This window comes from Conger conger, chromosome 17 (assembly GCF_963514075.1).
Source record: "Conger conger chromosome 17, fConCon1.1, whole genome shotgun sequence".
In the NCBI taxonomy this organism is placed as follows: Eukaryota; Metazoa; Chordata; class Actinopteri; order Anguilliformes; family Congridae; genus Conger; species Conger conger.
Window position 1 is genome coordinate 22187643 of NC_083776.1, and position 138222 is coordinate 22325864.

The following is a 138222-nucleotide window of genomic DNA, read 5'->3' on the forward strand; positions in this document are numbered from 1 at the left end:
GAGACAGAGAGAGAGGGAGAGAGAGAGAGACAGACAGAGAGAGAAGGAGAGAGAGAGACAGACAGAGAGAGAGGGCGAGAAAGAGTGACAGAGAGAGAGAGAGTCTCTGCAGTCTGCCGTCAGACAGGGCTGGCTGCAGGAAGGCCACTCACAGACACAGCCCTCTCACAGTAAACCCTCACAGACCCACACTGCTGCATGTATATGTATATGTATATGTATATGTATATGTAATAAACTGTCCATAGTCGCTGTATACTAATGACATGGGTGGCATTACAATACATGAGCTAATTGTTTTAAATATATGCACTATATTAATGTATACTATTGAAACTATTCAATAAATAAACAATGCTATCAATTAAAATAAGAATGAAATTAACTCTGCTTAAACTAGTTTGATTATAAATTAATTTGTATTTGTAAAATTGTATAATAGAATATCTTAGACAAATAATAATAATAATAATAATAAGAAGAAGAAGAAGAAGAAGAAGAAGAATTATCATCATCATCATCATCATGACAATACCCTACCATCTGGTGAACCAATTTCTATTTAAATAATCAAATATTATTTTACATACTTTCAAGGCAATGTATTTTTACATGTAAATATAAATCTGAATATTCAGGAATATATACCGTATTTATTTTATTAATTTATTATTTCCAAGGCCGGCCAAAGAATTCTAATCCATATTTAAAAGATTCTGAGCATGACCTTGCCAATATGAAATTAGTTTAGTGGGAACCTTCTCGTTGACACTTTCACATACATGCCATCATGAGGCCAAAGAACAGCCTGAGTAAGTATCCCTTTAAGGTCAATGAACTGTGTTTCCATACCTGAAGTGACCATACTTGCTGTGTGTTTGGAGCCTCCGGATGTTTACCCTTTTATTTTCTTCTTCAAGACAGACGAGACACCCGCAGCCACTTCAAACACAGTTGGGTTTTATGGTTTATACACTGTAAACAGGTATCGGTGAGAACACGGTTCATATTCACACAGTGCGTGTAAATGTCACGGTATCAGCGTCCTCTCCCGCCTCACCTCCAGCTCTTTCCCAAGGACTCTTTGATTACCAGTGAGGGGCAGAGAAGAGAGGGAGGCCCGCTGTCGGCCTGGCGCTACCGATGTGGCTGGGTAATTAATCGCCAGTCGCGGTGGGGGGGTGGGGGGTGGGGGGTAGGTTGGTTTTTTCACAGGTCTGCAGTACAGAGCTCTTCCCACATGGCTGAACCTCGTGGTCTGGAGATGGTTAGGCAACATTAGCCGCCTGTGCCTTTCCTGGGCGGGGCGGGGGGGGGGTTGCGGGCCCTGGGGACGGAGGATTGGCACGGGGGGCGGATGGCTCACGGTGGCGTGGGACAGGAGACGTCTCGGCGTACCTTTCATCTTAGCCCAGATTTGGAGAGGGTTCGGAACACAGAGGTGCCTTAATTCTCACTAATTCGTTTGCGTTGGGGTTTTTCGCCCGGCTCAGGATAACCTGAGAATGATAATGAACTGGCGAGAGGAACGCGTAGTCCCTACCCTTTGAATGTGCTCAGCATGGATTGAAGGCTTTACGGCAAATCTTTCAAGAGGAGACGTATCTTATTAGCCCTGATTGCCAGTCACGAGGTGTCCTCCACCCAGAGTTCACACAGTTTAACTCTCCAGTGTACACCAAGAGACTCCAGCTCCGATATAGCAGTGCAAACATACATGAGCACTCTTATACACATTTCAATTATTTTCAGCAGAAGAGGATCGTCCACAATATTATCCTACATTTAAAAAAAAAAAAATCAGTTCAGGATGGGCTTCCTGGATCAATATATTCTCCCCCCTAGCTGAACAAGTAGGATGTCATCCTCGGTTTCATTTTCAAACCGACTCGCATCAAAACAATGCGCTATCATCATGGGACAAACAGCATTTACATTTATGGATCGAAAAGTCCCAGAATTTTGCCTTTCCGGGCACAGGAAATTCATGCACAACATCCTCCCCCTCACCTCCAGTGCGAACAGAGTAACAGAGTGCACATTTCATGTCAACATTCCTCCAAAATAGAAGCCTTCAGACTGTCATGGTGCTACCTACCTTGCCAAATGAAGTGTATGTACCGTACAGTGCTGTGAAAAAGTGTTTGCCCCCTTGCTGATTTCCTCTATTATTTCATATTTTTCACAGTGAATGGACTGAATTTAGATAAAATGTAATATTAGACAAAGGAAGCCTAATGTAAAAAATAATCAAACACAAAATTACCCCTGTCAAAAAGTAAAAAGCAATTACCCCCTTAAAATGAATAAATGGTTGTACCACCATTTGCCACATTAATTGCAACCAAACTCTTTTTAGCCCACTCTCCTTTGAAGAATGATTTTCATTCAGACAAATTGAACTGCTCATTTCAGGTTCTGCCACAGCATCTCTGTTGGGTTCAAGCAAAGACTTTGACTCCAGCTCTCAAAAGCCATTTATAAGGCTCTGGGACTCCACGAAACCACAGTGAGCCAAATGGTGAACACTTTGACCAGTGGATGACACAAGTCCCATTATGTCTGGCATGAAGAAAATAAAGCATTTTACAGGAAGAACATAATAACAACACTCAGACATTGTGGTGGTAGTGTGATGGTCAACTTGCTATTATTGAAGCAACTGTGAATTCTGCTCTGTACCATACAAATCTTGAGGAGCAGTCTGCAAGCTGATGCTGAGGTATAATTAGAATATGCAGCAAGACAATGACCCAGAACACAAAGGCAAGTCCTTTCTGAATGGCTGAAAAGAAACCAAATTAAGGGTTTGGAGTGACCAAGTCAAAGTCCTTACTTGAACCCAGTAGAAATGTTGTGGCAGGACCTGAACCACGCAGTTAATGCTAAAAACCCTACTAATTTGTCTGAATGAAATTCCTACAAAGCAATGTAAAAGACTGATACCTATAGGAAGTGTTTGGGATTTGGGATTGTTGCTGAAGATTATGAAGTTATGTGCAGCCAGTTATGAAGTTTAACAGGCGTGATTCACAGGGGTGATGTTGGTGCTTGAAAAAATTTTTCATTCAATAAATGGAAAATGGGAATTAAATAAATGTGCTTGGTGCTTACTCGGGTTCCCATTGTTTACATTTCGTCACAAAATCTGAAACCATTCAGAGTTACAAATATGCAATAACAGAGGAAATCAGGACTGCAAGGCACTGTAATTATTTTTTTGCCATTCAGTGCTTCTAGGTCTGTTTCTCATCTCTCAAAAATGATGTCTCATATCGAGTTTCACATGTAGTGAGCATGATACATTCTCTTTAATAAAAACATGGCCTTAGTCATGAAAATAGCAATGCCGTTTGACAATGTTCAATCCGAACAAAGAGCTTTGTGAGCATTGACATCCATTTCATATATGTACCATGTCTTCACCTTCAGTAATGTTCCGTTTGAGGATCTTCTCTTTCAAACACATTTTCTCTTTTGAAAGCTGAGAGATTTAATAGATTCAATGGGATGGCCTTCTCAAAAGCCTGCGGTCTATACAATCCCTCTTCATTAGAGGTTATTTTCATTAGTTATTTCATTAGTTTTATTGTATTTAGTTTGACAGCCAAAGCAACTGTTCCATTTGTTCTAGATAAAGTGCAGTCAGTCATAAAATACTTATTATTGAGTATAAATAAAATCATATCTAATATAATTAAGTCCAGATAATCTCCTCTGAAGACCTTCCATTGTATTTGTGTGTGTGTTTGAGAGAGAAAGAGAGCGAAAGAGAGAGGGGGGGAGAGACAGACAGACAGACAGAGTGAGAGAGATAGAGAGAGAGAGAGGCAGAGAGAGAGAGGTAGAGATATAGATATAGATATAAATATAAAAAAAGGCAGTGTCCTAGCAGCAACTACTTTTAACACCTAAAATGAGTTGGAATAACTAACTGTTTACAGATTACTTATGTCATCACATTTCGGCAAACCCAATATCAACAGGTGCACCTTTCCGTTCTTTCATTTTAGATCCGTTTCTTCCCCTGAGCCTCACAGGCACACTGGAGATGAGGCGGAATACACTCAAGGAGCACTTCTTCACACCGAATACAAGAAATCACTCTGTTAAACCGTCAGTCTGCTTTAATGAAACTACACATCTCCAATTATTTCATTTACTCACATTGAGACAAAATACATTTTAAGTGTTATTTGATGGGCGAAGACATTTGTGTACATAAATCCAAGTAACGGATACATGCTTTATGATAGTCCGCAGTTGAAGTGTTTAATTATTGATTGAATGTGAATTCATTCAGATGGTTCTTGATGATGTCATTTATCCCAATGGTGGTAAATGCCTCAACTTGACAGGTAAAGTACCTCATAAAGCATTGCCCTTACAGACCACTCTAATATAAAATCAGACAGCTTAAGAAGCAAAGACTTAAAAAAATACAACCTCTTTCATTTCCATGATTTAATTCTCTTCTTGCTTTAAATGTTGATCTCTGCACGACCTATACACTTTTAAAATGTCCGTAAGACGAATAACCAACGATGGACCTCCTACCATGAGGATATGTGATCCTAAGCAAGACACTCATACCAATATGATTTACAGGGAAGAGGGACTCCTGACACTTAACATGAAATTATACAATTAATACCTAGTTCTGCTCTGAGAACGAAAAGAGAAAAGATTCAATAACATCAGTAGGTCAGCTACTCAAAGCTACAGAGCGCTGACATCAATGTTCGTGTCGAGTTTTAAAACAAATTGCCAGCAGAGAGTGGCAGAAGGAGGGGACATGTCCAAGGCTATTTTTCAAAAACGGTTCCCTGCATGAAGCAGTCGAGCAGCTCTGCGACACCAAGGTTATCTTTTTCAGTACCGTCCATACAGGGAATTACAATTCACAAAAGAAATGAATAAGCCTGAACAAGTCATTTTAATATTTCTCTAACTAAAGGGTGCTTTAGGAGCATTATAAGGTGTATTCTGTATGTTCTTTTCACATATCCTGTTTACATGTTTTTTAATACTTTTATTAATAAACAGCTATTGTGTTGAAATGTTAGAATACTTGGATATGTTAAAAATTGTGTTGACAATCAGCCTGAATGACTATCTACTTCTGATGGAAGTGTGTTTCAGAACAGTGTCTGTGTCCCTGCTAATCTCACCACCAGTCGCAAATGCATGCGTGAAATCTATTAAGAGAGCTCTACTTAAGGATGAAAGGAATGTGGGAGGACCTGTGATACATAGTTTAACCTGATCTGTCACAAACCAGTTAGCATTGCCTGCTTATCGCCACAATAAACACAAAATGGCTGGAAACTGAGATGGCATGCAGTCTGACATTTACTGGTGATTTTCATCTGGGGCTGAAACAACAGAGAATGTGTCATGTAGTGCCTTTAAAAATGTCACTTCAGATACAAAATCAATTTGCATTTTCTTTGTGCCTGGATAGCAGTCTGTAGTCAAAAAGGGTTACTGTAAACAGCTTGTGTAGATAGCAATGTGTGAAAGCTTGCTGTAAATAAAACTACGAGTGCAGGAACAATGCTTCAGGTTTTAAATGAGGCATTTATAGCGCTGGTTATTGGACCTGCGTTTCTGTGTCTGCCTTTTTTCTCTCCTTGTTTTCAGTTACTGGTTCAGATAAAAGGGAATCCCAAGGTTGAAGAATTATGCATATATCAACAACAACATTTCAGATAAAAATAAACATACAAAAATGTGACTGTCATCCAGAAGGATCTGCATTAATAACAAAAAATTCTGTTTTAAGGGAAATGTTTGCATTTGCCAAAATATTCTTAATTGAATGTCATTCTTTTTTAAAATAAAATTTAATTTAATTTAGATTTCATAATTTTATACGAGGAAAGGAATGAGATCATCCTATCGCTATCATGACACACATAATGGCAATGCTAGCCTATAATCCTCTGTGATTCTTGTCATAATGTGTTAGAGAAATGGCATTTTCTGACTGATTCTGTATCAATTCAGTGTAAGGAGCGGCATCATTCATTTTGGTGACAGTTTGTGAGGACAGGGACTGAGTAGCTAACATCACAGTTCAAGTTAGACAGGGAAACAAAAAAGTAACCCAGCAAGCTATGTTTAATAGGTTCCAGCAACAGCAAGACACACAATCACTGCAATGTACATATCTATTAATTCATCTAAAGACAAATAACGTTATTACCTACTGTCGACTAACTAGCAAATGTTACATTATTATCTCACTAGCCACTCAGCTGGCTAGTAAAATGACTGGGTTGTTTTCCTGCAGTACAGAATGGGAAAACTGAGCTAAGCTAATGGAAGCTAGCCACATTAGCTAAAGTACAATGGAGTACAGCTTAGAATATGCCATCACAGACTGCTGTAAGTTTTCTGTTAAGTACACTGACAAATTGAACGCTTTGATCAGAGTCTGTGTGACTGGCTAGTGCTACTGTTGGTGTGCATAGATCTGCTGCCTGCCTGTGACACTATTGCTGGACGTTATGGTCTCTTGTTGTTCTCATGTTTGTTTAGAATTCAGAATATATTAAACTTGGAAAAGCTAGCAGGATTTATAAGTTAGCTTTGTGCCACTCCATGTAAAGTCCATGGACAATTAATCATCAAAATGTAGAATCAATAATAATTCAAATTTAAGAAAGTGTACAACCAGTATAAAAAAAGCATGTATGTCTCAAAAGGATCATTTTTAAGGGGTATCCACAACATAGTATTGGCACAATTTAACTATTTGGCGAGCCTGTGGCAATTGTAGTTCAAAACTGAGGTTAAAAAACATGGGAGAGCTGACCGATGTAAACATACACTGAGCATGGTAGTGTTTGTTATGATATTAGATATGTGTTATGATAACAACAAATAAAGTAGCTGCAATCCAGTGTTATAATGAACAGTAATGAAGTCACTGATGAGAAATTAAAGTAGCAGCAAACTAGCATGTTGTTGTATTTTTCAGCGTAGTGTTCAATATTTTAGTTGTAAAACACTTAAGAGCCTGGAATAAGTACCACATAATAAGAACATGAGTGCAGTGTAATTCCTATTATTCAGCAAAAATAGGCTGCAACATGCCTTTCAAGTCATTTCAGCCTTTCATTTCCTTCTGCTAATGAGAATATTTACTGTGCCAGAGCAGCAGTGTGTCTGTTCTGATCACCGCCACATCATTAAATCTCCCCTTACTCAGAATGTCACCTCAGGAAAGGGCGATGTGGTGACACCACGGTACCGGGTGGAAGTGGTCCCGGTGAGTGATGATCATCTGGACACTCCGTCACCTTGGGGATGGTGGAACGGGGGATAGAGTGGTTGGGGTAAATTTAGAGGGGAAAAACACTCTCCTAGATTCAATCAGAAACACTTAGCTAGTTTAAGGGCATATTTAAGAATAAGAATAAGAAAAAAAAACGGACTTAAGTTGTTTGAGATTCAGTCAAACAATCATTGACTGAAAAATTTTATTCCCCAATGTGCGGCCTCAAAATTGTGGTGCCAGGGCTATCAGAGATAAAAAAAACTAAAAAAATAAATGGTAAATTCACTTGCACTTTTTAAAATCTCTCACTTATAGTTTTTAACAAGTTTCTAACTTCACAATCCTCATCATTCAATATAATTGATATAATATAACAATACAATATTCTGTAACCAACATTTAAATAATTTAGTGAATAGAAAAATGTTCATTTAGGAAGAATGGTCTTAAAAATTGTATATTTTATAGTTAGACATAATAGACACAATGGTATATAAAATAAACATTGATAAGTCAGAATGGTAAAATTTACAGTATTTTCACTGCTAATGGTAGAATTAACCTTTCATATGTTATTGGGTTACAGTATTTAATACAATAAATCAACTCGGCAGGTATTTGGTGGCATTCTGTGCCATGCGCTGAATGATAATTAAGGTATTAAACGTTTTGGTACATATCATAGATGAAGTGTTTTAAAGAAGGGTCTGACCATCATAACCAGAAGTGTCAATCACTTCATGAAAACTCATTTTAATTGGTAGAGCCTCTTAATTCCAATCATTGTATTCAGATTTTTTTTTTCTGAGATAAGGCAGCAGCTTAATCCGGAGAGTTTGATTTAATTGTATATATTCTGAAAAGTTAAAAAGAGGTAAAGTGCATTTGACCGAATCTGGCCCATTATTGTAACCAGAATTAAAAAAGCACATTTGGAAACAGTCTGTTCAGTTCTCTGGTAATAGGAGCTGACCTTGGGGTATCCAGGGATGCAGACTTCTGTTTGCCTGTTCCCAGTGAGGTAGAGAAACTAAAAATACATCCGTCCTTACCAACACAACCAAAAGCAAATACGTAAATAATCATATTTAAATAGCCAACGTTTTGCCCCATCTGACACATTAATGCGTATCCCGGGTAATAAACCGGAATTCTCTTCCTGTTTCGCCATTCCGGGTTCCCGTTCCTGGTGTTCCTGTGCAGCAGACCTTCACAGAGCAGATCTCGCTCTGCCTGACGGACAGATGGGGGAGAGGAAATGCGAGATGTTGTCGATGCTGTCCGCGGCACAGCTGGCTGCTAATTGGGACTGGGCATTGGCAGGCACAGCGCAGCCCGGAGATGCAGCCCAAACCTCCTCTCTCCTTTTTCTACCCCGCAGTCAAAACGCAGCACCAGGAATTCCTGCATTCAGAGATCACAGAGGACGCTTCAATAGCAGCTGGGCTCTATCGATTATTTTGAGGAACATTTTAAATACACATAAATGTACTCTCACACAGTACTGCTAGCTCGCAGATGTTTACCCTCTGTGTAATATTTCATCTTTTAATACTTTCTACTTCGAGTCACTCATGGACGTCTTGTTGTAAACAATAACAAAAGTGCTTTATTACTAATACATTTGGCAGTATATCTAAAATAATAAACACATTCTATTTATAATGCAAGGCATTATTATAATTATAATGTTTATGATGATGATTATTATTATTATTATTATTATTATTATTATTATTATTATTAGTAGTAGTAGTAGTAGTAGTAGTAGTAGTAGTAGTAGCAGCAGCAGCAGTAGTAGTAGTAGTAGTAGTAGTAGTAGTAGTAGTAGTAGTAGTAGTAACACTTTACAATAAGGTTTTTATGAATTGGCAACTAATGTAGTTGTTAACTACTGAGAATTTAATATGTAGAGCTTTGTTTATGCATTTGTACATGCCAGTTCATATTAGAATTGATAAAACATTGAATGTATTTGTTCATTAGCTAATTATATGGTTTGCTATGTATAACTGTATAAATATTCATGTGACTAACACATTAGTCAGTAGTTAAATACATTATTAATAAATTATACATGACCACTGAAAAGTTAATTTCATGCTTAATTAATGTATCTGTACATCCATTCATGTTAATGACAAAATTATTACTATAATTACTATTATTATTATTATACGACTTAACTACTGGAGAAAAAAAGTGCTTATATTTGAGAAAATAGACCTTTTATAACAGTAAAATATTAGCCCTTTTTCCAGGAGTAAGTCGCATTTTAAGAGCTAAGAGGTTGTGTGAGAGAGTGCTGTAATGCTGAGAGGAGAAACAGGGGCTTTGCACACCCAATTATTCCCCTGTAAGTGGACAAGGAGATGCTGACACCTCCCTGGTGCTCTCACACCTCCTGTTGGAGGGGCTCCAGGTGTGACTGGACGGGGGCCATGGTGTGGAGGAGCACCTGCACTAATTGGCCTGCGCGGCTCCAGGATGGAGACGGAGAGGGGAGGCCACAGCGCCGCGGACCCCAGGACCCAGCTCTGTCCTCGCAGGCTGGATCTGCTCCACACCCGACCGGAGAGAGTCACTGCCTGCAGCAGGCAAAGGGTTAATACCGACATCTTTACCTAAACAAGGCCCTTTTACGCATGAGACATTATTCAGGTGGACAGCAGTAGATAGTCTGATATTTCTAAGCAGGGTTATAATAGGTATTATCATTATTATAGGTATTATTTTCAAGCTTGGTAAATGTATCAGACATGCTGTGTAAACAGTGACTGTTTTGTTTGGTTAAATCTATTGACAACATTCAGGCGGCAGTGTACTTAGCCCTGGTTGCACTTTGTTGTACGTCGCTCTGGATAAGAGCGTCTGCCAAATGCCAATAATGTAATGTAATGTAATGTAAGGTTGAATTACATTTTAGACCAAAACTTTGAATTACTGAGTGCAACAGGTGCCAACAAATATGAGTCCAGTTTTCTTCTGTCACATTCTCTGAAAGCAGATAACATAAAAATGCCACAAATATAACATAGAATGTGTCTGTATTTTCAAACTTTTTTCTTTTCCAAGCAGGAATTGCGGGGCAATGATATGGGTTCTTTATCATGAAGCATTCCACAGAACCATTTCTCAGCAGTTAGCCACCTCCTCAAGTTCACAAAGCATATGCCAGCATTCCTCCTGAAAGACGACACATTCCATCTGAGGAGGAATTACTGCGTCCCTTTCTCTTTGCCCATTCCCAGTTCCTGCAGCTTTCATACCGCAGCAGAACAACACTCATTTTTATATTCACCTCATTCTTTTACCATTCTTTCTCTCTGTCCCGGCTCCTTGTGCAGTGCCAAAAAGACTGCCACGGGACTGTAAGAGAAGTATATGTTCTTAAAATACTGTGTTTATAAAACAACGTAATCTAGTGTGATTGATTGAACAAGACAAAAACATTACATGGAATACCATATTAATATACTTCATTGAACACATACATTGAGCATAGGGCTGACTGAAGTAGGTTAAAAGATGTACAGCACAAATGTTGATTCTACAGCCACAGAACCACCATTTTCAGACTGACTGTTCTTTATCACCTTTTTGCTGATCTGTGATTTAAAAGGAAAATATGTATGAAGACATTTTGAGGAGGGGGGGTGGAATGTTTTAATAGACTATTAATATCAGACTATCATGCATTAAAGATAATGTCCACTTAACATATATTAGCATAATGTTTCTCCCCACTTGATCATTTGCATGGACTGATACATGTCCTAACAAAGCAGAATTGCAACAAAGGCATAACTTTACATAGTGAGGACCTTAATGCCCTGTTTGTTTCACTTCATAATTCAAGAAAATGCACTTACAAGAGCAAGATATTGGAAGAGATCGAAATTATATCTTAAACATGAAAAATGTATCAATTATATGATGGAGAAACAAACATTTCATACTGAAACGATGTCTAAAATTATTAATTTCACTCCAGTTTTGCAAACAGTACAGTTTCAGAATATGTACTAAATTATTGGGTACATACAGAAGGTATGTTTATGTTAATCTTATACCCTGAAACTACTCCTTTGGTTCTACGCATGTGGTGAAAATCCATCAGTTTGCGCACCCAAAATAGTCCTCCCATCTGTTTGAATAATACTGCACATATTATTTTAGCACTCAAATAGAGACAGGTATAATCAAGGGTGTTATGTTAATACATGGTTGGCACTATCTGATAATAGAGCACAGCAGTTATTAGCAACCCCATGCAACTGTAAAGAGGAACACTAATAAATAGGTTTGCTGGACACGCAGCCCCAACCACAAATTTCAATTAATGAAGACAATCCCAGGTCCCAAATAAAGAGAGTATTCTGAGAGGAGGAAATATGCCTAGAGGGATTGATCACTCACAAGCCCACACAAATAGCCATGTGTATCCATGCAAGCTCACACACGCACGTAGCACACACACACTTAAGCACGCACACGCACGCATACACGCAGACAAACAGCCATGCGTACCCAAGCAAGCACACACACACACACACACAGCCAAGATGCGCACAGCACGTATACACACACGCTTGTGCGCACACACACACAAACAGCCATGCGAATCCATGCAAGCTCACACATGCACACAGCACATGCCCAGCAAGGCACGCACACACACACACACAGACACACACACAAAACTGCTTTTCAATTCCAGGCATGTTTTTTTCCCTCCCTGGCTTACCGTGCCATTATTTATGCAGCGGTTTGTCAGCGCTGAACATTATTAGTGCTTGAGAGATAAAACTTTAAGTGTTGCACCCAATTAGCACAACAGTGACCATGTACTGTGTTCTCTGCCTAATGCTTGCTCCTGGAGTGGAGCTAGTTATGGAGGTCTCCAGAAGAGGAGGGGAGACAGGGGGAGAGAGAGAGAGAGCAGGCGAAATGGCTTAAGCATTCATTTTGAGTAGAGAGACAGGTCCTATTAACATTTAACAGCATTTGTGCAACTTGGTGCGGAGGTTATGATGCAAATGAGGAGGAATTAAAAGTGGCCAGGGGTTTGTCATTGATGGATTGCAGTCTGGCAGTGCTCACACTTCCCTGTGTCCATCACAGGCGATTACTGTGTAATTAAACCTTATTTCTGGACTCTCCAGCGGATAATTACTTTGTGAATGTAACCATCATCTAAAAGCTACCAAAATGCTTTAGCATTTAGTCTAGTAGTCATTTCCCAGGCTTTGTGTCAGATATAGCCATCAGCCAGTGCAAAAGAACTGTCACTTTTAATAAGAGGCGAAAAAAAAATTAAATGAAACAGTATGCTTATTACAGAAAAATTAGGCCTTCAAGTGGTAGTCTTTTCTGTTATTTGCATAATTTATTCTTTTTTTCCCCCGCCGCTGCAAGCTTTAGGCAATTTCCCTCGCATTTAAATAGATCGCACATTTAAGGCTACTTAAGGAAAATTATCACTTTGCATATTTTAATTGTTGTGAAGAAAGTGAATTGAGAGAAGGTCCCCGGCTCATCCTCTCGAGCGGCGCGGATGAGGCGGCGTCTGATTCGGCCGCGCGTCTCTGCTCCGTCGCAGATAACCCCCGAGTTCACACACATCCACTCCAATTTCATCAGAATGCAAATGGAGCTCAGAGCACGGGAACAAGTGGATCTTTGATATTTACAAAATAGCCGCTAATGACGTGAATGTAATTTCTTTGACATAACTTTAGTTTCCCTTTTATCTGTGCCGTTTCCCTTTTTTTTTAAACAAAATAAATGATGAGGAAAAAGGAACAAATATAAATTAAGACAAATTCATTTCTTGTGTGAGACAAAGGCATAGAACAATCACATTTCTTGACTTTATGTTGAAAGGAGATTCTGGAAATAAAACAATTGCATGATTACATTTTCTATTTGAGAATTAAGGTAGAATTACTTTTATAAGACAGTACTTTACAGGAAATTCACAGTAAATATTTATAGTTGAATGTAACATTAAGTAACAGAATTATATAAAAGATTATATGCCTATGGCCATCAATATACTGTTAAATTGTGGCCTATCCCTCTCTATCCTTGACACACATCAGAAACTACAGAAGTGTGCTTTTCTTGTGAAATGTGAAAGAATGCTGACTAATAGACACAGGCTCAGATTAGGTTACATGACCTGGGAAAAGGCATTCGAGAGCACATCGCCCACAGGGTAATACTTGACAGCGAAGGTTTGCCATCAAGAGCTGGGTGATTATGCACACTTAAGCCAATGTATACCATTATACATAGAGAATTTAAATGTGTACTCATGCAAAGATCAACATTTGTATTATTCATACACTCATATATACGTACATGTGAATGTTCAAATATGACTTATACATTACCATTATTTCACAGGTCCCATTAAGAGAGTTTTCTTTCTACTATATTTAGTATCTCTTTGCAATAATGATTGACAGAGGTGATAAGCAAAAAGGGAAATAGCTATAACCGGTCTATCCATACTTCTAAGCCATCTTGTTTATGTACATTAAAAAAGCCCTATAAAATTCATATGCATGTTAAATTACTGAAAATACTATATGTTGCTGATATATTACACGGCAATGGCACATTTGGGAATAAATAAACCATAAATGAGATGGAAGTTCAACCAGAAGCTAAGAAAATCGGTGCCGGGGGAGTTGTAAAAATCATCAGCACCACATAGCGTAAAGATGTTTATACTATTCCTTCTTCGGAAAATAATTGGGAACGCGTCCCGGGTTTGGACCCTGACTGTACCGATGCACACAGCGGGGTATGGCGCGGCTCGGGCAGATAATGGGCTCATACGAGCCTCTCCCAGCCACACTTGCGCAGTCAGCATTCACATCTGCATCTCTCCTCGTGGTGTGGAGGCCGGCCGGTCGCTGACTGTAGGCTCGAGGTCTGCATGCGATGGATGCACCAGTTGCTCAGTCCTTTGTTGCGATAACAAACCGGCATAGCTGGCCGACTGCAATGAGGAAGGGATCCCCCACTGGCTGTATGTAGCAGGAGCCCTCCAAATCTCACACAAACACACGGCTGCAGAGGTATGGGAACACGGATATAATTAGGCCGGGGCATGGCTTTGTGTTCAACATCATTGTGGATTTGTTTTGAACCTTCTCACCAATAATGTGGTCATATGTGATTTTTTCAGAACTGCAAAGCAAAAATACCACCCCTCGTGTTCTCAGAAACAAAAACTTCAACGTCGTGAAGAATGTTACTGTAGCTTGTGTGTTAATGAAAGCTATTGAGTAAGAAATACGCGAGCAGCATAGAAAAAAAAAAAGCTAATAGCATAGAACAATAAGCCAGTCCCCACCCCATACCCATCCCAAATTTCAGAAGAAAGGCAGATATGAGATTAAAAAGTCCAAAAGCATTATCACATTATTATATCTATCCAAAAATTATCCATATAGAAGCTTTAATAGAATACAAACTAATGGTATGTGCACAATCCTTGCCCATAGCAATGTTTCCTTGCTTTAACTTATACATCATATACATTTTTGCAAACACTATAGTGGTGCTGGAAATCAATGCCAGCACCGCTTTTGGTGGATGATTTCATTAGCCACCACAGCCACCAGCCTGATACCTTTAAGATTCAAAATGAGTTTGACCCTTTTGTTGGTCAAAAAGCATTTTCCACTCAGAAAAGAACAAACAAAATAGAGTAAAAACAGATTATTTTTGGAACCGACTGTCATTCCTAGAACATGGCCCTTAGCAGCAATTCTCCATGAACTCATATTCTCCCTATTTAGGGTATGCCATTAAGCACTGTATTATCAGAAGCCCTCAAAGCTTCACTAATGCAAAAAAAATAAAAAATAAATAATAATAATAAAAAAACTATTACAATTAGAAAGGGGAAGGTCCTAGCATTAAACCATGGGGAAAGGCAAACATAGTTCCTCCTGAAATGTATGATGCAAAGGCGCTGTGTTGTGATGTTTCGCACAGAGACACACTGAGGTACAGGAGGAAACCATGTGCAGCTTGCGCAGGCCCACCAACAAGCCGCCACGAGTTGGATCAGGTTTCATCTCGTTTTTCACATTTTGAGAGTACACAACACATAGCACAAACACATGGTTAACATTTCACGGATAGAGGCTCAACCTCTTGATATCCTATTCATTTTCCACTTAGGATTTCATGACTTTTATTCATTCTATCCAGACATAATTACATCTTTCAGCATTGCGGAAGTTACACAGTTAGACTTTTTTGAGCAGGAAATTATAAGCATCACTATGCCAATTTGAAACATTGCCAATATCAAACCCGTTGTATACTGCTTAATACAGTAACAATTGTGTCGGGGGGGAGGGGGTAGTTGGGTGCGATTGCAGACCAAGGAAAGCGTTAAACTTCAATTCTGGAGCCCAGGGATGGTTGTGGTCCTAAACCACAGCAGCGTGTAGGTCAGCAGCTGGTTCTGTACACAATATCCAGTTGCTAGGGAGCAGTTGACTTGCTGTAGTCACATTCACAGTTGCTCCTGCAATGTTAAATAAACTTTTTCAGATTCCTTGGTGTAATCCTGTCTCAGCAGGGGACGAACTACAGATGAAAAAATAACCAATAATTTTAATCATTTGTCTAGAATTTATATATTATATACTTACATATTTAAGATAGTATGGTATATATCATATAGTGCAGTGACAAAATTGTTTTTGTATAAATAAAACACACAGAGCAAACATCTTAAACGCAAGTAAAATACACCAGTAAAATATAATGCTTAAAAATCTACATTGCCGATTCAAGTAAGAATGTTTATTTGAGGTATGCTTCTTCTATGGAGTCCACTTTAAATTACTTGACCACGGTTCGTATTTACAGAAGAATACTGCTCATAAAAAATAATTTTTCACAATCTTCTTCAACAGTTACGGATTTTGATAGGTTTTTATTTATTTCACCAAAGCCAGTCCCTTGTGACAAGGTTTCATGGGGGAAAAAAAACTCCCTACAAATACGTACATTTCGACAGGTTCTTTAACATTACAGTGCACACACCCAAGATAAGATGCAACAAATTACAACGGAAATGCCCGTGAGGACAAAATGGACTGAAAACTCTTTTCAGATCTGAAAGTTAATTGTACAGCAGCTTCCTACGCACAGACCATCAACCATATAATGATACCGTCAAAAAGTCCAAAGCAGAAATGTCTAATTTACATTAATAATGCTCACAAATTATGTGAATTCATTATGCCAGTGATGGGTAATTTAAGCTTTCATTACTTGATGCTAGTCATTTTTTTTCAGAGAGAAATGGAGGGTACATTTTAATGAGTGAAATAAGAACACATTTGGTTTCTGCAAAAGCAAAATCATGTTTAACAAAAATGATCTTTTGACTGTAGACACAGCAAGAAAGAAAGGGAACCCTGAAAGTGGGGAAAGCTATAATAAGTATTGTGCACTGTATAGGCCTTTCAGAATAAACTCATCCTTTTCTATAAAGTTTTATATTTTATATAAGAAACTCGTTGAAGCGGACAAATCTTATGCCGTTCTGGGTAAGTTCACACCCTCACCAGAAAGAACACTTGTGGAATTACATGTTACACACATCCTCGACAGAGCACACTGAATAAAACCACAACAGAAACCTAATGAGGTGCGTCCGAAGATACAGAAGCAATGCACAGATTGAGGTTTCCAAGAACAGATCTTTAATAGGTCTTGTTGTACTTGTTCCGCCTCAGATTACATGAAAATACATTAAAATTGACTGTAGGTATGGCAATATATACACACATATAAACATGTATGTGGTGCCCCTTGATACATATACATACAGTACATACATGTATGCATACATATATACACGTCCACACACAATTGTATATGCACACACATACACGTTCACATGTGCACTACTACAATTCACAGAGTAAAAGCAGCTATATATAAATGTAAATATTTATCTGAATTTAATTTGCATTCAGGTGACCGATACAGTCCAGAATTTCAGAAGTTTCGCAATGAGATCTTTCGTCGATATTCAGTAAGTCTGCATCACCTTCACTCGCACGCTCAGTAATGTGTCTCACAAATTCTGCTGTTAATAGCATTCAGTATAGACAGTCTTTCTGCGGTAGACTGCTCGAGTTCAAGGACAATTAATTGTGTTTTATTTATTCAACTTTATTTTTGCCCCTTCCGTCACTTTATTTTTATTTTTTATTTTTTACAAATGCATGACATTCAAGACATAAAATAAATACTACATGTACAATATGTAGCAATGAGGTAGAAATGGTTATAAAGAACAATGCTTGAATATAAAACAATATATAAACATGAAAACAACATCTTTTGTCGTTTTTTTTTTTTATTGTACAAAACCTAGCCAGACAAAAATTTAAAATAAGATTCAAGTGATTTGGTTGTGTCTGCAATATGAATAGGAATGGATGTGCTTTTAACCGTAGTGTACTTCAGAAGGTCATCTTTCCTGTCTCATTTTTACATAAATATTTACCATTGTATAAGCTGCATCTCCCCATGATAAAGCCATGTTGTTGCTGTGCATTCTACATCAAACATATCATCATGGTGCAAACTCTGGGATCAAGCGATTGGTCCAATCTCTTGATCTCCTATAATGATATAGATATGAAGAGGTACACTGCAACGCATACAAACAATGCAAAAAATACAGAACTGCTGAGTGTCGGGTGTACAATCAAAGCATAAATATCATTCAAACAAACATTATGCTTTCTAGAACGATTACTGTCTTAAATTTTCCGTAATCCAAAAGATGTTGCCATCCCATAATCCCAATTCTCAAACACCAGACAATAGAGCTTAATGATGGGAGAAATGTAAATACATTTGCAGTAAACAGCCATCCCACTCCAATGAACACTTCACATTTTGGGTTTCCCTTACCAGTGAACACTATGGAGACAAAACAATACCTATAGCTTTTGGGCTTAAAAAGACTTATTTTCTTTTACATGTATTAAAAGGAAAAAAAACAATTACCATAAGGATTGGCAATCATAAAAAATACTCTTGAATGTGCTATGGATTTGAGGACAAATAAGAACAAATTAATCTCAGAAAACGATTTCAGTGCATTAATTGTTCGCAAACTCAAGATTACAGTACATTAAGCCAGCCAAAATAAAAGACAACCCAGGTAGGCCTGATCAATCTTTTCTTTTAAATAATGATATCTGATAGTTTCTTTGTGCAATACTCATTGGTGTTAGTGTTTTAAAGTTGGGCAAAATGAAATCAATAAAATCTCACTGGCCTTTCATAGCAATTCTGAAATTAATGAAGGTCAATTTATGGGTTAGCACAGGGCAACAGTTTCGATAAGAGAAATATTTAGTTTAGTGAATTTAAAACAGGCCTTCCAAACCATCCAAACTATTCATTTAATGAAATGAAATGAAAATGTAGGATACCTAAAAATTAAAAATAAAAGTCCAATGAGGAATACATCAGATCCAGGCTTGAAATTTTTGGTAGAACAAAATACTGCCCTCAGTATACTGCTCTTGAAACGTCCTGTGGTATTAAGTGGTACTACTAAACCACTCTTAGTGCTTAGCAACAGTTTCCATACTACTTCAAGAAAATAAAAATGAAATACCAAGAAGAAAAAATACATTCAAACACAAGCCTTTCTTTCCTCATGCAGTTAAAGAAAAAGCAGAGTGACTTTACTGGCATCTCCCACTGCTCGCCGGACTGGGCACAATGCCCACAGCTGGTCTGCCACAGTGAGAACAGTTTAAAGTGTAACAACATTAACACAGGAAGGGAATGAGCAACACAAGCCAATGGAAAACACCTCCAGAGCAATGATGTCATTGGTCATGTGATCTTGGCCAGTGTACAGTATTTACAGCATGTGACGGAAGATGACAAGACGGAGGTGCCTTGTGAAAGCAAGCATTTTTGTAATTGTAAACATAAAAACAAATAGACTCTGACATTGTTCTGCTTTCGGAGAGAGAACAGTAGTGAGCTGAGGTAGAACAGAAATCAGGGCGCTCATAATCCGTATGTATCAAACAGAATGGCCAGCAGCACCAGCAGCAGCAGAAATTGGCAGAGAATCTAAGATCTGCCATTTTGGGAGAACACCATAGCCTTTTTTTCTTTTCTTTTTTACCAATATACCAATGTCCTAACTTGGCTCTCTCCTGTCCTACGCTGAGAAAGGGGACATCAGTACGACTGGTACTGATTTGTGTCATTCCTATGTATTGGCCTGGCGGCATTACATCTCAGACTGTGCTTCTCTGTCCAAGCTCGCCTCTCATTCACTTTCCACATAATGTGAATGAAAGCTTTAGTTAAGACTTTGTATTCAGTACTGATAAACAAATCAGAATTCAAGAAAACATTTTGATCTGTGACAAGTCACAAAGTCACAAACCAAATGAAACTAATTCACATGATTCTTCACGTTAACCGTTGGTAGAATAAAATAAAAAAAGTAATTAAATGGTAAAGATAAGTAAAACCTCTTCCTCTCATCTTTCTCCCATCACTCCAGAGTACTTCTGGTACATTCATAGTCATCTCGTCTTTTAGTCAATCTATTGAGGTAAACCTAAACGTTTTACATAATATAAAGTAGATTCCTAGCCTAATACTCTCAGCCGTACATAGTGCTTTTGACACAACCTTTTGAGGTACTGTACAAATCACAATCACTTTCCTGAGTTTTTAGCCAACAAAACATCAAAAGAAAATAAGTACATAAATTTGGGTCCACGTCGCAATTACCCTTCTTGTTTTCTTCTGTTCCCACATGATACTACAGAACAGACACAATGAAAGAATACCGATATTCTTACAATGGCCAACACCAGACTCTCCCAACACAACAGCAAATCCATAACTTTAGTCCCATGTTTGAAGTTAAAGCTCTTTATATTAGCACATGCCACCCATTTAGATTGTGAGGCAAACAAACAAAAAATAAAAAATGATAAAGCACCACTTCAGGCACTTGTTAGCAACTAAACTTAAAGAACAGCAGAATGATATATACACATGCAGAGGGTTTTAATTCTCTTGAAGTCACCTCCACTTGCAGCGCTGCAAGTGGTACTGCCTAACATCAAGCATCAAAATAAGATTGATCCATTTCTCACTTGTAGATTTCTCGGCTCTCCTTTAAAGCCACTTCTTGTGACACTCGACAAGGGCAGCATTGTCAGCTCCTTGTCCCCCTTCCGTCATTCTACACTGCGAGTGAAGAGGGTTCTTTCCTTCATCCTTCTTTAGCAGTACTCATTCTCAGCCCCGTTCTTTCACTGACTGCCACCGTGCATTTTGTTCCATTCAGTGTAAGTGTCAAGCTCTTTCTGTGATATACTGGGCTGAAGTTTACAAAGAATGTTCTCAAAGTCCTGATAAGTGACCGGCCTCAGCTGGCTGGGCAGAAGGGCCGAGAGGTCCGCTCCTGGCAGGGTGTGGAGAGGACCTACCACCGCCTCCTGACACAGGCGCGCAACGTCCAAGCCCGAGAATCCCTCCGTCCTCTGGACGACCAGCCCTACCTCCTTGTCACTGAGGCAGTAGTTGTGCTGCGAGAGGAGCTGGCTGATTATCTGGTGCCTGGCTGTGCTGTCTGGTAAAGGGACGAGGAGCCTCTTGGCAAAGTACCTCCTGAGGGACTCGTCAATCTCCTCGGGCTTACTGGTGGAACAGACCACCAGCACCTGGTCCTCGGCTGAGGTCAAGATGGCGTCCAGCTGTGCCACTATCTCGCCCTTGATCCGGTTCACCGGGCTCTCCTCGGCCAGTTGTGCTGACAGCAGCACGTCCACCTCACTGAAGAAGACCACGGCCGGCTGCCGGCACCGAGCCACCAGGAACGAGGCGCGGATGATCTTCTCCCCGTCTCCGAGCCACTTGGTTGCTAGGGCGGAGCCGCTGATCCGGAGGAACGTGGCACCCAGCTGGCTAGCTAGGCACCGGCCCAGAAGCATCCGGCCCGTTCCCTGAGGTCCGAACAAGAGGACAGTCCGAGGCAACGTGGTGAGCCCGCTAAACATGTCCGGCCTCATCATGGGCCATAGGACCTCCTCCTTCAGTGTAGCTTTGGCCAGCTCCAGACCTGCAATGTCACCCCAGTCCACTGGGTGGCACTGCTGGACGACCTCGGAGGTTACAATATCCAGGAGGTGGGGGTCACTGCTCTTTAACTGTTCTTCTGCAGGGTGGTTGGGTGAGGTAGCCGTGCGGACGGTCGACCCAGGCATGGAGTGCGAGAGGTGCTGCCTGTGTTCGTCGCCGTGCTCGCCCATAGTGGGAGACGAGAACTTCCCAAACGTCTCGCCCGACTTGGAGCCTTTGGCCGAGCTGAAAGACGGCGGGGTGAGTGCCCTGCCTGACTGACTGCTGAATTTTCTCGGCTGATCAGAGGGCAGCAGCTGCTTCGTAGGCTTAAATGCTAAAGATGACGCCTCAGCACTTCTGTCAAATCCATTCCCCCTGCCCGTGTTTGAGATGCTGTTGTCTGCCATTCTGTACATGGGGCTGTGACTCGATTGCTGTTGGCTGTAGTTGAAATTTCCATAACTGGAGTCCATTTCTCCTTGCTCCGTCATGTAGAAAGCTTTTCTCTTCAGCGAGTTGGCTGAACTGCTGTTCAAAGGTGTCGGTGCAATTGGTGCAAGGTTATGGGACTGGTAGGTGTAGCCAGGGAGGCTGGAAGGGGGCAAGGGTGTGGGTGCTGCAATTCCCGAGGGCAAGTAGGCAGAGGAAGGGGTTGCTCCCCCAGGACTATACACAGTGGCAATTGCAGTCTGCGGAGGATACCCCGCCGGGGGGTAATTGTAGCCGGACAGATTCGGAGACCCAGTGTTGTAGCTGGGCACTAGAGTAGGGGGAGGGGGTGGGGGAGGTGGGGGCTGGAGGAGTCCGGCACTGTGCAGCGGGGAGGGGAGGGCAGGAGCAGGCTGGCTGCTGTAGCTCGAGTGCAGGTAGGAGCCGTTGTACCCTGGGCCGTATTCCTGAGACGGGAGGTCGGAGTGGAGACCGGAGGCCGCATGGCTCCTGCAGTTACCGCCGGAGTAGCTGGGCTCTGACAGGCTGGCCGCCACACCCGGGGAGCCACCCATACTCACCGAGACGTCCCCCGGGGGGCCGGGGGGAGCCGCCCCGCTTTTGCTGGCCGAAATGATGTCGGGGACGCAGTTCATGGGATACAAGCTGCCCTCCTGCCAGGTCTCTCCCTCCAACTTCCTCCCGTTTAGGAGGCCCGGGGCGGCATCCACGTAGGTGCTCAGGAGCACCCTTTCGCTAGGGCCCTCTAAAATCCCAGAGTACTTCTCGGCATACTTCTTCAGGAGGTTGGAGGCGGTCAGTGCGGAAATGTCGTCGTTGGCCCAGGCGTACTGGTAGCTGGGCTGTAGGTGGGCCCGGTACGCCTCGGCTTTGTGTGCCGGGGAGCGCGTGGTGGACGAGATGTCGAAGTGCTGCTCGGCCCACTGCGCATGCTCCGGGGTCCACTGCATCTTTACGCCTGAAACACACCCAGAAAAACACTCATTTAACAACACAGCACACACCCAAAAACACACTTATTTAACAATACAGCACACACCCAAAAACACACTACTCCGTCATTAATGATAGAGGACATTTCCAATGAGCTTGAAGGGCTGTAAAATTCTGCCTGTGGAGGCTCTTTGAAATGACAGTAATGACAGAAATCCAAATTTTGGCTTAGCCAAAAGCCTATCCTAAAAATGCATTTCACATACACACCATACTATAACATTAAAAATAAGATGCCTATATATGGCAGAATTTCTCCCCTTGCCTCCTCTGTTGTACATAATACAGGTGAGACTGATGGAGGTATGAGGATCCTCTCTGATTCAGGACCCAACACCTACTTAGCCGGGCATAATGCACCCAGCACAGAACAATATGACACAGACATCGCAGGTCACTCCATAATCCAACTCTCATCTAAAGCGGTCTGAGACAGTTGGGAATCTGCTGCGTGGCGTTCAGCAAGGCAATCTCCCAGGCCGGGCTCGGCTGCCTTCACAAAGCCCAAAGCCAGGCGAGAATTACGCCGGGTTCCACTTTGCCTCCCGCTCGCCAGGCGCTTTAAACGCGTTGTCCGTCCGTCCGTCTGTCCGTCCGTCCGTCCGAGAGCCCTTCGCTTTACTGCAGCGGCGCAGCCGGCTTCGCCCCGTTTGATCCTGAACTCCGTCAGCGAACGCTGCCACTTATGTATGCTGTCATTTCAGTCTCAGCGTGTGGCAGCTGAAGGATACCTCACGCAGTGAAAGAGGTTGGACGGTAATGAGTATCTCGTTTCTGCTGCCGGGTTGTTTCCTTTATCCCACGGGCACATATGAGGGAGCTGAGGAGGCTTTCCTCCCGAACAGTCCCGGGTCAGCAACGGCAGTGCTGTATCAACAGGCAAACCTCTTCTCTGTCACACCGTCAAACATGTAACACTCAGGAGCAGCACATCAGAGGTGCCTAATTTTGTTACTGGTGAGGACCAATCCTGCCCAACCCCATTCCCTGACATACATACGGTTCTGGGGGCTAGACTCCCACCAAAAAAAATCCTATACTATTCTGACTTCTCACATACATTTATATTTTCAGAAAAACCACAGGGCAACCAACAGCCTAGCGACTAGCTGGTGCAAGCCTAAGTATAGCCACAGCTGTTGGGCCCTTGAGCAACTGTTTGAGAGGCGTGCTTACTCTAATCAACTGTAAGTCACTTTGGATAAAAGCATGAGGAAAATAAGCAACACATGCAGGCACACACAGACACACTAAAGCACAGAGACAGAGATGCATAGTAACATGCCCAGGCCTGTATAATCCATCCCTACAGAGGAGGGCCAAGACGCTGTGCCTCGGGTCCCGCAAGGCGCCGTTTGTTTGGTAACAGAGTGGCGTGCAGAATCCCACGGCATGCCTCCAGACGTTTGCTAAGCCCCCATGGCGGACACTTGGAGCTAATTAGCGGGATGATGCTGCACTAATTGCGCTAATTTACAAGGTTTTAGTCAAAGGGAGTCGTGAGGGCTGGCAAGGCTTCCGGGCTTCAAAGCAGTTGATTAAGAAACACAAGACCATTTCACTCCCGTCTTTGAAACCACCCATAAACAATGCATGCAGTGACTCCAGTAGCAGTAGAAAGTAATGCTACTCTGCACACTATCTGGGTGGCACTTTTGTTTCCGTGAATACATCAAAAATATAGGCTACAGTTAAATACAGGCAACATGAGGTAGTTGGGGCCACTAGACCATGTCAAACCCACTTCCAGCTGCCCAAAGGTTTGAAACGTTGCTCAGAAACTGTCAATCTGAGCTCACCGTCTTATATTTTTATTTGCTTTCACATTTTTTCGGTCATTCTTTTGTATGGTGCATTTATGAAACCAGACTAACTTAATAGCTGAGGGTTAGAAAAGCTGTGTATTGAGCAGGACACCTTGTGTGTATGAATCACTTTGAGTGCCCTTGCTTCTGTTCTGCACACTGCAAAACAAGCGTCTTAACATGCGTTTTAATCTTCTAAGGTGACTTGGAATCTTTTTTGTTTCTCTGAAGTATAAAATATTTTTTAGGGTATTCTTTGCTTGACAACTGAAATTTTCTTACCACATTGGCAAGCCAAATTTATTCATTTATTTATTTTAGAATCTGAAGACAGTTTGGCTTTGAATACGTGAATGCTAAAGGCTGAAACCTCAAACACTGGCTCTCGTATCAAGGCCTATGCACTTCATTTAGCCAATGGCTGCCTCTTGATAAGAAATATCCACTTATAAGGGAGTCTCTTACATTGATACATGTGTCCTGCTACTGACCACTGCTTTGAAAACATTCAAACACAAAGACATACAAGATTAAGAGTTATGGGGCTATAAAAGTCGCTCTCCCCAAACAAAAAACAAAAAATTGTGATTTGTGTATTGGATGCAATTTCTAAAGACTTTGGTTTGTGGCCACAGTAAACAGCACAGTGAACTCTATCATCTGCTTAAAATGCTTCCCTGCTTGTGTTTCCACAAACTCCTCATGTTGTGCTAGTCCTGCTCAAGGGAGCAAGGTTCACTTTCAGCAGAAAAAGAAAAATCTCAGACATGTCAGGGAGAGAGAGAGAGAGAGAGAGAGAGAGAGAGAGAGAGAGAGAGAGAGAGAGAGAGAGAGAGAGAGAGAGAGAGAGAGAGAGAGAGAGAGATGGGGGAGGGAGGGGGAGACAAAGGGAGAGAGAGGCGCGAGGACAGGCGTGGGGGTTGGGGAGAGAGAGGGAAAGCCATTCTGAGAAGCAGTCGGTTCCTTATGTGCCGGTCAGGCCTAAGTTAAACACACACATGCACACAAAACCAGACACAATGTCCTAAATCACGCCGCTAAATATCATCGTTTGGAGGGGCTACATAAAACAACTACATTCTCCAAGACATTTGTGTGCACAGAAAAATGTTGTCATTACATTTAAACTCGGGGGAGGCACATCTCTTTAAAACCCTTGCTTGAACTTGCATGCTCTGAACAAATTGAGAAGTCATAATTCAAACAAATTGAGACGAATAAAGAAATCAAACCAAAAATGTTTATACATTAAACATTGAAATGAAAACATTCACACTGCTTTCAGTGTGTTGTGCACTTAATTTCCGTTTGTGCGATCATTACGAAAGGCGCAGGAGGAACAGCAAGTCGACCTCTTCTGGAACTATTCATCTCGGGAGCCTCTGCTGTTTTTAAGCAAACATGACTGAGACTCTGCCCTGTCCAGCCAATCTCCCAGTGCGTAAATTGGTCTGCGCTCGCACAATTCTCCGTTCATTACTGTGCTGCAGGAAGGAGGCAGAGACGAGGTGCTCTCTGTGTGCACCGCCTTCTAACACATAACACAATAAACTACATTTTCTTTCTAAAGATTCTAATTATCTTTACATGTTTACACGTATATAGTATTTAGTAGTATATTGTTTATAGTACTCCACAATTTTACCAAACCATTCACATTTGTAAGCCTATTGTTTGGCCTATGTGTGTTTTTTTCTTATTTCTCCTTGACTTTCATTGGTCCAACTCTGATCCGCATGTTGACGAATAGCAATAACCAACTCCAAAGGCGAGATTAGATTCAGAACGCTCATATACCTGCACTAAAGAAGCGACTGAACGCACTTGACTAATCAGAAACACCTGTGAAGCCATTTGTCCCAAACATTATGGTGCCCTGAAATAAGGATGAAGCCTGGTACGTATAAAAATAAAATAAATAAAAAAAGCTGAAAGGTGTACATGGTGAAACCAAAATGTATGAAAACCGGTTTAAAAAAAAAAAAAGAAAAGAAAAAGAAATCTGCACTTTGTCCCAAGACCTATTTTTAATCACTCATCTATATACTCCTCCTGGGATGGGGGGTCAGCCATCTTTGAAATGGATCCTAATCAGACAGAATACGGTGTTCCGCCATTTACTCCGTCAGAGATGCTTATTAGGCAAGTGTGTATAATAAGGCACTGAAAAAAGCATGAGCACTGAAATCAGTCTTCAGTGTAATTGTGCACCGCTAATGTTTGCTGTGTCGGCACACTATTACACTTAGTAATGACAGTATTTAGCGGCAGCGCAAACTGGGTTTTTCAAACATCACAGACGGAAAGACAGAATGGGACTAAAAACGTTCATAATTACTGGTCATCACAGCATATTTTCAGCAACCACTGAACATTTTGAGAGCGCTGCATTTTGAATTATGCACTGAGCTATCTCTCTATTGAAAGCAGAAGGGCTTCTGATGTAAATGACAAAAATACACAAGCAGACAAACACAAAATAAATAAACACACACTGAAAAAACCCAGACTCATGTGATAATTAACTTGAGAATTTTACTTGAATAATAATTCAATCTGCTGTGGTAATGGTTAAGAAACTGAACCCAATTCATCTTGTATATCAAGTTACAAGCATTTAAACTAATTTTGGCAATCGGTGCTCCAGTCATTCACATTAATCTTTAAGAGCAGGGGCACCATTTAACCCCTAATTTAGTGGACTATGGGACTTAGTGTCACTGTAATTTCCTTGATTCTGCTCTGCCCAGTTGAGAGACCGAACACTGACTGAGATGTGGAAGATTGATGCGACTCTTGTTTATCTATGTCAGGAGTTCAAAAGATGACCCACAAACACAGATGACAAGCCTGTGCCATCACCTTTGCAACAAACCTGACACCGCCACACTGCTTCAGGTAAACATGACGGCACTGTACCTGCTGGCTATGTGAATTTAATGAAGTACTCTAAACAGTAACAATGAACTTCTTAGCCTCAGTGAGTGACAGACAGCAATCTAGATCATTTCAATGTTTTGTGTAATTGACTGAACTTTATAATAACTTCATTTGAAAAAGGGAATAAATAGTTGAGTTAAAACCAGCCAGCAGCCACACATGAATCAAGAAAGAGATGGATCCTTTTGATTGAGTGGCATATAAAAGAAAGCATCTTATTAAACAAGCAAAAATCACAAAGTGCCTGCCAAGATTAATGTTCCACATCACACCTCAATCATTATCGAAGAGATATATCAGTATACTGGCATGTGTAAATTATCAACAATATTTAACAATCCATTTAAGGGGTAACTCTGCTGAGATAAAATATTTTTAATTATGTTTTTATTTTTCACAGTGAATATCTGTAAGTAGTTATTGTTTTTGTTTTTCTAGCCGAAAATGATGCCTGTTCCTTCTGAAACAAAAATAAATACAAATCTGTGATGTGTGCCATCTACAGTAAATCCCTTCACTGTGCACTGGCTTACGACAATTATAAACCAACAAAAAAATAAAGTGCTACATATTTTCACATTTTCAAAATACTAATCACATCAGACACATAAATCATGGTGTAAAACAATGTGAGCACATCAAGTTAAGCACAAAGATATTCAATCCACCTGATACCGAGGCAGACTCCAAAGAAAAACAGCAGGTTGAGCGCGCGGTAATCTTAGGAAGCAATAAACGTGTAACTCAATCATAATGCCTGATGATGACAGCCCTCACAGGAAAACAATTCAGCAGGATAATTGTGTACAGTCGGCTTCTGACACGTGCCCTCAACCCCATTAACACCCAGCCTCCATGCTTTTTCAGTTTGACTGAAACTGCACTTGTGTTCCCACTGAAAAAAATATCATGTCAAACGTCAAAATTCCCGATGTGGAAAGGGCCTCTGTGGAGCTGCATTGAAATATGAATACAGGTAGCCTGCCCTGGGAAATAAATGTGTTGCACTGACCGTCATCTATGATTTTCTTTAAGATTGTGTTAGATGCTGGGAAAATATGCACAATTCATAACTTCTGTTCTACTGCCATGTCAGCGAGCCAGATCTCAGCACCTAGCCTGCAATACGCCAATGGAGGCATGATAGCCATTAGCGAAGACTGCGCCGGTTCCAGATTTAGTGCATTGTAGGTCTATGCTGTTGCCTGTTGGGGCAAAGCACTGCCTGGATGCCTGACAGAGCCCACAGTAATATCTCTGCAGACAGGCTGTCTCTGATTAATATTAAGTAACCCCAGCCAATAAAATCTGCATTGCTCTTTTTTCACCTATGGATTCCTCAACAATATCCTAGGGAAAATATGGTAGACTGGCCAACTCTATTCTAAAGGTATAGAGAAAAGGCATCAGGTTACTGTAACAATGATGAAATCATACCCTTAGAAAAATGATATTTAAGACTTCCTCAGCATACTATATGGTGAATGAGCTCACATCAAGAAATCCACAAGAAGCCACAAAGGACGAAACGGAGAGACGGAGAGATGGAGAGAGGGAGAGAGGGAGAGGGAGAGGGAGAGGGAGAGAGAGAGAGAGAGGGGGGTTTAGGAGCACTGAGCAAGCCACAGGGGTGAGGGCTATAAGCACGTACAGTGCTGCCACCGTCACTGTTAAAGAAGTCAACTTTATCAGTCAGACACTCAATTTCCTGTGACAAGACCCTGCTTTTCTAATCATAGTAATATTCATGATGCTATTCTCAGAGAAAACGCTGCACACACGTCTTCCTGCTGTGACAGAGGGGTGATCATCTCAGTCGAGTAAACAGCCATTACATTCTGAAGCACCTGCAGTCTTCACTGATACAGTGGTCATGTGTCCTCCCCTCCACTCATGATGAGAACTGGAGTAAATGCACAAACAAAACACAGCGTCATATTAGTACAGTGTATGTGAAGCTTACGGACTTACAGACATACAGTACACGAACGATCCTTTTAAAGACACGCCATTTTACAGTAACAAGTGATGGTAAATTCTAGCAGGTCAAAGTAGGCGAAATTCTTTACTTCTGCTCTCCATCAAGTATATACCGAATAAGTGCAGCCAGAGCCAAAAAAGACCTGGGAAAAGATTTTTTTTTTAATAGCATTCCATAAGTTCAGGAAGCGATTATTTTTATAAACAATGAGACACGTGATGAAGATGTCCTCTCTGCTCAATAGCAGGAGGGTCTAGGCACCCTGCAGAAATATGTGTTGATATCAACTTCCTTGCCAGCATGATGAAGCAAGAAACTTTAGACACTCAATAAATGACAGAATGGACAGGGCATTGGATGAGTGTGTACCAATACCCACAAAGATGTATTATCCGTCACTCGTCTCCTTCTCCTAACTGGAGGGGGGGAAGCATTGGGACGCACCCAATATCTTGTGCAGGCTACCGAATCCCTTCTGAATCGGCTCAATAGGAAATAAAACACACAGCCTCGGACATACTGACGTATCTCACTCGCTCAAATCCATAGCGACAGGGCCCGATTGTTTACTTGTTTCTTCTGTAATTAAAATAGATTTCATTGCAGAGGCCCGGTCATTCCAGGAGCACATTAACCCCATTGATTCTCTTATTATTAAAGGTCTGTGCCATTTAACTAATTTTCTTTTTAATTGTTATTGCCATTTAAATCAACAGCCATTTCTTTACCATTCTTAAGTACAATTCATTATATATTTTTTTAAATATACATGCATTTAATTATTCATTTTTACAATGCTCTATCCTTCACCTCAGGAAATGAATTTGAGTAAGCTCCATTTTGCTTTTCAATTTTTATGGAGTATCCCATGTTTGTAATAAGTAAACATTGTAAAAACAAATACTGAATTGTAAGAATTGAAACTCATTGCTGAAAGTCAAGGACAAAAGGACCATAGTAGTTAGATCAAAAGATATGCTAAAAGGGAAGGGTAATTGTTAAAATGCCTATTAAAAGTGCATAAAAGGTCCTCATGAATTAAGTAAATGGCTATCGGTACAATTAATGTGAAACATGCTTTGCATGAACAGTGAAGACATCATCTTTAATGCACATGTTACTCTGGCAATTATAAATCATCATAAACAGTACTTTCTAAAGCACACACTAAATATAGATATAGATGCATCATATTTAAAGTACAGGCAATAAGCCTAAACACGGACAGCTGCATGAGTAATGACTACCAATTATCTTATATTGCCAGCAAAAATCATTTCCAAGTGCCTCATTTCTGAAGTATTGTCAACTGGTTGCTTTCATTCTTTTTCACAACGGGTTGCTTTTACCGTTCACACACAACACAAAATGAACACTCCGGTCATTACATGAGTGGACATGAAGAGATGGCATCTCATTGCAAGTGTCACTTTCAAACTATCCCACCAAGTGGCTGAAAATCATGATATTATACACACTCACTGAGCACTTTATTAGGTATGCATTTTTTATTAATTTCTATTCTAGGTCTTATGCTGTTGTAGCCTATCCACTTAGAGGTTTGACGCGTGTGTGCAGAGATGCTCTTCTGCACACCACTGTTGTAATGTGTGGTTGTTTGTGTGACTGTCCCTTTTCTGTCAGCTTTGACAAGTCTGGCTCTTCTCCTCTGATCTCTCATTAACAATGTGTTTTTGCCCACAGAACTGCTGCTCACTGGACTTTTTTTATTTATTTCACACCATTCTCGCAACCCTGTCTGACATCAACAATCATTCCACAATCAAAGTCACTTAGATCACATTTCTTCCCCATTCTGACATTTGGTCTGAAAAACAACTGAACCTCTTGTTCATGTCTGCATGCTTGTATGCATTTACTGCCACATGATTGGCTGATAAAATATTTGCATTAACGAGCTGATGTGCAGGTCTACCTAATAAAGTGCTCACTGAGTGAACATACATATGAATCGCAGTCCATAGTGAACTAATATACATTATACTCCTCCATCAACATATTATAAACAGGTTGCATGCACCGATTTGTATGTTCATAATGACCTTGATCAATTATGTAAATTACAGGAAAAGGGTTTCTTCCACCTTTTGCTGATGAATGGGGAAAAAAAAAACCCAGGAAACGGGAAACGCTAACAGCCACACTCAGCCAATGACAAGATACTTCATGTTCTCACGGCCAAATACAGATATATGGGTACCTGGATGTCTTATAAGTCAGCAAGGAGGTTTCTTGAGAGAGGTAAGAAGTGTGAAAGATACTTGTAGTCTTTGCTCTTGATATCCAGATGTTTTACTATTTCGGGGGAAATATATTGCATATCACAAAAAGGCATATTCATTCTCTCTTCCTCAGTTAGATCCTGCTACAGGAAGAAACAGTGCTGACATTTACATGGTTAGGCTGAAACAAATAATTTTCTCTGCGGCTTCATGATTTTTAATAAATCCAGGGGAATGTCAGCTCATTTAAAAGACTATATGTCGACTAATTTGAGAGAATATATATATGCAAATCTTGATATAGATTTTAGATATGTTTTTTTCTACTTCAACAACATCAAACCAACAACCCTCACATATTCCAGGGTTGCAGCATGTAGTCACACATAAAATAGCTTTTCATCCCTCTGAAGGCGAGATATGAACTTGCACTGTATCATATTCAACCTAACTTACACAACTTGTAGCTTTAACCGTCTTTATTCTAAAGTTACAGCCTTTCCTCCAGAGGGATCCAGCTCAGTAGAAACGACTGGGCTGTTGAATAGCGATGAGTGTGAGTCGAAGTGAGCGAGTGGTCTCTCTGTCAGCGAGCCTCACTGCTCGTTGCTGACTGTAGAGACTGGCAAATGGAGTAGCAGGCCATAGAGAGTACTGCATTGTGTTTACACCCAGATAATCAGGACAAAACCATCTTTAGGAAACTCAGAAACAGTTCAAATCCTGCCAATGCAGAGAATGGCACTAGGCTACTCATGCAGTGGCTACCAGAATGAGTTAAAGTGTTTGGAGTTATTTTAGTGATAAAGATGTCTCCACATTAATCTGACAATACTGAAAGCTCAGCTGGCATTTCGACGGCCAACGATTTGGGTCAAAAAGGTACCCTCCAAACAGAAGTTGCCAGAGATTCGAAAGCCATTAAAAACCTCCCCTCACAGGTAGAACACACCTAGCCGAACAGGGCCAATTGGAAATACTCCACATAAAAGTATGGTCTTTTATTCTGGTGATGTCAAGTCGCTCATACTCTTGAATTGACATCATGGTGATATGATCTAAAACACGGGGCATTTTATTTATTTTTAGTTTGAGTTCTGATACTGTCAAGGAAACAACTACAAATTATTTCCAGTGTAATGCACAGCTTCTGTTACAGGACACTGTACTTGTGCCAAACAAACAAAATGGTGATGATTATGCAAATAAATTATATATAATGTTAGGCTATATGTGTATGTGTGCACGGTTATGTTTAATCGTTTTTTTTTCCTCCTGATGTACAGTATGCAAAAAAAGGAGAATATATACACATATACTGTTTATTTCGCTTTATTGTATAAATGAGGAGAAAAACAAAAAGATCAACTATTGTAATGTACATGTCATGTCTCTCTACATGTGGACAAATCAAGTTCTGTGACCGCAATTCACTGTAAATTAAAACTATTTATGCAACACTGAATTCTCAAAGAAACACGTCAATATTACCCAGAAATAAAAACACATAATTATATTCATGAGATTTACCAAAATATATGAGCTAACAAAAATGTACGATGAATCTGTGCTTGTCCAAACTATGCACAAGGATCATGAGAACACTTCATCTACTTTCTTTCAGCGCTCGGTGAAATATTGGCACATGCTCACAGTGCAGTCGATTCCGTGATAAATTCATCTGGAGGTGGCATCAGGAGATGGCCATTGTGCCACTCACTGTGAGACAGAATTCAATATTTACTCGGACCTGACACCAGGTGTCACATTTTTACATTAGACTTTCCTTTGTGATCCACCAAAATGTAAGAAGCAGCCTCCAGTTACCAGAATCTTCCTTTAAAAATCCGAGCTAACCCCTTTTCCGGGGGTTGGGGGTTACGCCACAGAGCCCTTGTTGGTTGTTTTCATGAGGGATGAATGACATTCCAAAAAACATTTCAAAAAGAAAGAAACAATTTCACCCCTCGTCATTCTGTGCCTTAATCAAATACCAACTAAAAAACAATCCTACCAAATAGAACTCATTTTCAACAGTCAGCCATTGCTTGCACAGGGCCATTGCTTTTAGAAAAGAACACAGCAGCTTTCAACAGAACTATGCCAAAATCATTCAATTGAAACAAGCCGCTCATCTCCAAGTAACTTTGCTATTACAGAAGTAAGAAAAGAGAATAATATTACATTTATCGGAAAACATTTATGCAGTAAATGTATTAAAGTGTTGGTTAAAAATAAAACATTTTTATTTCACCAAACTCATGTTGTATAGGAACTGATACGGATTAATTGCAATTCATTCACATTTCAACATTCATATTATAATTGATTATATAGTTTTGTTATTGAACATTAACATACAGATGCACCATGCTTGCATTGGACTGAAGCCGGGATGTACAAGAATGACCAAACCATAAGATACAAACACCAGGCTCCAAGACTGACCTTTTCCTTTTGGTGAAAGATAATACTAATAAAAGCAGATGATCAATAACTTAATTCTTTACGATGAAAAAGGTCACAAAGCACTAACAGCTAAAATGACAACACTTTGATTCAGTTCACCACAAACCCTACTGCAGACTCCAGCAGAGAGCCATGAATGATGCAAAATGGCTAAACGTCGCTTTCAGAGAGAAACTGTGTGATGATACATTCATTATTGACTTCCCTGAGTATAGCCGTGGGTTACAGGCCTCAATTCTCACGATACACAGATCTAAAATGTGCGTTAGAAATTTGAAGCTGTTGAACAGCTTGTTGTCTTTTTGTTTTTAATCATAATTATGTTTCACTTTTGTTATGCTGAAACAATTGTCATAATCAGATTTGATTAGTGTTCGACCACAGCTTGAATTGAACACCAGGACACTGTAAATGTCATTATGTAATAGATGAGTTGTGTATCTGAAATAGTTCATTCAAGGCTGTTGGGTATAATGTCAGGTACCTCCACAATGGAAGCCTATATTGTCTTTGCAGTGTATTTTACACATTTTAAGTTAACGCTACAGTACAGTAAAAACATTTACAATGAGAGGCATGCATTAAGCCACGGTGTACATGGGGTACATTTGCAGATATTCCCAGCAGTGCTGAAAGCATTTGTGAGGCATTATTGTCCTGTACAAATTGTTGATCATTAAAGCTGGACTCCAGAGACAGGTAGAAACAAGAGCCAATCTCATTCTTAAGTGTGGTTATACTCTGAGCTGTGGCACCTTTCCAGTTCCCTCCGTCACATGAAACAGTGTCAAACGAGGAAATGCATCTGCCCCTCTCAGCAGCTGAGCTCCCCCGACCACATCGCTCCTGTCCAGAGAACCCTCCTTCTTTAACTTCTTTTTAGCACATAAAAAGCGGTTACGCCGTAACCCCCGCGCTTGGAAGGAAAGGCGATGTGCATTTTTTTTGTTGTTCAGGCACAGCCAATAAGAGGAATGAGAGCCGCTTGCGGTGAACGAGCGCATGTCAGCTCCAGTGTTTTGCGAGCTGTGAAATTCAGGAAAGCGATGGCGGCCATTCGGGCTCCCTTGGGATCAGTTACTCACTCCATGGGAGCAGGGCTGGAGACAGCAACCCCGGCAGACACGGTCTCATTCACCAAAATCTACTCCCTCACAACTGCACAGTGATGTATCCCTACAAGGACATCTCCACCGTGAAGCCCCACTAAACAATGGGGGAGGGGGGGGGGGGGGGGGGGTAGGGGGTGGCTAGCAGGTAATATTTAAAACAGCTGACTAGACCCAGGCAAAGGCTTAACATGTACCACTTATCCAATTCCAATCTGTTCCTCAATGATTTAACAGCATGGACACGCAGGTATTTGATTTGTAAGCCACATGGACTGCCCCTCTGCACATTCCTCGATTACCCTGTTCACTGGCCCAATTCAGAGCTGTGATTAAGGCACACTGGTACCCATTACAGCTTACAGTGTGCGCGGGTGTGTGTGTGTGTGTGTGTGTGTGTGTGCGTGTGTGTGTCAAATTAAAGCGTCAAAAACAGCTGATATTTCAATCTCACAGCCAATGTGATGAAAACAACAACAGCTCATCAGAGACATGCACCACTCTGTGTATGAACCCAACACGGATTGAAGAGGCCACTGCTCCATACAAATGGCCTGAGGCTAACCAACTACATGGAGGAGACGCGCAGAAATGAGATGCATTTCAATACATACGCCTTGTGTGTGTATCCGTTTGGGCATATGTGAACGCATGTTTTTCTAAACGTGTGTAAATTGCATCAGTTAGACCTTCACCGCCTTGTTAAATATGAGATTCTGAGATCAGAACTTCATGCACAGGTTAGGACCCTGGGTCGTCCTCTGTAATGCCTTTGCTTATACTTCTGCTAAACTGTGAAAAGAACAAAGGGTTCGTAAACATATTATAATTGTTTGCTTTGCGTCACCACACCCTGGAGTTTAATTTCATTTGGTGACCCAATTCAATTGTGCCAAAACCATCTTTCTGATAGTGAATTGTTCAAATTCAAACTCAATAAATCTGTTAAGATGTCACAACACCATTTTTAGCCATCCAGACGGGGGGAGGTGGTGGGTATTTGGCATTTTCTGAGCTGCAATGCTTCAAAATACAAAAAACATTGCTGTTCATGTATATTTACCTGCATTTTCTTGACCTAAGAACTGGCTGGCTAAATGCGCTTTGCAATTTACAAGCCACATTGACACATGGGGTGAGAGGCAGTGTGTTAAAATTGTTATGCATGTTACCAGATATTGTTCCCAAATGTCTAGCTAGGATTTAACTGGTCTTAGATGTAATAATGATCAAAAATGGAAGCATGTTGAAACAATAAGAGATTTATCTTCCACTTTTACACAGGGAGCGTCAGTGAACCTAATTAACATGCAACTACACTACGAAATAAAATCAACCAAGAGGAAATATTTTTATAACCAATTAAGCTTGCAATTTCCGTTCTCTCTTAGTTAAATGCATACACACACATGCAAATCATGCTTAAATCCACACAGTAAGTTTTTTAATTGAAAATGGCAAGCTTTAAAGGGAAATAAAGGTGTGCAATTCTAATTCATACAATTAAAGTGCTTTACAATACATTGAATATTTTGAATAAATTTACAGGTAAATTTGTAGACATTAATCTGCTACCCCTGGATCCATGACTGCAGTGAACTTTATACGGTATACTCTATTTATTAAAAACAAGGCTTAAATAACCATGCCCATTGTTTTGATTGCCCTGTATTTAATAGCCATTGAGAGCCTTAAAATGAAAGACTAATTAAAAAGAAGAGGAGTGGAGTGTCGTGAAATAAAGGGAGTTTCTCCACGGCTGCGAATAAGAACCTGAGCATGCAGAACTGCACTATTGACTGCGGTTCAGCATTAGGGTCACCGGCTGGACAATAGTGAATCTGTGCAACTGAGACACTCTGCTGTCAATAAGAAACAGAAATCTCTGAAATGTGCTGAAATAAAGTTACTGGACTGAAGTGGCAGGACTATAAAGGGAACTTAAACAAGGGGAATGTTTACAGAATGAATCTTGAGAAAATTGGTTCACCCACGAAATCACCTCCCACCGTTATGCAGCATTTGGCACAGCAATATAAGGTGCACTGTGTAAGGGATGTCACAGCAATATAAGGTGTACTGTGTAAGGGATGTCACAGCAATATAAGGTGTACTGTGTAAGGGATGTCACAGCAATATAAGGTGTACTGTGTAAGGGATGTCACAGCAATATAAGGTGTACTGTGTAAGGGATGTCACAGCAATATAAGGTGTACTGTGTAAGGGATGTCACAGCAATATAAGGTGTACTGTGTAAGGGATGTCACAGCAATATAAGGTGTACTGTGTAAGGGATGTCACAGCAATATAAGGTGCACTGTGTAAGGGATGTCACAGCAATATAAGGTGTACTGTGTAAGGGATGCCACAGCAAAACCCCCATTTACCTTACCACAGGCCTACAGGTATGCATTACCGCTAAAAAGGACTGACACTCACATTGAAGTGCAAGAGCATAAATGGAAAAATAGGCCGGCAGCAAACACATGAAATTGCATTCATACATATTTGGGAGCAACAACAACAATACAAATAATAATAATAATAATCATGCAAATTAAGTAAAATATGACACCATTATTCAAAAGGCAACAAGACAAAGCAGCTGTCAGGTGAGATGTGTAAATGATCTTTAATGTGTGATAACACAATATGCCCTCCAATAATCCCTCTAGTTCAATATGGGTTTTTCAGAGGTACGGTTCCATGTTAGTGCTCACCAAGACTAACACGGCCCATCAACATTAGTCATTCATGCGCCATTTATGGAATGCTCTTAAACAATCCATCTCAATAAATATCAATAGCTTATAAGCAAACTGCCACATTTACACAATTTCAAGATAAGCAAGGTATCGGTATTATCCTTAAGATCACCGAAACCTAATTACTTAAAATGAATGTAAATAAGTAGATAGGCTGCAAGCACCAGGGTATTTCGAAAGTATACCTCTTTCGTTGGTCTGAAAATTCAAAATCTGCTTTTCAACAGCTCTAAAGCAAGCACTGCAGAGCCATAGTTTGGCAGTTTGCACCCAGCTGCAGGTTCAGCTCTCTCCCATTTCCGCACATCTTGCCTTCCACACATAAGGAAGCACAAACAACCATGACCAACACCGCTTTATAATAGGTCAGGCTGGACCACCGGCCATTGCCTGGACTAATGAGCAGAAATGGAAACTATTTGCAATAAAGTGCTGATTGAGGCAGCGGGCTTGGCGGCTGCGGAGCGGAACCCGGGGAAGAGGAAGCGGGCGTGGGCCGAGCTGACGAGAAGGCCTGCCAAGTGGCCGGCAGAAATGAGACAAGAAGGTCAGGGTTTGAAAGGCTTTCCAGCAGAAGCCTTCACACAGGGGCGAGACGACTGCTGCAGAACCTTTATTCCCAAGCGCGGGTCCTCGCGGCTGCTCCTGGTGGTCCTGAACCGGGGGCCGAGCCTTCGCCAAATGAATCCGAAAAGAGACGCGTGGCTAGAGTCCACGCTGTCCCTCAGCCGGTGCATAACAAGAGCATGGAGAAGCTAAAGGCCAGGTAGATTGATCGGCTGCAGTCAAAATGGAAATAATGGTCCACTCATTTTTTTGATGGTGAAAGAAATGCCCAGGCCTCATTATTCGAGTAAAATAAAAAAAATAAAAAAGTGTCTGCACCCAGCCTCAATGTGTGATACACAGACAAGCAGTGGGAAAAGTACAAACAATCCAGGTTACGATTCCTATGCAAGAGAAAAAAACAAAACCTACCTTCCATTAAGCAGATACGCATTCAAAATCATTTACGCAGTTAAGTAATGATTGCATCGCAATGTGCTGCATTTGCATGTTCTGGGTTTGCCCAATTAAAAGCTAATTAATTAGATACAATTCTATTAAGAAACAAATCCCACTCATCGATGGACATAACCTCAGGTCACCGATTGCTCAAGTGCAAATTGGCTTTAAGAATCACTGCAAGCACAACAATACGACTCTAGATTTAAACATAACACACTCAGTTCTCAGGTGGAGAAACGGATGGACAGAGATCCCATCTGTAAGCAGCCATGAGCATCAGAGATGAGATCTCAAGGCTTCTCCTCTGGGAAAACCCAGAGCAGGATATGAAAAGAATGATTTACTCTAAGATCCTACTCTTCTGATCTTGGCAGCTGGCATCAGTCACATAAAATCACCATTTTAGTTGTTACCTGAAATGGGCCTCTAGTGGTTTGAAATGATCCCTTAAAATAACACCTTATGAAACCTGTGAACTTCGCAACCATGCAGATGAGTGTCACTATAAATCACTCCTTAAAAATAAATAAAGAAATAAAAACGTCAGGAATGGGCAAAAATCTCTTTAGAAACCTGAGCTAGCAACATAACAGCACTAAAATCACTTCTTGTGTGGCAGCAACAGAGCAGCAGCACTAAAACCTCTTCCTGTGAGCTAGCAACAGAGCAGCAAAGCTGTGAAACCTCTTCCTGTGAGCTAGCAACAGAGCAGCAATGCTGTGAAACCTCTTCCTGTGAGCTAGCAACAGGGCAGCAACACTAAAACCTCGTACTGTGAGTTCAAAACAGATCAGCAACGATATGAAACCTCTTCCTCTGACCTAGCAACAGAGCAGCAACACTAACACCTCTGCAGCACTGTAAATTATGTTATAGAGCTCCTGGATGGTGCATCCAGTAGGACAACCCCACTGCCCAGAGCAATATTAGTTCTGCATATCACCCTCAGATTTGACACTTATGGTCAAGGGAATGATCCAGGAAATATATTGTTTTACCCGCTTGCCATTTTCTTTGGATTTCTGTATTTAGCTAAATTACGAAGACAAATGTAAGTTTGTATCCAAGTTAGCATTTTAAATGGTTCAAGTATCTTGTCAAACACCCATGTAACCCATGTGAACCAGTAATCAGCCCCCAGCAATCACAAGAGAAACATCAATGCTAGTGTTGGGACGGTATGAAGATTTGAAGACACGGTATGAACATGCCATGACTATCCTGGCCAAAGTTCTCTCAATTTAGGGTAATCTCAGCAGTTAAAATATGCTGAAGATCTTTAAAAGCACCAAAAAACATACTGCAATCACTTGACCATATATCACCAGTCCCAGCATAACATAACCTAGCAGTCCATTCTGGAACTTCCCATTTCTGAACCAAGCCAACATAGAAAAGACCATAGGAAACATGTTAGTGTACATCCTAGCAACTTAGCAGACGCCAACATTTACTGAATTTTAATGTTAGATAAAGAAAGTATCGTTCAGAGGAAATCAGGGGGCAAATATTTTCACAGCACTGGAAATGCATGAATGGTAATGATCCATAGGAAAGTATCTCAGCCTGGAGTTTGGAGGCAAGGGCTTACTCACATTCACCGCCAGAACCTTACTTGGCTCACTGCATTCAAAATATGAACAAATGAAAGCAAAATATATTGGGATGAAGTGCAAGTAATTTGCCATTACAGTCAATAAATTATACGGAGTTGTGCGGCATTTCATTCAACGGTGAAGGAAACCGCCATGTCAATACCTGCATCTGAACCAGCGTCCCATTTTCCCTCATGCTGAATTTAAAGTCTCTTAAATCCTCTTTTCTCTTACACTCATCAAGTACATTCACATTATCTCCAGCTTGTTGCAACACAGAAGTAAAGATTCCTATCAAGCAGCAGTGGTGGGATTTAATTCACCCACAGTGATTGGCTGCCATGCAAGGCACCAACCAGCTCGTCAGAAACAATTCAGGGTTAGGCGTCAATTGGTCAAGCTTAGGTGCCTTTGCTCAGGGACACTGACACACCCAGGGCGGGATCCAACCAGCAACCTTCTGACTGCCAGACAACTGCTCTTATCTCCTGAGCCGATGTTGCCCCATATAAACTTAAAGGAGATTGAACAACAGGAAGAGCAAGAGGAAGCATCAGATCTCAGAACACGGCTTCAGTAATTATCATATAAAGCACCAGTAACTCCATGACATAAACATGCACATTCCAGGGCCAGTCAGACATGCAAATAAATACAATAAACAAAATACATACAGTATCAGGGAGATCGTGCAGGTGGCGGTATCTAAGAATTAAAATTAAAGTATTGACCTGACACATGAATAACCCATTGAGAGTTCTGTGGTAATACTTCTGTCCAGAATGTTGAATTCCGTTTTCCTGTTCTTGACATCCACCTCTCCGATGACAGATATGAATTACAATGATGAATAGAGGAGGAAAAATCAAGATTCACACAAGTGACATCAATTTAATTCCGGGTGGAGGAAGTCATGTCACGATCAAGATATTTATATAAAGTATTAATAATCGCAAACAGGGTCGCCAAACATCCTGCTGAATACACACGCAAGTTATGATTTAATGGATCACCAATGTATAATAATAACTTTACCTAATAGAATTTGATGATTACCTGCAGCCTTTTATTCTCTATTAAACTAGGAGGGAAGAATAGTCCCTTGAAAAATGTGCTGACATGGATAGCCACACAATTTGCTTGACACAACCTGACATGGAACCAGCCATACAGCACTGAATAATACAAATTTAAATGACTGAATATTTAATTCTATCCAAGCTGGCCCTATCCTCTCTCATAAACTTCCTGAGCTTTGGTCCAAAAGAACCCTAGAGTATACTGCTTCTTGTTTTAAAGGTCCCATATTGTACACCTTTCCAGTGTTTCATTTTAGGTCCTGATATCCATAAGACGTTTGTGTGGTTTTAAGTACCAAAAACAATCTCTCAGTTTTACATGTCCATCCCCCAGCACCTCTCATGAGCTTTACCAAGAACAGGCTGTTTTAGTGATGGTCTTTTAAGGCTCATTGATATCAGTGAACCTCCATCTATGCCCAGTGCTTGGATTTGTTCAGCTAGAAGGTGGACCGTGCTGAAGCAAACGAACATAGATGGCTTGTTTAAATGTGTATTTTCTTCCTACGAACGTTTTTGATACTTTCAACTCCGTTATAATCCACATAGCAAGGGAAATGTAATTTTCCCCAACATGGGACCTTAAAATTGGCAACTAATACAGACCCAAGAAACCAGATCAGATGAGCTGTGCAATCAGCTAATTTTAATTAATCAATTACGCACAGATAAACCAAGGCTAGCACATCCTGCAGCTCACAAAAACCAGGGCCGAGGATCCTGATGCTAAAGCAGGGGTGTCCGATCCGATCCGCAAAGGGGCAGTGTGGACACAGGTTTTGGTATTAGCCCATCACATCAGCAAGATGTGCGATTCAACTTCAAGCTCCTCATTGAATACCATGGTTAGTTCATTAGTTTAATCAGGCATAAAGCAAAAACCTGCACTGACAACTGCCCTCTTCGTATAAGATTGAACACGTGCACCGAAGGAATCGAGCATGACAGTTAAGTCCTTTGTCATTTGCCTTTCCACTTTCTTGGTCAGAGAGTCGGCGAACCTAGGCAAAGCCACCTTACTTATGCAGTCAGAGCCGTGGTCTGCAGGTGTCCAGTCATCTGTCACTGGCTTAAATACAAATGGTGACACTGCTCTTCTCCATGACGACCCACTGTCAGCGGGTTGGCCGGCGACTGAGGTTGCGCGCGCGGCTCCCACAGGTACCCCCTGGAAAGCGCATTAGGACCCTCGGTGACAGACTGACAGCCACACACAGGCGGCTGAAAGCACCAAGCTTCACCTCCCGCCCATCATTCCCAGCCTTCCTGCAGGCAAGCTCCCCCCCCCCCCCCCCCCAAGGCAAGCCAATCCTGTATAAACTACTGACTCAGTCTACATGCAATTCAGATGTCGGATGCAAAATTTATTTTTCCCCTTAAAATCCCTTCTATGCTCACCTCTCAGGGTTGAAACTGGAAGGGATAGGAGGCAAAGCTATACTATTGTACGGATGTAGCTACATCTGGCCTGCTTTTTATAGGCTTGCTTTTATAGGAGAGACAATGGAATGCAATTCAGACATAATTGTCATTATCATTGGGAATTAATGTGGCCGAAAAGCAGATCCTTCAAGGGGAATACTACTGTAGAACAAACATGACTTGTTTCATTATCATATTCACAGGACCACAAATGACATTTAAATGATGGAAACATTCATATTCAGTCTTCAACATCGTTGTGGAGGAAGTTTAGCCTACACTTCTTTGCGTAATTGCTCATTTCAGGTCTTGCCACAGCATCCCTATTCGGTTCAAGTCAGGACATGTCTGAAACCATTCAGTGTGACAAGTATGCAGTAATAGAGGAAATGAGGAAGAGGGAAAATACTTTCATAGCACTGTACATTGACGAATGTGGAAACACACAGCTGGCCAAGAAACAGCTGGAGCAGCTAATTGTCCAATTATTTGGTCTCCTAAAATGGGCAAACTGTGTATAAAAAGCCCTGAAATTTCTATATGGTTCCCCTGATGTGAAGGTAAATACCCCTAAATTAAAGCTGACAGTCTGCACTCTCTCATAAAATTCATCCAATGTGCAGGAGTACAGAGGCAAAACAAGGAAAAGTGTGCCATTGCCCAAATACTTACAGTACTAACTGCACTGTGCGTGTGTGTGTGTGTGTGTGTGTGTGTGTGTGTGTGTGTGTGTGTGTGTGTGTGTGTGCACGCGTGTACATGCGTGCAAGCGTAGGAGTAATAAACACCAGGGTGCAAAAATGTGCATTATTTCCTGTCATCAATCAAACCACCAGAATAGTAACAAACTGTAAAAAGATTCAATTTTATTCATAAATGCATGCCTTTCAAAACAGAATTACCACACAGCAAATATTATGGCAATATAAATGAAACATTCATCAGGAAACACGTTTTAGAGAAGAATTTAAATATAAATATTATATAATCAGTCATAACTAATCCTAATATTACCTCAATCCTGGATTACACAACATGACACAATTCAATCAATGAAGTTGCAATATCACTAAAATAGGACACGTACAACATACTAGTATTTTCATTCTATGAATGACTAACTAAATATGAAACACAGCAAATTATTTATGTATGTGCCACCTATTTAACAGGAAAGGTGGATAAGGCAAAAGCTTTAAAAGATGGTTCTAAAAATGACTAAACTTGTGTTTCTCCCCATCATTAATAACAGGTGATAAGTCAAGGGAACTACAGTGTATGACGAATTTCTTCACAACAGTCATTTTGTGCAATTTATACCATACTTGACGATAATGAATACACAAGAATAGCAAATCCTCATAATTCCATAAAACCTTCAAGATAATGCTGAACTCCATTGAAGAATGTATTTCTCTCTTTGAAATGAATCAAATGTATTTCCCATTCTCAGCAGCACAAACAAGCTGTTTCCAGTGTTAGATCTTAAACACTCAATGCACATGCTTAACACAGCTGCACTGAGTGATAATACTGATGCAATCAAGGCTTCTTTCCAAAGGTTCATGAAGTTCAACTGGCAAAATGTCCAAGATAATTTACCTTACAAAGTCACAAACTACAGTGCACAGAATTTAAATTATTGATATAACTATGGCATGACATACATTCAACTTTCCATTTTATTCGTATAGCGCTTTTCACAGATGACTGTCACAAAGATGCTTTACAGACTAACTGAAGGGAAGATACCAGCCCTGAGCTTCCAGATAGCACGAGGTAAAAAATATATTATTAAGCATGTCCAGTATGCAAAGAAATAAGACTGGTGGTCTGTCATATACAATCAGAATTTTAATGTCCCGAAAAAGGTTTAAAAACAGGTGTGGCCACAGTTATACACAGTTGTATGGATTATATGTAAAGAATGCTGCAGAAATTGCTTGTGTTAGAGTGCTAAATGAACACTAATGTCTAAAATATAACAAATGTTTTAACTGCTTCGTAGAAATCTAATTTAGGATCCCAATATGTACAATGAATTCCTAGCTCTCTAGAACAGGGATGCCCAATGGTATCTGAAAAGGGCCGATCTGGGCGAAAGTTTTTGTTTTAGCCCAGATCTATCATTTACACTGCAAGTCTTGATTGTTACTTTTTTTTATTCATTCCTTTGCCTCTACTGTTTATATGACATGACATGTATGTAGCCTGTGTGTTTACACGTTCAATGGTTGTATGCTGCACATGCAGGTAAGGTTGACATGGCAACATGGAGCCCGGTGAAGTTACGAGTAAGGTGCTTTTGACAAAAGTCCGGGGCTTCAAAGGCAGGGCTTGCATGCGACAGCTACTGACGGTAAGGTGACAGAGAAAGGCTATGACATACCATGCCTTAACATTGGCCACAACAATCCCCGCTACCTCCACAGAGAGAAAGTATGGATGTACAGGAGTGCAGGCACGGTGTTGGGCACTGCTTTGATTACTCCCAGTGGTTGGATGTTTTTATAATGACAAGCAAAACCATCAAATATTAGTGCCATCATCTTTCCCATCAGCTTTCCTGAGAAAGCACTCCTTTTAGCCCATCAGGAAGCCTGGATGAATAGTAGTGTGGCTCAGTACTGGTGCTGGATACCACACCACTGCACCTTTTTGGCATAAGCAGTTAAGCACCTCCTTGTAAAATACATTTTGTAGAGAAGAGAAAACACAGATCAGCCCCTAGGTGATCAACACTCGAGAAAGTGGCAATTTCCTCAGTGTGCGGGAGTGGCTGCCAGATCCCCCCCCAACCCCAAACCTGGCCCAAACAAGCACCAGAGCAAAGGCCGACATTCAGTTCTCTCAGACAGTGATCATACATTCAGATGAGGTCACATACAGTACATAATTTGTGCATTTCTGTTTTGAGACCATAACATTACATTGTTCAATACATGACAGGTTACAGAAGATTTGATTACTATTTGAAAAGAAAAAATAAAGACATGGATAGCAATACTCTAAGAAAGTTTTTAAATATTTGCCAGTCATAATTTAGAGCAGGAAGAGATAAAACAGGCACCAATTCAAATAAAAACAGAAAAAGCTCAAACATGTAAACCCACGACTGTGCCCGGCAAAAACCTGCGCCGAATGTTTACATTTAGGTTGGATTTTGCCGATTGGATATCGGAATACCACATACGAAGGATACCTTGCGTTTCTCTAGCATTTACCTTTGAACAATTATATCCGATTGGTGTGAGAAGTGGAAAAAAATCGGAACCAGGTCACATTAGAGAGGAAGTGTAAATGGATCTCAATAATGTATCCTGATTCTGCTCATCAAGGTCTTGACTGAAGATAATTTGTTAATTTAGTTTAATCAGTCGTCATAGTGCTCCGGCTAAAACAGAAGTCTCCAACCACAGCAGACCTTTTCAGAAAAGAAACCTACCAAATCCAGCGCCGTTGAACTACAAAATACCCTACGATCCAAACCTATAAAACACAAAGCACATTCACAAAGCAGCATACTCATTTAAATGCCTTTTATAAATGACCGCTCATTCCAGTCATTTGCTCATGAATACTGCCCCCAGGACTCCATGGTACCGCACCTTCTTTGAATCCTCAAAAGTTTTATTGAACAGAAATCATCATCTTAACTTCAAGATAGAAGATACTCCTACACACACGTAGAAAAAAACCGAACAAAATAGCAATGTCGCCCCCTTGGTCTGAAGGCATTTGCCATTGTCATAGAAACAGAATTGTCACTCCATTTCTTCTGCAATGCGAACGCTCACTCACAGCCATCTCCACGACTTATTCCGCGCACATTTCTCCACTTATACTGATAACAACGTTCATTACGATGTTTGTGATTATTTACCCCCAAAAAAGATGGAAAGGGCGAAAACCCAGTCATAACAGCTGAATATAACGTCACTGTTATATATCTGTACAGCTGCACTTTCAGGAAAAACTTTTATTTTATCAAGATGGGGTGTTGAAATGACTCGCATAGCAATCAGAGAGACGAGCAGCACTCAAATGGAGCGTCTGATGATACGTACGTATATTGTCACATTTCTGGTAACAAGATTCCCCCAGTGATATAAAAGACAAACAGAGAAAAAATGGAAAATGTAACACACATAGCCTTATCACAGAATGCCAGCTAGAATAGCAGTAGTTGTTTTTGTTCCCAGCCGTTATTCCGACTTTTTTCTAAAGAGCTACGGCGGTTCTCTCCTAAACCAAACTGAAGTTCAAAAAAAATAAAAAAATAATAAAATATGTTTGGGTAAAATTAAATATGGAGTGCAGACAACGGGATGAAATCGTGAAATAAAGCAGCCATCTTTGTGGCCCCCTGACTGCATATAGCAACCTCAATCATTGCAAATATTAACAAATTAGTCTCATATTAAACCTAGATTAGGGCAATTTTTTTTGGCGGCAATTCCAGTGCATAAAAATTAAACGGTGATAATACCACACCAAACACTTCACACACGTCATATTTCCCTTCAGTCCATTCACCAACAGGAAGATGTACAGCGAGTTAATGGTTTAGTAACTGTCCTTCTGTCTTCAGAATGAACTGTACGACTAGAGAATTATTAAAAAGCTGAACTTTGACTCAGGGGACTGTGATGCAAGCTAGAGCGATAGCTAGCTATAGCATATAGTTAAACATAAGATGATCTCATTTCACTAGCTATGCGACTTTAGATTTCTTGCCCCTCACTGTGTAAGGAGAATTAACATTAATGAAACCTGCTAGATGGCAAGCTGAACACTTCTGCCTATTCACTGGAATACTGCATCAGCACCGATACGCAGTTCATTTAACAGCTTGCATGATGCGGAGGTAACATTTGATCACCAAGTTTGATTAAGTTAAACTGTAAAAATAAAAATAAATAGAAACTCAGCTCATACTGTGGCGGTACTGATATTCCAAACTGCAACTGATCAGGAAGGAGCCTGCAAACCATTTCCCACCACACCGAATAAATGAAAGCATGGTGCACTTACTGAAAAGAACAAAGTTTAAATAGGTAATTAACAAATGCCTCTTCAATAAGCAAGGAACCCGAAACATTCGATTTTTCCCGCTGCCTTTGCTTCCCAAAAAAAGGAATGTATAGGGTGATTACATTAAGTCAATAACTTCAATTATATCATTTGGCTAGCCAAACAGTTTCAAAATGAATGGCCTACTAGCCCTGACACAGGCGATCCAACCACTGCATGGTTTCTATATTCCCACTATACTAAGCTACATAACCCCCAAACTATGCCCCAAAGCAGACAAAGACGAAACAAAGAAGCCCCTAAAGCGCTAAATGATACGTTTCTAGCTCAAATGGTTTTCTGCCGTGAGGATTACACTGAAAGAAGGTAGGAACAGGAAATCAACCGGGCGTTGATGTTACTGCCTCTTTTAAGCCCAAAGGGAAGGGTGTTGTCACACTCTTATTGGCTAAGAGGAGAATGCACCAGGCCGCTTTCAATTAACAAACCACACACCCAGAGCCACAGGTGAATCAAATAACTCCCCAATCAACCCAGTGGAAGTTCGATCTCCTGCAAACCAAAAACGAAATTGAGGGGAAAACAAAAATAACTCACTAAAGGGAATGACCACCAGAGAATGGGTTTAGTACAAATTACATCCTATCCAACTGTCTTTGGAGGAAAGAAGCTATTGGTAGAACCGCTGCAATTAACAACAGATGGCAGAAGCTCAAGTTTCTAGCAAACTGTGGCTACTGAGTTTTTCATACTTCTGCTTCACTTTAACAGTGTTGAAACACCTTAAATACTACAAAATCCAACAGTGGGTACACTGCACTAACCCAATGTTTTTTTGGTTTGTTTTTTCTCTCCTGTGATGACCCAACGGTTTCCCTGCGGGTGGGGTTGTTCTTGTTTGCAGGTGCGGCGGTGCTCTACCACTGATTGCAGGATGGCTGACACCTGTCCTGCTACTACAGTAAGTGGCTTCTTCTCTTGATAGAATGAACTGTTTTTGACAAGCCGTTTCTCATTTTGCGCACACAACACCCACCTGCATCCCACACATGGACTACTAACACACACACCTTTTGATTTTTTTTTTTTTTTTGGTAATTTTCTTTAACGCACCCCTGTATCCAGTCCCCCTGCTTCATGTTGAGAATTGAACAAGCATTCTTAACATTCCCAAAAACTCCACAATCTAATTAAATGCAATATAACTTATTTAGCATTGTAAGTTAAATTTAGAATTTAGCATTAGGTGTTAACATCTGTCAGTTTCTCGGGGGTTTTCTTTTTACTGAGACTTGCAATCTTGTATTTCTAACCTACAGGACAGTCAAGTGACTAATCATACAATTGAGTTGCTGAGACGCTTATGATAACAATGAGTTGATCTAATATGTGGAGAGTAAGGGAGGAAAGTGAACATAGATGGAAGTTTAAATGTTGTGAAAAGCTGGTCTTTGAGCCAGTGCCCCTCACCCTTGGTCCTGGGGAGCTGCAGGGCCTGCTGGCTTTCGTTGTTACTCAGCACTTGAGCAGCACAGCGATTGATCAGTTAAAGCAGCTGATTAGACAGTTAATTCAGGTCACCTAGTTTATTGGGTCTGAATCAGTTGCTGAAAGCAGCAGACTGTGGCTCTCCAGGGTGGGGATTGAGCATCAAAGCAGTAAAAAGAAAAATGCAGGTGCATTAAGTAGGTTTTTTTTTTTTAAGCCCAACACTAAGACACCTGGTTCTATTTAAGGTCTTGATTGAAGACCATGATTACTTAGCTGAATCATGTATTTGTTCATTTTTAACGGTGTCCCTTTTAAAAACGACAAACATCAATGTCAATCATCAACTGTGCATAATTATCAACTTAGATTGCTAAGGTGGTGCAAATAGAATAATTGTTTGAGAAGTGGCTTGACAAAGAGGCTACGGAGACGTCTAACATACTGAGGACTCGAGTACCATGCGAGAAAACAAGGAGAAACTGAGGGCTCGAGTTAAGAGTGAAGTCTATTCCTGTGGTATATGTAAGGTAGTACCAGGAACGTGGACTGAAGTAAAAACAGGCTTAACTCACTATCCACTTACATGTTGAGAGGATTTGTCCAGTTTCTTAATATTCTCTCACGTCTGAAATGTACTGCAATCTATAAACGAGATGCCATATTCGGGTTGATGTTTTTCAATTTAGCAAAGGGTGATACCTTGGAGAATAGTCTGAAAGTTTCACTTACGCCTAGCCCATAGAAGGCGTAGAATGACATAGCGCTACACCCAGTTGGTGCAACAGGTGTATTTATTGTCGGACTTTCTGCACATTCTATGTCAGCTGTAACGTTAAGACCAGGTGTACGTCCAGTACGTCCCAAATTTAGAAAAAAACTCCTAGCACCATAGAACATCTTCACAAATCAGACGTTTCTGAAATCACTAAATATCCCAGTTTTTCTCATTTTGTTTTAAATGCTGAAAGCACATGGTGTATAATATATCCTTGTAATTAAAAAGAGCTTTGCATGCAAACTGTTTAATTAAACATCCTTTATTTCACACGTGACAACCCATTTTTTGATAAGTTGCCAAATGCATTCACAAATCTACACCCTTATTATTACTTGCACATAAAAAGATACTTATTGCTACATTCCTCAGGGAAAATCAATAGCACCTTAAAAGCACGTTATTCTGCACAGGAGGCCTTGCAAAATTATTTGGATCCCTTTCAAATATTTAAAAGAAGTGAAATCTTTAATCATTAAAAAGAGCTGCCAGAAAAATAAAGTGCACTTTCTGACTGATATGCCCTAATATATGCATAGCTTGTATCCTTGGTCTCCTTGAACTGAACAGGAAAAATATCATAATAGCCATTATGAATCAAAAGTTTAGAACACCTAATTAAAATGGATACAATGTAATGAAGACATCAGTATTTTTTGCAAATGTCTCTCTACCTGCCACAGGGGGAATGATAATTACTGAAACAAATCCATGAATTCTCATGAATCTTCTACAAGTCCAGATTAAAAGCCTTACTGCAAAACCTAATTTTGTACACTCAGAGATTGTCCTTTCTAACAGATCCCCAATAGGCATCAAGCAGTCTCTTCTCTTCTCTTTCATGGAGAAGACAGCCACAGTGGAGGGGGAGACAGAACAAAACCTACAGTTCATTGATTGAAATTGCATGCAGAAGAGGGAAAGCTAACACAAAGCTATATTCTGTTCAAATCATTCAAATTACTTTTATGACATGCATGACCTGAATTTAATAACCCACTATAATGCATTCAATTCAAAAGCATACCAAGTTAGACCATGATGCTACACGCATGCACACGCAGTCGGAGAGTTCATGTTTACAGAACACATTTGAACAAAACAAACCTTAAAGAGCACTTGGTAATATCAACAGATGGCTGAATGTGTCAATGTTCCAAAGGCAGAGCACCATTCCTACCTTCTCAAAAAAATCTACAAAGAGCAATAAAACCAGTGGCCAGGCAATGACTCAGTGACCATCTAAAATGTACAATTTCTCCTTACCTCAAAGTTCAAAAAACGCACAGAAAAATAAGGGAAAAAATGGACGCATCTATACTTCCATCCTCACTCTCGCTTGCAAGACATCAGCCTCAACACTTCAGAGACCTGATTTCTCAAACAAGACCACTTCTTTCTATTTCCATACAAAACTTGAATAAGCACCGAACAGCTAAAAATATTAACACAGCTTGCTAGCGACTTGTTAACATCAACCAGATGTCAACACCAGGTAGCATGCTACATTTAGCTAGAATATAGCTAAAGGTTTTACCATGATGATATCTTATTCTAAAATTGGCAAAGTAGACATTCGGAATAGGTTTTCTGCTATTGGCCAGCAAGTGAGACAAAATAGTAGCTTAACAAGCCAATTAATTGCAACAGTCACAATTTTGTGCGACTCTACCATTTATTGCCATTTGAACATATTTAACCTCTTCCGACCAAACGCCCCCTACTGGTGACACAGGTGTGAAGTTGTTACATTTCATCAAAGGCTGCCAGTTATCATTCTAAGGCACCGTACTAGAGCGTGGGTAGAGTCCCCTGGTCCGGTATGGACTGCAGACCACACCATGTGCTGACTGGACCTGGAAGCTGCACAGGGAGACACAGCCGACACTAGATCATCCAGGTATGGGTGGCATTCAGCCAGCCAGGATGTTAGCATTCCCCTGCCTACCAGTAACCAATGCTGTTCAATCAGGCACAAGAGCAAGTCCACCTGTTGAGCTGCTCACAGTCCTCTGACTCACACCTGTGAAGTAGGGTGTGACGAGAAGAGGCAGCTGATATCACATGTTTGAGAAATGTGTGCATGCATGTCTGTGCTCTTCTGAAGCGTTAGATCAGGGCTCTCCCCCATTGTAGGAGCATTCTCTCCCAAAAACGAATGTCTGCCAACTTGAAAAACTATTTAGAAGCACCTCTACTGGATTGCTGCATTAGTGTACTCTAACATAGGAGCACATGTGCTCCATAGGATACATGTTATCATGGAGCCCTGAATAATATTGAGGATTCCAGATTGTGGGGAAATCATACATTGTTTTATTTTTATGGGGGGGATTTATAACCCAATAAATGCATGAATTCTCTTTCTTTTTTTTTCAGTATAGAATGATTTAGTCAATTAACAAATTATAAAACCAGCATCATACCACCTACCTGTTGCGATTTAAAATAAATAGTTATATTACATAAAAATTACTCCTTAGCACAGTTATTCCACAAATTGGCTTACTATTTCTCGTAATGAAATCATGCGATTTCATTCTGAATTATGTGGCCTACTGTCTAAAATACTATAATGGCAAACAGTCTGTTAATTTATTTATTTCCATGTAATAAAAGTCTGTTTCCATCAATCTGCACCATGTTATTGAGTGTAATTTCTTCAGACAGAAAATAAAGCTCCAATGTTGTATAGCAGGTGTTGGCAGTAAGAGATTCTGGAGGTTTTCAGGATTTTGGATGAAGTATAGTTGTGCTGCCATGTCATGCCATGTCACTCAAAGATAAAAAAAAATCAAAATCAAAATGCTATTAAAATTGTCTGCCCAAAGCAAGTTTGGTATGGGTTTGGTTTCACATGTTAAATTAATATTAGTGGGTAGCATTTCTTGGTAAATAGGAGACTGTACAAAACCCTGTGAAATCCTGAGCAAGGGCCTTAGAATCCCTTCTTCACTTACAATAATGGGGGATTCAGAAAAATGTCTTCAGTCAAAACTTGAGTCTAGATTTCTCCAAAAACATCTCCAAAAACATCTGTCCAGTATACCATACATAATTTGCTAGGCACAAGGCTGCCTTTTGGATGCGCATGTCATATTCTTTGATCCAGCAACAAAATAAATATCTACACATTAGACATATTCTGTGGTGAAAGCCTATTTTTCATTTTAAATCAAATTTCGTATTTTAGCATTTTAATTGCCAGCTATGTTTTTTAAGCAGCAACCTGATAGCGGGTGTGCATCAGAGATCAGGGCAGTAAGAGAATATACACGGAACCCACACACCAGGCAATCCACACAATGGACATATGTATTTTTAAAAATGTCTATGCCATATGCTGTCAGTCAAAACTGACACAAAAAAATTTTTCTGAGGAGACAGTCGATGCATCTAAATGAGACGGCAGGAAAAGAAACAGAGGGGGGTGATGGTGGGAGGAGAGGGGGGATGTCAAGGATTCACGGTCCTTCATCTTTGCAGTAGAGCAAACACGTCTCTCAGTATAGCAACAGACGGCTGTTTCCACTCTCTAATGCGCTCTAACTTAGATCACTGAAAGAACTGTCAGCACACAGGGAAACACACAAAGATAACACAGCCAGCTGCCACAAGGGAAGACAGACTGAAGAGAGAGAGAGAAAGTGCAATAGAGGTGGAAAAAAACAGCTCTTAGAAGAAACGGGACGGGTTCTATTTGCATGAGTCTACCTCCCTCGGGCCCCCCCCCCCCCCTTTCAAAGGGGAATCACAAAAGCCGACATTTAGCATATTTGTTTAAAAAGACAATCTTTGGTGCGATTTCATTTGATCCCCGCTTCATGGAGACGGGACACGGGAGACCGGATCAGATTCGTAACCGAGAGCGACAGACGTTTCCATGCTTCAACTCTCACTGTGGGTGTTCCCCTGTAGGTAACTCCAGTCAATCGGACAGCTTCTGGAAGAATCTGAATGGAGTCTCCTCACGTCAGTCTGGCATATTTATACACAACACCCGAGGGACTGCTGGGTGTCCCCCACTCACTGAGAAGTCACAGCATAAATACTGCAAACAGAGTTGACGAATTACATGGTTTCAGTCTTGGAAATACGCGCCGTGATCTAAGTCTAACCCTTCCCATTACCCCCTTTATTATCAGGAGCTATAGCATCAAAGTCGGGTTAAGACAAAGTGACACATTACGCACATAATGGATAATGCTGTGTACTCCTGTTCATTAGGCAAATGGCGATTCTCTGAGGGTGAGAATACAGTACAGACAGTAATAAAGTCTTTCAACATGATTATGATTATCAGATCAACATCTGCCAAACCACTTGTTTTTCTTACAATCAGAATTGTGTAAGTCTATGTATAACAAGTGATAAAAGTTACTAACCTGCACAGTAGCCGTCTTATAAATTTTCTGCAATTGATTTACTGGATTGAAGTGGACAATTAAGATGTCATGGTTTTTCTATTTATGGTCCACTCCTGTACTTCACCACAATACAATCGTTTGGATACGCTTGCAGTCTGCAGCTGTAACTGGTGCTGATACAAATTCCAGATCAAGATCAAGTTGTGCACTAAACAGATCGGCCCATGCTGTGCACCCCCAATTTAAAGACAGTTCAGTTTCTAGAGCCATTTTATATTACTTCAGTTTCAGTGTAGGCTTAGATATTTGTACAGTATGTACAATGAAGATTAGTTAGCATACTATACAGACAATATCATCACATAACATGAAGGGCAAATCAAAAACACTAAAATACAAAAAAAAGAAAAGAAAAAAAAAAACCTCCAGAAAGTGAATTTTCGCTTCAATGTATTATTTGTACTACAGTACCAATTGTCAAATACTTTCATTATTTCAACTGTATTCCTTGTACAAAATTACATTATCACACCGACAAAAACAAGGTTCTGGAAACCACAATATAATCCCGGACATTTTAACTGAATATACAAGCCAACTGGTTGGGCCTTTAGAGACTAAAAATGTATGCTCATGCATTTTGTTTTTTAAATAATGCACAAAAGCTGTCAAAGCCATTGAAGTTGAAGCTGTGCCACACATTTCCGGCATTCCAGAACCACAGTGCACGGGTGCCAGGTCTGTGGTGAAAATAACACCAAATGCCATTCAAACCAATTCACACACAGAGTATCAGATGTGCACGAAAAACAAGAAAATACAAATTATAAAGTCCAACAAGAGTACTACAAAATTCCAGTGCTCACTGTTTAACATTTTAAAATAGCCAAAAGCATTATAAAACAAGAGGCATAAACTGACCATTTAGGATATTCATATTGGTTTGATAATTGAACCATGCTTCACGGCACTCGAATTCCATCCAATGTATTATTTATCTGTGTCGGACTTTCTAAACAACTTTCAACTTTCTAAAGAAAGACATTTCAGATTACGCCAAGAAAAAATGAATCGGGCCACTTTCACATAATGTCTATCCTCTCAGTTTATACACTAGTCTCCACTGAAATACAAAGGCCAACACAACATAAGTCCTAAGTTGCATGCTGCACCAAGGACACACAGATACCAGAATAGACAATAATACATAGTTAAATATCATATGTACAGTAGTTTGCCCAGCATATAACATCACTAGTGCTTCTCTGGTAAATAATACAATTGGAGGGTTCCACCCTAAACTGACAGAATTGAAGGATATGACAATGATTTGGGGGGTGGTGTTAAATAATCCCATATATTTTAGTTCCCCATTTTGACCCGAGAGGATATTTGTGCTTGTACTGTAGGTCCTCTGCCTGTTCCAATAAAGCTCTCCACTTGCATGTCAACATGCACAATGTCAAGTAAAGAGGAGGGGGGGGGGGGAGGGGGGGAGGGGGGCAACATCTGGCATGATGCATACCACACTGAAGTGAACTTCAAACCCGTGTTAACTCCTGGCTCAGCCCAGGACTGTGTGCCCCACAATCAGGAACAGAGGTGTCATGTTGTTTAGCATGCATATTGGGAGATATGACTGTAGGTTAAATGCAGACTAACAGCAATTTCACCCCCTGTAGTATGGTCACGTCCACTACAATTTCCACACTCATACGCAAGGTACAGGATGGGTGCATGCACATGAACTCTGTGCTCTTTAAATATATCAACAGATGTACTTAACCCACAACACTGAATATCTAAACAATCGATGTGATCGTCACTGTTCTCATCAACATAATCTAATTCATGGACAAAATGAATGGTGAAAAATTGTGAGGGTTGTCTCTAAAATGAAATCTCTTAAAATTACTATTTTGCATAGGATGCTACACTTATTTATGTGTCCACACTTCAAAGTTTTAAGAAAAATACATGCTGTGTGACAGTTTATTCACAACTGTTGTAGCGATGAACAATCGTTTCAATTAAGAATAGAATCTGTTCATACTGTATTGCTCCAAAATGCAAAGTACTAAAATATTAATCTTGACTACTTACATTCAGCAATGGTACATGATATGTGTTCATGGGACTACATACAGTCATTCAGTTGTAAACCCCTTTCCCACCATACTAAAATAATGATGAAACCTACAATATTATGTATGCGAAGACATATGTATGTAGATATGTAGGAGGTTCAAACATGCAAACTCTTAATATGTTGAGTATGGAAAATAGACAAACAAAAATACAGCATTTTCGACTTGAATATTTCAAAGTAACAGACAAAAGACTGTGAATTACCATAATGCATGCGTTTCTCAAGTTCAGCAGTGTCATATCTGAAGAGGAAAAACACACTTCAACCCATAGTTGCTGAAATGAATTTCCATGTTAAATAACAAGATGCAAATGGAAGCTATATAGAAGTACATTTAGTATAAATCACTATTGTTGTAAAAATAATTTATATTAATAATTATACTCAGGAAATGTGTGTAACGTGCACTGCTTTAAATATAAGCTGTATGAGAAACTCGTGTTGCACAAAGAGGATTGACCTCATCTAATAATATTTCTGTACGGCAGACTACTGAATAGTGCACAAGGCCATAAAAACGTGTTCGCCTTGTAGCAGAATGCTTGGCTTCTGATTATTTCAAGGAAGCTTTTTATAGACACAATCAATACATCACGTGATATAACCTGTTGTGTTGTTAGGCAGTAATCACAACAGTTGTCCATAATTTTAAAATACTGTCTAAAAGTGCAATGCCCAAATCATTCATCTTACATTAATTTATCAAACAAAACAAATATGCATGCCTTGTGTACAAGTGTACTGTATTGTAGTTTGAAGAACTCTTCTACGTGTCATTAACTGAGTTGAGGCATACAGTAGGCTATAACACAATCGCAGTTAGACGATAAACGTCAATCAGTTACAAAATTACAGCATGTACAAGCTATGTGACTGGGCTTTATTACGCACATATAGGAAAACATTTAAATTATCTGCATCAGTCGATAATCAGAATGCCACACTGACACGCACTCGTGAATGATACGTTTCCTATTATCGACGAATGCAGAGGATTGATGCAGATTAATACACACGTAACCTCCACTCGATAGTCATTTAAACTTTTTGTTCTTGTGTCAGTAGTAGCCTAAACATCGTCAGATGCACAGGCACACAAATGATGAAATACATAAATCCACAAAATGTGGGCTTATTAATTGTACGTTAATGTAAATCATACGTAGGCCTAGTGAAAGAAATCAATCGCAAGCAAAACTTGAAACAATCGTATCTCACACGCGCGCGCACACACACACACACACACACACACACACACACGGTCGCTCGCTCGCTCGCTCGCTCATTACGTTAGCCTACTGATCAAGTACTCGACATTCGCCCATCTAATCCGTGATGTTCGTTTTCTAGTCACGGTCAAAATGAAATCAGCAAGAGGAAAACATCTTCTCCTTCTCCAGACAACTCGATCTTAGAACTCCTTTCGCTCTCCGATTTAAAATGGATAAATGCGATATCGTGGTTATCAGAAGCAAGCTGTCCAATCTTCCCAGAAAATATATTACAGCTTTAACACGCAAACGCAAAAAATCTTCCTTGGTAATCACATCTCCGCGAATTGCTAAAGGACTGCGCTCTCAGCCTGATAACATTCCTGCTATCAAATTATGTTCACCTAGAAACACACAAAACAATCAGTGGATTCCGAAAATATTGGAGAATTTTAGTCGGGTTTTTGGGTGCAAAGTTGTTTTTGTTGCAACTCTACAAAACGGGTTAATATCGCATTGACAAAAAATAATAAATAGAATAGCAGATGATTGATATACCAATAACAAAAAATAAATTAAATACTACAAAAGATAATATGTAAGCGGGCACAACAAACGGCTCTATACACTTAAATTATGTGCAATTCAAAACATGATTTGAAGATAGCTAATGGTAGTTAACAATAAAAATGACAAGATCTACCGTTTGTTCTACAATTTAGAACCTCTGCTTAAAATATATTTCACAATTTAGTCAAAGGCACAATTCACAGTGTGCACATATACGAATACTGAATTACATATAGCTGGTGACTTATACATACATTATAATTAATATATAACACTACAGCCGAACAGCAATCAAAGTTTGTTTGTTTATGTTTATGTTTATGTTAATATATATATATATATATATATATATATATATATATATATATATATATATATAGCTGTTAAGTGCAAGGGAAGTAGATAGGAAAATTGACATACCATTAAGAGTCGTGCAACTGATCATTTCTTGCTGCAATATCAGGGGGAAAAAACAGAAAAAGAAAAAAGCTGAATCGGAATTTCACAAGGAGGAATTCCAAAGGTTGCTTTTCATTAGTCATTTTCCGCTGCGTTCTCAGATTTCACTGCCTTGAAACGTGGGCCCTTTTCGTCAGGTACTCATTTAGCCTACATGCATATAATTAAGGGAAAGCTACACCAACAAAAGATCACTTGGATAACAAGTGAAGACAGAGGAAACACTTTTTTTTTAAAGTATGATCATAAAGCAAGTCCACATGAATGTTAATCGCACCCGTTGATAATACCAATGAGGTGGACACGTGAAGATTAGAGGATTTTAGATGGAATTAAAACTTGCATTTGGGAGCTTTCCGAGGAAACGATACACCCACCACGCAGTCCCCCACTACTTTAAAAATAGATGATATGCCTGCAGTTGCCCCCACAACGATACCAATGACACCGTATCCATTTCCCAGCTTTATGTCCATAGTGATCTCCGCAACTTTTTTTTTAAACGATGATATATGCATGAACTTCTCGTCGCTGAAAAGTTACTTTGAAACAATTTAAACCCCACCCCATTCTCGCACGCTCTCATTAAACAACAAACACTGGTATCCTGAAGGAAATACGCGTGGATCATATTCCAACCACATCCGAATCTACATTCTCGCAATTCATCGTAATGTAAAAAAAATACTGTTTACACACAACGAGCAGTGTAGAGATATAGGCTACATGAGGTTTTCCGCTGAATCGCGCATACAAAGGTTCGATGAAGGCATGTTAAATCATAAAGCTGTCGCTCAAACGTGGCACAGCTTCGGTATTTTTTTAATTGTGCAGATCCCTGCTAAGCTAACGTACAGTCTTACCTGTAAGTGTGGCAGCCTTAGAGGTTAGAGTTTCATCGATCCGATGTATGTGCTGATGAATGAGTGTTCGGGTTATGCGAGGATGCTTGCGATTTGAAACCATTCCAAGTTAGTGAAGGGAAGACTGACCACAGCCTCTGCCATGTTGGAATTTCAAACCCAAAACAGCTGCTCTAGAGAAGCCAGCATGCTTCAAATTGCGCATGCGTGGCCACTATGGAGGCAAATTCAAATGTCAAGTTAATAATATTGCATATTGCCGTATGCAATGAGTTTACTCTCACCGCAGTACTTTATATAAAATAATATTAATAATTAACAGTAGTCTTTGTGTTTCGCTAAACGCTACCAGTTGGATTAAGTAGTCTGATTTACGCACGTGTTGGTACAGTAAGGTAAGCGACGTGTTTCTTTTAAATAATTTTCACATGTATATTGTTAACCAAATACGAACATTGGAATAGGACAGCATTTCCAAGGAATTCGGCATCGATGTATAAATGGCTCAGCGAAGTGTAAGGTAAACGTCCGAGGAGGCCTTCTATGTTGCAACATATTTATACAGCAGATGTTAAATTGAATAATATTGTTTAAATACGATTGTTTCTGCTCAGTTTGAGCCGTAAGTGAAATAGCAAGCCAACTTTGGAAACATGACGGGACAAAAAATATGCAGTGCAATATAAACTTGTAACGTGATGGTTGAATCCTGCTTTACAGTCCACGCTAAAACATATAAATCCATAGGATTTTTCAATCAGACACCGGAATAGGCTGTGTAGTAAAGGTGAATACCCTTATTTAGGATGTGTTCTGCTTTCTAGTTCAAGTGAGGGAAAGAACATATGAAACTGGGACTCCCATAATTCTCAGGGTTCCCATGGAAATGACTCGAGACAGGGAAAACCATGGTTATCACACGTGTGTGGTTGCGCATGCATGTGTTCGTATTTCGTGATCATGTTTATATTCCACACAACCGCACATTCTTCTCGATGACAGGGAAGTGTATATTTCAATGATAATTATAGAACAATGAAATATTTGTAATTCCTGTCCTAATTAATGTGGGAACACGTTATTAGAGGACCAGCAGGGAGATACAATTTCTAACAAGACATTAGAGATGATACGGCTGTCAATACATAATATAATATACATATACGCTGAACACCATAATTATGTCATATTGCATACTGAAATAATTTAAATGACAGTTACAAATTGCATTTAGAAAAGCCATATTTAATGTGTTTGTCCATGTCTTCATTTATTTTATTTTATTTTTATTTTCATTTTTTAAACCCATTTATGTGTATAGTTTTTTTTATCCAGTCCTATTTTCCTTTTGTTTGTTTAGAGTCTACTGGGAAGGCAGACTGAACCTCTTTTTGACGTGTGATCTGTAAGTTGCCACCCATGGTCTCAAAATGGCTCCACAAATTCATGAGCAAAGACCTTGGGATGATGCATTGATTTGGCCCAGAGCACTCCCTGCAGACCCAAGCACTGTTTCCTGCTGGCCTGTAGTTCTTTGGAGAATTCCTACCCAAAGACAGACACCTCTCACCAAGCAGCCAATCAGTTGACACATTCCTAAGTATTATTTAGTGGATCGAGCGATCCGCAGTTGATATGAAGGACGCCTGGAGATAAACGTTTAATCTCTTGACTATTTCACTGGTTCTTTGCTTCACCTAAATGAAATAGCAGAGGAAATTAACAATATGCAAAACAGCCAGAGCTCTTAATCTCCCAGTTGTGATGTAGCCAGCCAGTCATCCAGCCAATTAATCAATAAATCAATAAAGGGAGGGTCATCACTGCTGTGGTTGCTCTGCCTGTAAACAGCAGAACAGTGACGCCTTGCAGTATCTTTTCGGTTCATTACCAGATCCTGACAGCCCTTCTGTATTTCATTAAGGAAACCTCCACCCTGGATGTAGTGATAGCCATCTCGGTTGTCTGTAGATGTGGACGTTCTTGTTCTGTGGTTTTGTTTTGTCCTTGTGTCAGCATGCAGGGTGTTCTGGATTATCCTCCCCAGCAGTAGCCTTGCTCTGTGGCTACAGTATGTTTGAGTATTTGCCTTTCTGTCAGCTTGAAGTCTGGCCATTCTCCTCTGACCTCTCTCATTAGCAAGTCATTTTTTGAGCATTGTTTTTGGCTTTTCTCAGTTTCTCATTGTTGTGTGTGAAAATCCCAGGAGATCAGCAGTTTCTGAGATACTCAAACCACCCCATCTCACACCAACAATCACACCACTGTCAAATCACTTAGATCATATTTCATCCCCATTCTGATATTTGGTCTTGCCTATGTCTGCATGCTTTTTTGCATTTTGCATTAACAAGCAGGTGTACAGGTCAATGATAATATTGTTAGTCCTATTTTATTAAACTTTTTTAAATGTCTGCTGCTGCATATACCCAGGAAAACATTTTTGAAAACCCATCTAGTTTATTATTTATAAATCAAGGAAAATCACCCACTATGAACAAATTCATAAAATGCAACAACATGGTAAGAAGCAGATGAAGAGACATGCATTCCATGCAAAATATATTTAAGGCTGAGTATTATTTTATGAAGTGAAAATGAATTAGACATTTTAATAAATACTTTAAGCTAGTCTGATTCTGCTCGTTATACTCATCTTTGATGATTGGTGGGGTCAGAAGCACTGAATTTTTTAGGTATACTGTAGCTTTTCTTGCAGCGAGAACATCATGCTTTTAATGAGATATTAGAAATACTAATACTGTTCATCGCATGGCAGTTGATCATTATAATATTGTTTTTAAATTAACCACAATTTGATTTTAATGCTGTATATGCAAAAAAAAGAAACATAAAATACAATGCACACATGAATACACAGATTAATAGATAGATGACTGCTGTTATTTGAGGGACCTGCCTAGTGGTATTTCAGACAGTGTAGCTTTGATTTAACTGCTACATTAATCTAAATAGATGTGAACTCATTAACCATTTCAGAGGTAATGATCTGGGTCTACATGTAACAAGCTTTATCTCTTAATTGAATAGCAATGTGTTGCTAGGATATGTGCAGCAGACTCTTCCTGGTGGTTAAATTGTTTGTCTCCTCCAGGCTAAGGTTAAAGGTTTCCTGAGTCACGTGGATAGCTGTAGTCTAACCTTCTGCCTGCAGACTCTGATGTCACCTCTGATCACTTACACACTAGGTGAGTGGCTGATTTCATTTTCACTGCAAAAACATGAGCTTTAAATATAGCCACACAATAACAAAAATTCAAATTAATCTGTGAATTAAATGAGTTTTTGAAAGTGTTTTATAAGCAATGTGGTTCTCTTTAATGTCTTAAAATATTTAATATGTATTAATGTAAAATATCTAACAAAAGGCACAGGCATATATTACATTTACTCCCCATTTCTCAATTTCATGAGAGTATTATTATTATTATTATTATTATTATTATTTTATTATTATTTTAATTTTTTTATTTTTTTGTTGTTGTTGTCATTTGTATTATTTCATACTGCTGCCTTCACAATAGAAGGAATCAACCTGCTACATTTTGTGTCAGAAAATGATAAAGAACACTCATATGTCATAGTAAAAGCATCCTCAATATTACCCTGTGTAATTGTGTGTTTAGATTCAATTAGATATGTGGCTAAATATAACATATCACTTTGGAGAAACCAGCCAATATGCCTATACAAGCAATAAATACAAATAAATACAAATAACCAAGGAGCAATTTCATGAATGAAAATAAAAGTCACATTCTATGTGACAAAGTCCACGGGCAGTGGGGGTGGTTTTGTCGTGATGGAGGAGGTGGGGGTAGGTATATGAATGTAGATTACAGCTTCCACAGTGGAGCTCAATACACCAAACAGCGCCGAGCTCTCAGAAAAGAAAGGGAGAAAAATGAAAAATGAAAGGTTTGGGCTTTCTCACATTGTTTGATGATGGGTAGCTGAGTCCCTTTATGGACTGAGGCTAACATCCTAATGGGGACAAGCTTGAAGTGAATGGAGCCCACGGAGGATAAGCTACTAAATCTCGCAATAAAAGCAATGTGATTTACTGTAAATTCCACAGGGCTGACAGTGGCCCAGCTGAGGGCATAAACACTGCTTTCAGCGGCGCTCCCTCACTCAGCCCTAACCGCTGTGAACTACAATCGCGTGCTGAGACGCGCTGCCTACCAACCATGACTTTGATAAATAACCAGGAAGTCCCACTGTTGGCTTAAAACTAGAAGTTATTCAGTTGCAATTCTGCATTTGTCCCACTTTAATGGATCTGGAAGTGGCTTTAGCGGTAATCTGTCAGTGATTGATTAGGCCTCCCCCGCGCGGCTCTCTGCTTCCAGGCTGTGCGCGTGGTCGCAGCTGTGGCTCCGCGGCAGAACGGCTGTATTAGGAGTGCGTGGTGTATTTACCTCAGACATAAACACTCTTATTCCACATGGGCAAATGCGTGCAGGAGTGGCCTCACATACCAAAGCAAGATGTCTGTGTTCAAAACAAGCATGGGAAGAGGAGGCTGGTTTAGACCAGGCCATATTGAGCTTTGTCAATATCGTGAGGTCTACTGACATGTGTCAAACATTTTCATCAATGATTACTAATACACGATTACTACTGTATTATTCATACTCATACAAACGCATTGCTCTGATGGTTAGATGTACAGATTTATATTGTATCACGTATGTACCGTGTGTCTTGCTAGGCCAACCTTTTAGTGTTCAATCTAATACAATTAGTATTTCCCATTTTTAAAGGTAAATAAGAATTCCAATGTCCAACGACATATACAACATATACAGAACACCTTATACATTCCACATTTTTAGTAATTCAGTCCATCTTGAATAGATTGCATGTTTCTAAATATTTTATTCCTGTCAGGATTTGTCCAACAGTGTACTCTTTAAAACTTTAATCAGAAATTCAGACAACCTCTTATACAACCTCTATGGAATCTCTTTTGATATTTAAGTAAAGCATTTAAACATGCAATATGAATTAATAAATAATTAATCAAAGGATCCCATGAATCACTTCCTAAAACTGAATGTTCCACAGGTGGTTGAAAATACAATTTAGGCATGGAATTAAATATTTATATCAGAACCTTTTTTTACCAGATACCTGCACAGAACAAGAATGAGCTAAGTGTTAGCAGTTTTAATCTTTTAAGGTGTGACGGTACAATTTTCACATTGTCTGACCCTCTATTCAAGCGTTGAAAACAAAGCTCAGTAATAATGCAATTTATTTCACATTCAAAGAATATTTGGGATATTTTTAAAAGCAAGAGGACTGTGCATGAATTTTAATGGCGACACTTAAATTGTGATTATTGCGCACTGCTCAAGCACAGGTAAGAAATTGAATCCAATCAGAGATTGTGCATAATGACCATCATTAGTGGGGAAATAATAATGACATCCTATCTGCATTAAGCCTGTGGGCCTATTATTGATCTCCATGGAGATACGCAATTGTCACATTTTCAGTGCTGCATAAGTGTTAAATGCATACTTTTGCGTTTGCTTTTACGGCAAACTGTTTTGGTGAGTGCCAGTATTCATCAGATGAACTATTTTAAGCATGCGTGCTTGTTGTGCGTAATTGAAAACTGGGGACCGGGCGCCGCCGTGTCCACTCCAGTGCTCACTCAGTGGCCTTTCATATTCTGTGCTAATCTATATGAGAGCCGGGTAGCTGGCTATTTTTTCAAATATTTATACACATTTCAATTGATTTCCACACTTGTTATGTTTAAGTGGAAGTATTTTGAGGATTTGAAAGTGGAGGAGGGGTACAGTGTGTACTTCAAATTCAAGTAGGTTCTCTGTGTACTGTCATCAGTCTCCAAACATCCTACCTGTCACCTGCATTATTTAAAAACAAGACAGCAGGCTACTTGCGTGTGGATCACAGCGCAGGAACAGCGAAAGAAAAGTCTCTAAATAAAAAGGTAAAGTCACATTACTGAATGCATGTGTGTCACAAATGTGTGAATGTATGTATTCAGAAATACATATGCATTTGGACAAATCAGTGTACATTCATTTGAATTACAATTTACAAGACACAAGTTGATAGATATTTGTTTGTGGACGTTTGTGATGTGTGTCTTATTTATGGAGTGTGGATACGTATATTTTTCTTCTTTTATTGCATCCTGTGAAAATGCTGTTAAAAGCTCCTATATTTCCATTGTTTGTGCTGATTGTGAACTTTGGAAGACAAGAAGGTTCTTCAAATATGGCAAGAGTGTTACAGGTAATGTCATGATTCTCTCAAGTGACAATAAAATGAGTGCTTTTGTATGATATGTCATGTATGAGGTCAACATAAGTAAGGCTACATGGATATTTTGTACAGGAACAACAAAAAGAAAAATCCCATTCCAGACTTGAAAAGCAACCTGCCACAAGGTTGAAGTGAGCATTACTTGGCTAGACAAAATCCCTGTGGTTTATGTTTTAGATTCAATAGCTTTCAGTTGGATGGACCCAGTCCAATGTATAAACTCAGTCAAGTATGCAGTCCAGCAGGACTCAGAGAATACTGCAGTATAATAAAACATAGTGCTTGGCTTTCAGACAGCATGTGCATTTACAGTTATTCCTCAAGAACCTATTGTCCATGCAAGGACGTCTACAGTGGATAAACATTTTGTGTGAATGTAAATGCGAAAGAAAACAATGCGCCAAATAAGCTTTTACTTCTTTATATCCATTTTCAGTATGGCAGGTGTTGCTAAATCACAATATTAAATTAAGTCAAAGTACTGCCACAAATAGAAGATACACGACAGAAGCTTGTTATTGGTTTTTAATCCTAATCTTTAGGATTAGGATCAGTATTAAATGAATTTACATACACTTTTTCTGAGGGAATGATAACTGGCTATTACAATTTCCAGGTTTTGAAACCCATCTCTGGCTGGCTAAACCAAAAATAGAAGTGTCTTCTTGACTGCACACTGTAAACATACGTATAAACCATGATGTTGTTTATGGTTATGGTGATTTGCAATTGATGAACATACTGTAGCACCTTGCATAAACAAACTAACAAAACAAAACTGCATTACTACAGAAAACAGCTGTCATGGTCTATCTATTTGCTATGGACATGAAAATGGGTATTCATCAACTTAGATGTCAGCATAGTATTCTGTTCACGTGCCAAATGGAGCATAGGACAAAAACTTAACCTGTAATCATCACATTTCAGATAGGTGCTTCCCCTCACTCACCAGTGTATTAGGACGATAACGATTACAGAGAAAACACAGCGCAATCCTTTCTAAGTCAAATTACCGAGTTACAGTTCTCAAACAGTTCTCACTACCTTCTCTTAGTGGGCGATGCCTGCCCCAGGCTTCTCATTCCCATTATAAGCCTTGGGTTTTTGTCTTCAGAATTCAGAATTGACAGAGCTTTAATTGCAACAAAATAGTTTCATCCCTTGATACTTCCCCATCTATCTATCTATCTATCTATCTATCTATCAAGCGTATATTGCATACATTGAAGATGTATTGCATATCAAGTTTATGGAAGGTCCTAATATTTTGGCCAGTGAGATCTATAGTGTATATGATCATGTATGGTCTGTGTCATGTTTGGATTTCACTTTTTTGGTTGAAAAAAATAAACTTCCAGATCTGTCATTTGTTCATTCTAAATTATCTCTGGTATATTCAATGTGTTTTTTTGAGAATAAAAGCTCAACATGACAGTTCCTATTGCCCTATTCTAAGATTATGTAATTCCAATGAATACAAACTGACAACCGATAAATTACATAGGCACTTTAATATCATTTGGCTGTCAGAATTGTTCTTTCATCAGATTTAATCTGATAAAGTATTTCCAGGTGAATGTTATGTTGAAACCTACCGTATGTGCGGTATACTGTATAATCACACTTAAGTGTGCACTGTGACATAACAAGACATACAGCGCAGGGGAAATTCCCAGTTAAATCCCAGTTCAAAGTAATCAGCATACAGTAAATTCACCCTCCTCGCAGGTGATGAGTTTCTGATTGAATGTAAATTCACTGTGCTTTAAGGAGTATTGGAAAACAACAATTATGGAATGACTTAACATTGTTTTATCATGGTTTATCTCACTAAATGACAATTTGTCAAAGCATGCACATCTCAGATAAATTGCAATAAACAGAAAGAAAGATGCAAAATATGAATTGAGTTTTATAGTGTCATTCTTGTTCATTTAAGCAATTTCTCATTGTGGTTTATTTTGACCTGTTATAGATTCTATGTTTGAAATAAAATAGAAAAATAAGAGCAAATCCTGGGCAATGAATTTTTGTCTGTCATTGATAGCATGGACCAGGTTCTATTGTATTTCTACTGTCAAAGCAGAAGAAGACTTCAAAGCACAGAAGTGGACCTTGTGTGTAGGCCCACCCCAATTTATTGGTTTCCATCAATAAATTGACTGCACTTTGTCTGAAAAAATAAAATCCACTCTTTTTGTGAATTTGCAGTTGATTCATCGAGCATTGTTTGACAGATAGCAGTTGTTCAGTTTCCCCCCATATTTATAATTTTCTTTTTCTAAAATGACTAAAGTATTTTATTCTTCTGCCCCCACATGCCCCAGAGCACCGTTTTGAGGGGAAGAAAATAATGGAAACTTCAAAAATAACAAAAACCTCTGTGAAATTGGCATAGTTGCACAAATGAGCAGGAGATGTTAGCTTAAAAGCAATTTCTACATGTATATCTCGGCTGAAGGTAATGGAACAGACCTTGGCAGTCGAGAAATACAGTCCTGAGGAGTGATCATCCATTAAAAATGTCAGTCATGGTTATTCATGGCTGTACCCCATTTACTTAAGAGATTATTATCAGTTTGCACCAATTTATAAATTTTAATCTTATTTTGATATCTGACCATGGGAAACGCCCTCTAACTCATGTCAAGTGCTCTTGGACAAGAGAGCTGCCATTCAATAAGGCATCATCCCATTGACCAAATAAAAGATGCTAATATGTGCTTCTTAATGAAATGCAAGTATAGCAGCTATGGGTATACTACCCTGTGACTGTACACCCTGCAACCTCCTAGTAAGCAGGACTGAACTTGGCTGAGATATTTTGTTAGAAAGTAACTTGTTAGAAAGTAAGACCAATCTGCCAAACACCTGCCAACAGCCAAAGACCAGACATCAATGTGCATTGAGATGATGTGAACAATGTACTGAAGAACAATTATGGCCTCTCTGCTTGTTTAATGTTTTCACTGTTCCAGTCCAAAATGCTTGCTGTACCTCCCCTGTGTTGGTCCTACACATTGATGGTCGATGTGAGCTTCCCTCCTTCAATCTGCAAAATAATTTCAGTCAATTATCGATATATGATTACATTTTATAATGTGCTGCACAGATGAACATCTGTATTAGGCATGGGATCGCTTTCATGACCAACGGGTTTGACTTACATTTTTTTCCCTACTTATTTTGACCTATTAACATCCTTACAACAGAGATATGTCAACAACAGATGTTGCTGTGTTGTCTGCAATTAAAAATGCCTTCATTAAATTAAATATTTGTGCCTTGTAGCAAGTGGCTCAGGACTGATCAACTCCATCATTAACTTACATCAAGCAGCGTTCCATGGAAGGATGATTGGCCATCCAAGAAAGAGAAATACAGGGAGAAAATAAATAAAGACACAGCCTTCATCTCCGGGTTGTCAGATCTCATATCTAAATTAATAGCCAAGAGAGGCTCCTGCTTGGAGAGGTTATTGAACGTGAATCCCAGCTGAATGATCTGTGATTTGCATAACTTCTACACCAGACTAGCTCCATCTGTTAGGGTTACGGAATACTGCCAGAGTCAAAACACTTGTGGATGAAACAATAACAAAGCACTAATGGTCCCTGTACAGTACAGTGTATGATAAACAGCTTCAACACCAACAGCATCATTACATTAAAACAATATGGTCTTTTCTCACAGAAACCAATAATAATAATAATAATAATAATAATAATAACAAACATTGGCTCAGGAGGTATGAGCAGTCGTCTGGCAGTCGGAGGGTTGCCGGTTTGATGCCGCCCTGGGTATGTCGAAGTGTCCCTGATCAAGACACCCAATCCCCAATTGCTCCTGACGAGCTGGCTGGTGCCTTGCTGTTGGTGTGTGAGTGTGTGTGTGAATGGGTCAATGAGAAGCAGCAATTGTACAGCGCTTTGGTTTAAGGCACTAAATAAATGCAGACCATTTATTAATAATAATAATAATAATAATAATAATAATAACATAATATGATATAGTTGTACACATGCTACATTTACAGTAATTATTCAGCCAATAAATGAATGTAAGAATATTAATTCCAAACAAAAGGTCACATTTTCATTCCTGTCACCTGCTTTCTGTGTTTATTTTGTGCCATCCTGTCCACCCGGAGGCATGTACAGCAGCAGACTCCGCACGGGGAGATTAAGACAGCAGAATATTCTAATTGAAAGGCAGAGTGAGGAGGAAGGATGAAGGACAGAAGCAGTCAGGGCACTTTTGGCTGTGTGCCAGCGAGACGTGGGAGCTCAATCTCACCTCTCCGCAGACGGCCATCTCAGAGCTGATCTCAGTACTCAGCGCCTTTCAGGACCCATGCCTGCGTTCACACCAGGTAAGACCAGCCTGCCACTTTGATTGATCTATCATACGAGCCCATGCTTGCTAAAGGGAGGAGTGGACGTGTTCGCACAGTGTTTTTTTGTTGCTATATGTTGTAATACTCTGTTTTGTTGAACTGTTTTCTCCCAGATACAAGAGAGAAAGCAGTTCAACATGTAAAATAGGACCCATTGGAAGGAAAGTGTACTGTACATGTTTTCTGTTGTTACAAAGGTGGAAAGCACCACAGAACAGACTGACTCATGAGTCATGAGCATCACTATGGCTGGCCATTCAGTTCAGTTCTCTCTGGCACTGATACTGATATTTCTTTTCATAGCAGCCTTTCAGATATGATGTACATTTACACTTTACCCACAGAAATATCATTCTCTTTACTCTTTCCCACAAAACTCATATGGTCTACGTTCCATCAAACCCACTTTTGTTAAAGGAAAAAAAAATCCAGACAAAATAAGATCTAATTTGTGGCAGGAACATATTGTACACTTAATATACAGGAGATTGGAGCTTTGATTTCTTTGTTTAAAGAACCAACAGCTCATCAATTTCAGCATTTGATTGTTGCATAACACATAATTAATGCTACTGCAGTGTTCATATCCAGCTGAACTTCTAGTCACAGTGTTATGTTGTTTATCTCTTAAGTCAATATATACTGTATATTTATTCTGTCATTCTTTGTAGTTCTCTACAAGATAAAAAATATACAAATAAAATGTAGTACCACTAATGGCTGAGCAGATGGGTTAAGATCCACATGGGCTATTTATGAATTCATTTATTTCAAACATTTGTGTACAAGGGAGCTGGAAAAAATGGATCTCTCTCTAAAAATGACATATTCAAAAAGAACATATTACTGCAAACCAATGACAATTATTAGCTTAGTTAAATAGTATAATTATTCAACAAATAGGAGACACCAGTGTTGCTTTAAATAACTTTAGCTATGCTATGTCAATATTAAACCTATATTTCCCAGATACTGAGAAAATCTTTTGTTTTTTTCCATTGTTCACTGGAAAAAAATATGTTTTAGTCCTGTAATGAGAATGACATTTTTTTTATTTTTTTTATCTGAAATAGAACATGTTAGCTTGTTTTAAGTTCAAGTGAAATTTTCTGAGATGCTTTGTTATTATTTGGTTTATAGTTGTATCATAGGAACAAAGTGATACATAGTTTTAGTGGATATGAATCGTAAAGATAATGGTCTAGCCAAAAGATAATGATTGTATAGACAAACTAATTGTCTGAATAAATATTTGCAATGGCTGGAGTCTTGTGGTAGAAAAGCACCATTTCATGGCAATTTGGTTTGACAGTCTGAGCTGAAAGAAAAACATGTGTTATATCAAATGCTGTAATATCAAAATTGGAATAATAAAAGCCAAAAAATGATCCAACCTAGCCTGATTTGGATAAATCCCAATGTATTTTTTTGCCAAGTACCATTTGTATGGTAACACTTTGACAGGTGGATTTTGCATGGCTACTCTTGCCAAATATGACAATGCGGAGGGTGTTTTCTGATTTACAAGCATGTACAATGTAATATACAATCACAAGACATTTATCAGCATATAATCAAATGTGCACACAAATGTCATGAATCAGAAATAACCTGGGCATGCAATCATTGTAAACAAACAAATATACAAACAGATTTGATGCTGCTGACGTGAGAGAGAGAGAGAGAGAGAGACAGAGAGAGATAACTGTCTTTTATCTTTTCAGATGCTGACTAACCCTCAGAATGAAGATGAACGTTCAAGATTCATTTTGGAAGTATGTCCTTTACTTAATCTTTGCGTTTTTCACATTCATCAGAACTATAAAACATGTTTTTCTAAAATGGCTGTTACAACAGCTGTTACAAATAATACTGCCTGAAGAAAGGATATTATGGAACATGTATTTCAACCCAGAGGTCAACTACAATCACATTGAAAAATGGTTCACTACAAAATTCTATAATTTCATCTATATTACTTTCAATAACTCTTTAAACTTCCCCTTTCCCTGTGACACACACACACATTGTGTGTAAACAAGCACTTATACGAATGCAATCACACAATTTCATGTGATACAACCAACAAAGTAAATGCAGTTAAATAAAAATCAGGAAAACAGATCCGGCTGTTTGATTACAATAAATGCAGATGTTTGCTTGTCTCAGTCAGAAAGGCATTACGTTTTCTATTTGATTTGCAGTTTTTTTGATATTGAAAACCAAATAATATTTTTGTATTTTTTCTCATTCTCTTAGTAACACTACCACCTACATTAGTGGTTAGAGCAGGGTTGGCCAATCATTACACATTTCTAGAAACATTTCTAACAATAGCCTAATTCTTTTATTCAACATTACATTTCACATTCGAAGGAATAACACACTTCTGCAATTACCACACAACAGAATGAAACAAAAAAAGTGGAAAGGATTTGGAAGCATTCAATTATTTCATAGTTTTCTTTCCTATGAAATGAGTTTAGTCTGTTTTATTCTCAAATGCTAATACTTTTTGCTGGTTGTGACTAGCTCAGAGTGATTCAGGGAAGGTCACCAAAGTTAACCGTGTGATGTCATTCAAACCACTGGTCATTGTTCGATAGTGTACTGAGCTGAAATACCTATATTTTTCCACTGGATCCCATTATATTGAACATTATATTGAAGTGGATGTCATTATTAAAACTAGCCAAAGTCTTTCATGGAATGTTGATACCTCTTGACTACTTTTATTTTGACTTCACTCTTAGCACTGAATTTCTGAAACCCATGAAAGAATCCAAACCTTTTTCTGTTTTCATTTCTATTTCCACTGGCTTTGGCATATCCATAAAATGAAACGTATGTAGAAATTGCCTCTGCAGCTTTGTGTTAGCACTGCCGCTCAGAGGAAAGCACTAATAGAGTGGGAACTAAAACAACAATAGCAGCATCTCAGGGACACATGTGATTCACCTGTGGATTTGTGAAGTATATATAATAATTGCAGACCAGAACCTGTTGAATCTGGACAGTTTATTCTTTGATGGAGCTATCATTATTTCCAGCTCAGTCTCATCTCACTGAGGTATCATGTTGTCCACTGCACCAACAGTCAAGCTGCCTTATCATGAATCTGTATTGATGCATCAGGATACTATCATTAAAAATATAGGCTATATTTTTATTTTCATATTTTCAGCTGCTCTTCCATGTTAAAATAAATCTACAGTGTGGGGAAGCTATACTTTGTTGGCCATGCTGCCATTTGGTTTTGCATTCATAACTATCACAATGATTAGAGTTATGTTTTCCTTCAGAGAGAGATTGCCTAGCCTAAGTATCTCCACTCATGCTGAAATAGCAGAGTGCCCTGTCATTTTGCATCCTCTCTATAAGATAACCATCATCTGGCTCATCAATGTGAGGTTTGTACGAGTGAGGCTGTAATGCCGATTGTATGCCATTTTTAACGGTGGGTAACCTGCTCTAACCTAGTGACTAGGGATTGTTTACATACAGTCGGTGTCTTACGTACATGAATATTAACGAGCACAGGATACACACCACCCTGTCTGCCAAACAGGTCATGCTACTCCAAAATGTAGTGTTATTACAATTTAATGGGTAAAACTGGGATAAAAACTGGAAGAAATATTAAGAAGACAATCAATTTTCACTTCTGGGGAATATAATTAAAATTTGAATCCAGTTTCCCAGATCTTTAAATATGTCACATCAATGGCCTGAAATTGCGTATTCTAATGGCAACCTTTGGTAAATGTTGCAGTAAGACCCAACTAATAGACCAACATTTCACAGAAATGGATTCACCATCGCCATCACAGCATGCACAAAGAAACAAGAGTGCTTTGGAGACTTGTCTCATGCCAAACGAGTTATGTGCGCTCTTGCAGAATAGCTTTTCAAAATGACTTCAGAACTTCTATGAGTGGTAATTCCTGCTTTCATATGTACACACAATGCCAGGACTGAAAGCCTTTATTTGAAAGCAGATTCTTTCACAAGCGGTCTTCAAGACAGGAAAGAGAAATTTACTAGCTGTTCAATTTCACATCTTTTTGTGTGCACTGTATCATCTCCCAATTAGAATTTAATTTATTAAGACTGATTTTGTTGGTGCAAATTGAGCCAGAGCCTTGTTAGTGAAATAACATGAGGGAATGCATTATTAAGCATTAATGTCTGATGCATCATGTCATGTGGTATTTACCACAAGCCAATCACAAAACATCTTTATTTTGCACTGGTATGTCTGCTAGTTTTGGGCGATCAAAATGCTGGAATTTTTGTGACTGTAAATTGTTTGTTTCCAAGAACAGTTCTATGAAGCAGATTATACTACTTATACAATAGAGAAGTAACGGCTACAATGAAGAACAGCACACCAACAGAGGTGCCTGGTTATGTGCAATGGAGGGCCAAGAGTATACAGGTTTTCATTCCAACCAATCACTACACCATTGGAGTTCACCAATTAACACACCTTCAACCAGAGAGAAGGGTACTAATTGGTGAAATCAGCAGGTGTTGTGATTGGTTGTAATGAAAACCTGCATACTCATAGCCCTCTATGGCACAAGATTGGGCACCCCTGCACCCCTATACTATCTAATGCAGTATTTTGTATGAGGCCACATAGAATGTGTGTGCGCGCACGTGTGAAAGTGTGTCCATGTGCGTGTTTTCCTTTGACAGTATTTGTATGCAGTTTTGCAGCGAGGTTACAGGAGATGATCTGGCCTCTGACAGCATGCGTGTGAAAGCAGCCAGCCGTGGGGGGGGGGGGGGGGGTCCTGTAACTATGGAGTGCTGTCAAGGAGATGTCCTGCGTTTAAATTTCACGCGCTGCATTTCCTTGACAGACAGCGCTTCCAAACAACAGCGGAATGTAGCTTGATGCAGACAGAGCAGATATTACCTGAGGGGAGGAATGAATGTTGTATGTGGATGATAATTGAAAAGAACATCATAACAAGATCATCAGTGCTCAGTATGATAACATTGTGCTGAATATCATCAGGTTTGCGATGATGCGTTTAGATAACACTTATCTAATTTGAAATTGTCAATGAAATAAAGTTTAACGTTTCATTTTGTCCCGACTTTATGCCAGTTTAATATTAATTGACGCGATATAGAAATGGCTACAACATGGGGGAAACTCCAGGAGGGATCCGGTCCCTGTCATTGCTTTCATAACCTTTCTGCCAGCATCCTTTGTATATTTTTGGGCTCCAAAAATGCAAAAGTTCATAGAAACTGAGCGTTGGAATCACACTGGCGGGTATGGTGTGCGGCGGCTACGTGAACGCGAGGCGATGCGTCTCTATCTGCGGCTGAAACACGGGGAGCGTGTCGCGGCCGAGCACGCTCGTGTGTGTCTCATTCAATCTCTGCATGAGGCTCTCAGCGAGGGGAAGGTCAGGGCCCGGGCCAGGGCTGATCCCGGAGGGGCGCCCGCTGCGAGGCTAGCCCGACCGCCAAACAATTAAAAAATGTAGCTTTGCCGGGAGAGCGGGCCGAGTCCTGCAGGCTGGGAGAGTCTCGCCTCGGCAGGGTGCTGCTGGTCACTTCAGAACAATAAGCCACCAGGCCCCAGCAATCAATACCTCAGTGACAGCTGCAGTGTGGTGTCCCTGCTATGCCCGTGCATGTGTAAACAGGGCCGTGTGTTTTCCACCGCCCGTTCTGCTACGCTGCGCTGCCGCCTCGCGCCTGCAGGGGTCCCCGTAGGCAGCTCAACTTACTGGACGTAAACAATGTTACAGTTAACCACCTGTTCGATCCCAGTGTACAACAGTACGTTCACTGGTGAATACGATGGCCAATCGTGTGCATCGTTTGCTTGCTTGAGAGGTGTGTGTTCGTACATGCCAAATACACTCACTGAGCAGTTTATTAGGAACACCTTTACACCTACTAATTCATGTGATTATCTAATCAGCCAATCGTGTGGCAGCAGTGCAATGCTGATACAATCATTTAGATACGGGTCGTAAGCTTCAGCTAATGTGCACATCAACCATCAGAATGGGGCAAAATTTTGATCTAAGTGACTTTGAGTGTGGAATGATGGTTGGTGCCAGACAGGGTGGTTTGAGTATCTCAGAAATTGCTGATGTCCTGGGATTTTCACGCACAACAGTTTGCAGAGAATGGTGCGAAAAACCAAAAAAACTGAGCGATGGAGTGAAGTGAAGTGCTCACTGAGTCTATATCTAATAATGTTTCAGTACTATGACTGGACTGACAGACCGTTAAAACTATATTCAGGATAGAGCCTTAAAATGTGTAAATAACCTTAATGTGAAACTAAGATTAGCACAGAGCAGAACACTATGCGTCCAGACTGAGCTTAATCTGTCCACAAAACCAGCTGTCACAATGACAAGCAACAGGTGAAGAAATCCATTTAAGGGAAAATCTAAACTATGTTATACAGAAACAACACTCAATTCTGTTGCAGCATCTGACAAACAGCAACACAGTACGTTCATATTCAATGGTTTTTGCGCACTCTCAGCTACGGAAAATGGACTGCATTTACGTATACAGTGCTTTCATCCAAAGCACTTTAAAATTGATGCCTCTCATTCACCCATTTTCACACACACTGATGGTGACAGGCTGTCATGCAAGGCTCGTCAGGAGCAATTGGGGGTTAGGTGTCTTGCTCAGGGACAATTCGACACACCCAGGACGGGGGATCAAAACGGCAACCTTCCAACTGCCAGACTCTCTCTTACCTCCTGAGCTACTGTTACTTTTCTTTCTCAAATTTGCATTCATTTATTTTCAATCATTTTGTTTTAGGTAGGGATGGCTAGCTGAGAAGTTAAAATGACAACGGAAAAAGTTATATTTCTCATGATGCCAGTGAATGCTAAAGCAGTTTACTTTGTCTCTCTGTGCAGAACACGATGAATTTCCATTAGTGCCCATCGCAATTCACCAGAACAGGCACTGAGGGCAATCTGTGTCTGAACAAATGATGTCAGTTTCCCCACAGCCAGGGATACTTCATAGTGTATGTAATGTCATTTTGCTCATCACTTTCTGTAAGCACCTGTTGTCTTGCAGGTGCCAAAGTGGTATAAACCAAACAAAACAGTTTGAGCAACCATTATTACACACGCAATACATAAAAACAAATGCACACTGCCTGTAGTATATACACTACATTCTGTAAAAAATATCAGGGCACCATAATGTTTGGGATAAATGACTTCCCAGGTGGTTCTGATTTGTCAGGTGTGTTCACTTGCCTCCTTAGTGCATGTATACGAAAGCTTTCAGTATATACAGTAGTCGTGATTCTAGGCTTTGTCTGTTGTTGGTGTACAGTCAATGGGGTGACTGTGTATAAAAATGCTGTAATGTTTACATGTTGAAAACAGAAAAATACCCTTTAATACAAGCTGAGAATCTTCACTTTAACCACATGTGAATTGTTTGATTACTAATCAAAAATTGTGCAGTACAGAGCCAAATCAAGAAAAATACATATTTGCTCCAGAAATGATGGAGCTCACTGTACTGTATCTCGTGCTCCGAAACTGCAACAACAGCAGGTGTTGGGGAACTGCCATCACATCCAGGATTTCCTGCCTATGTGGAACATGGGGGGGGGGGGGGGGGCACACCCATGTGTGAGGCAGTGAGGGAGTGAGCATTCACATAGGGGAGGCGAGGCTAGGGGGCTTCTCAGCTGTCTGACAAAGTAAGGGATTCAGATGAGGACTCAGAAACGCCAATACTGTTCTTCATAGAATTCACAGTGTATGGGGAGAACAGGCACAATTGTAACGCTTCACAATTGTAATAAAGCATTTTCAATGGTCTGCAAATGGTTGGTGGTTCTAATTACATTACGCTGTAACATGTGTTACCATTGTGCATTATGGGCATTTCACCATACGTGATAGCATACGCTAGGCTACTGAAACACATAATAGTTGCTAGCTTGCAGTTTTAAAACAAATGAACAACAATGTATACACAACTCACAACCATGGATTAATATGTAACAGGTGCAATTTTTGTCTCTTGTTCACAGAATTCAGACAAGAGACAAAAACGAGAAACCACAACCCATCCAATCTCGCAAAAATTAACTTAAATAAATGGCGTTCCTAATTGGTGACTGGTTCAAACAGCCATGCATGACAAGATGTGATCCAAGTGTTTTTCCTCCCAAAAAACAATGACAATTTATGCGGTTATTTTCATTTTGTAACATTTTGTAACATTTTCAACAGCTTCAATTGTAACATCAGACAACGTTTACATTGGTTTAAATTGTACATGAATTTGTGATCACCTCAAACCTGACATGTCTTATTCAAGCAGACAAGTGTATTCTTGCAGATAAGTGGTTCAATTTTACTGCTTATGATCACGTTACCTTGGAGTAATTGAGTAAGAAGTGAAACATTTTTTGCTGGTTCTCCCCTACCTTAATAAATGCAGGGAGTAGGTTAACCTATTAAAAAACATACAATGCAGGACATTATATGTAGGTTAACCTGTTAAAAAAACACACAATGAGGAACACGTGTTTCAAGATGGCTCCCTCTTCATTTAACAATGCCCATTGTGAAATGTGTCTGACAGATGCCAGTCTCAATAAATCTCTGTCAATAGATCCGGGTTTCTGGGGCCATATTATGTAGATTATGAATGATTCAAAGTGTGTGTACGTCAGCGGCAGAATCATACAGTAAAAGTAGTAGTCAGGCCCCAGCTGAGTGTATTGGGAGCTCTCACCTGGCTGGAACAAAAACAGCTATGGTATTATATGGCAGGTTTCCTATTTATGGAGTTTTATCAGGTCTATTGTCAGCACATGGATATGGCTGACACACAGCTTAGGAAACATGATTGCAGGCATTCTTCATCCATTTGCACTTCCTGCCCAAGTCCATGATGTTTAGCCTTTTCCTGATCATCTCTTTTTATTCCAATGGAGCCATTCCCAAGAATGTGATTCCAAAACATCCCACAGTCCTTCTGTCTCCTGACCAATAAGTTTGAGTGGCAAGAGTATTTGCACCATTATACTGCAACTGGTCTGCAATGGTTGGTAGTTCTATTTACATTATGTTCAATGAAAACACCCTTGACTAGGTTTCTTTGCTTTGCACCCACAGGAAAATCACTGCTGCACTAGCTCCATAATTAAGTCATTTGAAAACAAAACAAATGCATCACACAAACTCATTTACGGTTGAGGGAACTTTTAAGAACCATCTAAACAAATTGGTTTCCATGTCTATTGTTGTTGTTTTGGCTCTTTATTCCAGTATATTAGATTTGAAATTAAACTATGAATATGAGGTTAACGTGCTGACTGTTAGCTTTACTTTGACAGCATTTACATACATATGGTGAATGGTTGGCATTTATATTGCGCCTTTATCCAAAGCTCTCTACAATTGATGCTTCTCATTTTTTTAATTTTTTTACCATTCACCCATTCATACACACACACCAACAGCAATTGGCTGCCATGCAAGGCACCAACCAGCTCATCAGGAGCATTTAGGGGTTAGGTGTCGTGCTCAGGGACACTTTGACACACCCAGGCGGGAATCAAACTGTCAACCCTCCGATTGCTCATACCACCAATGTTGCCCTGTGTCATAATAGTGATCCATTTATGAACTACAGCAGTTTACACAGGTAATTTTAGGGGGTCAAAAGTAAATTGGGTGGCCTGTAGCGTAGTGGTTAAGGTACATGACTGGGACCCGCAATGTCGTTGGTTCGATTCCTGGTATAGCCACAATAAGATCCACATAGTCGTTGGGCCCTTGAGCAAGGCCCTTAACCCTGCATTGCTCCAGGAGAGGATTGTCTCCTGCTTAGTCTAATCAACTGTACATCGCTCTGGATAAGAGCGTCTGCCAAATGCCATTAATGTAATGCAATGTGAATTGGCAGTTGGCTGCTCAGCTGTTCTTGGCCAGCTTTGTATTACTGCATCATTTGTTAGTGCACAGGAAAGCTAAGCGATGTTCTACAGTTGGTTTTGGGGGAGACATTTTCATTTGGAGTCTGTTACTGCAGCCATGTACAGCTTCTGCTTCTTTTGGGGGCTAGTTGCCTAAAGTTTTCTCTTCAGCATATGAGATACATGTTCAGTTGAATTCAGATTGGGTGAATGACTTGGTCAAGAATTCTTTATTTTTTATTAGGCTTTGGCTAATTCATGTCCTTTTGTATACTTACTGTACAATTGTGGACCTAAGTGGACACACCGACCAGTGTGCAACATATTCGTTGATGTAGAGCTGTGTAGAACAGCCTTTTTATCTGAGCATGGGTCGAGCCATTTGCTGGAGGTGGACTTTACCTTCAGTGAGGAGTGGGGCTTGTTATGAAGGCAGTGATTATGCTCTTCTGTATTTAATCAACAGAGAGTGAAGTTGTGTTCCCTCAGAGTAACTGCTAAGAGTGGAGGAAGGACTACTTGAGACACTTCAGTGTTATATAATCAATTGTTTCAATGGCAGAATTCTTTTTTTCCTTACTCCAGCAACCTCTTACAAAATTGAGATGCTTTATTGAGTGCAAATGGAGGTTGGGAGTACATGGCTCTTGAAAGGTTGTAGTTGATATTGGGATTTCTCATTGAAAGTAATTGAAATTTGGCACTTTAAAGCATTTGGCTGACATTATCCACCTATATAGAGGACACACAATCATGTGCTAGACTTTGTCTAAAGGACAAATTAGAATTGTGAAATATTTAATCAAATGAAAATAATAATATACAGTATAATATGGAATGACACAAGTTACTATTTTAATTTTCTTTTCTTTCAATTGGTCTGTAATGCTGGAAAAAACATGCTTCTTTCAAAAGATCGTCATGTGAATGTAAGTGTGGCCTTGTAAATAGTTTTTCTGTAAAAAGTTCAGTGTGAAAGAAAAGTCAATCTTCCCTGTCTATGCATTCTATCACTGCATTCATAATAGGATAGTGAATACCTTTGTAGCAAGGTGAATGCTGTCCTTAGACATAAGAGGCAAGATGAAATAAAGCGCACAAAATAAAACATGAATATAAACCGGAAATACTTCGCTTCAGCTGTTGTGCTGGAAGGATGTGCTTTTGTTGTCTCTCTTGCATCATTCATGCTCTGTTATCCACGAAAACAAGAACATGCACATTTCCTACCTCCTCAGTGCTAAGGAAAAGAAGCACGCATGAAAGCTGAATCTGATATCAGATATAGCCTTTACCAATTTGTAGCTACTGCTAGTGCTGTATGCTGGCTTGTTCTGGGGTCATACCCTGAATTAGCTTTTGTAACCTACTCCATTAATCTCTATTTTAAATAAAACAGGATTCACAAAATGGGTTCCAGTCATGAGAGGGAGGGTGTATTTACTGTGAGAGGAAGGTTGTATTTACTAAGTAGAGAGGTGCATGGACATGCATGGGCGATCAGGCGTTTTGGCCGAATGAAAGCAAGGCCTGGAATTGACCCTGTGTTGTGGCCCTCCTTACAGGCCTTTTGTTTCTCTTTTAAAGAATAAGTCCTTTGTTTCTCCCACTGAGACGGAGGGAGGATCCTTAAAGGTCCCATATTGTACACGTTTCCGGTGCTTTATGTTAGGTCCTGATATCCATAAGAAGATGTTTGTGTTGTTTTAAGTACCACACAATAGGACCTATGAAACTAGCAGACCAGCTTCCTTGCTACCATGTTTGGTCTTTATTTTACAGTAGAGATTAGGTGTTTCTAATCCACTAGACTAGTACTGTACTACTACTGTATTCAGATACAGCACACTGGACTGGGGAAATGGAGATGTGAGCAGAGTGACCTATTGCAGATTTAACCTGTTGTGGCAAGCACTGAAGGTATCGCTCACATCCACACAAGATTAATTAGTCTTTGAGAGAACAATTGTAGAGAAAAACTATTTCAATGCTCTCATGAAGTGGCATTCATTCTGGGTTCGAATCCCCGTCGGCCGGGGCCTCTCTGTGCGGAGTTTGCATGTTCTCCCCGTGTCTGCGTGGGTTTCCTCCGGGTACTCCGGTTTCCTCCCACAGTCCAAAGACATGCAGATTAGGCTGATTGGAGAGTCTAAATTGCCCATTGGTATGAGTGCGTGAGTGAATGGTGTGCGTGCCCTGCGATGGACTGGCGACCTGTCCAGGGTGTATTCCTGCCTTTCGCCCAATGTATGCTGGGATAGGCTCCAGCCCCCCTGCGACCCTGTTCAGGAGAAGTGGGTTAAGATAATGGATGGATGGATGGATGGATGGATGGATGGATGGTGTAGTAACGTAGTAATCGTTGCTAGAAGGAGACATTATTGAGTCAGAGATTATGGATTGAGAAGGAGAGAGCATTGTCTACTTGATCTCCACTCTTGAACATGTGCAGAAAAAACAGAGATATTATCAAAAACCTATTAGCACGTGCATTCTAAAATTGTGTAGATACCGGATAAGATAAAATGATCTGGAAGCAATTTGTCTTTAAGTCTATTAAATATATTAATTTTTGTTTCAAATGTAAAATTGCCTTGAATAGATAGCCATTAAGGATTAAATTAATATTTGTATATATTTGTATATATTTCAGCCTTGGTTTATATTTTTACAAACTGTATACAAATTTTGTTGGAGTTGCTGCCGACTGGTAAGTAGTATTATCTTACTAATAAGTTGAGTATTTCAGGTTAGTGCCGCTTGGGAAAACACATTAAGCTTTCTTTTTGTCTTTGAGCCTCATGTGATCATAAAATGAGTTATTAAATTACATACTGCATCCTTATTCTTCACTGCAGTTCTTACATCATTCCAAAAAGCAAAAAGAAAATTATCTAGACGCAGCTACAACAGAAGCTGTGCTTCTTTGCTAGTTATACTCAGGGGATCTGTTGCTGGCAAATAAGTTGGCTGGGATAATGATTTGTAGCTAACTTCTTAGCTACATTGCAGTTTGTTGATAATTAAAATAGTATTATGTTCTACAGTGTAACAACATTTAACAAATATTTAATCAAAGCCTTCATGAATGAGCAATGCTGGCCTTAGCCAGTAGTCCGAAAATTTTTCAAAATATTATTTTAATGATTGATTACACCCATGCACTACTTTACATCAAATTTAATTACGTTTCACACTCCTTTTCTCTATTTCTCTCAGGATTTTATGCATGCATACATGGACATGTATTGCAGTAAAGATTTCTATGATTTTTACATTAACTTCTGCTACAGATGAAAACGGCAAGGATGGGTTTCAGTCACCTTTATGATGTGAGAGCAATCTAACTAATCTTGTGTGACCAGCAGGGGGAGGAGCACTGGGAGAAAGAGGTCAGGGAGGAGGGGCCTGGGTGTCAAGGTGTCATTTCTGAGAGGAGCTCCTCCCTGCTGTTCTAACTGCTCTACACCTCTTGTCTGTCAGATCACCTTGATTCAGCAAATTCGTTCTCTGCGGGAGCACAGAGAGAGTGAGACAGAGGGAGACAGATACAGAGAAGTGGGGGGGGGGGGCATAGTTGTTGGAGATATCTTTGTCAGACGTCCACTATCCTTGACGCTAATTATTGATCAGATGATTAAGGCAGATGAAGAGGCTTTTTTGAAAGTGAAAGCTCTGATTGGGCCCTGCCGATGCAGCCAGACAAGGCCCGGCAGATCAATACTCTCAATCACAGGGAAAAGCGCCTCTGTCTGTCACGCTGAGCGAGGTGATTAGAATTGAGTCGTAAGACAATGAATAACTTCACACAGCTTCCTCGCATGTTCCTCACCTCCTCGTGGGAAGACTAATGGACTCAGCTCAGCTGCCCGGCTAAGTGCCTGCCCAGTATGGGGACAGTGCGCTAGGCCAGCTATGGAGCCTGGCTCTCACCTCAAAGCCTATAGGGCGGCACTATTGTGCAACCTTTCATCACAGAACACAGGAGGATTAATAACAAACAGCAGGGTTTCCCATCACAAATCCCAAATGTATTTCTCTCTGGTGTGGAACTGGAGAAAGGGAACAGTCTTTTTGGAAGAACCCAAGCCAGTTGTTATTTGAAATAGGACTGTTACTGGCCCTAGTTGTTCTATAGTCTCTAATTGTGCTGCCCAAAACTGAATTTCCTGAGGCTTTCGCGTGACTCTTCACTGTTCTTACCAGACATGGGTAAAATACAGGTATAATTGTTTTGGATTCAAATATTTTCTACTTCTTATTGAGCTTAACTTGTGTATTGGAACCTAGGAAATACTAGGAAACCTAGGAAAATTAGCGGTCACAACAGTTAATACATAGGATCGGCAAACTTAATACCCAGCAGTATCATGCTTGTCCAGCATTATCATTGAATTCTACACCCAGCGCAAACTAATCTCATACAGATTATGAACGTTGCAAAACAATTTTCTTGAAATAGGTAACTGAGGGTAACAGGGTAACTGTAAGGGTAACTGAATTGATACAGAAAAAATCTAAATTACAGTTTTGTTATACAGTATAGGCTAAGTAAAAAATGTGTCAAGGCATATTAGGCCACAGGCATGCCACACAAACATACTTGGAACAAGATAAAACACAAAATGAGTTGAGAATGTTGAATGTAGTTAAATAAAAAGTGTTTTTCTTTATTTCTCTGCTTCTCCAATCAGCACAGTGCCCTTTTACACTTCCTCGGAGAATGCATAGCTTCTATTGTTGGTGTGAGCAGAGACTGCTCTCAAATTGGTTATATTCCATGAAGTTGTCAAGTAGTCTTTTCAGTTTACTCAAAGTCTCTGTTCCAGTGAAAAACTGAAAATATGTTGGAGGTGTTATCTCTGCAGAGTTGCAAACCATTTATATACTAAGTGTCCACTCATCCCACCCTAAATTCTTTGCCAACTTCATCACACGATTGCAATGAATTAACTTTGTGTGATTATACGTCCAAAATTTAGCTTCAATTGTGCATTATTGAGCAATTCCCATGGAAGTGCCAGTCATTCAATTGGTGAATAGCGTGTTGGATGTGACCAAACATTCACATTTTTTTAAAGGGACAAATTAGCCCAAAAGTATTCCAGTACAGCAGTAAAATATGCTGCTCACAAAATAGCAACATCAACATGAGGAATTATTCTATCAGTATATGCAACTATGGAATAAATACACAATCATACCATTGGTTTTACATGTAAAGATGTTCCTTTCAAGATTGAGTGGTCTTTTTTTGTTGTTGAAACAAATATGCTAATGGTTAGTCAGGGTAGGCATTTACATCAACGCATTGCACCCCAGTTGCTGTTTATCCATCCATCCCATCCATTATCTGAACCCGCTTATCCTGATCAGGGTCGCAGGGGGGCTGGAGCCTATCCCAGCATACATTGGGCGAAAGGCAGGAATACACCCTGGACAGGTCGCCAGTCCATCGCAGGGCACACACACCATTCACTCACACACTCATACCTACGGGCAATTTAGACTCTCCAATCAGCCTAACGTGCATGTCTTTGGACTGTGGGAGGAAACCGGAGTACCCGGAGGAAACCCACGCAGACACGGGGAGAACATGCAAACTCTGCACAGAGAGGCCCCGGCCGACGGGGATTCGAACCCAGGACCTCCTTGCTGTGAGGCGGCAGTGCTACCCACTGCACCATCCGTGCCGCCCCTAGTTGCTGTTTATGCCACAGTAAAATCTTTTCAGTTGATTCCATTTGATTGTGAACTCTTTTACCTAGTAGTGGATAGTATAAGTTTTCCAACAGTGTATGGAATGTACGATTATAAAATTAGAACTGCAGCTGGGGGCTGAGCGTAACCCCCAGAATGTTTTTTTTTATACTGTCCGCAGTCATATACATGGATGCATGTTGTAATCTTTGTTTTCCTTAAGTTAATGGAAGCTTTGACCAATTTTTGCCAACTCATTCTCATGGCTAAAGCAAGTTCTGCCGATGTTCATATGGATTTGTTAGAGTGAATCAGAAGCAGATGAAGAAGTTTTCAACTCAAGGAAAATGCAACCTTGCAAAGCTGTGCGTTTTATATTATTACTGCTTGTAACAATTCAATTATTTACATTGTTGTTTTTGATATGGTTATGTTTGCATTGGCCATAATAGACAACTGTTAGCCATTGCTAATAATTCTTGGCATGTTTGTTTTTGGGGCTAAATATTACAGAGTACAGATGCTCAGTTTCATTATCGCGAGATCTCTAGTTATTTATGTGATAATCTCAAGAAGTTTTCTTAAGATAATTAAATGAATTAATTAAAGCCATGTGCTTCAAACAAGCTATGGTACAGAGCTAATTTAGAGATAAATGATCCAGGATTAAAAATGCCAATGTTAATTGTAAGGACAGAGGACGCGGTCGTGATTTTGTGAACATTATTTTAGCTAGAGGTACAATTAGATTTTTTACAATCTAGCATCACCATTTTGAGGTTTTCTAACAGTTTTTTGTATGATATAAATACGAACACAACAATAATTTGACAGGGCTGGATGAGCGTGATGAGTTCACCAAGGCAAAGGGGTACTGAGTTGTAAATGTTCACAAAACGTTCACAAAACATTCACAAAACATTCACAAAAAATTGCTAGCCGATAACCGATCATTTTTTTCTGAAGCTGAAATGGTAAACTTAAATAAGAATAAATATGCGTTCACCACCATGTGTACTATTGTGTTTTACATTCTAAACTAGCAATCAACAAGCTATAGTAGTTATAGCAAGCAATCTGGCTATTTCAGGGGGTTTGAAATGCAAGCACCACAGAGAGTTGGATGCTGCAGTATTATAGAATTTGTGTAGCTGTTAGCTGACTTATGGCTTATTGTAATGTAACGTTGTTTCTTAAGGTTTACAGAAGACCCATGTTTTTTCGTTGACATGCAAATTCAAACTACCAGCAAACTGAACGTAGCTTTCCACTATGCCGTATCTACATAAAAATAAACAAAGCAATATCATTGGACAAATGCTATTTGTAATATTACAATACGCTTTTTACATTCTAAACTAGCAATCGACAAACTACAATAGTACTAACAAGCAATGTGCGGCCATTTTAGAGGGTTAAGAATGCAAACACCACAGGGAATTGAATGCTACAGTACTATAGTTATCAAATAAGCTGTTGGTTCATTTATGCCTTATTGTATGACGTGCCTTCATCTGTGTTTATTTGTTGACACACACATTTAAACTACTGCCAAACTGAACATCCCTTTCCACTGTGTGGTATCTAAATAGAAATAAATAAAGCAATACGTTATCATTAGCCTATTTATCCATCACATAGATAAAATTGCCTGCTTTCAGAGAAACACGTACCACATAAATCTCACTACCACGATTTTCCCGCGCCATATAAAATGCATTGGCAAAGTTTATTACAACATAAAAATATATTCTATTGTACAGACACCTGTACTGGCATAACAGTAAAATGATTATACCAGTTTCCTATGGTAAAATAGATCCGGTGTTATATTATATTAGGCAAATATTGCTTACCACAGAAATTTGAGTGCATAACCCCGTCTGTAATGAAGTTCTTAACGGCAACATATTCATAGATTTCATGCCAATCAAATCTATCAGGTAGAAGCCATAGGGAACAGGGATGAATACCTGGACGTAAACCACTGGGATTTAACTATTAATATGGCCCAAAATATAGAAAATGCAATTAAATTTGTCAGTCGTAAGCAGAATCAGTTACACAGTTAAACGTTCAAAAAAGGAAAAAATGGTATCTGAACATCTCTAAAGAAAATACAGTATAGAACCGACTAGGGGTATGGTATTGAACTGACAACTGAGAAGCTTTCAGCTAATAACATTGCATTTACAACTGTGTATATTGTTAGGCTTGCATAAAACAACACAGTATTTTCTTGCATACACTTCTGTATGCACACTGACACTGGCAAATAAGGTTGGAGTTTTACAACAAAAATTCATTTTGCGACACCTAGGTCTAAATAGAGGACTTCCTTTGGGTAATTTCCAAGGAGTAATTTCTTGTCCGAGTAAATATTTCTGAGGAAGACAGTGAAAACACCTTTGACTCCACTATAGAGGGCATTTTCATTGACATGATTTTATATTGGTGAGCGTCTAAATATGTTATTATCATTCAGTATGATATTATCATTCAGTATTATTCAAAAGGAGCAAGCCAGCTTGTGAATAATGAATAGCATGTGGAATTGCGGAATGTGTTGTACGGGGTTTGGTATTTGACAAAAAAATTAAATTAATGGACCGCTGTAAATGTACTTGTATTCCTATACAAGATGATATTATTGTAATTATTGTATTTATTTATTTTTCTCGCCCTGTTACTGCCTGAGGAGTGGGAGGTTGAGAGGGAGAGGTAGGGGAAGGGTGACTGTTGGGGGGAAGTGCAAGCACTTTTGTTCAGGATAAAAGTTATTTGTTGTGTTGTATAATTAATTAGATAAAGATAAATAGAGTATGTTATACCTCATACCAATAATATCATGTATCCTTTTGGAGTCTCCAAATGTTCTTTTTGGAAAACTGCCTAGACATAGCTCAGAAAGAAACTTTTAGAAGATATTTTTATTATATTGTCATCAAATTTGAAAGGGAATTTGACCAGTGTTGTGGCTGTGGCTCATTGTGTTTCTAAGTGCACCAGGCACAGCCACAATAATCTGAATCAACTCAAATACAGAAAATATTTTCTGTGAGAAAAAAGCTTCCACTCCCACTGTGTTTGAGCTTCTTTGATTTCATAAAATTTGATTTAGTAATATTTAGAGTAAGTCTGACTTATAAGCCCCAAAGGGTTACCTTTCAGACGGGACCATTCTTCTAGATCTCTCTGCTGCCTTCGACACTGTGGATCACTCCATCCTCCTGTCTGCCCTGTCAGCAACGGGCATCTGTGGCACAGCCCTGGACTGGATTGAGTCCTACCTCTCTGGTCGCTCCTTCCAGGTTGCCTGGGCTGGTTCGGTATCGACACCTCGGCCCCTCGCCACAGGAGTTCCCCAGGGCTCAGTCCTTGGCCCACTTCTTTTTTCTCTCTACACTCGCTCCCTTGGCCCTGTGATCACTGCACATGGGCTATCCTACCACTGCTATGCGGACGATACCCAACTCTTCGTCTCGTTCCCGCCGTCTGATACGCAGGTTTCAGCCCGTATCTCTGCTTGCCTGAGGGACATCCAGAGCTGGATGGACAACCACCATCTAAAGCTCAACCCAGGTAAAACTGAAATGATATTCATCCCTGCTAATACCTCTCCCCATCTGGATCTCTCCATTTCTCTCGGGGATACCACACTCACGCCGTCACCCAGTGCAAGGAACCTCGGTGTGGTGATGGACAGCAGACTGTCCCTTTCCGAGAACATTGCGGCGGTGACCCGGTCTTGCAGGTTCTTCCTATACAACATACGGAGAATCCGCCCCTTTCTCACCCCCTACTCGACCCAGCTCCTGGTCCAAGCGATGGTTCTGTCCCGCCTGGACTACTGCAATTCCCTCTTGGCTGGGCTCCCAGCGTCCGCCATCAGACCCCTCCAACTCATCCAGAATGCAGCAGCTCGTCTGGTCTTCAACCTTCCCAAATACTCACACGTCACCCCCCTGCTTACTTCCCTCCACTGGCTGCCTGTCATGGCTCGCATCAAATTCAAAACATTGGTGCTAGCCTTCCAAGCAGTTAAAGGGTCTTCCCCAGCTTATCTGCAAAAAATCATCAGACCCTACACCCCTGCCAGACCTCTTCGTTCAGCCTCCACAGGCCGCTTGGCACCTCCCCCTCTCAGAACCTCCACCTCACGCTCACGACTACTGTCTGTTCTGGCTCCACGGTGGTGGAACGAACTCCCCGTTGACGTCAGAACTATAGAATCTCTCCCCACCTTCAAGCGCAAGCTGAAGACGCACCTCTTCAAGCAGCACCTCTCCCCATCCCTCCCTACCTCCCTGTGAACCTTAATTGTTGTCTCTGTGACTTGCTTTGTGTATCGGTATTTTTAGTTGGCTAGGTAAGCAGTGTTTGGATAGTTAACTTTGGTGACTTTTGTTTGTTTGTTTGTTTGTTTGTTTGTTTGTTTGTTTGTTTGTTAAAAAAAAAAAAAAAAAAAAATGGCCCTTGTCATTATCTTTGTTGTACAGGTAGCAGTTGAAATTGTACTTACCTCTAGGGTCTTTCAGCGAACTTATCCCTGGTTATGGGTATGCACTTTGTTGTACGTCGCTCTGGATAAGAGCGTCTGCCAAATGCCAATAATGTAATGTAATGTAATGACCAGGATTATGCCTGTAGTCAAAAGGGTTTAAGAATTGTAACCATTTTGGGTATGTTGTTTTCAAGATTGTGTTAAGAAAATGGGGTTAATGGACATACAAGCCAAAAAACACATTTTATTCAGTGGTATGTGAAGGTCGGGAAAGACTACAGCCTGACAAGATATACTGTAGCTGCTGTTGTAAACTCTATCTCAAGTTCCACGTACTATGGAACATGTAAAATAAAAATGGTTTGATTAGTTGACATTAAACTATAGGCAAAGAAGAAAGTCCTAGCACACAAACAATGCATGTCAGCCAAAGGTTATGTTGTTTACCAGTTGTCCACACTGACCAAATTATAGGAGAGACATCACTGTCTGGAATTTCCCCAGAGTGCAACAGTGATACTGTCCTGTGCCAGTCCCCAAGAAGCTTATGATGGAAAGCACCTGAACATGTTCTGGAATTTCACAGGAACGGCATGCTGCACAGACTCAGAAGGAAATGTCTGGGCAGTCAGAACCAACTAAGCCTCACCAAACAAATAGGCCTGGTCTTTGAAGATGCTCTCTTTCTCTCTGAAGTACCTCATGCATCAAATCTTGTAATAAATGGCACTGTAATGCATTCAACTCCAATTAAGCAGTAATTAATCAGGATTATCCAAATGAAGCATCACTCAGTTTTATGTTGAATCCAGTTGCATTTTTTGAACAATTATACTATTCAATTGACTTATTAATTCAAGTAATTGTGCCACTCTTTTTTAAGTCAAAATAAAATATGAATGAACAGCATAAAATAATCTTTACAACTGTTCTTTTTTACTTGCACACACAGTACGAACAGTTTAGACCACTTGTGAAATCCTACTAACAGATCCTACTAACAAAGTGACATACAAAAACTTTGATAAATTTGCTTGCTTAAATGCATTTACAAACAATTTACAATCAAATTCATTCTGCTCACGTTTGGAAAAATTAGTGTGCACAGCATAACCAACCGTGGTTCAACCCAGAAAGATATGCATTATAATTCAAAGTCTAGATTTTTAATTGAGGAATAGTGTACTTGCATTTCACATTACATGGGCACCTGTGGGGAAGAACAAGACAGGCAATAAGGCAATAATGGGCAGCAGCAGGCAATGAAGGGAAACTGGGGTGGATGTGGGGATATGGCAACTGGAAGGGGCAGTTTTGCCCCAGAGGGGCAAATGGGCTGGTGCTCCTGCAGCATTAGGACCTGATGTGCCCTTGCACCAGGCTGGGAGGAACAAAGGACTGGACACATTGGCACACTCTGCTGTCGCTGTCTCCCACTGCAGCTTGCAGTGTCCCCCAGCAACACACCTGTCATATGAACGCAGCTACATTATTGCACAATTTTATTCGTGATTTTGCAAATTGCAGTGAATGCTCACTCTTGGTGGTTGGCCCCTGACATTGATGCTTGCAGCTATTATTATTATTATTATTATTATTATTATTATTATTATTATTATTATTATTATTATTGTTGTTGTTGTTGTTGTTTCACACATGCCTTTGTTCAAATAAAATACCATTCATTGCTTCCTTCAGCTTCTCGTGTGTCCTTGTGATAAAAGAAGAAAGAAAGCGTTCTGCCAAAACTACTTTTGTAAGCTAGCTTGTTGTATCAGACAACACTAATTTGCAGTGAACAATGTCTGGGAAAATCCAAACAAGACAGAGTTGAAAACATTAGCCGAAATGTGCCAGGATTATTCCAGACAAAGCTTCGCCCGTGCGTTCAGAATAAAAGGACGATGGCCTCCCTCTGCAAAGTGCCGCTATGTCTTTAACAGAAAGCACGCGTCAAATGTCCCCTCTCCATGCCCAACGCCATCCTTTCAGGGAGTGAATGACTTGTTAATACTCTAAGCAGCAAGGGGAACAGATGTGTCCCTGACAGTGGATGGATGGTCAGGGTCCATCTGGCCAGTACAACCCTGGACAGAAATGATGTATACAGCTTCATCAGTGAATGGCTGTCATCAATCCCACGCCATGGCTACTGCGAGTGACAGCCACACACCAGTCCAGGCCCCAGGTGTGGTAAGTGAGAGGGGGCTGATGCTAGAATTCAGGTCAATCCACATTGCAGTCTCTGGGTGACCAAATAATATGAACTGCACACACACACACACACACACACACACACACACACATATACACACACACACACTCACACACACATATAAATGTGTATAAATATAAATATAAAAAGCTGGAAATAAACATTCTGGCCCGGCCTTCCATTTATTTCATTTTCTAATATGGCTATTGTGCTTTTCTAACCAGTGGGAGCCAAACATTGTCTTCTCCTTTGGTCTCAGATGCAATAAACACTCCTTCTCTGTCTTGTCATGAAGGTGCCAAGAGGGGCTGAAACTCTGTCCTTGCCACAGACAATTCAGAATACGCTAACTGCCTGCTTTCCCTTGAACTGCCACAACTCAATATCCACAACTTTTAATGCCTTTTTTATATCATTGCCACAATGATAAATGCCCAGCTGCCTTTACAGAGAACAGCTGATCTGGAGTGGAACAGTGCCCTGAATTAAGAGTTTAGTAAATGCCTTTAAATGGTATTATCACAATGCAGTGCCCATTTGTTCTCATTAGCCAAATGGCATAAGGAGATAGGCTTTCCCATATTGATGACCAGGAGAACCAGTGGAGGAGTGGGGTGTGCTGTGTTTTGACCTTGATGTTTGAGGTACAAGGACACTTCAGCCCATAAGGAGTCAGTTCAATCACACACAAATTCAAATTGTAATTGTCAGAGCCTTGTGAAAATAAAATGGCCTGCTAAACCTCTAGCCACTGATCTATTTTCAGCAGTCCTTCGCTTTCAGAACAAAAGCAGGCAAGTGACAATTCTTCTTAATTGCGAAGTGAAATTATCATTCTATAACATATTACATTATAACATATTACATTTAACATTTAAATATTTATTTGGAGTATCTTGTCTAACAAGATTGATCATTTGCAAACCATAATACTGACATTAGTCTTTGTTTAACCTTTTTGTTAATTGATTTTATTACATGCAAATAATAAAATGTTTCCTTAATGTTAATTATTTGAAATGCCTTAAAATATAGAATTTAATTACCAAAGTAAAAAGACTAAGAATAAGAGTAATATATATAGTTTTGGCTTGCCAATTTATTTAGCTGTCTGTGATTCACAAAATGGATCTTGTTAATGATTTAAAGAGTGTGTAAGGGAACACTGACTACAGTAGTTACCCATCTGTCTCTAAGACTTTCTTATATTGAATCATCATCAGTTATAGATTAATCCTCATCTAAAGACAGCTGTTAGTGATTTAGCTAAAGATTGACAGTTAGGTAACACACTCGAAGAGAAGAGAGTCTGAAGTGCACATGCCGCCTATTGGAGTACTCTATTGTGTCTAGTACATATTTATCATAACAGCAGTTAACCTCCAGCAGATAGTAAATACGAAATGGCCATTTTACATCCATATAACAGTATTAATCTTTGGATGAGGTCAGCATGTACGTATAATCACCTAAACACTGCCCAGAGGCGTGCTTTAACATGTAATAAAAGTAATGTACAGTGCTGTAGTATTTGTCACCTTCCAGATTTTTTTTATGATTGCATATTTGTCACAATGAATAGATTCAGATCTTTAGACAAAATACAATATTACACAAATATAACCCGAGTGAAGACAACACATATTTTTTAAATTACAGTTGCATTTTATTGAATTAAAAATTATCAAACACCCAAATCAGCCCTGTGAAGAAGTATTTACCCCCTTAAACTTAATAAATGGTTGCACCATGATTAGCCACAATAATTGCAACCAAACCCTTCCTATTGTCCTTCACATTGCTGTGGAATAATTTTACCACACTCTTCTTGGCAGAACTGATTTCAGAGAGGTAGATTGGTTTTTGATCATGAACTGCTAGTTTCAGATAATGCCACAGCGTCTCTGTTGTGTCATTGGGTCAAATGCAGTGTGCTATGATGGAGCTAGACCACAGAACTGCATTTCAACTGGAACTGCAAATCTTCTGTGGTTTCATAATAATAATAGGCCTAATAGTTGTTATTATTATTATTATTATTATTATTATTATTATTATTATTATTATTATTATTATTTTATTTTTATTTTTTTTAATATATTTTTTTAGTAGTATTAGTATTGTTATTATTATTATTATTATTATTATTATTATTATTATTATTATTATTATTATTATTATTATGTTCTCTTTTACACGTTTTTCAAGTTATTTCTTGCTGCTGTCTCATATATTAGATTTAATTTAACAACATCCAGACAATATGTTTTTCTGTGACACAATACACATGCCCTTTGCAACCCCCACTGATCTTTTGTAAGTCATTCAGCTGCCACTCTTGTCCCATGGATAGTAATTATTTCATAGTGGCTGTAATTAGAAGTGATTTAGGCTTAGTAAACAAAAAATCAGTCCTCTTATGCTAATGAGCAGGGATAATACATTTGGCTGTGACACTGATTTTGAATGAGGTCTGGCCCGCATCCAGAGGCCAACTGTAGTGGCTTTTCACATGATTCCAGTTGAAACGAACCAGCATACATTACTAATTAAAAGACACAATTTATAAAATACTAAAGATTGTAAGAATAGATTTTTTACATTGCATAATAATGTAAAAGCTTTAGTGGCAACAATTTGTCTAATTAATTCATCTAATATATTCAATATTTTCCCATGATGGGTACAAAGTTTGTATGGTCTATTTTTCATCAGATCTATACCACACATTATTATTAGTATTATTGTTGCTGTCTTGAAAAGACTGCCATCATTAAAAAAGGTTATTAAAAATGCATCTTTTTTCATTATGTTCTATGTGTATGAGAAAATAAAAGATTCTACCTACTGCAGTGCGGCTTTAATTACTAAACTACTTGTTCTGACTGAGAGGGTCCCTCTTGAATTTCAATGATCAATTTGCATGCACTGCACAGATTTCTCAGATAGTATTAATATTTCAGTTTTTCCCTGAAAAGTAGCATCACGGTAACCTTGTGTCATTTGGCACGTAGTGACTGGCACTGAGCCATATAAAAAAGCACCAGTGCTGCAGTGGGGAAAAGTGTAGGTGAGAAACTATCCAACACAAATTTTTAATAGACGTATTTCTTAATACCATGCAGTGAAAATTATGGAAACTATAATTTGCTTTTAGAATATCCTTAATGGACATGGAACATTGCAAGATGTGAAGCAGCTGCAAATATAATCACTTGCTGTGGACTGTAATTGATCTCCATGAAAATTATTATCAAAAGAATGATATCATTTTTTTGTATTGTGCTGGATTTTCTTGGTTCCAGGTTGCAAGTGCCATAAAATCTTTTTCCAGTTTAAATTACGATAAAATGTAACTCTTTAAAGTATAACTGGTTAACATACACCGCAGCCTAGCAGTGTCATACAAGGCATGATATCACTACAGAAGCTTCTTTGGAGTTAGACTGAATACATAAAGGAAAAGTACGTATATCTGTCAAAAAATCGGCCCCTCATTTTTCCACCCATTAGGAGAAAAGGGAAACCTGAGAGAGAAGGCTGACAGCGGGTCCTGCACAGCCCCCCTGCCTGTCCTTTTCTCAGCAGGGTGTCTTTCACACAAAATCAACCAGGGAGGGGACCGTAGAAACACAAAAACCATCAAATCGCATTACAAAAAGAGAGGCCCAACGTCTAATGCCGGCTACATGCAATTTCAGAGGTGGCTCCTGCAAGAGCCTGTTTGAGTCTTGCTGTTGAAAAAACACTGGCCTCAGAATTTTGCCACAAGGCTGGACTTCAGATGTGTGCATTTTAAATCACCTAAATGCATTGCAATGTGTAATGTGTCCTCATTTATGTATGATACATCCATAACTTTTACCAATGTTATGCAACACACAATACTCCTACAAAATCTGAAGCCTTGTACTCCAAAGTCCTCTCAGCAACAGTGCCTGTTTTCCATTGACTGACAATTATGCGCTATAAATTGTTTCATCAGAAGGGGTTAAATACATCAGTCCTGTATTTAACCTCTTTGAGTAAGACCCCTAGTGGCCAAGGTGGCAGCACCATGAGACTGCTCAACATTCAGTGCACCTGCTCCAAACTATGAATGGAAGCAACAAACTCTGTGTTCCAGTTTCATTAGTAAGCGAAACGCAACAACTATGCTCACTGAATCCATCCATCCATCCATCCATCCAAGATGAATTCTTGTACAATTATACCAAATCATTCTACTATCATTATCTGTGGTTAAATATGGAAAAAATATACAATCTTACTGTTCACTTTACTTGTAGATATGTCCCTTTCAAGATTCAGTGGTCAGAAGAAGTCATGCATGGCACCCCAGTTGTTATTTACACCATGGCAAAAATGTTCGGTTTATTCTAAATGAATGGAACCAGTTTTCCTAGTAGAGGACAGTATAAGCTTTCCAGTGATGTATGGCATGTACAATCATAAAAGCGACATGGCTCAGGCCGTAAGAGCAGTCGTCTGGCAGTCGGAGGGTTGCCGGTTCGATCCCCCGCCCGGGCTGTGTCGAAGTGTCACTGAGCAAGACACCTAACCCCCAAATGCTCCTGAGGAGCTGGTCGGTGCCTTGCATGGCAGCCAATCGCCGTCGGTGTGCGAGTGTGTGTATGAATGGGTGAATGGAGAAGCATCAATTGTACAGCGCTTTGGATAAAGGCGCTATATAAATGCCAGCCAACCAACCAATGAAAAACTCACATGATGCACCTTGAATAAGGAATAGGGCTGGATTAAAGCATGTTGAGAGACTCAGTGAAAGTAGAAGTCAATAGTTTTTTTTTTAACCTTCCTACGCAATATAAAGACACTTAATAGTGTGTTGGACCACCCATGTGGTCTGTACAGCCTATGTTGCCATGCTGTGCCAGTTTCTGTAGGAAGAATTGTCTCCCATGCAAAAGTTAACCCCTTTGTTTCTTTCTCTTTTTCTCTGTGAAATTTCAATCTGGCCACAGGATTCTTATCAGTTTCTTATTTGCAATGCAAGGAAATAAAACAGCAGGCTCCCCCATGCCCCGCTAATGCTTCAAAAAAAAAAACCCTGACCTAGTCACAGACAATAATAGGCATATTCTAACAATCCTTGATACCATTTCTCCCCGTCAAAAAATCATGTTCCAATATAAGTTGCATGAATAATCACATTGTTTTTTTTGGTTTTTCTTAGCTCACTTTTATTCCTCATCTCGCCATCATTTTTCTGGTTAGATAGAAAGAAAAGTTTATTTTGTTAATTATTATTATGTAACCAAATATCCCACAATAATCCGTTCAGCCCTTTCCAACAAGGTATAATGTGTCATATTCAGGCAACAGAGTTTAGAAATATTGCTGCGTTCACATAGCAGAATGAATATACAGACGTGCGTAATTAACAGGATTTGGACTTGCTAGATATGTAAACTCGGGATGTGAATGGTTAAATATTTCAACGGTTTACCAAAACCGAGTTGTACACGTTTACCAAAAATTGCTAACCGATAACCGATTCTTTTTTTCTGAAGCCGAAATGGTAAGCTTGGTTTAAATAATATCTCTGCGCTTTCATCACCAGTGACATAATGTACAAATTGGTTGGACAATTTAAATAAATATTCTGGCTGCGTATAATAACTTCCGTCATGCTAGTCCTAGAAAGCAGGCTTTGGCCATTTCAGGTGGTTAAGAATGGAAACACCACAGGGAATTGAATGCTGCACTATTATAGTTATCAAATAATTTCTGTGTGTTTTAAATCTGTAGCTGTTGGTTTACTTATGGTTTATTGTAAGGCGTTTCTTAAGGTTCATAGAGGACTCATGTAGCTTTCCAATATATGGACAAATAAAGCAATAAATCATTGGACAAATGTTGTATGCAACACTACTAACAGTAAGTAGGCAAATGGAAAAGTAAAGGCTATAATCACATGTAACCACTGGTCATAATTTTATGAAATCCACCAATTAATTTTTTTGATTGAGTCTAACTTACTTAGCCTAATACTGCATTCACTATCCAACAGTAAAGTTAAAATCCCCTGCTTTAAAAGGACCACATTAATCCTGTCACCACAAAGATTACCGTGCACTATATAAAATTAAATTTTTTGGCAAAGTTTACTGTTACATAAAAATATAATCATTAGACCAGTCGATTGTGGTCCCTGTACAAAATCCCATTTTTATATTTACACCATTTCCGTCAGATTTCCTAACTAAAATAGACAAGATTTATTATGTTGCCACGAGGACACGTGTCACGGTTCTCACCTCTAGTCTAGCTCTAGGTATTTTCAGACACTTTCTTATTTTTTGCCAAGTTGGTAATTAGCTCACTTTGGCTATCAGATAATCAATGCCTTCATGCTGATTACTGATTTGAATTGTCTTCCACATGTGGACTCATTGCCGATGAGGGTCAGCTGCGTGCCTTTCTATTTAAGTCCCGCGTCTTGGTTAACCAGAGCTTGTTTGTCAGATCTAGATAGATTTATTCTATTTTTCCAATCCCATAGCATGTTGTTTTTATTTCTCATGTGTACATTATGTGAGGAGTGACTGACTAGTCTCAGTTACCTGTTGTGTCGGGGTTTATGGGAGCTGAACAGCTACTCAACTTTAGGATAGTGAGGTCTGTCTGTCACACGTTCACCTTCACCTTTTATTTTGTGCTCAAGTGTTAGACACACGACAGTTGGAGGATGAGATTCCTCTGGGAATTGAGACCCCATCAGATTCTTCCTTCTGTCTAGGCCAAGTGTTAGGGTTTGAGTTTTATTGCACCCTTTGCTGTATGCTTGCAAACTAACTAATCCCTTAAGTATCGCCCTTTTTTTTGACACAAGCTTAAATATTACATAAACCAAAATAAGTTACTATTCTTGAGCCCTTTTGACAACAGGCATAATCCTGGTCTCATCTGAAAGGTAACCCTTTGGGTTTGTTGTCCAAGTGTCAGAATTACTCCAAAAATGACTAAAACAGTAAGCAAGTTACAGCAGCTCAAATGGAAATGAAAGTGGAACTGAAAACACTGAAAACATTTCCTGTTTTGACTGGATACAGACTATTGTAGCTGTGGCTGGTGCGCTTAGAAACACAATGGAGCCAAGTCAGAACACTGGACAAACCCCCTTTCAAATTTGAGGACAATATCACCAAAAATGAGCATTCTGTTTTTTTCTAGTCTATGTCTAGGCAGTTTTCCAAAAATGGCATTTGGAGACTCCAAAATGAAACATGGAAACTAAATGATATAATAGGTCTTATGAAATGTAAAATACTGCATTTTGCATATTAAACTATATGACAGTGAATGCCCTTTAAGGGAGTCATACATTACGGAAACATTTTTTTATAGAGAATACATCATGTGGCAGCAACTGAATGCAACTGAATATATATATATATATATATATATATATATATATAACCCATATACACACAGTGAGCATTTATTAGGTATTATTAGAGTTCTTTGTAGCCTATCCACTTAGAGTTATAATGCTTTGTGTGTTCAGAGATGCTCTTCTGCATAGCACTGTTGTAATGTGTGGTTATTTGCGTTACTGTCACCTTCCTGTCAGCTTTGACCAGTCTGGTGACTAGTGTGTGTAAAAATCCCAGGAGATCAGCCTTTTCTGACATACTCAAACCACCCTGTCAGCCACCAACAATCATTCCATGGTCAAAGTCACTTGGATCACATTTTTTCCCAATTCTGATGGTTGATGTAATCATTAACTGATGCTCCTGACCCATATCTATATGATTGTATGCATTGCACTGCTGCCACACAATTGGCTGATTAGATAATCGCTTGCATAAGCAGGTGTAATAAAGTAAAAATGTTCGTAATAAAATGATCAGTGAGTGTATATGTGTGTATTCAAACAGAAAAAAATTGTTATGACATATACCATCCATTGGGTGGTATATGACAGGTCGGGACCATTTTTATCCTTACTAAGAACAAATTCTAAATAAGAAAAAAATGGATGAATCACTGGTATTTGTTCTGACTTCAGAACAAATATTTTCATACATGTGGTTTTTGCAATAGGCCCAATGATACCATGCTGCCATACACACTCCACTGCTTTCTTTCTTCTTAATGATGTTCCAAACTGTTTATTTTGGTAAGCCTTTTGTTTGGTCTATGTCCCTGACTGTTTTTTTCTCAGCCTCATAATAGCTTCCTTGACTTTCAAATGAAATTGTAGAGTACAGAGCCAAATCAATAAAATAAATATATATCTTTGTCCCAAGACTTATGGAGTTCACTGTACATACAAATGCATATAGCTCCAACCTTCAAACAGAAACCTTCAGAAACCTTCAGTCTCCAATGACTGTGAGTTTTGCCAGGGCACTTTGCATTCATTGAATGCTCAAGGTAAATCTAATTGCCGCAAGGAATTTGACCTGGGTCGGATAACAAAGGAGTAAAACATAACTATTAAGAACTATGTTATCATTTATTTCTTAAAAATCAAATTCAAATGTGTTTTTTTTTTTTCATACATAATGAATACTTTGTATCTTTATATATGCAAACTGATCATACTGATCTGGTTCTTAGTGTACCACACCAAAACATTCAGATGCAATGCATGCATGTGATTGTCGCAGCAGTCTCAGTGATCACTGCTGTCATTTCACCCAGCGGAAAAGCTGGTTAAGTTATTTAGATGCAGCGTTTATTTAATAAGGCGGATGGAGATTGTATCGGGTGGATTACGCTATGTGTGAAAAAGGCGAAGGGCGCAGCATTTGAGGAGAGGCACAAACTAACAATGGCAGCTCCAGTTTTTTTATATTTATAGTGCCCAGCAGGTGTGAGACGCTGAGGTCTCCCTGCTCTCTCTGACACCCTGGGGCTTCTGCTCTCGTTTGTATGAGAGAGAAGCAGGGGAGAGAGAGGGGGGGAGCTGCCCAGCAGGATTAGGTACCTGAATCCAATCTTAAGGAGCAGCGGGCTCCAGCAGCGTTAAAGTGTTTTCTGGAGAATTTCTCATGTTCCCCGCCGGCTGATTACTTCCAGATTTTAGTTCTGCTTCAGCAGAGAGGGGCTGCAAACAGTTTAGTCAGTCCTGGTTAAGATGCGGTTTGACATCCCGACTGTGAGGTGGTGTCTGAGCGTACAGGGATAGAAAGAACCGGAAGCCGTTGGAAAAGGCAGCGTTGTTCCGTTCAATGTTATGACAGAATCAGGGGGAAAAATGAATGGATGTGTTACAGAAAATATTCAGATCAACTTAATGAGAACACAATACACTACTCATATAGATGGATATCTAGAAAAACAAATAGAAATATGAAAAGGTGCATAGATCATTTTGTTATTTACTTAATTTTTAGAAATGAAGAATTTTGAATTGTCCTTGACCTGCCAGTCTATCCCTCCTGTAATCATCATAATGATTTCAATTTTCAAACATAATTTGTAGAAAATTAAACCTCTCTGCAATTAGTTTTGGCCTTCCTACTAAGAATGTCCATGCCGTAATTCAAAAGCAAATGTGAATTGAATAGAATTATTTTCCCTGGGAAATAGTTTAATGTCTGAAACCAGTAATACATCGGAAATATATCTGTAAAACAGAGAATCTAAAAGTCCTCAGGGCAAGTCTCATAGTGAAGTATCTCAAGTTGAAGTATGTGCTAACAGGCCAGTCAACATTATATACAGTAGCTTGCTTGCTAGTTGCACCTATGTATGTTGCAAGCACGACCAAGCTAACCATATACACACGCCACACACTCGTCTTCCTCGTTCATTTCTCTAAGCTCAACGGGTAGCCTGCAGTGTGAAAAGAAACAGTGCTTGGACATGGTGCATTTCATAGAGTATGTGCTTGTCTATGCTCTCCTGTATTGTTAGAAGAGGCCATGTACTGCCCAATCTGATTGTCCATTCCAAAGTAGCCGGGGAAAAACACAAAAAATTGTAAATGCATAAAACAGAAACACTGGACATTTTTTTAACATGCTCTTTATTTTTCCACAGCTGCCATGTATTGTATATTCTCTAAATAAGGCACAGTACTTAAAATATAGCAGAATGTTTCAGCCCTGATTGAGTTCTATATTTGTTTGAGTTTCATTAAGCCTGGTTGTTGTTGTTGTAATAATAATAATAATAATAATATTAATAATAGTAGTAGTAGTATTTTCTTATTATGTAGGACAGTCTTGTTCTCAGTAGATTTGTTCATTAGCCATGTTGATGCAGGAATATTTGTTTTCCAGCTTAATCATAGGCTTCAGTGTTTACAGTATAAAACTAGGATACCAAAATTCACAGCACATTTTAAATACATTTCTGTTGGGCTGTAGACATTTTTTTCCTGTAAAAGTGACCAGGTCTTCTTTGAACTTAAGTACATCTGTGAAAGCACAGCATGTGACAAGGACATTTTTGCTTTGTAGTTTCAGGTAGATGTAGCCTCGAGCTAGTGACTCCAAATAGCACGATTCTGAGCACACAGGATCATTACTATTACAGTCTATAACACAAAGAGCTCTACATCAGCATACCTCCTTATATTTTGCTTGTGATAAGCATACTAATGAATAATAATTGTGACATGTGTTAATTATGTATGATGAAAAGGACTGCATTTAAATTTAGCTTGAAAGAAAGTACATGAGTAATAATATTGCACATACTGCCTGCTTTTTTCTCACTGAAGACTCTTGATTTTGTTTACATACTTTCATTTCATGAGAAAACATAATGGAGAGCAGAAGAGAATGGTATGAACATACTACATATTAATCATAAGCATATACATCAAATTATATGTCTGAAGCAAATCAAGTGTTGCCTTTTTCGTAACAATTAGCCTAGTAGACTTGTTGCTCTTCTGCTGCTGTAGCCTATCCATGTTAAGGTTGGACGTGTTGTGTGTTCAGTGATGCTCTTCTGCATCTCCCGGGTAATGCTTTGTGTTTAGTATTATTTGAGTTACTGTCACCTTCCTGCCAGCTTGAACCAGTCTGGCCATTCCTCTCTGACCTCTCTCATTAACAAGCCATTTTTATCCACAGAAATACTGCTCACTGTGTGTTTTGTGTTTTTGCACCATTCTCTTTAAACTAGAGACTGTTGTGCATGAAAATCCCAGGAGATCATCTGTTTCTGAGATACTCAAACCATTCTGCCTGGCAGCCACAATCTCTACACAATGGAAGCAACTTAAATCACATTTATTCCAGCATTTGGGGGTTAGGTGTCTTGCTCAGGGACTCTTCGACCTAGCCCGGGCGGGGGATCGAACCGGCAACCCTCCGACTGCCAGACGACTGCTCTTACTGCCTGAGCCATGTCGCCCAAGTTAAAAAGGAGTTTGGTTATGAGAACATGTTAGCTTATCCTTGAAAGATCAAAATAATTAATACACATTCTCCAAAGGATCTTACTACATTTTAGACAAAGAACATTTTCTCCATTACAAATTTGTAAATCCTCATCCATGATTAACTCATCAGGTTGTTACCATAGTAACAATTTAGCTACATTCAAGTGCTGTCATTATAATTAACCTCTGTCAAATTGTCTGGTCTCATTGAAGTTAGTCTACCTGAGCTGTATACACTAATGAAAGAAAGAAAAAAAGCTTGATTTGTGCAAGTAAAAAATGTTTTGTATTGTACCTTGTTAAATGATAAATATTCTAAAAATTATTTATAATGGTAAACATCTGCAATACAGCTTTATATACAGTGTCTAAATCGGGAGTGCTGGATAGTGTTTGCTGGATAATGGTTCTCCTGATAAATGTTTTGAATCATTTTCTTTTTTCTTAAATGGCACTATATTGTGGTTACAATCATTTAAAGTATTATCTTCATTGATCATTGTACACTGATTCAATATCTTTTTATATTTTTTTCTCCCCGAAAAATGATGTAATCTTGGCTTCTCAAACGGCACTGATTTGATCATTTTCCTAGGGCATAACATTGTGCTGATAAAATTCAGCTTGTGTGGGGGAAAAACAGGTAAAATGGGATGTGTTTTCAAACGATGGGTACTGTGTCTATTCTATTACAGATTACTCTTAGATTAGAGTAGACTACTCTATTGCATGTACAGTATAGCTTATCTACAGTGCAGTCCATAAGTATTTGATATTGACACATTTTTTTGTTGTTTTTGCTTTGTACTCCAGCAAAACAAGCAGTTAAAATAAAACATCACTACATGTAATTGTACAAATGGCGGCTGAAATTTTTCTTTCAGATGTGTTAAGTTTCATCATTAATTCATGCATAAAAGCTAGCAAAAGGTCTATTCTAAGAGTATTTGGAGTCTGTTGTTGTCTCTCAAGATGAGGAAGAAGTGTCAATGCCAGTAAAGCACGCCATCATGAGGCTGAAATCTGAATAAATCAATCAGAGACACAGCCAAAAAATAGGTGTGTCAAAGTCAACTGTTTGGTACATTGTGAAGAAGCAAGAAAGCACTGGTGTGCTCAGCAGTGGCAAAGGGCCTGGTAGACCCCAGAAGACCAGTGTAGTGGATGACAGAAGAATCCTTCTAATGGTGAAGAAAAATCCCTTTGTAACTGTTCAACAGATCATGAACACTCTCCATGATGTAGATGTTGATGTGTCAAGGACAACCATCAAGAGAAGACTATGCCAGCATAACCTCAGCGGGTTCACCACAAGATGCAAACCTCTGGCAAGCATCAAGAATAGAATGACCAGGTTACAGCTTGGAAAAATGTACATTAACAAACCTGTTCTGGAACCAAGTGTTATGGACAGATGAGATGAAGATAAACCTGTACCAGAGTGATAGAAAGAGGAAAGTGTGGAGAGAAAAAAGGAACAGCTCATGATCCAAAGCATATCACGTCATCTGTCAAACATGGTGGAGGTAGTGTTATGGCTTCGGAATGTATGGCTGCCACTGGAACTGGCTCACTTGTGTTCATTGATGATGTCGCTGCTGCTGGCAGCAGCAGGATGAATGCCAAAGTACACAGAAACATCTTGTCTGCTCAGATCCAAGCAAATGCATCAAAACAATGCTTCATCCTGCAGCAGGACAATGATACAAAACATACAGCCAAAGTTCTTTCGGGCCAAAAAGCAGAACGTTTTTGACTGGCCAAGTCAATCACCTGAAGAGCAGACTGAAAGCAAATAGCCCCTGAAAGAAGCAGGAGCTGAAGAGAGCTCTCAACATCTGGTAATATCTATGGGTCGTAGACTTTAGGTAGCCATTGATTGCAAAGGATTTACATTAAAATATTGAATGTGATTACTTTTTTTCAGTTTCTGTTCATTTGTCCAATTACTTTTGGTCGCCTAAAATTGGGAGGTCTATGTATAAAAAGGACTGTAATTCCTACTACAGTACAGAGTGAAAGCAACATGCATCACCGTCCAAATACTTTCAGGCTGCACTGTATATCATATGTATAGCATAGCTTATCTCTATAACACGTACAGTATAGCAAAAGCAATATTGGCTATCTGACGAAATAGGATGCTGCAGCACTTGAATTTTTTTAGTGAGGAATTTTAATGGTACTGATCCAAATAGACTTATCACCCTAGAATGTCAGAGCTTTTTTCATTCAGAAATGTGCGACTTCTCATAAACACATTAAAAGATTTTTTCTTTGTACTACCCATATAATTGGACACCAGGGGTGAGATTTTCTTTGGCCAGCAGCCCTAGGCCTGACAGCACCCAGGTGTACAATTATGTGTGGATAACACCCAGGTCTGTGTTTTAATAAAGCATCAGTTTCAATGGACTTTAACTGTTATTTTTCTCTATTTAATTGATTGAAAAAAAGACAGGTGAATCAGGAAAGTTAGTTTAATTATCACAAAATGCCAATATATGATGCATGTGTACACATTAAGCTGTAATGTACGGTAGGAGTCTATCAGAGATGTATCCTAATGGGTATAAAGATAGAAATATGGTATATTTTCCCAGGCAATTTGTTAGAGATGTGATTGTTATGCAGGTATAAAAGCAACCACTTCAAAATGAAAACTCTTTGATAGCAGTGAGATTAGCCGTGCTCTAGACACACTTTCAAATTGCTGTGATAACACAATCTCACCATGGTAAAACCTTGCTTGGTGAGATAATAATGGTGGTGCAAGTTGACCTGGAAGAGGGATCGGAGGGAATTAGAAGAAATACTCATTAAAAGGTCTAATGATTAGAATATTGATTAATTAGCCAAACATTGATTTAAAGTCACACCTTATCAAGTACAAAGGCTCTAATTACTGTGTCATTACACCATGGATTGACCTACTCTTTTTGTCACATGCAATGAAAAAGAACATTTCTTTAAGTGCCTTTAGGTTCTTGACCTGTAAAATTTTAATAAGGAGAACAGTGGATGTTGCATGAGAATTGACAGTAAAGTCAGGACAGAGCTAATGCCCCTGAATTTGGTGAAGTGTCACACAAAGCGCTAAAAGACTAGAGTGTCTCTGCAGTGATAAAACTGTTCAGTCTTCCCTTGAAGGTAAAGTACCTCCCTGTTCAAGCTCTGCTCAGCTCCTAGAACCTAGAACTTTCATTGTTAAATCGCTCATTTAATTACATTTTCAAGCTCTGAAACTATACTCAATAAGCAATTGCATTGAACAATTATATACAATTATTCTTCACACAGCCTGTTACAAACACATTTCTGATGGCTGTCTACAGTTAGTTAATGAGAAGGTGTTGGACAGTAATTAAATCATGTTTTCCGCTCCGTAGATTAAGAAAATGGTGCATGCACTTTTGAAAAAGTCTGCCTGCTAAAATTAGTAATTGGAACAATTACTTACACAATGGATTGTATTTTTTAAATATTATTTCTTCATTGTATACAATCATCAGATACAACAAATATACAAATAAAGGCTGATTTGTAATATAATAAGCTTTGATCTTGCCATTCATATTCATGGCTGAAAAAATAATTATTAAGAAATAATATTGAGTTTATATTGAAATTCACATTCCATACACAATATACACCTACAGTGGTGTGAAAAAGTGTTTGCCCCCTTCCTGATTTCTTATTTTTTTGCATGTTTCTCACACTTAAATGTTTCAGATCATTAAACAAATTTAAATATTAGTCAAAGACAACACAAGTAAACACAAAATGCAGTTTTTAAATGAAGGTTTTTATTATTGAAGGAGAAAAAAAATCCAAACCTACATGGCCCTGTGTGAAAAAGTGATTGCCCCCTAAACCTAATAACTGGTTGGGCCACCCTTAGCAGCAACAACTGCAATCAAGCATTTGCGATAACTTGCAATGAGAATGAGAATTTTGGCCCACTCATCTTTGCAGGATTGTTGTAATTCAGCCAAATTGGAGGGTTTTCGAGCATGAACCGCCTTTTTAAGGTCATGCCACAGCATCTCAATAGGATTCAGGTCAGGACTTTGACTAGGCCACTCCAAAGTCTTCATTTTGTTTTTCTTCAGCCATTCAGAGGTGGACTTGCTGGTGTGTTTTGGATCATTGTCCTGCTGCAGAACCCAAGTTCGTTTCAGCTTGAGGTCACGAACAGATGGCCGGACATTCTCCTTCAGGATTTTTTGGTAGACAGCAGAATTCATGGTTCCATTTATCACAGCAAGTCTTCCAGGTCCTGAAGCAGCAAAACAGCCCCAGACCATCACACTACAACCACCATATTTTACTGTTGGTATGATATTCTTTTTCTGAAATGCGGTGCTACTTTTACGCCAGATGTATTGGGACACAGACCTTCCAAAAAGTTCAACTTTTGTCTCGTCAGACCACAGAGTATTTTTCCAAAAGTCTTGGGGAACATCAAGATGTTTTCTGGCTAAATTGAGACGAGCCTTAATGTTCTTTTAGCTCAGCAGTGGTTTTCATGCAGGCCATTTTTGCCCAGTCTCTTTCTTATGGTGGAGTCATGAACACTGACCTTAACTGAGGCAAGTGAGGCCTGCAGTTCTTTGGATGTTGTTGTGGGGTCTTTTGTGACCTCTTGGATGAGTCGTCGCTGCGCTCTTGGGGTAATTTTGGTCGGCTGGCCACTCCTGGGAAGGTTCACCACTGTTCCATGTTTTCGCCATTTGTGGATAATGGCTCTCACTGTGGTTCGCTGGAGTCCCAAAGCTTTAGAAATGGCTTTATAACCTTTTCCAGACTGATAGATCTCAATTACTTTCTTTCTCATTTGTTCCTGAATTTCTTTAGATCTCGGCATGATGTCTAGCTTTTGAGGATCATTTGGTCTACTTCACTTTGTCAGGCAGGTCCTATTTAAGTGATTTCTTGATTGAGAACAGTAATCAGGCCTGGGTGTGGCTAGAGAAATTGAACTCAGGTTTGATAAACCACAGTTAAGTTATGTTTTAACAGGGGGTGCAATCACTTTTTTTTTCTCCCTTAATAATAAAAACCTTCATTTAAAAACTGCATTTTGTGTTTACTTGTGTTGAAAGTTTCATATGATTTTTCTCCAATCTGACACACTGAAATCCATCTCCCATAATGCCATGCTAGTTTTGCTAACTAACAGTTTGTATGCCTGTGACGGTGCTTTTTTACCAAAAAGAAAGGAGGAAGAGGAGAAGCTGTGGGAAAAAAACATCTGCGGGACGAGGTCCACCTCACCTATAACACAAACCTGTATGTGTAAAAATGAATTCAAAACACCATTGTACTGTAATTGCCTCAATTAGTTGTAACAAATGCAGAATGGGTATTAAAAGAAGAGACATAGCCCTTAATGATACACAAACGCAATCATTTTGTAGTTAATGTTACCTGGTTCTGATTTGCACTTTATATGTACCTTGATTTAGTGTCTGCTAAATTGCTATAATGTAATGTAATGTAATGTAATCAATGTAATGTAATCTATCTCTTTCTCTCTCTCTCTCTCTCTCTCTCTCTCTCTCTCTCTCTCTCTCTCTCTCTCTTCTCTCTCTCTCTCTCTCTCTCTCTCTCTCTCTCTCTCTCTCTCTCTCTCTCTCATGCTTTCATTATTGAATGCTAACTGCCTGCTACGTATGAATATCTGTCCAGTGACAACCCGGCAATGCATTATCTATACAAGATTCATTGTTTTTATTCATAATATTAATATCTATGCCTAGCACTGGTAATACCACTGGGACATCATGGCTCAGTGCCTGAGTTTAATACATATCGGATCTGATTTTATTACAGAATGAGGAACAGTGTTGGTTATTGATATCAAGATCATATTATGGGAGAAATGCAAAATGTACTTATGGATCCCCCTGACCTCAATCAATCTGATAAACTGGTGGCCAGTTATCTAAACTCATCCCATGCATGAATATAAAATTGAGCCGTAGCTTTTCCCATGAAAGAAAAGGTTATTGCATAATGATAAATACATAATAAGGACTCTGATGTGAAGAATAGTCATGATATTGACCTCAGCTAGCAGTAATGTTGCTACACAAATAACATGCCAATACAGTTTCCCACATATTCCACATTCTTTTTTATCTTCCGAATTGAACATCCAGCATAACACGTGTCTTACAAACACAAAGTTCAGAGCTGAATTATTAACAAATTGCAATAAACAGAGTGGTGATAGGACATGTAAGCTGTCTTCTTGCATCTCTTACATGACATGGACTGCCTTACACTATTTTTTAATTAAATTATTTTTTTGCTGTATCAAATCCCACGTCCACACCACCTTTATTTCCACTGCATTTGCATTTCAAAGCAAGCCCATGGGAACCTGCTCTGCATATATACATCTGATTAACGACTTTAAATGAATATGTCAAAATCACTAAAATGTTCATTTCTGGCTTTGAGTTAACAACAAGACTTATCTTATTACCATCAAAGAGCCTTACACCACCAATACATAATGCAAAGTAGTCTTGTGCAATGAAAATGCATCTAAAATGCAGCGTGTTTCTCTGAAAAATTCCAAATAGTATATCACGTAAATCTTAAAAACAATCAATATGTTTTATAATAAATGTCATTGTGAATAAGGAGATAAATATTTTTCGAAATGCACCTTTCAAAAACACATTTTTACACATTGTCCCATTTATTTTCAGCATTTAGAACAATTGCATTGAGCATATGTAGCATATTTATACGTAGCTCCACCTGAAGTCAAACTCTTGTAGAGATGGCTGGAGAGAAGGCTTCAGTGTTATGACCAACATTATTAACAAAATAATGATTTCATATTGAGATTAATTTCAGATCTTTGTAATGACATCTCACCCCCTTGCCTGTCAGGGTTTGGCAGACCATTCTGATAAGACAAATGATTAGGTTCACTTCCTATTGTAGTTTTACCCTACCTGTCTGTAGTGAAAAATAAGGCTGTCTACCCTCGCAGGTCATTAACATGAGCCCAGCTAAAACTTAAAAGGAAACGAAAATATATTACAGTTCAAAATGTTACAGTACAGCCGAGGCATAATGGCAGAAGAAACTTTGTTCAGCCGAGCACTGCGCCCTGTATAAAATATGAGCTAAGTATGTGATTATTAATTGGGCCCATTTTAATTTCTGTATTCTGAGCTGCATATTGTTGGCAGTTCTCTATGGGATCTGTCTGTGCTGCATTGTGTCTAGGGGGCTGCCGGTCTGGATATGTCAGCCATTTAAAGAGCTGCTCGCTGCTTGCGCATTGGAATACCAATGAGTGGGGTTAAAAAGGCTCTGCTCCTCTCGGAGACATCTCTCCTTCTCCAGTGTTCCTTCGCCGGGTCTCAGTGGACTCATTTCCAAAACCTCCCCTTAATGTGGGCTTGTGTCAATCATCAGAACAGACGGCTTCATCCCCTGATATGAAATAGTCATACATTAGGAACCAAGCAGACCAACTCCACTTCTGTCGCGCCGTACAGTCAAGCTTTCAAACGCTGAAAAAGGGTTCTTTAATGGAATCAGCACTCGAAATGATTTCTACTTCATGTTTTAATATGTATCTAGACAATTATAAAGAGTGGAACTGAGAACTTGTTAAAGTGGCTGTCGCAGAAGCTCTAATTCCTTTAAATTGTGTTGTCATCATTTGACGCGTTACCATTCAGTGCATGAGAAAGCATGGCTGAAGTGTGACTTATTTGTATTTTTTTATCTAATGACTGACCAGCCTGTGAACTCCTCTCTTTTCACTCTTTTCAATGCTCAGAGGTTATGACTTTATTCAGTGACCATGGCATTATGAATGAAAGTTCAAAAGGATCGGAGAGAATTTTTGTCCTGCAAGATGCTGCTCACATTTGTTTCATTTCAAACTTTGTCATCCTTCACATCCTTTTTCATCCCCAGAAGGTGCCAGCAGGACAAATCATTTTAAAAATGTATTATTACATGTAGCATTTCCAAAGTAATTATGTCAATGAAAGGAAAAAGACGTGCAGTATATGCTTACAAAATTGAGTAACTAAAAGGTCCTTCGTTTTTTGTATTTCAAAGGATTTACAATGAGAGATGACATAAAATCAATGGTACACATCAAATATTAGATGATTGAGTCATGACTTTGTAGACTTACACCATTACTTGCACCAAGTGTTAAAAGAACAAAACTAAAACTAAAACGTCTACCTATCTGTCTGCAAGTCCATCTGCCCATAACATTGACAGTTAAACATCTATTCTTGTACATTGTCATTTAGACAGCTCACATTACCCTTTTATGACATTATTATGTTTATCCTCTCATTGCAAATACAGTGGTGTATCCTTCATTGTCTGTTTTTATTCTTTACTGGAAATCAAAAGTAATAAAAAATTTAAATTTAAATAAATGCTGCAGAATACATTTGTAAAATGGCAGCTTGTAAAATGTAAGACTGAATCATGAAATCCAGTCAGACTGCAGATGGCCGTCTGTTCGAGTGTCCAGCACTCAACATAGAATTGGGTTAATTTTATGTAATGTGACGGGAGGACTACAGAATCCAGTTATGTGTCAGCACTAAGTGTAATTATTGATCAGAATACAATAATGCTGAGTGTGTTCTGGGCCCCACACTTCCCTCACCCCATCAGCAGATTCCAGATGAAGCATCGCAGAGACAAAACAAATGTGGGAACCTGAATGGATACTGTCTGAATCTTAATTGTGTGGTGCTGGCGGAGGATTCTTAAAGGAGCAGTGCTTCACCTCCCTGTGCACACATTTTTAATTACATTTTAATTACGCAGTTTAGTTCTGGGAGCCTAAAACTTCAGAATGGCCCCCCTTTTTGATCATTTGTTGTTCACAATCACATATTTTGATAATATCTATTTAATCAAACTTATTCAATTCTTATGTTTTACCCACCTGTTTATCATCTTCGGTATTGTTAATGGGTCTCCATTGTAATGGAATTAACAATATTTCACACATTCTCTTTTAACTGCAGTTAGCAATTTTGTAATGTTTTATTGATGTTGCAGAAGTGCATATGTCATTTATAAACTCCATTGTGTGGGTGATTACCTCCTAAATCACAGCTTATCCACTCACTCACTGGACCAAAGCTTTTTTTCTTTTCTTTTCAGTCACAGAACCTGTGGAGTGATATATAAAGCATCTCACACACTGAGTTTTGGTTTTCATTTTACAGTCCGGGATGACTCGCGACACGAGGAGTGATGAGAAAACTGTGGGGAAGCTTCCGGAAGATTGATTCTCCCATCGCCTCATTCTTTTCTAGTTAGTCTTTTATTGACTACAAAGGTATAGGCAATGCAGCGAAAGAGAACCGCCGTGCCCTGTTTAATCCTGGGGGGGAGGGGGAGCGTCAGCAAAAGGTGATCACTTTTGGAGGACGCAGAGGCCTACTAGGAAATCAGTGTGGTATATGAGCTTCTAAGCTGGTTCAAACACACCAGGGATGGCCTGGGTTGAGCCTTAGCTCTCTGGGAGGATGGAAATGAAAGCTTCCAGCTGAATGATATTGAGAGGCTTCAGTACCGGGCTGGAGAGAGCAGCTGATCGCTCTCCGCCGGGAGAAAAGATGTTAAAGGACCGGGCAAAGAAAAGGGAATAACGCCGGGCTTTTCTTTTGAGAGAACACAAAGTATCACATCATTTCTTGCACTTTTGCTTATCAATATAGCGATGGATATTGAGGGGGTTGAGGTCATGTAATGTGAGATGGAGGAGGTGTCTCTCTTTGTTAGGTAACAGCAGATGAACCCCCTGTTTCTTTCCTTGGCGTATGTTCTCAAGATCAAATTATTTGGTTTCTAATGCCGAAAGAGTTTTAGCATTTCTTTTAATTTAATAGCAGCGTCTGTATGACTGCTGAAAAAAAGATAAGGTGAGTTCCTAAGCTGTTTTCCATAAAGCTTGTATTGCACTAAGGCAGATCAAGTGAACTGTGAACAGAAATTGTCTGATTGCAGTTCTTATCTTTCCGACACTATTACTGTATTAAAATACACTATTTTCAGAAACATAATAGTCCACAGAAGAAAAAAATCTCTGAAGGTCATAAAGTACCTCTTGGTTAATGCACACAACTTTATTTATGGACATTTGAATATAGTCATGAATGCATATATGCCTACATATTGTATGCAGATTACTTTTCGCTATTTTAAATATTGCATGCATTTTTGTTGTGTGAATAATGGATACATCATTTATCATAATCTCACAGAACTCGTATGCTTAACTCAGTGTCCATTATCTCAAAGAATGAAAAAAGAATGTTCTTCACCAATCCTCTTTTGCTGCACTTAATACAACTTTCTTTGAGCTCTTAGTTGTACTATTAAATAACTGCCAAGTAGTTGTAAAGAAAATCATGCAAGACGCCTTTTATGATAAAACATGCAAATTAATGCAGTTTATTTCATTTCATAACTATAGTATATTTTTATGGTAATTGTAATTTAAATACATACTACACTACATACAATACATACTAAATAAATAATATATATTTATTATATCATGAAATAAATACCTAATAAATACATAATAGAAGTGTAAGTATTTTGACAATTTTCATGATTGATTTCTGAGTAGAAACGTTCTGAATATAGCACAAACAGATGCTTAGGTCTCTATTTTCCATGGTGTGTAGCGAGTCGTTGCGCTGAATGGTATTTTTGTCATGGATTTTGACGTGCCCCACCCCGTTTTCTGACTCGTCATGTGCTGAATTGGGAGGAGAGCCGCTCCTTGGGGTGTGTCAGTCAAGAGTGAGCAGCGTATCAAAATGAGCAATGTTCACTGCAATGTTCTGGTCAGACAAATCTGCAATTTGTGCCCTTCACCACCCACTGACTCAACCCAGGTCTAAGGCATAAGTCACAGCCCAGCCGGCTCAACCCAGGTCTAAGGCATAAGTCACAGTCTGCTCATTTTGGGACATTCCCATGCAATGCACACATGATCGGCCTACTTAAAAGCCAATCTGCGGTTTTCGTGGATCATATGCTGTCCAGTTTGTCTTTGATGTAAATCTCAAGCGGGGAAGATGCATTTCCATGCATTGTTCATTGTCTTTTTCTTTTTTATCATTTTAATTCCTGTATGTATTTTTGTATGTGTGTGGGTGTGTGTATGCGCATACATGTACATGTGTGCGTGTATGTTTGTCTGTGAGTGTGTGTGTGTGTGTGTTTGTGTGTTTGCTCATACGCTAGCTGCAGTTAGAGCATGTGTGCTGGGAGATCCCTGTAAGAATGCTAAGCCAAGTACATGAGTCCAATAGGTAGCACATGATTGATTTAACACTGAAAGTTTCACTGTATTTTCAACCTCTTTAAAATGTTCATGAATCAGTATGAATGTGGGCCATGGGGGCTGCAGAGGGCTCATGGAGTTAGTGATACCTCTCTGCTGCTCTCCTGAGCAAACCAGCTAAACCATGCCTCTCTGCAGCTCTCCTGAGCAAACCAGCTAAACCATGCCTCTCTGCGGCTCTCCTGAGCAAACCAGCTAAACCATGCCTCTCTGCTGCTCTCCTGAGCAAACCAGCTAAACCATGCCTCTCTGCAGCTCTCCTGAGCAAACCAGCTAAACCATGCCTCTCTGCTGCTCTCCTGAGCAAACCAGCTAAACCATGCCTCTCTGCTGCTCTCCTGAGCAAACCAGCTAACCATGCCTCTCTGCTGCTCTCCTGTGCAAACCAGCTAAACCATGCCTCTCTGCTGCTCTCATGAGCAAACCAGCTAACCATGCCTCTCTGCTGCTCTCCTGAGCAAACCAGCTAAACCATGCCTCTGCTGCTCTAACATCTATTCTAACATCTGTCCATAGGGGGAAAATATATGTACAGCATATACATATTTGCAATTGAAGGTTAAGTGTTGATTGAATCCAGTCCAGTGGTTTATGCTCTGACAGGAACACACTTTGAAGAGTGCCTGCCTATGAACCTACATTTATACACTTGATAAAGGTACATTGAAGGTACATTTTCTTGTGCGAATATGTTTTTATAAAATTTTCTTCAAAAAACATAAACCAATTGAGGGTACATTTTCTTCTTCAAGGATCAAATTTCCCAAATGTACCCTGAAAGTACAGCAATGTTCTCTTATGTTTGCCAAGGAAAAAGGTTACAAATCAATAATATATTGCTGGCTAGGGGTACAAATTTGCGGTATTTTTTTTAGGGTACTGCCCCAGCAACATGCATTTGTACCTTTTTAGGCACTTTTCATACCTCTATTTCTGAGAGTGTGGTTTCAACTGGAATTTGGAAATGACAGAGCCCAGATCCAAATGTATGGAACAAAAGCTCCAAACTGCCAGTGCCATCAAATCGGTTACGTGAGTGGTGACGTCCTGTAATTAAATATCACAGTGCAATTATGAAACTTCTTTAAACAAATCAACAAAGTAAAAAAATAATGCCTGAAGTGTCATCAATTAGTTTGCCCTTCGCATGTATAATATCACTAGGAGATGAAGTGTAAGCAAGCACTCGGACCATTAATGGCTTTCTGCCATTGATCCTGAAATGGCATCATTGTCTGCAGTTGTACAACTGGCAGGATTGTGTGTGTATGCACATGCATTTATGTGTGTGCGTGTATGTGTGTCTGTGAATGTGTGTGTTTGTGAGTATGTGTATTCACGTGCATGTATGTGTGTGCATGTATGTGTGTCTGTGAGTGTGTATGTGTGTGTGTGTGTATGCGTGTGCATGTATGTGTGTGCGTGTATGTGTGTCTGTGAGTGTGTGTGTTTGTGTGTGTTTGCTCATACGCTAGCTGCAGTGTGAGCATGTGTGCAGGGATATCCCTGTAAGAATGCTAAGCTTGTGCTCGTCCCTGTGGAATGATTCTCTTGCTTTCCCCAGTGGCAGTAAGCCCATTGACCTCAGAGTGTTCTGTTTTCTGCAGCTAACACAGGGCTTTCTTTAATCTTCGGGATCAAACATCGGTCAATAAAATCACCTTTTCACATGAAACAAAAAGTATGATTGGTTTGGTACCAATTAGGAAGCATAATGTTTATCCCCACATATATTTCCATTTAAACCTAAATAAGCTTTTTTGGCATTACTTGGATATTGCAATTACGATTTTTGAATGCTAAGAGGTATTAAGTAGTGTGAAACATGCGTTTTACTTAATTGTAGGAGTTTAAGGTGATTTTCTGATGAATACATTTGTATTACAGTTTATATTTCTAGAGAACATCTCAACTGTGCCCCTGAACATAAATACATACACTGCATACAAAAATAATCACCTTTGTGTCATGGGAAAAGAAAAATAAGATTCAATAACGCATTCAAAAAGATTCAGTACCACAAAATAAACTCATAGTATACTGTATGTTTTCATAAATGGCAACCTTATGGCATCAAATTCTTCACTAAGTGATATGCATGGCTTTGAAGAGTATATTTTATATTTGAGGAGTGCCATTCAATGGAATGAGTCTTAACATTGGCATTAGTGACACATCCTGTAGACCAGTCCTTTAGATACTGAGACCACTGGAGATTTAAAAAAAGGTTAGATTGTGCCCCAGTAATTCACACAGGGCATCAAGGATGCATTGAAGGTTTTTACATTTAAATATTCTATGTTCTGTGTTACATATGAATGGAGGTTATCACTCATCTCTCCCATTTTAAAGAGACTCGATTATTTTGATTCATAATATTATCTTCACCACAGTGAGACATGGCATATCTCCACTGCCCATCTATGGTACAAATGGTATTAGCATAGTAATGTTCATTAATAAACTCATTAATAAAAATAGCTTCATTTCACAAATGTGCTTGCTCATAAGCATTCCATCTATTAGGCTTTGTTAAAATTAAGCCAGATTTTCATACTTCTTCTTGTCTACAGTAGTGCAGGTGATCATCATCTTTCTTCTCCTATCTAAGCAAAATTGAAAAAGAAAGGTTTTTTAATTGCCGTGCCTTCCTGAAAGCCCTTTCCAGCTTTCCTGCCGAAATGTTGGCAGTTAAAAATACTGCATTGAAATTAAGAGTGTGTGACCTTTCTTCATAAATTTTGCTTTCAATATTCCTAGGTCTGTACCTCGCTAAGCAAGGTGTACATTTTCTGTTTCACTTTATTATGAACACCTGTACACATACTTATTCATGCCATTATCTAATCAGTCAATGGTGTGGCAGCCGTGCAATGCATAGAATCATGCAGATACAGGTCAGGAGCTTCAGTTAATGTTCACATAAACCATCAGAATGGGGAAAATATGATCTCGTGGCATGATTGTTGGTGCCATACTCGCTATTTTTGTAACTGTTGATCTCCTGGGATTTTCACGCACAACGGTATCTAGAGTTTACAGAGAATGGTGTGAAAAACTAAAAAACATCCATGCAGGCAGAAATGCGTTGTTAATGAAAGAGGTCAGAGGAGAAGGGCCAGACTGGTCGAAGCTGAGAGGAAAGTGACAGTAACAGAAATAACCACGCATTGCAACCGTGGTATGCAGAAGAGCATCTCTGAACAGACGCATCAAACTCTAAGTGGATAGGCTACAGCAGCAGAAGAAAAAAAGAAGTCCAATAAATACCTACCAAAGTGCTCAGTGTATATCATGATATATGCTTCTTTTCCACCTAATTTCAACAGCAGATGCTTTAACAGGAATACAAGGCTCAGACTAACTGTTCCCTTGAGTTAAGCAGACTTAGTCAGCGCAGTTATCCAGCCAATTAATCCTGCTTTGTGAAACAGGGCCCAGAGATCGACATTAAGGATTTTTTCATCAGTGTTCTACTTGCCCTGAGTTGGCTGACTGTTCCACTGGGCCAACTGCCAAAATAAATATAACCCCTTTTTTCAGGAGATTATATTGACTGTAGGTGTCAAATTGATATTTATCTTATTTACATATGATTTGCATGTTTTAAATTGTATACATTTTGGTGAGAAATTGGTTAATGTCTCTTTAAGAAAGCATGCACAGTTTAATTAGAAAAACAACAGGTTCTAATGAATAATTTAAGTATTATATGTTTTTAGACAATGTCAGTAGAATGTGGATATATTGGTTAGATTCACCACATTTACTGAACAACTTTGATTGGATCTTTAATGTGGAAAAGATATTCATTTGCCTAATTCACATTTTCTCGATTCTCTGGTTCATTACAATCGCTTATCCTTCACCTCCTTCTTCCTTTCCTTGCTCCAAGCTCCACCCACTCCTTTGTTCAAGAGATCTTTGGGAGCCTCCTTGCTCCTTTCTCCTTGAAGCAACATTTAATGGACTGGAATATCTTTAATGACAGCAGACCTCGATCGATTTATGGGTGAATGCAGTGCATCATTCAAATCCGTTTCTTTTTAAAATGCTATATCCATGTTCATCCCAGTCTATTCTCCTTCATTCTCACCTTGGTATAAACATTTTTTTGTGGCGCTGCTTTTGCAAGAATGATCGAGAGAAAAATGCAGAATATGACAGTCAATTTAAATGCTCTGATTAAAAGCTTGAGGAGATGAAACTATTCTTGAAACCTTATGTTCCACAGTGAAGTCCAATCTGTCGCCTCCCTCCCCAACTGCTTTCAGTCCTCCCAACTGCTCATCTCAGCTACCCTAGGAGCGGGTAAGGACTTAATTGATCAATTTAAGCAGTTGCGTACAGTTAACTCATCTCATCTGGTTTCTTGAGACTAAATTGGTGCTTCTCTGAGGTTAAGTAAATATTACTGATCGAGCTGATTTAAATGTATTTATAACAGACATGAATGAATGGTAATGGTAAGTGAAAATGTTTCCATTACTATGAAGTAAATATTATTGAATTGAGATACATGCAGCATATTATTAATGGATTAACTATTTTAATGGCACTTATGATGCGAAGCTTGTTTGCACAAACCACTTGAGAAGCACTGTCCACTCACATTAATGGGATTGGTTATTTAAACCACCTGTTACATTGCTCATTCTGCTGCTGCCATTCTGCCACTCTGTTGCTACCGGCAAACTGTGCTGTTGCTGCCATTGGCACGCTTGTCGTATTTTTGCCAATTTGAGGATTAGTTCACTTTTGTTATCAGGTAATCAATACCCTCGTGCTGACTACCGATTCCAATTGTCTGTCGCGTGTGGTCTGATTGCCAATGAAGGTCAGCTGCATGCCTTTCTATTTAAGTCCTGCGTCTTGGTTAACCGGGGCTTCTTTGTCAGATTCAGATAGATTTATATTATTGTATCCAATCCCCATAGCATGTTATTGTTATTTCTCATTTGTGCATTGTGTGCAGTGTGGCTGACGAGTCTCAGTTACCTGCTGTGTCGGGGTTTATGGGAGCTGGACACGCAGCAAATCTACTTTCGGGTAGTGAGGTCTGTCTGTCTCACGTTCACCTTTTATTTTGTGCTCAAGTTTTAAACACATGACAGTTGGAGGATGGGATTCCTCTGGGAATTTAGACCTCTGGGAATTGTTTCCTTCCATCTAGGCCAAGTGTTAGGGTTTGAGTTTTATTTCACGCATTGCTGTGCTTGCTCTCATGCTGTGCATCCACCTAGTTTATTGTTCGCCTTGTTTTGAACCACTACCTTTGTCAAGTAAGGAGCTGTAGGCTGAGTTTAAGGTGGATGGTTGAAGTGCTTCTGCCCGCTTGTAATTAAAGATGGTGGCTTAGACTTTCTATAACTTAGGGCAAGTGTAAGGGAGAAGACGATGTTCAGCCTATCCGTATGTGGAAATTAGTCTTGGCTTTATTGTGTGTCTGTTTCCGGTAGTGGGCGGTTTCTAAGTTTATAGATGCCATAGATGTCTTATGTTTACTTTAGTATAACAAGGTGTTTCTGATTTTCACTTTTAAAACTCTTTCGTAAGATTTATGCATGTTATTGTATGTAAAGCACTAAGTCTCAATTCGCCACTCTGTCAGAGGTAACCTCTGTAACAGCGAGTTTGCGCATCTCCGATAGTTTGGGGATCTGTAGTAGATCCGTGTGGAAGATTGTGTTGTTAGGTTATGTCCGCATGTCTCATACCCGAGGAGCTAATGCTTTATGTTTCCTTCTTAGTGCAGGTCTGTATTATGTATTACACTAAGGTTAAGTACATGTCTTGTCTTGAGTTCACCGCCCTCTTGGCTGATAGTGGTGCCCAGGGCTCTAAGCGGGAGACCCTCGATGCTGTTTGTCTTTTTAGCTTGGTTTCTCATAGGGCTCCTGCATGGTCAGTGGGGCCTAGGTGAGCGTTTAGTGATTATTTGTGGTTGCTGTATATATAGATGGCCAATGGGATTAACAAGAACAAGGGACATACCATGTACACGGTACATGATTGGGTAAACAGTAGTTCATAGGTTTCGGCAAAACATAACAATATGGCAAACCTTTGATAAACTTTCTCTTATTTCTCCGAAAAAACATTGCTGAAAACATTTGAGGTGATAAATAAGTAATTCAGTTGCTGAATCTTGATTCATATTTGATCTGCAATGCATAGTTTGAAAGTTTGATCCGAGTTCTTTGAGCCAGGTGAACTGCACTGACATGCACTGCCAGCCTCTCCATAGAAAATGAATGGAATGCGTTGTTTACAGGATTCATATAGCAGGTCAGGACCACTCGTAAATTTTGTTCCTACCTAAGAAAAAATGTTAAATATGAGAAAATTGCAGAATGCACCAAGTTCTCTTAAATCATTCATACCAGCAATTTAAGAACAAATATGTTCATACGAGTGGTTCTTGCATGAGGCCTATATAACCCACAGGATTGTAGATCTCCAGGAACAAGATTAGGAAACACTGATTTAGTGCCCTCATCTGGGCTTAAAAACTGACTGATTTTCTCTACATGCTTTGAGTGATAAATATATTGATGGAGACACAGAGAAAGGTATAATTAAATGTGATTGTATTCACACAGTTTTAACTATCTTGCCCTTACTCAGGGCAGCAGCAGCTTTGCAGTGGGAATAATGCTGAAGTGCTTATTTAATTAATTGTTCTAAACCCTAAGGCAGTTTATTGAACAAGTATTGAATGAAGTTAAATGCAAACCGGTATTACTCATTAGCTTAAGGGGAAGACAAAACATTCATTGACCAACTGGTATCTTTCATGAACATGTCTTTCCATGTGTTAATTCTGATATTCTGATGTGTGTTCCATCCCATATTTGTGGAGAGGGTCATATCATTTTATTTTTGTTAAATTCAAGGGGAGCATGATAAAATACATATCTAAGGTAAGCATAATAATAACAAGCTTAAAATAAAAAAATAAAAATACAGTCCCTCAATATGTCCAAAGGTGTATATGTAGCCAATTCAGAAATCTGAGACATGTCCTGCAGCTGAATGAATTTGGTCTACTTTTAAAGAAGAAAAACTAGTGTATTGTGATTGCCCACAATGATTCAATAGAGGGCAGAGAAGCTTCCCTCTTGTCTAAAATGTGTTGTAGAGTGCTGTCTGTGTGGGGTCATGGGCATCTTGCTCGGGACCATATCAGAATGAGAAGCATTCTTATTCCACACCGTATCAAGGCTGTGGAGCATCACAACAGATCCCATAATGGAAATAGCGGAGGCTTCTCAAACAAGTATCAATAGATTGATTTATAAGTAGGTCAGAGTGTAATCTTTTCAAAAGGAAGATTGTAGTCCACATATGCAGGGGGGTAAAAGAGATGGAATGTATGAAGTCAGATATGCCAGCATTCTGACCAGAGCAAACCAATCTTTGGCGGAAGGACAATCTTTTATTTTTTTGAACACCCATAACACACGCTTCATTACTTTGCGGCCCTTACCAATGGAACATCTGGGAAGATGGATTAAACCCAGATGCAATTAACTTGTTTTATATCAAGGGCCAAAGTGAGAGATTCAGCAACACCAGATTAAATCACATGGAGGTACAAAGCTATGATCGACTGCAGCCTTGATAGGAGCCATGAAAGAAAGCTTAGGGCAGTATAATCACACTGTAATACGTTGTGTTTTTATTTTTTTATTTTTTATTTTTTCAAAAAATAGAAATGCGAAGATTGGAAACACTGAGATTCTGGTTTTAACTTAAACACACATGAAGTGAGAACTCCTCTAATGACAGCCCATGTGTGAAACATTTCCCCTGTAAGAAAAAGCGTGATTAATTAGGCCTTCCAGAGGAGGCAGGCAGATCAGCCCAGTCAGATCAGCGCTGGGATGGACCTGCGTCTTGCCCATCACACGAATTGAATAATTTGCTGTGTTGTGTCGTAAATCTCCACCATGAAGGCCAAGCCTTAGCTTGGCATCACACCGTCTGATGAAGAAGGAACTCTTAAAGGTGACAATTACTAAAGATGGAGTGCAAATTGTAGTATTTTGCTCTCCCTATAAATGATGTTAATAATGTTATAATAGGAGGTATGACAGACTGAATTTTAATTATTAACAGGATATATTTCCTTCTTTAGCAACTGTAAACATTACATTGTATACATTATACAAATTGTGAAAGTCATGATGCTAGAACTACTACTATTAATACTACTACTATTACTCCTACAATATATACAACTATATAAGTGTAGTAATATCACTCAAACATACTGTACAGAATATTGTATGTGGAGTTAATCTGATGTATGCTTTCCTTTGCCAATGTACTGTGAATTCAGTGATAATCTCAATGCCTGCCATTTGACATCTAAACAAATGCAATCCATGTAGCAGTATGTGAAACTGAATATTGTATTCATTTTGATTTATGTCAACACTCACGCAGTAGTGCATCAATAACAAACCAAAAAAGGATAAAAGGATCGTGTTTTACATGTGAATAGGTGTCCGTACAATAATGCTGTCATTCAGTAGGATGGCACTCATAACAATCTTAGCGGTAAGTACATAAATCACTGGTTTCCAGCGGTTGTTGTTCAAGCCTTTTGTCGTTTGGGGGAAATAATGGCTAATCAATGGAGAAGCGTAATGTATGAGTTTGCTGCCCTTCATCATTGCATTTTCCGCTGTCGCCAGGGGGTTTGTAGTCACTACTTCCCCCATTGATTGCCATTGAGAGTGATCAGTCATTGTGGACGTAGTGCTGTCAGAGACAACTGGAGCACTGCCTCTGTCATCAGACAACAAGGCCACACAGTGGAGAGAGCCCTGTACCTGCAGCAGTCTGAGACTGGCTGAGCTGGGCCTGTGTCTGATCAATATCTTTCACCTCACATTCACGTGATCATCTTTGCTGACTGATAGCATTTTTACATTACCAGCGGAAATTCTGTCACTCAGTGAAATATAACTGATTAAATAAATAGCATTTGCTATAATTGTATTTAGAATGTGTGTGTGCATGTGCGTGTGTGGGTAAAAAACATTTTTGCTTTTAAAGGAGAGTGGGTGCTCCACCCTCCTTATATCTCCCCAAGAACCAAGTAAAAAAGCATTTTCATCTCTCTTTTTTTTTTTACATAATACAACATAAGACCAGATACTCATCTTCTGTACGGGGGGGAATGACTTGGCAGATCTCAGAAGTATATCTGTTTTAAATGTATTTACACAGCATATAGAGATGGTGTGTTTAGAGATGGGTTCACAGGACAGAAAGTGCCATGACAAGGATTCAAACAGGACTTGCACAGGAGGATGTGAGTAGCGTATGGATTACCAGTTAGCCACCCCACCAGACCACACCACAGGATCTGCCATACAGTATGGTAGGACACATTTAACACGGCTAAATATTTACTTATTGATTCACATTTTTCTTTTCTTTGCCAGGCCATCTGTCCTTTCTGACCACTTAATATCAGTGGCAGAATGCTGTTATATTTTTAATCATACTGTATATGCTACTTAGACCATTAGCAGCATGGGAACATCTGTTCCCTCACACACAACCTGATTTTATAATGCACAGCAGCATCACTGATACACTAGCCTAATGACACATTTAGCATTTAACTGAGACATCTGTTCACTCTGGCCAGTGTTGTTTAGGGAAGCCCTCTTGAAAGAAGTTATAATATTCTTGTGTGAACAGATTTACCACAAAATATCTTATTTGGTAAATATACTTCTTCCCAATGGAAGAAGGTGTCAGTTACTATCGTATGTGTAGTGTGTCATGACTCTTTATGGAGCATCTGAGTTATTCAGTTTGGAATGCATGGTGGGTGGCGTAAAACAAACCCATAAAACTAACTGCACAGCAAATTAAATTCAAATTGGCACAATTGGCCGAAATAATAGTCAGATTTTAAAAATTGAAAAAATAAGCCAACATCAAACATTGTTGATATGAAGGGCAAAGGTTTTTTTTTTTTTAAACACGATTGTACTTGCATCATTAAGTTACAGTCTTAAAGCACAATTTAGCTGTGTCAAAATGAAAAACATACATAAAAAAAATATTTCCCAAGAACAGGGTGTGAGATTATTTGAAATGCAAATTGGTTATCTTTACAGGAAAATATTCAAGCTTTGAAAACCATGATAGGATTATGCCAAAGATAATCCTCAATGGACAGAGCTGCTTTCATAGCAGTAACGTATACTACATCACCTCTTTGGAAGAGAAAAGATTGTAGTCTTTCATTCCCCTCATGAAAGACTACACTGCCACTTGTTCTTACTGTCACAATGTTTACACATTCCAGACAAGGGGCTATACAGCCACACCGACAAATAACTGAAATGTCTGAAATATTTTAGTGATGTTTTAAAACATTAAACACAAATTCTACTCTAACATATTGTGCTGGATAGTACATTACTATATATATATATATATATATACTGCACTTTGCTTTAATTTATTGAATCAAATGCAATCTTTTAATTTTTGACGAAAAGTTTGTCCTCATAGTTGAAAGGCAAGTCAAGACCGAAAGTGAACATGCAGCAGTGAATCTTAGGTCATACTTCTCTGCCCTCTGGTGGTCTGAATGCTGTACTGACTACAGTATATTTTTTATTTTAGAAATTAATCTTCAATAACTTGTAATGACATATAAACATTCCCTACATGATATTGTAATAATAACTTTTCTTAATCTAACTGTTTTAAGTTCAACTCTCACACATTGATCCATAACAACATGACTGGCCAATATTATTAATCAATCAATCAACCAATAAATTAATAAATCTGACCAAACTAAATTTCTAGAAAAACTTCCCAAATATATGTCTCCTTTCCTAGGCACAGCTGAAGATGCTTTTAAAATGAAGAAAAATGAATTGGGATCAGACTGGATCAAACGATTCATTTCAGAATAAAGGCTGACACAGGCACCAATCAAAATGTATGTTTATTTCAAAAGAATCATCTGTGACACTAAGCACATTACCATCATGGCAAATATATATCTTCCCCTATGGCAGAGTTCACTGTCAGGTCCACTTTGCAATGTCTTCAATACATTTGGAACAAGGAAATGTGATTTGATGTGTTTCATTCCTTACTAAGATATATAGATCTGAAACAGCATATACATATTTTCAGCATATATTTTTAGATGAGCAATGTTAAAATGTTCAATATAAGTATTTAAATATAAATGTTGTTTACACTATTCTGCAGTTGGTTTTGCATACAGTTGCAACTTGAGTTTTGTTTCCAAGCAAATATAACTGTTTGGTGTTTGTGCAGAGCATGCTCAATTCACATGTAATTCTAAACAATATGAATAATTTACTTAAAGTCAATATATTTATATATTTTTGTACAAAATGTACTGCTGTTAAAAAAACTGACAAATAATATAAAAATGTATCTACTGCCAAAATAATTATACAATTATAAATCCTGTTCAGCAAACAAAACAGTAAGATTATTATTATCATGAGTAAAAGTACTATTATTATTATTATTTTATTATTATTATCATTCAGAGGTTTACTCACTCAGGTTCAATAAACACATGCATATATGCAGGGCACTGAAGCTGGTTGCTTATAGTAAATAAGAAATGGCCCGTAATTTCCCAGCATGCTTTGGAAATATAAGAGACAGAGAGTAAATGCAAGCCTATGCCCAGGGAAAGGTCAATGCACTATAAAACATTTTTTTTTTGGCAATTTTAAAAATACCTTCTGGCATTGCATATATATTTGACTACTGCCCCTCACTGTGGGAAAACCTGCATCTCCCAGTGCAAGGCATTTCTGTATTACCCCGTCCAGAAAAACACTGCTCTGGGTTATTCATCGATTGGCTGTAAAAAAATAAAAATCCCACCATATGCTACTCCATTCCCCCCTAAATACTACTTATACACCGCTTCCATTTCGTACCTCTTCCAGCTAGTTTCCTGGCTCGAACAGGAGTCATTCTCATGGAGTCATTCTCATTCTCATCTTCGGTATACACTTATAGTACTTATTTGATAAAAGCATCTGCCAAATAAAATGTGAGGTCATTAAATGATGTAAACAGGAAACAGAAATACAAAGAGGCTGAAATAACACATGATGCAGATGTTGGCTGATGTGTGTTCAATATATCCCTCACCTGTGTGTGTGTGTGTGTGTGCGTATCTATGTGTGTGTGTGTGTGTGTGTGTGTGTGCCTGTGTGTGTTTATTTGTGTGTGTGTGTGTGTGTGTGTGTGTTGGGGTGCGTGTATGTATGTGTTTACCTCCCCTTAATTAATGATCTAATTTAAATCAAGCTCTCCACTGAGTACTGAATTAGCTCTAATCCCTCCCTGTGAGGAGCACTCTGCTAATTGGACTGCTCTTTTTAGGGACCAGCAATGGCTCAGATCTGAATTATGTCATTCTTCATTTCTGGTCTCATTTGGGATCAGCAACTCCTCTTGTCTGTGATCAGCAGTGTACTCTCATTTGGAATGAGTAATTCTTCACTTGCTCTCATTCAGAATCTGTTCATCGCTTCTGGGATTTGCGATTTGCTCTTACCTGGGATCAGTAACTCTTGGAGAATTAGCCGACTGCACTGATTTGTGATCAGCTGCTCTCTTTAGGGATCCTAACACCGTACTCTTCTGGGATCAGGAGACAGTTCTGTTTTGCGCAAAGCTGCTTCAGATAAATGGATAATTTGTGTCCATCGCCATTAATATTGCTCTAATGTTAGTTTTCATAACTATGTTATGACACTGCCTACATTATTGATGGTTATTTAACTGAACAATGAAATTATATTTTATTTTCACATCTATAGCATATTTTGTTGCTTAATTAATAGTAATAAAACACAAAAATAAAAAAAGATCTATGCCCATTAAGGCAATACCCCCTCACCCTACCACCAAAATTATTAAATGCATTTCTTACCTTGATGTTTCTTTTTTTCCCTATAAAAAAATTATAATAATCTTCTCTTAAGTTTGCCTTTGTCAGATTGTGATTCAAATTTATGGTTCAAAATGAGCAGTTTGCTTAGGGTACTTCAAACAAATGCCTAATTTATAACAGTTATTCCTTCCGGTAATATTTTAAACATACTTTCCAAACAAATAAGCCTTTTTAATCAAATCTAAAATGTTTATTTTTATATTGCCTATTCTTGCAGGAGTCATTTTTCGAAGCTGTCTTTACTCGAATGAGATATCTGATACATACAATATAAAGTTCAATGTTTAAATTATTTATACAGTACAAAATTTTTCATTTTATTAAACAAAAAATAACTGTTGGAATCTAGTACTGACTGAAAATAAAGTCATTTAAAGATACTGTAACCTCATTCCTACCTGGTATCAACTTCAACGCCTACTGCTGTGAAAGAGAGGATGACAGCTGTAATGCTAATGCACACATCTTGTTTCAGAATGTATTCATGAAAATCTGCATTTTCCACTGTGCAGTCATTTTTCTATTTACACATTCAAGGATCACGTTCACATTCAAGGTCTTCCACAGATTTATACAAGCAGAATACTATACACTAATGGAAACTTTTGCCTACTGGCCAGCAACTGTATATTCCTGAAATGTGTAAGGAACTGCATAGAACAGATTCCTTTGATTAAGATGTTTTTATTTAATTAATCTTTTGGTCGCACAGAAGTAATTAATTTCCACCACTGGAGTGGTAGCATCATCTCTTTGGAATGGTGGCGCATAGACAGCCAAGCCAAGCGTGGTATGGTTCAACATGTTTGTGAGCAAAATGGAATGCATAGGAGGAGAAGCACCTAATACCCCCTGTCAAATATGGAGGTGGGTCATTGATGTTTTGGAGATATTTTGCTGCTAGCAGTCCAGGGGCACTAGTTAAGATCAGTGGCACAATGAATTCAAAATTACCAGGAAATCTTGGCAGAAAAGAGACTTGGTCATAGGTAGATTGTCCAGCATGACAATGACACCAAACATACATCAAAATCCTCATAAATGGTTTAGTAAAAACAGCAACCATGTTCTGCACTGGCCATCTCAGTCTCCGGAATTAAATCCCATGAAAAACTGTGGTCTGAAATGAAGAGGGGGGTATCCCAAGGATATTAGTGATTCTGAAAAGTTCTGCATGGAGGAATGGTCAAAAGTCCCTCCAACCTTATAGCAAATCATGGGAAAAGACTCATGGCTGTCATCTTTACCAGAAGTGTTTGTGCAAAGTATTAAACTAGGGGTGACAATAAACCTGGTTTTTATTTGGGGATATATTTTTTTTATTTGAAAAATGTAAGGCTTTAGTTGATTCCATTGAATCATTCATAAAGAACCCAGCTTTACTCATGTTTTATGTAAATAATACATGTTTTTTGTTTACAGCTTTTCGGTGCATATTTATCAAGGGTGCCAATAATTCTGGAGCCCACTGTATGCATGTATGCATACACATACAGTATGTGTGTATGTATGTATGTATGTATGTATGTATGCATGTATGTATATGTATGTCTGTATGTATGTAAGTAAGTATGTATGTGTATGTATGTATGTATGCAAGTAAGTATGTTAGTATATGTATGCATGCCTGCATGTGTAGTCTGTGCCACAGGGAAAGAGCATCAATTATCAAGCCCAAACTGACATTCCTCCTCTTCACAAATGCATAGGCATAAAGCATGATGCATGAAGTCTAATATATTTAATGTCTAATGCATCTGTTGCATAAAGTGAAACTTTCTGAACTGAGCTGATTTATTCTTAATTTTCATAATGTTTTACAATCATTTGACTGGCACTGTACACCTCTTTTCATGACTGGTCTGAGTTAGCCGGCAAATCTTTCTATTATTCATATCTTTTTATTTTTCAAGTGGAGGAGCAATACTTTTTTTTTCTGTTTTTATATTTTTATGCTCATTATATTGCACACAAAGGAAAAAGCAAACTGCACCATCTGCACTGAAGAAAACTGACTTCCCTTTTAATCATCCCAGGCATGCATTGTTTGAACTCTGTGAAATCGGGTCACGCCTATCCCAACCTCTACAGCTGTAACCGTTTTCACTTTACCTGAGACCACAGAATAACAGAGGAGGCCATGTTATCACTGATGTCTTGTCAGATCTGAACAAGCAGATATTGTACATATTCACCGTATTCCTCTTTACTCTGCGCTATTGTTTACTCATATGTTGTTCATATCACAAAGATTCATGTGTTCCCTGTCACCTTTAAGCCATGATAAAGTTATTCTCTTCCACCGGGGATTAGGAGCGAATCAGCTCTCTCACCAGGCTGCAGAAACACTCTTTCCATGTTAATTTCCCAAGGTCAAAATCCACCTTACAATAAGGAGCTTTGAAGATGTGCTGAAAAGACAATGGCAGCCTTCCCGCTGCCTGGCTGCTGAAAACAGCATTACGACGTCTTAAGAGAAGGCTGTCTTCGCTGCACTACAAAGAGCAGGGAGGTTTCCTGGCCCAGCGTTTACAGGTAAACAGAAAAGTGCATGCCACAAGAGACTTTAATGGTATAATTATGGCACTAATGCAAATGTGTGCGCTAATTATTTACATGAATAAAATACACAGAAAAAGATAATGGCAGCCACTTATAAGGCACTAACCATCAAAGACCTCTCATGTTGGAGGCTTGTCTGCTATTGCATTAGGCACCTTCTTCATAAAGCATGGGGGGGGGGGGGCTAGAACAACAGGTCATTTTTTACAGTTATACGTATGTTTCTCTATAAGGACACAGAACGCAGGCTTTGAAAACCAGTTACATCCTACTGTATTTCAAGCTGAATTGTTCATCTGCTGTTTTAATAAAATGTAACAATAAATGGCAAGAGCTAACACGTCTATATTTCCTAATCAGTAATCTATTCTAATCTATAAATTGATCTACACTATATCAAATCTAATCTATTTATGAATTGATCTACAGTATATCAATGACAGTAAGATTCAAATATCTACTTTAAAGCCATATGTTGGCATTTTTAAAAGACATAACTAAGCAAACCTTCTGCACAATTTATTGGAAAGGGGGGGGGGGGTGTAATGCATTTATCTATTTATTTATTTATTTCACTGAGATTCATGCATTGAGACTGGTCAAGTACATTGACATCAATTGTTAAATTCTGGGGATTCTCATTCTGCTATATTTTTTATACAGATATACAACACAGCACTCATGAATGTTCATACCTAGTCTTGCTGGAATGTAAGAATAAAGTGGCGTATAGTAATGTTCATTGTGGATGACGCACTAAATGCACAGATGCACTACAATGTAAAGATCATACAACCCTGAGATTGAACCTGTCATTGTGATCACTAGATTCTACTGTTTTTTAATGTGTATAATAATCATACGCTTGCTGGGCTTTAGGCAATAATATTTAAGGTCCATAAACTAAAATATTAATGGAGCTTTGGGAATATTGTGAGTGTAAGTGATGGAGCAGCAAACGCATGAGACGTATGTGAGGTTACTTTTTACAGGCAAACTGAGGTAACGTAGTTTGTTCAAACTATTCCAAGCATTACACACAAATACAACTCAGATGAGCTAACGCTTTTATTTAACATCGTCTACAGAAGATGTGGGTGGTTGTCTGTGCTCATACATTGCTTTATAATGACTCCGCTTTAATGAGGCCCCCTGCATGCCTGTAGCTCTTAACATATTGCTATGGCAAGTTCACGCTGTTCATGTCTGGTACACCAATCGATCTTGGCAATGTATTACACTTCTATTCTAATTTTAAAACTCAATGGGAAAATGTTTCATGAATATCACAAGAAAGTATTGCAAAATATTGTAAACATAGGTAGCCACATTTGCCCATATACAACAACAACCCACTCTTATATAGGACTCTGAACTGCCTAGGCCCCAGATAAAGAATATGATTTTTATAGATACAAGAGATGTCTTTGTCATTGTTGTTGTAGCCTTTTTTCTGATTGTATCCTTCAGTTCAAACCCCCATTGGCTGTCAAGATCCACCTTTGTCAATGGGAACTACTATTTCTGAATAACAAAATATTGTGTGTGTGCATGGGAGGGGGGGTTGCGTGCACGTGTGTGTGTGCATGCGTATGAGTGTGTGTGCATGTGTGTGTGCGTGTGAGTTGTTGTGTGGGTCATCATGGGTTCACTCAGAATTCATACACTACAGAAGGGAGGCCTCTCGGCAAATGAGGGCAGCTTGTAGCCTAGTGGCTACGGTACATGACTGGGAGCCTGGGGGGTTACAGGTTCAAGCCCTGGTGTGGCCACGATAAGATCCACACAGCTGTTGGGCCCTTAAGCAAGGCCCTTAACCCTGCATTGTTGCTGGGGGGGTTGCCCCTGCTTAGCATAATCAACTGTAAGTTGCTTTGGACAATAGCGTCAGCAAAAGATTCATTATTATTAAATTGTGTCTGTGACCAGCTGCTTGTGTAACTTGTGAGAAGAGAGACAACTAGGCCTGGACTGGGAGAAGTACCTGAATGTGTTTGGGCTGTGTCTGTCTGGCTGAGTGAATTCACCAGGGTCAAAGTTTCTCATGGAGCCGCTGTCCCTCCCAACAGCCAGAGGTGGATCCATCGTGGATGGACCACAGTCCATTAGAGACAGTTTAACAACAAAGGAGTCCAGTCACAGCATGTATGTACAGTGTGTGTGTGTGTGTGTGTACATGCGCGTATGCGCTGTGTGTGTGCAAGCGGGTGCGTGTGTGTGTGTATCTGTGTATGTGTGTGTGCGCTGTATGTGTGTGCATGCGTGTGTTCTGTATGTGTGCGTGCGTGTGTATATGTGCGCTGTGTGCGTGCGTGTGTGCGTGCGTGTGGGCGTACGTGTGCGTGCGTGTGTGCGTGCGTGTGTGTGTGTGTGCGCATGTGGTTGTGTATGTGAGTGTGTGTGTGTGTGTGTATGTCTCCTGCCACTGAGCATGCTGCTGGCCTGGGCTGTGGAAGGAGATGTAGGAGGTTCCCTGGTGTCCTGGCTCAATTCCCAACATGGCTCTTTCAATCTTTCAATGTGAAAAATAATAACATTACCTAGTTTTTTCCTCTTTCTTTTTTAACATAAATAAACAAATATATAAATATCCTGTTTTCATAGAGATACAAGCAGAAATGGGTTCTAAAATAAAGTTACTTAAATCCCAGGATATTAGCATTGACCATTTGAGGCAAATTATATAACTCCCTTATTTGTGCTCCCAAACATTTAAAAGCTCACATCTATCAAAGATGGTAAATTACTAAATTAATAAGCATATCATCACATATTTAGAATCCTGGGGAAACTTCACATCGGACACTACATTGATATGCACTCACTGAGCACTATTAGGAACACCTGTACACCTACTTATTCATGCGATTATCTAATCAGCCAATCGTGTGGCAGCAGTGCAATGCATAAAATCATGCAGATACTGGTCAGGAGCTTCAGTTAATGTTTGCATAAACCACCAGAATGGGAAAAAATGTGCTCTCAGAAATTTTGCCTTGACCGTGGACCATGATTGTTGGTGCCAGACAGGCTGGTTTGAGTATTTCTGTAACTGCTGATCTCCTGAGCTTTTCATGCAGTCTCTAGAGTTTGCAGAGAATGGTGCGAAAAACTAAAAACATCCACTGAGTATAAAATTAGTCTAATAAATGCCTAGTAAAGTGTTCACTGAGTGTACATTCAGCTTTAAAGCAAGAGAGAGAATGATGCACAGCTCTCTACTCCCACCTAGTGGCTGACATAAGCAAACAACTACTTAAAAACCTTGACTCAATTCAACATTTCATTGGAATTGGAATAAATGAACAAATTATTCTTTAGCACAGACACCTGTCAATAATTTCAATAAAACATTCATTTAACAAATTGATTCAGTTGATGAGGCAGGGGTACACAACAGGGGCTGACCACTTTTAGGATTTTGTGCCAACTTGCGCTTTTAATTATTTAATTAGTTCATATCTTAATTTTACATTTGTATAAGCAACAGCTACAACCACTGACTGTAAGTATATCCTAAAGATTTGACTTTAGGATTTGATTAGACTCTTGTTAAATATGAACTTGGGAATGTTAATACTTCATGGCGTGCATAGCTTAATCTGACATGATGTGGTTTATACAATCTCTGGAAACATGAAGCAGCTAATTAAGCCAAATTAACTGCTTGTTAAAATTCTGAGATTGCAATTATGATTGGAATGAAAACCAGCATACACAGGGGGCCCCAGGATCAAGTTAGGGAATTTGAGTGTATTCATAAGAATTTCATTTCTGTCTGATGTCAAACACCCATATTGTATATATTTATTTCAGGTTGCCTCGGTAAAAGAGAACATGTTTGGAACATTCCTAAAACAAGAGCTTGTTATACACTGTTGGTGCAGCGGGTAGCACTGTTGCCTCACAGCAAGAAGGTCATGGGTTCGATCCCCGCCCGGGCCTTTCTGTGTGGAGGTTGCATGTTCTCCCCCGTATCGGCGTAGACTTCCTCTGGGTACTCCGGCCTCCTCCCACAGTACAAAGACATGCAATTTAGGTTAATTGGAGTCTCTGAATTGCCCCTTAGTGTACTCCAGCTGTTGCCCTTGACCGGTGCAATAGCCTCAGAGCTGGAGTTGGTCCCCGGGCACTGTACTGTGGCTGCCCACTGCTCCTGTACTTACCTACTGTAACCAGGATGGGTTAAATGCAAAGGACGCATTTCATGACAATAAAGTTGAATCTAATCTAAAATGTGCAAGCATCATTTTAAAAGGGAATTGCCCTGCACACAGTATACAGTAACGTGAAACACACACCTGACATTGTATAAGTAGCAGACAGCAGAACTCAAGGTATGTGGGCATAGAAGATATTTACTATGTCAGAGAAAAGTTTGCAGAAGACACACAGAGTACAATACATTACATAGGCCACACAGGCTATTTAAAGATCATGTAGAATTTAAGCAATCTATGACAAAACTAATTTAATTAACTTTTCAAACAATTTTTAATGCAACTAATTGACAGTGCAACTAATTGTCTTCCAGAAATAGTAACAAGATATCAGTTTCATCAATTAAAATCATTTTTTACTTTTTTTTTTTACTTTTTTTTCCAACTTTTTCTGGACCCAGAATAACAATAGTGTAACACTCTTAGCCTGACACTCTATTCTGTTCATGACATTCATAACTGTTTATGACTGTTCTCATTTTAAAAAGTACATATTCTTTCTGCAGTGTAGTTTTAGATATTCACATTCATTCACATTCATTGAAGATTCACATTTATTATTTTTAAATGATTTTGCTGCATAATTATGTGCTGCCTAAAATTCCACATTGCTCATATTGTTTGGTACCCCAGGCGCCTCAGAATCACTGTCACGAGCATGAGACGAGACGGCCTGAAGAAAGCGTGTTGTTCTCAGATCGCCAGATCCCTTCGGCCCTCCGAGGGGCGGGGTGTGGGCGGTCTATCTCCCAGCTAACATTAATTGGATTAGATAGGGTACAACTGGCTACCAAATTGGGAGAAAATCTGAAAAAATTATTTAAAAAAAGAAGAAGCTCATAATGTGCCTAAAATACAAAAGGCACAAGTCATAATTTTACAGCATGAGAAAAATTCTCTCACATTTAAAAACATATTTGAAGATCTCAAGACATAAATCTTGGTGTCATTGAAGCACTAATAGCCCTCCCTTGTGGAGAATGTTGTAGAACGCTCGGTTTGTTTTCCGTGTTTTCACTTGTCAATGTGTAGGTTTGTGCATGGGGCATTGGTATGTTCCTGTGGGAGGGGCTAAGCCTTCCTTCATGGTGGATTTTTTTTTTGTTGCAGAACCCTCCTAACCCTCGCTAACAGCTCTGGGGACGAGGACGACAACCTCCTTCTCCACTCTAGTGATCAGGAGATTCTTCCAGACGACAATTTGGAGCCGTCCGGCTCTGTCGCTATCCCAACGGCGACGGGTGAGTTAGAGCACCACCCCTCCCGGTTGAAAGACTTTCCGGTCGTGATGAAAGCGGCGGCGACCAGAGCGGAGCTCCCCTGGACCCCTCCTCCTGCAGCGCCTGTAAACCAGCTGGTGGCTCCAGTGTACAGGCGTGACACATCGAGGCACGGTGTGCAACCGACCCCCGTCTGCCCGTCTGTACAGCACTACGTGCAGCTTACCTGGGACAAGCCTTACTCTATGAAAGCCCCGGTAGTGTCTTTTTCGCCTTTCACGGTGGTGTCGGGCCGACAAAAGCTTCAGACGGAAGGGGTTCCGGGACTCCAAGATTCTTTGGCTACTCATCTCCTCGCCCCCACAGCAAGGTGGAGCGCAAGGAAGCCTAACCTTCCCACTCGGTCTGGGCAGATATCAGCTGCCTTGTCTGAACGTTTGTTTATCTGCGGTTCCCAAGGCGCCCATGCAACGAACAATCTTGCTATCCTAGTGATAGCACAGACAAACTTGATCGAGTCCCTTACTTCCTCCCTCGCAGATGACGTTTCTGCGGAGTTAGCTTGAAGAATTTACAAATATCCACTTACGATAAAATATAAGCAATACGAACATAATAGCAATTGCACAAGCGTTGTGCTTCAGGTGGATATTTGTACATTCGGGAAGCTATCTAGTAATCGCTAATTTGCTTGTTATAGCGAACTGGTATTATTTTCTAACTAGATAAGCAATAGTATACAGAGTTTCAGTAATCACTTGTCTGGAGTGCAATTTGGGCAGCTATACGTTCCTTTTGTCTCTTTACGTGTTCAATCATCTGTAAACCTTTATTTCTCTCAAATTAGAAATTGCAGTTGCACAATTTGTGGTAGACTATCATATCTTAATCATATAGCCAGCTACTTACACAGCCAAATAACTTGCTTTCTCGCAATATAGTTGGTTCGCTAAAGTGAAAACTATAAATAGTGTTGAGTTGCACACCAAGTCAAGATATCATAATGTCACTTGTTCGGCGAACATCTTCTTACTAGAACACTACGAAAATTCAGAAATTACCTTTACCTTTGTACCTTTAATAAGTGGTTGCACCACCTTGTAGCTACACCTGTGACCAAATGCTTCCTATAAT

At 39.3% G+C, this 138222-nt stretch overlaps 1 protein-coding gene across 2 annotated transcripts; it reads right to left on the reverse strand.

The window, feature by feature from the left end:
- Window positions 1-20646: 20646 nt before the first annotated feature.
- On the reverse strand, window positions 20647-67647 carry LOC133117066 (fidgetin-like). Of its 2 annotated transcripts, XM_061227162.1 has the most exons (6): window positions 67610-67647; window positions 60269-60406; window positions 58961-58972; window positions 57652-57659; window positions 52452-52472; window positions 20647-22865 (listed from the first exon to the last, which is right to left on the reverse strand). In XM_061227162.1, the coding sequence occupies exons 1-6, from the start codon at window positions 67645-67647 to the stop codon at window positions 20647-20649; spliced, it is 2436 nt and encodes an 811-aa protein (XP_061083146.1). The 2 variants fall into 2 exon arrangements, with proteins under 2 accessions (XP_061083146.1, XP_061083147.1); XM_061227163.1 differs by lacking the exons at window positions 52452-52472; window positions 57652-57659; window positions 58961-58972; window positions 67610-67647 and having other exon boundaries at window positions 60236-60375.
- Between the last annotated feature and the right edge of the window lie 70575 nt (window positions 67648-138222).

What these genes read in the sequence shown, in the direction of transcription:
- LOC133117066 (XM_061227162.1), bottom strand. Translation starts at nt 67,647, where the DNA reads ATGAGAAGCCTGGGGCAGGCATCGCCCACTAAGAGAAG. An exon ending in GCATCGCCCACTAAGAGAAG is followed by an intron (nt 60,407 to 67,609) that starts GTAGTGAGAACT and finishes GCTTCTCTAGAG; the next exon opens with CAGCTGTTTTGGGTTTGAAA. An exon ending in TCCAGTCAGCACATGGTGTG is followed by an intron (nt 22,866 to 52,451) that starts GTCTGCAGTCCA and finishes GGTGTGTTTCAG; the next exon opens with GCGTAAAGATGCAGTGGACC.